Source organism: Sciurus carolinensis, chromosome 11 (assembly GCF_902686445.1).
Source record: "Sciurus carolinensis chromosome 11, mSciCar1.2, whole genome shotgun sequence".
NCBI lineage: Eukaryota > Metazoa > Chordata > Mammalia > Rodentia > Sciuridae > Sciurus > Sciurus carolinensis.
In genome coordinates, this window is record NC_062223.1 from 111,843,200 (window position 1) to 111,987,378 (window position 144,179).

Below are 144,179 nucleotides of genomic sequence, written 5' to 3' on the forward strand. Positions count from 1 at the left end.
CTGCACTCCTCATGAGTCAAGGTGTTGGCCATGATCATATAAATGCCATGCCAGGTAAGTTCATAAGACTGGGTAAGATACTGAAATTCCTTAATGAGGTTTGCAGAGTTGGAGGTGAAGGAGCCTAGCCACTTCTCTCTCTGGGAAAGATCAGAGAGCAGAAAGGAACATGGACTGTGATCGCTCCCTCTACACTGGCCACCTCCTGTAAGGGGGCTAGAACATGTGCATGAGACTGCGTGGTTGGGAGGACTGGGTGGGCTGGGCGGGGGAGTGGAAGCAGAAACAGAATGGGGCAAAGGAGATGGAGGAGCAGGGGCCAGAGGGGCCTTTGCTGCAGGGGACAGGTAGCGGGTGGTTTGTCAGCCGGGTCAAAGTCAGAGGAGGAGGAGGGATTAGGAGGGGGAGAAGAAGCCAAAAGAAGGTGTTCAAGTTTGCAGGAAGAGCGAAGATCAGGTTTAGTGAGCAAGAAAGAAAAGGCTTGAAGATAAAAAAATATCTTTCCACTTGCCTGCTCACTCATGGAAGTTGTATAAGCCCCGTAAAATATTGGGGTCCAGCGTGCCATTAATTGGCCATTCTGATTGATTATCTAAAGTATTTTGTGGCCAAATATCATTACACAAGTGAATAAGTTTTGGTGGCTTTAGGTCAGGGATCAGGTGAAACGATTTAAGATTTTCTAGTAAACGTCCCACAGGTGAATCTACCAGAATGGAGGACCCAGATCCCATGGTGGAGACTGATAAAAAACTGAGTCAGTGTCCAAGGCATCCCAAGGTCACAAACTAGTTGGTTGGAGATGAAGAGGCAGCAATGATGGGAGTCTTCACCCCTGTTAGTGTGTGCTGGGCAAAAGCCGAGAGAGTTGAGGACCTAATGTCAGGATTTTTAAGAGAGAAAGTGAAGAAGAGGCTCAACCCTGAGAGAGAATCTCTACCATAAAGATAGGGGACCCACCTGTCAGATAAGATCAACTAAGGGGGTAAAAGTCGTGGCTGGGGGAACCCCCACTCCTCAACTACTTTGAGGGCACTCAACGATCAATGGTCACATCTCAGGTCAGCAGAGGAGTGTTTAAGTTGACCTAGGGGAAAACTCATCAATCTGAAGCTGGTGTCTGGATGTGGAGGAGAACATTCAGGCAAATGGAAGGTGAGATCAATGTCTGAGGGTCTGGGGTGACAGATGGGATTCCACTTGCCTAAGTGGCGGTAGAAGAGCCCATCTGAGTCACGGTACCAATGAAAAACACCCAGAAAACCACTCTGGATGCGGGAACTCATGCTAGAGATTTTATTAAGCAGACAGACAGAGTGTCAGGAGGGAGGGAGGGAGGGAGAGAGAGAGAGAGAGAGAGAGAGAGAGAGAGAGAGAGAGAGAGGAGAGAGAGAGAGAGAGAGAGAGAGAGAGAGAGAGAGAGGAGAGAGAGAGAGAGAGAGAGAGAGAGAGAGAGAGAGAGAGAGAGAGAGAGAGAATGGCAGGTGAGCTATTCTTTAGTAGTGGAATTTCGCAGCCTACTAACAATCTGGACCAATGGCTGACTAGGAAGTTTGCAAGTTAGCAATCTAGGTTGTAAAATGATGTGGGGGAGGCAGAATAATGACAGCAGCAAAATAGCATGGGAGAAATGACTGCAGCCTTGTTAAACCATTGTCCCTTCAGGTGAGGTCCGGGGTGCCTGATTGAAATAAACACAAATCCTCACTGGAGGAAGATTTCCCCAACACAGACCTCAAATATCCTCACAACATTCCAATTAATGTGAACTTCCAGAAAAAAGTTATAATACATACAGAATACCTTAAATGAGTCTGCACAAGGAACAGGACCACGTCTGCAAAGAATTCAGATCCTGGAATTTTCAGATACACAATATAAACATAAAATAGGTGTAAATCTAAATATAAGTAAGTTGTCTGGTCAGGGGTTAGAATGTCTTTGAAGAAATAGTTTATACCTGGTATTCTCCATCTACGAATTCATGAGAAGTTTACTGAAGAAAGATGTCTGTTTCTCTGGAGACCTATTGAGTTGTCAGGGTCATTTCTCAATGGGGCTGGATATCCAGGTCCTAGGATCCTAAGCATCTCTGTATTAGACTTCCCCACAGCTGTGTACCTGGAGCTTAAGAATTGTATTTCATGTTAGAACCCCTCAAAACAGCTATTTCTAGTGTGGCTCCACTATAGGAGTCTCTTTCAATAAATCTGAAGTCTCCCAGTTTTATATCATGCTGGAAGTGGTAGGAGGCACAATATATCTAAAGCTATCCCTTTCAGAAATATAATTTGTATGTTGATAGACAGATATGAGATTCATTTTTTTTTCAGTGCTGGGAATCGAACCCAGGGACTTGTGCTTGCGAGGTGAGCACTCTACTAACTGAGCTATCTCCCCAGCCCCGAGATTCATTTTTTGATAAATTATAACAAGGTCACAACATACCAAGGATGGAATCCTTTAGAGAACGAGTCTAGCCCAGGAAGTCTTCTTGTAATAGATCCAAGGGGTCTTCACCTATAATGGCTTAATATTAGAGATAAGATTTTGAGAAATAAATTATAACATCATTAGACATAAGCATAAAACTTAGAACAAAGGAAGTTTTAGCCCACCAGAAAAGTTATTATCTTTTATTTTACTATGTTTTGTTTGTTTTGTGATGCTGGGAATTGCACCTAGGTCCTTGTGTATACTAGGCAAGCACTCTACTATTGAGTTATTAAAAAGTACTTAAAAGGTTATCACTGGACTGGTTTTGTGGCTTGGTGGTAGAGTGCTTGCCTAGTATGTTTGAAGCACTGGGTTTAGTAAAAATAAATAAATAAAATAAAGGTATTGTCCATCTACAACCAAAAAATATTTTTTTAAAAAGGTTATGATTTTGGTCAGTCAAATTAGATTTCTTTGTAAATGCTCAAATGGCCATTGATGTTCAAAATGATGGTGTTTTTCACATATATTTTTCTGGATCACAATAATGAAAATCAGTAATATTTTATGCCTTGTTTAGCCACTTATGTAAAATTTTTTGACAATGTCTTTGTAAAGTTTGAGTCGATTTGTTCCTATAACTTGGGTTATCATTAATTTTTTGAGTATGAATAGTATCAGTCTAGAGATAGTTTGTACCAAGCAGTATGAAAAAGTCTTGACAAAACCATTATCCTCTTATCCACCCTCCTAATCCCAATGAGGGCAGAGTGGTGGTATTTTTTGCTTTTGTTTTTGTTTTTTTTTCTCATGGAACAAGGGATTGAATCCAGGTATCTCACATGCTAGGCAAGTATTCTACTACTGAGCTATATTCCCAGCCCTTTTTCAAAATTTTATTTTGAAACAAGGTCTTGCTAAGTTTCCCATGCTGGCCTCAAGCTTGTGATACTCCTGTCTCAAGCCTCTAGAGTGACTGGTATTACAGGTGTGTGTCACTATACCTAGCCAGAGTGTAGTTTGTATGTATGTATTTAATGCCATACTGTGACTCAAACCCAGAGCTTCATGCATGGTAGGCAGGCATTCTACCACTGAGCTACATCCCCAGCCCCCAGCATTCTTATGTAGAAGTCACATGAACAACTGTCATAATACCAATGCTGGTAAAGTTCGAAAAGGTTCTCTGTATATGGTGGTGAACTGTAAAATATTAACTATAGTATAAACCTTACTTTTAATAACTGAAATGTACTTTGGATGTTGGATTATCTTTTGTAAGACAGTTTCTTTTCAATTTTTGATTGATGTGCCTGAGGAAGTTAGGAAACCCCTTTGCACAATATGCTGAGATCACAAGCAATCCTGAAAGCTCATCCACAGGCTCTAAAATCCTTCAGCAAAGAGGAGAAAGCTTGAAAACACAATTGGCAAAGTTATAGTGAGGCAGGCAGAAAAGCAAAGCAGAAAAGATGAAGAAAACAAAACAACTTGAGTATGATCCCATGAGAAAGAGAAGTTCAAACCATCTTACCTGGTTCCAGGCAACATGTCTGTAAATATTTACAGAGAAGCTGTGTACCAGGAGCTCAGAGTCTCATGGCGGAGATAGGTACGTAGAAGTTGATGATACAGTCTGCAAAGGGTCATGATGTGAATAAGTTCATAAGGTGGGTCCAAGGAGGGGAAATAGGGAATAGGATTTACATGACATTTGTTTTTCTACCACAGCATATTAAAGTTGTAGCATGGGAAAAGACTGATTAAAAGCAAAGATCCTAGACCAATCCATTGAAAGAAATCCTAATGGGTATAGTACAAGTGAGGAAAGGCTTGCAATATATGTCATAAAAATTTTGCTATAATGATCTGAAATTAAGATGCTGGATCAAAGGAAAATGAAGTGCATGATCACAGGTATGTAAAGGACAAGAGGTTGAAGTAAAAATGTTAGCATAGTTTTGCATATCCTCTTCCCTCTGCCTGGAATGGTCTTCCCCTTCTTCCCTGTCAGCTTGTCCTCATCTTTCCATTCATGTCTATCCTCTAGGACTACATGCACGAGCATGTTCATAGACAGCCTCACCTGCTCAGTGTCCTCTCTCCTTCTCCTCCTCTTCCTCCTACTCCTGCTTCATCTTCTTCCCTTTTCTCCCTTACCTTTCCCTCACTCCCACTTCACTCTCCTTTCTTCTCTCTTTTTCTCTCCTCTTCCTCTTCTTTCTTTGTGCATTTTTATTCTTTATTTAATTGACTAGAGAATTATTCTATTTTTCTTTTTTATTTGTTCTTTTTAGTTACACATGACAGTAGAATGTGTTTTGACATAGTATACATACATAGTATACATAACTTCCCTTTCTTGTGGTTGTACATGATGTGGAGTTACACTGGTGGTGCATTCACGTGTGAACATGAAAAAGTTATGTCTGGCAGGGCGCAGTGGCACACGCCTGTAATCCCAGTGGCTCGCTCAGGAGGCTGAGACAGGAGGAGGATCAAGAGTTCAAAGCCAGGGCTGGGGATATAGCTCAATTGGTAGAGTGCTTGCCTCGGAAGCACAAGGCCCTGGGTTCAATCCCCAATACCACGAGTGCAAAGCCAGCCTCAGCAAAAGTGAGGTGCTAAGAAACTCAGTGAGACCTTGTCTCTAATAGGGCTGGGGATGTGGCTCAGTGGTACCCGCTCCCTCCCCAAAAAAGAGCCATGTCCTGTTCATTCTACTGTCTTTCCCGTTCCTATTCCCTCCTCCCTTCCTCCCACCCCAATCAGGTGAACCACCACTCCTCCCTCCTTCCATCACCTATTGTGAGTTAGCATCTGCGTATCAGAAAGAACATTCAGCCTTTGGTTTGGTGGGACTGACTTATTTCACTTAGCATTTTAGCCTCCAGGTCCATCCATTTACTGGCAAATGCCATTTCATTCTTATTTATGATTGAGTAATATTCCATTATGTATATGTACTATACTTTCTTTATCCATTCATCTGTTGAAGGGCACCTAGCTTGATTCCATAGCATAGCTATTGTGTATTGAACTGCTATGAACATTGATGTGGCTGTATCTCTGTAGTATGCTGATTTTAAGTCCTTTGGATATACGCCAAGGAATGGGATAACTGGGTCAAATGTTGGTTCCATTCCACGTTTTCTGAGAAATCTCCATACTCTTTCCAGAGTGGTTGTATCAATTTGCAGTTCCACCAGCAATGTCTGAGTTACCTTTCCCGCCACATCCTAAATAACATTTATTGTTACTTGTATTCTTGATATGCCATGCTGAATGGACTGAGATGAAATCTCAGTTAGTTTTGATTTGCATTTCTCTAATTGCTAGTGATGTCAAATATTTTTTCATTTATTCGTTGACCACTCATATTTCTTCCTCTATTAAGTGTCCAGTTTCTTTGCTCATTTATTAATTGGGTTATTTGTTGTTGTTGTTGTTTGGTGTTAAGTTTTTTGTTTTTATGTATCCTGGAGATTAATACTGCATCTGAGGTACAGGTGGCAAAGATTTTCTCCCATCTGTAGGCTCTCTCTTCATGTTCATGATTATTTCCTTTGTGGTGAAGAAGCTTTTTAGTTTCATACGATCCCATTTATTGATTCTTGATTTTACTTCTTGTGCTTTTGGAGTCCTGTTGATGAATTAAGTTCCTAAGGAAACATAATGGAGATTTGGGCCTACTTTTTCTTCTAGTAGGTACGGGGTCTCTGATCTAGTGCCTAGGTCTTTACTTCAAGTTGAGTTTTGTGCAGGGTGAGAGATAGGGGTCTAATTTCATTTTATTACATATGGATTCCCAGCACCATTTGTTGAAGAGGCTCTTTTCTCTGATGTATGTTATGGTGCCTTTGTCTAACATGAGATAACTGTATTTATGTGGGTTTGTCTCTGTGTCTTCTATTTTGTACCATTGGTCTATGTGTCTGTTTTGGTGTCAATACCATGCCAGTTTTGTTACTATGGCTCTGTAGTATAATTTAAGTTCTGGCATTGTAATGCCTCCTGCTTCACTTTTCTTCCTGAGGATTGCTTTGGTTATTCTGGGTCTCTTATTTTTCCAAATGAATGTCATGACTGCTTTTTCTATTGCTAAGAAGAATATCATCAGAACTTTCACAGGAATTTCATTGAATCTTTATAGTGCTTTTGGTAGTATGGCCATTTTGACAACATTAATTCTGCCAATCCAATAGCACGAGAGATCTTTCCATCTTTTAAGGTCTTCTTCAATTTCTTTCTCTAGTGTTCTGTAGTTCTCATTGTAGAGGTCTTTTACCTCTTTTGTTAGATTGATTCCCAAGTTGTTTTTTTTTTTTTTGAAGGTATTGTGAATGGGATAGTTTTCCTAATTTCTCTTTCAGAGAATTCATCACTTATGAATAAAAATGCATTAGATTTAGAGCATTGATTTTACATCCTGCTACTTTACTGAATTCATTTATGAGTTCTAAAAGTTTTCTGGTGGAATTTTTTGGATCTTCTAAATATAGAATCATGTCATTGACAAATAGTGATAATTTGAGTTCTTCTTTTCCTTTTCATATTCCTTTAATTTCTTTGGTGTGTCTAATTGCTCTGGCTAGAGTTTCAAGGATGATGTTGAATAGAAGTGGTGAAAGTGGTCCCTGCTTTGTTCCAGTTTTTAGGGGGAATGCTTTCAGTTTTTCTCCATTTAGAATGATGTTGTCTTTGGGCTTAACATAGATAGCCTTTACAATGTTGAGGTATGTTCCTACTATCCCTATTTTTTCTAGTGTTTTGAGCATGAAGGGGTGCTGTATTTTATCAAATGCTTTTTCTGCATCTATTGAAATAATCATATGATTCTTAACTTTAAGCCTATTGATGTGGTGAATTACAAAAACAGAGATGATGAGTTCAATTATTATCTACAGCATAAACAATAGGTTTGCAATAAGGTCTACAATTTTTAGTGGTGGACAAAGAGGATGGGGATGGGTGTAGGATGTAATGTTAATGAGATAAGAAGTGTCTAGAGATCCTAACTAGACCATAGGAAGAGTGAAAACAGAATCAAAAGAAGTTGGTTGTTAGCATGAGAAAAAGGCGAGACTCTGAGGAATCATAAATAAGAGGAAAATAGAGTGAGAAAAGTAAAATAATAAAAATGTAGACATAATAATAAAAAACTACAACAAAACTGTCATATACTATTCCAATCTCCCCGTCTTCAGTAGACTGATGCATGAAAGGAACTTGATAATGAACTTCTAGTCTCCAGCAGGTGTCCCAGGATGGAAGCTGCCACAACTAAAGCTGCGGCTTCGGTGTTGGGAATAATCCATGAAGGCTCCTGAGGCATCCCCACGCGATGGTTGATGGGGAGCCACATTGTGGCACTGAAGATCTGTGTGGGTGAATTGGGCCTGGGTGGGCCAGTGCTGGAGTTCTGTGAGGGTGGGCTGTAATTTTATTTTTATTTTGACAGAATTAATTTTGCTTTAACTTCTTTTTGTGTGTTTTTCATTTCTTTTGAATCTTTTGCTTCTTCCCTTTCATTACATCTAATTTACCTTTCATCTTAGCCTGTATTAATTTTTTTTGGTTAGAGTTCATTATCTTCCTCAATTCCACTTAAGACAACCAACAACTTTCTAACGGCTGCCCCATCTTCCCCTATCCCCCCTGGATTCTGAAAACAACAATAACAACCAGAACCAAAGTCATGCAGGTGAATGTAGAACTTTTGAGCCTCTGGAATATTTTCCTTTCTCTTGTTTTATGGCTTTTATTTGTTTTTTTTTTTTTTTAATAGTTCCCATGCTGCTTTTTCCCTCCATACCTAATTTTAAAAAAGGTGGTGTCTATTCAGTCAGGGTTTGTTACCAGGCACAGTAAATGAGGATTTCCTTTGGTTCTGCTTTCTGTATGGTGGCCTAATGGTTGACTCCTCTTTTAAAATCTCTTATCTGGAAGTCAGGATAATGCCAATGTGTCCCACGTTTCTAGCAAATTTTCACTTTGCATACTTCTGCTCTATTGAAATTGCATTCCTCTCAATAACTGGGATAGATTCAAACTAAATAGCTTTCTCTCAGCAAAGGAAACTATCAGCAATGCAAAGAGAGAGCCTACAGAGTGGGAGAAAATCTTTGCTACTCATACTTCAGATAGAGCACTAATTTCCAGAATCTATAAAGAACTCAAAAAACTCTACACCAAGAATACAAATAACACAATCAACAAATGGGCTAAGGATATGAACAGATGCTTCACAGAAGATCTACAAGCAATCAACAAACATATGAAAAAATGTTCAACATCTCTAGTAATAAGAGAAAAGCAAATCAAAACCACCCTAAGATTCCATCTCACCGCAATTAGAATGGCGATTATCAAGAATACAAGCAGGGGGCGATCCAAGATGGCGGCCTAGAGGGAGACTGCACCCCCGGTCGCTCCACAACCCAGGAGTTAAGAAGGGGAGGCATTGAGAGACTCGGACTGAAGTGGAGCCACGGGTGAGTCTGCCCACTGGGTAAAGCTCGGCCCGGGTGGCAGGCCCAGATAGAGGTGGCTTATCGGAGCCGGGCAGGGCAGCTAGAGTCATCCACAGGCAGTCCTGCGCACTCCGGCGGTGGGCCCCGCCCACACAGCCAGCTTCTCCAGGTTCTCGAAACGGAACTGGCCCGCTAGTGAGAGCCTGTCTGAACAGAGCAGGCTCCGAGTCCCGGAGCCCCTGCAGTGCAGTGTACTCCTGCAAAGAACCAGCGGAGAGCCTCGATCTGCAGTCAGCCTCAGGGATAAGGGCAGGGCAGCCGGAGACCTCTTCAGGCGGCTCTGCCCACTCCGGCTGCGGGCTCTCTTCACGGGGCGATCCAAGATGGCGGCCTAGAGGGAGACTGCACCTCCGGTCGCTCCACAACCCAGGAGTTAAGAAGGGGAGGCATTGAGAGACTCGGACTGAAGTGGAGCCACGGGTGAGTCTGCCCACTGGGTAAAGCTCAGCCCGGGTGGCAGGCCCAGATAGAGGTGGCTTAGCAGAGCCGGGCAGGGCAGCTTGAGTCTTCCCAAGGTAGTCTTCCACACTCCGGCAGTGGGATCTTCCCACACGGCCAGCTGCACGGTGCAGGCCCACAGTGAGAGCATTTCCGCACAGAGCCAGTTCCAAAACGTGGAACCAGTAGGGGGCTAGGGGCAGTATTCTTCGAATGAGCTGCTTTATCAGATTCCTCCAAGACATCAGGCTACTGAAGGCTGGGAGGTGATACACTGGAAATCTACTGGGACACTATAAGCCAATAGTGGAAAACTGCAATATCTCAGGGTCCCACTGACAACTGACCATTATGAGAAAACAAGGGAAGAAAATGTCCCAAACAAACCTAGATACTACATCAATAAAACCCAATGACAGCAGAGCAGAAGAAATGTCAGAAAGGGAGTTCAGAATGTACGTAATTAAAACGATCAGGGAAGCTAATGAGGAGATGAAAGAGCAAATGCAGGCATTGAAGGAGGAGATGAAAGAGCAAATGCAGGCATTAAATGATCGCACCAATCAACAGTTAAAAGACCAAATACGGGAAGCAAGAGATCATTTCAATAAAGAGTTAGAGATACTGAAAAAAAACCAAACTGAAATCCTTGAAATGAAGGAAACAATAAACCAAGTTAAAAACTCCATAGAAAGCATAACCAATAGGATAGAACACCTGGAAGACAGAACCTCAGGCATTGAAGACAAAATATTTAACCTTGAAAACAAAGTGGAACAAACAGAGAAGATGGTAAGAAATCATGAACAAAATCTCCAAGAACTATGGGATATCATGAAAAGGCCAAATTTGAGAATTATTGGGATTGAGGAAGGCTTAGAGAAACAAACCAAAGGAATGAACAATCTATTCAATGAAATAATAACAGAAAATTTCCCAAATCTGGAAGAACGAAATGGAAAACCAAGTACAAGAGGCTTATAGAACTCCAAACATACAAAATTACAACAGACCCACACCAAGGCACATTATTATGAAAATACCTAACATACAAAATAAAGACAGAATTTTAAAGGCCGCGAGAGAAAAGAATCAAATTACATTCAGAGGGAAACCAATAAGAATATCAGCAGATTTTTCAATCCAGACCCTAAAAGCTAGAAGGGCCTGGAACAACATATACCAAGCCCTGAAAGAAAATGGATGCCAACCAAGAATCTTATACCCAGCAAAACTTACCTTCAAATTTGACGATGAAATAAGATCCTTCCATGATAAACAAAAGCTAAAGGAATTTACAAAAAGAAAGCCAGCATTACAGAACATTCTCAGCAAAATATTCCATGAGGAAGAGATGAAAAACAACGATGCAAATCAGCAACAGGAGGCGCTAGCCTAAAGGAATAGCCAAAGAAAGGAGAAACCAAATCATGTCAAAAACAAATATGAGTCAATTGACTGGGAATACAAATCATATCACAATAATAACCCTGAATGTTAATGGCCTGAATTCATCAATCAAAAGACACAGACTGGCAGATTGGATTAAAAGAAAAATCCAACAATATGCTGCCTGCAAGAGACTCATCTCATAGAAAGAGACACCCATAGACTAAAGGTGAAAGGATGGGGAAAAACATACCATGCACACGGACACAGCAAAAAAGCTGGAGTATCCATCCTCATCTCAGATAATGTGGACTTCAAACCAAAACTAGTCAGAAGGGATAAAGAAGGACATTACATGCTGCTTAAGGGAAGCATAAATCAGCAAGACATAACAATCATAAATATCTATGCCCCGAACATTGGCTCATCCACGTACGTCAAAAAAATCCTTCTCAATTCCAGAAACCAAATAGACCACAACACAATAATACTAGGCGATTTTAACACACCTCTCTCACCACTGGATAGATCGTCCAAACAAAAATTGAATAAAGAAACTATAGATCTCAACAACACAATCAGCAATTTAGACTTAACGGACATATATAGAATATACCATCCAACACAGAATGAATACACTTTCTTCTCAGCAGCACATGGATCCTTCTCTAAAATAGACCATATTTTATGCCACAAAGCTACTGTTAGTAAATACAAGAAGATAGAGATACTACCTTGTACTCTATCAGATCATAATGGATTGAAATTAGAAATAAATGACAGAATAAAAAACAGAAACTTCTCCAATACCTGGAGACTAAATAATACACTATTATATGATGAATGGATAACAGAAGACATCAGGAGGGAAATTAAAAAATTCTTAGAAGTAAACGAGAACAAAGACACATCATATCAAAATCTCTGGGACACTATGAAAGCAGTACTTAGAGGAAGATTTATTTCATGGGGTGCATTCAAAAAAAGAAGTAGAAATCAACAAATAAACGAGTTAACACTACAGCTCAAAGCACTAGAAAAAGAAGAGCAGACCAATACCAAAAGTAGTAGAAGACAGGAAATAGTTAAAATCAGAGCCGAAATCAACGAAATCGAAACAAAAGAAACAATCGGAAAAATTAATAAAATAAATAGTTGGTTCTTTGAAAAAATAAATAAAATTGATAAACCCTTAGCCACACTAACAAAGAGAAAGAGGGAGAAAACTCAAATTACTAAAATTCGGAATGAACAAGGAAACATCACAACAGACACGAGTGAAATACAAAACATAATTAGAAGCTATTTCGAAAATCTATACTCCAACAAAACAGAAAACCTTGAAGACATCAACAAATTTCTAGAGACATATGAACTACCTAAACTGAACGAGGAGGACATACACAACTTAAATAAACCAATTTCAAGCAATGAAATAGAAGAGGTCATCAAAAGCCTACCAACAAAGAAAAGTCCAGGACCAGATGGGTTCTCAGCCGAGTTCTACAAAACCTTTAAAGAAGAGCTCATTCCAATACTCCTCAAACTATTCCATGAAATAGAAGAGGAGGGAACCCTACCAAACTCGTTCTATGAAGCCAATATCACCCTGATACCTAAACCAGACAGAGACACATCAAGGAAAGAAAATTTCAGACCAATATCCTTAATGAACATTGATGCAAAAATTCTCAACAAAATTTTAGCAAATCGCATACAAATATATATTAAAAAGATAGTGCACCACGATCAAGTGGGTTTTATCCCAGGGATGCAAGGTTGGTTCAACATTCGGAAATCAATAAATGTCATTCACCATATCAACAGACTTAAAGTTAAGAATCACATGATTATTTCAATAGATGCAGAAAAAGCATTTGATAAAATACAGCATCCCTTCATGCTCAAAACACTAGAAAAAATTGGGGTAATGGGAACATTCCTAAACATTATAAAGGCCATCTACGCTAAGCCCATGGCTAATATCATTCTAAATGGTGAAAAACTGAAAGCGTTCCCCCTAAAAACTGGAACAAGGCAGGGATGCCCTCTTTCACCGCTTCTATTCAACATCGTCCTTGAGACTCTAGCCAGAGCAATCAGACAAACCAAAGAAATTAAAGGGATACGAATAGGAAAAGAAGAACTCAAACTATCCCTGTTCGCTGATGACATGATTATATATTTAGAGGAACCTGGAAATTCCACCAGAAAACTTTTAGAACTCATAAGTGAATTCAGTAAAGTAGCAGGTTACAAGATCAATGCTCATAAATCCAATGCATTTTTATACATAAGTGATGAATCTTCAGAAAGAGAAATTAGGAAAACTACCCCATTCACAATAGCATCGAAGAAAATAAAATACTTGGGAATCAATCTCACAAAAGAGGTGAAAGACCTCTACAATGAGAACTACAGAACACTAAAGAAATTCAAGAAAACCTTAGAAGATGGAAAGATCTCCCATGTTCCTGGATAGGCAGAATTAATATCGTCAAAATGGCTATACTACCTAAAGTTCTATACAGATTCAATGCAATTCCAATTAAAATCCCAATGATGTACCTCGCAGAAATAGAGCAAGCAATTATGAAATTCATCTGGAAGAATAAAAAACCTAGAATAGCTAAAGCAATCCTCAGTAGCAAGAGCGAAGCAGGGGGTATTGCAATACCAGATCTTCAACTCTACTACAAAGCAATAGTAACAAAAATGGCATGGTATTGGTACCAAAATAGACAGGTAGATCAATGGTACAGAATAGAGGACATGGACACAAACCCAAATAAATACAATTTTCTCATACTAGACAAAGGTTCCAACAATATGCAATGGAGAAAAGATAGCCTCTTCAACAAATGGTGCTGGGAAAACTGGAAAACTATATGCAATAAAATGAAACTAAACCCCTATCTCTCACCCTACACAAAACTCAACTCAAAATGGATCAAGGACCTCGGAATCAGACCAGAGACCCTGCATCTTATAGAAGAAAAAGTAGGTCCAAATCTTCAACTTGTTGGCTCAGGATCAGATTTCCTTAACAGGACTCCCATAGCACAAGAAATAAAAGCAAGAATAAACAACTGGGATAGATTCAAACTAAAAAGCTTTCTGTCAGCAAAGGAAACTATCAGAAATGTGAAGAGAGAGCCTACAGAGTGGGAGAATATCTTTGCCAACCATACCTCAGATAGAGCGCTAATTTCCAGAATCTATAAAGAACTCAAAAAACTCTACACGAAGAATACAAATAATCCAATCAACAAATGGGCTAAGGAAATGAACAGACACTTCACAGAAGAAGATGTACAAGTAATCACCAGATATATGAAAAAATGTTCAACATCCCTAGTAATAAGGGAAATGCAAATCAAAACTACCCTAAGATTTCATCTCACCCCAATTAGAATGGCGATTATCAAGAATACAAGCAACAATAGGTGTTGGCGAGGATGTGGTGAAAAAGGAACACTCATACATTGCTGGTGGGGTTGCAAATTAGTGCAACCACTCTGGAAAGCAGTGTGGAGATTCCTCAGAAAGCTTGGAATGGAAACACCATTTGACCCAGCTATCCCACTCCTTGGCCTATACCCAAAGGACTTAAAATCAGCATACTACAGAGATACAGCCACATCAATGTTCATTGCTGCTCAATTCACCATAGCCAGATTGTGGAACCAACCTAGATGTCCTTCGGTTGATGAATGGATAAAGAAACTGTGGCATATTTATACAATGGAATATTACTCCGCAATGAAGAATGATAAAATTATGGCATTTGTAGGCAAATGGTCGAAATTGGAGAATATCATGCTAAGTGAGATAAGCCAATCTCAAAAAACTAAAGGACGAATGATCTCGCTGATAAGCGGATGAGGACATATAATGGGGGGTGGGACGGGCTAGCATTAGGTTTAGGGTTAGGTTTAGAGTTAGGCTAAGGAGAGCAGTAAGAATGAAGGAAAGAAGGACTGTGTAGAGGGAAAAGAGGGGTGGGAGGGGTGGGAGGGGTGGGATGGGTGGGGGGAGGGGAAAAATATAATAAACATCATTACCCTATGTAAACGTAAAAAAATAAATAAATAAATAAAATAAAATAATAAAAAAAAAGAATACAAGCAACAACAGGTGTTGGCGAGGATGTGGGGAGAAAGGTACACTCATACATTGCTGGTGGGGCTGCAAATTAGTGCAGCCACTCTGGAAAGCAGTATGGAGACTCCTTAGAAAACTTGGAATGGAACCACCATTTGACCCAACTATCCCACTCCTTGGCCTATACCCAAAGGACTTAAAATCAGCATATTACAGAGATACAGCCACATCAATGTTCATAGCTGCTCAGTTCACAACAGACAGATTGTGGAACCAACCTAGATGTCCTTCAATTGATGAATGGATAAAGAAACTGTGGTATATATATACAATGGAATATTACTCAGCCATAAAGAATAATAAAATTATGGCATTTGCAGGCAAATGGATGAAACTGGAGAATATCATGCTAAGTGAGATAAGCCAATCTCAAAAAACCAAAGGAAGAATGATATCGCTAATAAGTGGATGAGGACACATAATGGGGGGTGGGAAGAGTTAGTGTTAGGGTTAGAGTTAGGTTTAGGGAGGGGGGCAAGAATGGAGGAAGGAAGGACTGTATAGAGGGAAAAGAGGGGTGGGAGGGGTGGGGAGAAGGGAAAAAATAACAGAATGAATCAAACATTACCCTATGTAAATTTATGATTACACAAATGGTATGCCTTTACGCCATGTACAAATAGAGAAACAACATGTATCCCATTTGTGTACAATAAAAAAAAAAAAAAAAAAAGAACACAAGCAACAATAGGTGTTGTAGAGGATGTGGGGAAAAAGGTACACTCATACATTGCTGGTGGGGTTGCAAATTAGTGCAGCAACTCTGGAAAGCAGTGTGGAGATTCCTCAGAAAGCTTGGAATGGACCCACCATTTGACCCAGATATCCCACTCCTTGGCCTATACCCAAAGGACTTAAAATCAGCATACTACAGAGATGCAGCCACATCAATGTTCATAACTGCTCAATTCACAACAGACAGATTGTGGAACCAACCTAGATGTCCTTCAATTGATGAATGGATAAAGAAACTGTGGTATATATATACAATGGAATATTACTCAGCTATAAAGAATAATAAAATTATGGCATTTGCAGGCAAATGGATGAAATTGGAGAATATTATGCTAAGTGAGATAAGCCAATCTCAAAAAAACAAAGGACGAATGATCTCACTGATAACCAGATGATGACACATGATGGGGTGTGGGAGGGAGGCAAGAATGGAGGAAGGAGGGACTATATAGGAGGGAAAAGAGGGGTGGGAGGGGTGGGGGAGAGGAAAAAATAACAGAATGAATCAAACATCATTACCCTATGTAAATGTATGATTATACAAATGGTATGCCTTTACTTCATGTACAAACAGAGAACAACATGTATCCCATATGTTTACAATAAAAATAAATTAAAAAAAGAAAGAAATTGCTTTCCTCTTGCCTGGGTTTTTAGTTTTGGCTACTCTACTACAAGAGGAATTGTGATTGAAAAAAAAAAAAGAAAAAAAAATAAATAAATTCAGGTAAGGTTTTTCCTGTTTCTTCCCAACTCTAGCACTGGGGCTATGCTTTAGGACTAGTTTTCCCAAACATTCTGTCCAGTTTATTTTTGGGATTCAAGTGAATGAAAGAAAAAGACACAGACACAAACAGACACAGAGGAGAGAGATGAAGGAAAGCAGCTACCCATGTGATTTTCCTTGTCTCTTTCCCTTTCTCCCCGCCCCCCCCCCCCACCTTCCTCCTTTTTTCTCTCCCTGTAGAGGGGGATGGGGCAGGGTGGTCAGGGGAGAAGGGGACAGCAACTTTCAAGGCAGGGTAGACTGACTAAGAAACAAGAAAACTACACCATCTAGTGGAAAGAAAGGGATATTGTTGTGAAAGAATTTAAGAACCAGCTTCCAAATCCAATTCTTTCTTTGCTATCTCAATATTTTACCAGTACAAATAATTCTTATATACCACATTCTTAAAAGGAAATTAGATTGATAGCTGCCTATGTGAATAGGGGAGGAAGTGACACTTTCTATCGTCTACCAATTCTATTTATGAATATTCTTTTCCTAAAAAGGTGGTTGTGAGTGATGGCTGACATAGTGTCAATGTTGCCTCCTCAACCCTCAACTATGTTGGTAGCCCTGCCAAATTTGTGGCCAGGGCACTTCCTCCCCTCTCCAAACTGATTTACTGTCCCTCAAGACTACAGCAGAATTATGGGCTTACATATCATTGGTTTATTTCCTCTGTGACTTAGAAACTTGGAGAACACGATAATTTTTTAAAAATTATTTTACTCTCTTGTTTTATCTAACAAGCTTAGTACATCAAAATATTCTTCAGACCAAATGAGAGTTAACCACTAGATTATCTTGGACTCAGTATACTTTTTTTTTGTTTGTTTGTTTGACACTAATAAAAATGACAGTTTTTATTTTGTTATTATTAGCAATATAAGTTCTGCTAAATATGAACTTTAAAAATTAATTTTGTAGGGGTGCATTATAATTATATATAATAAAACATTGTGATTTCATGTGATATAGTTGCACATGCCCAAAACATAATTTGGTTAATTTCATCCTCCAGTACCTCCCCTTTCCCTCTCTCCTAAATCTGGGTATTCTTAAATGAATTACAAATAATATTAGCAAATAAATTATTTTAAAAATTGATATAATATTTGTGATGCTTTGAAAGCTTTGAGTTATAAAATCTACAAAATTAGAAAATAAATTATTCTTTTTTTAACTTATTTTTATTGTAAACAAATGGGATACATGTTGTTTCTGTTTGTACACGGAGTAACAGCATACCATTTGCGTAATCAGACATTTACATAGGGTAATGATGTTTGATTCATTCTGTTATTTTTTCCTCCCCCCAACCCCTCCCACCCCTCTTTTCCCTCTATACAGTCCCTCCTTCCTCCATTCTTGCCTCCCTCCCACCCCCCATTTTGTGTCATCATCCGCTTATCAGTGAGATCATTCATCTTTTGGATTATTGAGATTGGCTTATCTCACTTAGCATGATATTCTCCAATTTCATCCATTTGCCTGCAAATGCCATAATTTTATTATTCTTTATAGCTGAGTAATATTCCATTGTATATATATACCACAGTTTCTTTATCCATTCATCAATTGAAGGACATCTAGGTTGGTTCCACAATCTGTTTGTTGTGAATTGAGCAGCTATGAACATTGATGTGGCTACATCTCTGTAGTATGCTGATTTTAAGTCCTTTGGGTATAGGCCAAGGAGTGGGATATCTGGGTCAAATGGTGGGTCCATTCCAAGCTTTCTGAGGAATCTCCACACTGCTTTCCAGAGTTGCTGCACTAATTTGCAACCCCACCAGCAATGTATGAGTGTACCTTTTTCCCCACATCCTCTCCAACACCTATTGCTGCTTGTATTCTTGATAATCGCCATTCTAATTGGGGTGAGATGGAATCTTAGGGTAGTTTTGATTTGCATTTCTCTTATTACTAAAGATGTTGAACATTTTTTCATATGTTTGTTGATTGCTTGTAGATCTTCTTCTGTGAAGTGTCTGTTCATATCCTTAGCCCATTTGTTGATTGGGTTATTTATATTCTTGGTGTAGAGTTTTTTGAGTTCTTTATAGATTCTGGAAACTAGTGCTCTATCTGAAGTATGATTGGCAAAGATATTCTCCCACTCTGTAGGCTCTCTCTTTGCATGGCTGATAGTTTCCTTTGCTGGGAGAAAGCTATTTAGTTTGAATCTATCCCAGTTATTGATTCTTGCTTTTATTTCTTGTGCTATGGGAGTCCTGTTAAGGAAGTCTGATCCTAAGCCAACAAGTTGAAGATTTGGACCTACTTTTTCTTCTATAAGATGCAGGGTCTCTGGTCTGATTTCAAGGTCCTTGATCCATTGTGAGTTGATTTTTGTGCCGGGTGAGAGATAGGGGTTTAGTTTCATTCTGTTGCATATGGATTTCCAGTTTTCCCAGCACCATTTTTGAACAGGCTGTCTTTTCTCCATTGCATATTTTTGGCACCTTTGTTTAGTATGAGAAAATTGTATTTATTTGGGTTTGTGTCCATGTCCTCTATTCTGTACCATTGATCTACCTGTCTATTTTGGTGCTAATACCATGCCTTTTTTTTTTTTTTTTTTTACTATTGCTTTGTAGTATAGTTGAAGTTCTGCTATTGTGATACCCCCTGTTTCATTCTTCCTGCTAAGGATTGCCTTAGCTATTCTGGGTTTCTTATTCTTCCAGATGAATTTCATGATTGCTTGCTCTATTTCTGTAAGGTACATCATTGGGATTTTAATTGGAATTGCATTCAATCTGTATAGCACTTTTGGTAGTATGGCCATTTTGACAATATTAATTCTGCCTATCCAAGAACATGGGAGATCTTTCCATCTTCTAAGGTCTTCCTGAATTTCTTTCTTCAATGTTTTGTAGTTTTCATTGTAGAGATCTTTTACCTCTTTGGTTAGATTGATTCCCTAATTTTTTTTTTTGAGGCTATTGCAAATGGAGATTTTTTCCTCATTTCCCTTTCAGCTGTTTCATTGCTTGCGTATAAAAATGCTTTTGATTTATGCGTGTTGATTTTAGAGCCTGCTGTTTTGCTGAATTCATTGATGAGGTCTAGAAGTTTTCTGGAGGAGGTTTTTAGATCCTCTAAATATGGAATCATGTCATCAGCAAATAGTGACAGCTTAAGTTCATCTTTTCCTAATCGTATCCCTTTAATTTCTTTGGTCTGCCTATTGCTCTGTCTAGAGTTTCGAGGACAATGTTGAATAGAAGTGGTGAAAGAGGACATCCCTGTCTTGTTCCCATTTTTAAAGGGAATGGTTTCAGTTTTTCTCCATTAAGAATGATGTTGGCCATGGGCTTAGCATAAATAGCCTTTACAATGTTCAGGTGTGTTCCTACTATCCCTATTTTTTTCTAGTGTTTTGAGCATGAAGAGGTGTTGTATTTTGTCGAATGCTTTTTCTGCATCAATTGAAATAACCATATAATTCTTATCCTTAAGTCTATTGACATGATGGATTACGTTTATTGATTTACGGATGTTAAACCATCTTTGCATTCCAGGGATGAACCCCATTTGATTTTGGTGCACAATTTTATTAATATGTTTTTGGATACGATTTGCCAATATTTTGTTAAGGATGTTTGTATCTATATTCATCAAGGATATTGGTCTAAAATTTTCTTTCCTTGATGTGTCTTTTCCTGGTTTGGGTATGAGGGTGATATTAGCTTCATAGAATGAGTTCAGTAGGGTACCTTCCTTTTCTATTTCCTGGAATACTTTGAGAAGTATTGGAATGAGTTCTTCTTTGAAGGTCTTGTAGAACTCGGCTGAGAATCCATCTGGTTCTGGACTTTTCTTGGATGGTAGATTTTTAATGACTTCTTCTATTTCATTGCTTGATATTGATCTGTTTAAATTGTGTATGTCCTCCTGGTTCAGTTTGGGAGGAGCATATGTCTCTAGAAATTTGTCAATGTCTTCGGTAGTTTCTACTTTGTTGGAATACAGATTTTTGAAGTAGCTTCTCATTATGTTCTGTATCTCAGTAGTGTCTGTTGTGATATTTCCTTTTTCATTACGAATTTTAGTAATTTGAGTTTTCTCTCTCCTTCTCTTTGTTAGTGTGGCTAAGGGTTTGTCTATTTTGTTTACTTTCTCAAAGAACCAACTTTTTGTTTTGTCAATTTTTTGAATTGTTTCTTTTGTTTCGATTTCATTGATTTCAGCTCTGATTTTAATTATTTCCTGTCTTCTACTACTTTTGCTGTTATTCTGTTTTTCTTTTTCTAGGGCTTTGAGCTGTAATGTTAGGTCATTTAGTTGTTGACTTTTCATTCTTTTCTGGAATGCACTCCATGCAATGAATTTTCCTCTTAGTACTGCTTTCATAGTGTCCCAGAGATTTTGATATGTTGTATCATCATTCTCATGGACCTCTAAGAATATTTTTATTTCCTCCCTGATGTTTTTTGTTATCCGTGTTTCATTCAATAGCATATTATTTAGTCTCCAGGTGTTGGAGTAATTTCTGTTTTTTATTTTGTCCTTGATTCTATTCTCAGTCCATTATGATCCGATAGAACACAAGGCAGTATCTCTATTTTTTTGCATTTCCTAAGGGCTGCTTTGTGGCATATCATATGGTCTATTTTCAAGAAGGTTCCATGTGCTGCTGAGAAGAAAGTGAAACCACTGGTTGATGGATGGAATATTCTATATATGTCTATTACGTCTAGGTTATTGATCGTGTTATTGAGTTCTATGGTTTCTTTGGTTGGTTTTTGTTTGGAAGATCTATGTAGTGGTGACAGTGGTGCATTAAAGTCACCCAGAATTATTGTGTTGTGGTCTATGTGACTCCTGAAATTGAGAAGGATTTGTTTGATGCACAGGGATGCACCATTGTTTGGGGCATAAATATTTACTATTGTTATGTCTTCCTGATTTATGGTTCCCTTAAGCAGTATGAAATGTCCTTCTTTATCCCTTCTGACTAACTTTGGCTTGAAGTCCACTTTATCTGATATAAGGATGGAAACCCCCACTTTTTTACTGAGTTCATGTGCATGGTAGGTTTTTTCCCATCCTTTCACCTTTAGTCTGTGGATGTCTTTTTCTATGAGATGAGTCTCTTTCAGGCAGCATATTGTTGGGTCTTTCTTTTTAATCCAATCTGCCAGTCTATGTCTTTTTGATTGATGAGTTTAGGCCATTAACATTCAGGGTTATTATTGAGATATGATTTGTATTCCCAGTCATTTGGCTTATTTTTGGTTTTTAGGTTGGCTTGGTTTCTCCTTTGAGTGGTTTTTCTCTAAGGTAGTTCCTCTCTTTGCTCTCCTCCATTGCTGTTTTTCATTTTCTCCTCATGGAATATTTTGTTGAGAACTTTCTGTAGCACAGGCTTTCTATTTGTAAATTCTTTTATCCTTTGTTTATCATGGAAGGATTTTATTTCATCTTAAAATCTGAAGGTTAGTTTTGATGGGTATAGGATTCTTGGTTGGCAACCATGTTCTTTCAGAGCTTGAAATACGTTGTTCCAGGCCCTTCTAGCTTTTAGAGTCTGAATTGAGAAGTCAGCTGCTATCCGTATTGGTCTCCCCCTATATGTAATATGATGCTTTTCTCTCGCAGCCTTCAAAATCCTATCTTTATTTTGAATGTTAGGCATTTTCTTTGCTTTTTTTTTTTTTCACTTTTGAATTGTTTATTTCCAAAATTTGTAATTTAATATTTTTGGACTGGTAGGTTATAAGTAACTAAAACCACATAAAGTTAGCACCCAGATAACACAGGAACACTGTATACGGTACATAGGATAATCATTCTCCCTTTAAAGATAAAAATCTAAGTCAATAAAACATTAAGCAACTTGCTCAAGACAAGAGAGTAAAAGAATTAGAACTTAAACCCAAGACTGAGTAATATCAAAACCAGGACTCAGCATTTTGGGGTACTTATATTATAATTATCTTTATTTTAATTCCCACATTTATTAATCAGATTCTTGCTGTATTTTTTTTTTGTTTTTTTTTTTTGAGAATCTCTATATCTTTGTTGAAATGATCTTTTGCTTCCTGCAGTTGCTCTTTCAGCTTATTGGTATTATCATTCATTGCCTGCATTTGCTCTCTTATCTCATCCTTTGCTTCACGAATCATCTTAATTGTGTACAATCTGAAGTCCTTTTCTGACATTTCTTCTAATATACTGTCATTGGATTCTATTAATATAGAATCTAGATTTGTTTGGATCATTTTCTTCCCTTGTTTTTTCATGTTGTTCATGTATCTTCCCTTTAGCAATGCAGATCTGGGGTATTACAGATTTCCCCTATAGGCTTATAGTGGCCCTATAAATCCTATAGGGTTTCCAAAACCTTTTCTTTAAGGGGAGATCAATATTAGCAGCGCCGAATTCAGACACTATGCAATCCTAGACCAAATAGCCCCTATGAGGACAATAACAAAATTGTCATAATAAACAGAATGAGTTTAAATATTATCTTCAGTAAAACAAACAGATTTGCAATAAGGTCTGCAGTTTCAAATGGAGGACAAAGAGGATGCAGAGGGATGTAGAATGTGGCTGTTAATGGGATAAGAAAAGAATATACAGAAGTTCTAGATAATAGAAAAGGTGAGAGTGTAATCAAAAGAAATTGGATGTTAGCATGCAAAAAAGGGAGAAAGAGACTCTGAGGGAACAGGTAAACAAAAGGAAAAGAGAGCAAGAAAAGTAAAGAAATAAAAACTTAAATTTTTTCAATAAGGATAAAAAAGAAAATCGACAGTTTAACAGTCATATAGTAATGAAACCTCCCAGTGTTCAGTAGCCTGATGCATGAGAGCTACCTGACAATGAGCTTCAAGCCTCCAGCAGGCATCTCAGGATGGGATTTGCCCCACCCAAAGATTGGAGCTATGGCTTCCAGGATTATCCAAGATGGCCACTCTGGCTTTGAAATGTGTTGGCAAATGGGGAGCTGCAGCTCAGGGTGTGGCCATGGTGAGCAGGAGGTCCTGAAGGTGGGATGCGGTTGGTCAGGCAGGGTTCCTGGAGGTCGGGTGTGTTTGGTGTGCTTGTGGGATCCTGGAGGCCGGTTGCAATCAGTCGGTCTGGGGGCCCGGTGATAGGGCGCAGTCAGTTGGTCTGGGGGTCCTGGTGGCAGGGAGCAGTCAGTCGATGTGAGGGCCCCAGAGGCAGGGAGTGATCGGTTGGGCTGAGGGATCCTGGAGACGGGACTCAGTCAGACCGGCCAGGGGTCCTACGGGGCCAAGCTGTTGTCTCAAAATGGTGGCAGCCACGTGTAATCAAACCTGCAGGTACTGTAACAGTGAACTTCCAGGCAACAGCAGGCAGCTGGTACTCCACTGGCGGTTGGTGATCAGTTTGCTGACTGTTGTCGGAAGATCGGGAGGTGAACCTCGTGTATTGGGTGATGGATAGGTGTAAGGCAGGCGATGGACAGGTGAGAGACAGGCAAATGGCAGATGATAGGCACCTGACAGTGAGCAATCTGCACTCAAAAAATGGGTCGATATGCTGGCAGACTGCAGGTGATCACAGCAGACAAATGGGGTAAACAGCAGCGGATCGATAAGCAGCAAAAACTGCCTTACCAAGAAACAGATATCCTCTGCTTGAAACCGGAGTTCCGGAGCGACAAGGAACACAGCCTCCCTCTAGTCTGCCATCTTGGATCTCCCCAGTATACTTTTTTGTTTAAAGTTTTTTTTCTTTTATTCTTTTAGTTACAGATGGACACAATACCTTTATTTTGTTTATTTATTTATATGTGGTGCTGAGGATCGAACCCAGTGTCTGACATGTGCTAGGAAAGTGCTCTACCACTGAGCCACAACCCTAGTCCATCAGCGTACATTTTAACCCAAACTTTCTCAACATCCCACCTAAACACTGTCAATATGACCTCTATCTTTTTACACTACCTGGGAAATTTTAACTAGTAAACTTACCCAATTTTTTTTTTTCTAATTTCCATATTAGGTAAAATAAATGCAAATAGAAAAAAATTTAAACCTTCTCTGGAGGGGTGAGCATTTGACTCAGTGGTAGAGCACTTGCCTGGTATTCAGGAGCCCTGAATTCTATCCCCAGCACTGCAAAAAATAAAATAAATTAATTTAAAAATTTCCATGGAGAATTGTCCAGCTTTTCAATTTTTAGAGCCCAAGTTTCTGAGTTGGTGGACAACTGAAGTTTTAGTTTTGGATTTTCCCTTCTTTTCTTTCACATCACTTCAGTTCTATACTAAACTGCCTTTTACATCTTATTTTCTGTTTCTCACAATATTGTCTAAAAACACTAACTGGCATTATGACATTAATCTTGACTTTATGTGTAAACTTTTTTTTTTTTTTTGGTGGTACTGAGGACTAAACCAAGGGGCACTTTGCCACTGAGCTTCATCCCCAACCCTTTTTAATTTTTTATTTTGAGACAGGGTCTCACTAAGTTGCTGTGGTTGACCTGGAACTTGGGTTCCTCCTGCCTCAGCCTCCTGAGTTGCTGGGACTCCAGGCTGCACCACCTACCCTGGCTCATGTGCATCTTCATTTGCTTCCCAGGATTTGCTCTCATACTTCCACAGCTCTCACTGTGAAGATGGGTAGGTACATTCCTCTGCCATTGCTCAATGACTGCCATTCCTTATTCATGATCATATCTGAGATTTCACATACATCATTTTATTATTCACTCATATATATTAAGTATTTACTGTGTACCAAGCACTATGCTGGGCTCTGGGGATACCAGGATAAAGAAAACACCAGAAACTCACAGGCTCAATGAGAAAGCATGCAAGACAATAGACAGGCATTGTGCTCAAAACTAAACTCCTGGTGATGGCTTTCTTCTTCCTTCTTCTTTCCTCCTCCTCCTCCTCCTCTTACTCCTCTTCCTCCTCCACTTCCTCCTCCTCCTTCTCCTTTTCTTTCTCCTCCTCCTCCTCTTCCTCCTCTTCCTCCTTCACCTCCTCCTCCTCCACCTCCTCCTCCTCCTTCTCCTTTTCCTTCTCCTTCTCTCTCCTCTTCTTTTTTCTTTTTCTTTATTTTTTGGTACTGATGATTGAATCCAGGAGTGCTATACTATGAGTTACATCCTTAGTCCTTTTTATTTTATTTTGGGACAGTGTCTCCCTAACTTTGAGCCCCCTACCGCAGCCTCCCAAGTAGCTGGGATTATAGGCATGCACCATTGTGCCTGACTGTGACTTTGTTTCTAAATAGATTTTTCAAAACTTGGAAGTGAGTATCTTGACTAATGTTGGGCACTGGACTTTTTATTTTTCTTTTCTATTTGACATTTGTATTGTGTGTGTGTGTGTGTGTGTGCATAAAAAAATGAATGCATCAATATTTTAGTTTATAAACCAGTTCTTTAAGAGCATAGCCACAACTGAACCTCTGATGGCTAATGGGACAAATTTAAGGATCTGACCCTTAAACATGAAGCCCATATCCGTGTCTCCTGGTGAACCTCCAAGGATCAAACAAGAGACCCCCATATGGATAGTCAATGGTCTTCTTTCTCCTTTTCAACATAAAGAACATCCCATTCCCAAGTGAGGTGATGCTTGTCTGTAATCCCAGTGACTTGGGAGACTGAGGCAGGAGGCTGAGGCAGGAGGATCCTAAGATCAAATTTACCCTCCGCAACTCAGCAAGGTCCTATGCAACTTAGTGAGACATTGTCTCAAAATAAAAAGACATTGGAAAAAGGGCCAGGATGTGGCTCAGTGGTAAAGTACCCCTGGGTTCAATCCCCAGGACCAAAAAAAAAAAAAAAAAAAAAAAAAAAAAACCCACCAAAAAACAATAAAACCCCAATGCTCCATAATGCCAGAAAAAGAAAGGATTCCTGAGAAATCACAAGCTTTTTTTCTTTTCTCTTTCACTTATATTTATGTTGTAACTAACATGTAAGAAGGATTCCTCTTCCTGTGTTGCTTTTAATTTTGGCATCACTCAAAGTAGAAATGGATTCGATGGCCTAAGTATTATGTTCTGGGCAATAAACATCTTAACTAGAGAAGTGAGCCAGCAGGGTCCATGAAACTTATGAACCAAGATTAGTCACCCTGGTAGTGGAGCTGCTTAATGGGAATATAACTTTCTCTTCAGGTCATTTCCCTTGAAATTGGGTGGAAATCCCCATGCCTATTGCTCAATTTGGTAGCTGCAAAAAAATGAGCAAAGACAACTCAAAAGCTGTTAAGTATTTGATTCATCACAATAGTTAATCCATTTTGTTTTGAACTTTCTTCTACATTCTTTAAACAAGTATGAATTATTAGAACCATTTATATTAGCAATTAAAAAGGAAAGATGATTAGCAAAAACTATTCTGTTTGGGGAATGTTTAAAATGAATTTAATTCCAATTTTTAGATGATTTGAAATGAATTAGTCCTGTGCTTTCTTTAAAAAAAAGAGTGTACCTTGTGGGGACAGTATTATTACTTTTGAATGCCAGTAAGACTAATTAATCTAATTATCTATCTCAGGGTTTTAATGTCTTTTTCTAAAACTTAACTCATTTCTTTTCCCCATTGCAAAGGAAAAGTAAACTTTAATTTCAAAGCTGAATTTGGGAATTGAGAATACACAGATTCTTTCTCAAGTTCTAAGCTAATTTATTTTAAGTATTGTTAGATGACTGCAGAAGTTGATATTCTTTTTTTTTTTCTTCCTTTTTTTTTGTGGTTCTGGGGATCGAACTCAGGGCCTTGCGCTTGCCAGGCAAGCACTCTACAGCACTCTACAGCTATCTCCCCAGCCTGAACTTGAGATTCTTGAGGGTAAGGTTTCCCTGATGGCATTAATAGCTTTATAAGAAGAGGAAGAAAGAACTGTGCTGACATGACTTCTCATCACCATGTGATACCCTCTGCCAAGTCATCCTGCAACAAGAAGGCCCAGGCCTTTGCCAGGCACTGAACAGATGTCAATACCATGTTCTTGGACTTAGTCTCCAAAACTGTGATCCAATAAACTTCTATTCTTTACAAATTACCTGATCTCAGGTATTTCATTATAGCAACAGGAATTGGACTAAGATACCTCCCTTCCCTCTTCCAATTTCTTTTACTTTTTTTTTTAAAGTACTGGAGATAGAACCTAGGGCCTTGTGATTGCTAGGCAAGTACTCTGTCACTGAGCTCTATCCCCGGTCCATATTCCAATTTCTTTAATTTTCATAGCTTTAAGAAGGAGGTAGAAAATGTATAGGAAGTCAGGAATCTCTTGAAAGGATAGCCTATGGGAGTCCAATCTCTTACTCCAACATTCAAGGTTAGATAGCCTTGATTGGAGGAAAATGGCATGGTTCGGTTCTAGATTTGGTGGCAGGGAGGTCCATTTCCCTGCCATAGAACCTGCCATAATGACGGAGATGGAGCCGGTGATTGGGTCTCTGCACTGATGAATTGAGGAAGAGAAAAACAGATCTCTTAGTCTGTTAGGTAGCCTGGGCTGGAACCCATTTTCTCAGGGAAGACTCACCTGCTGGGGAAGTAGCTGCATCAAAACATCTCCAAATCTCATTTGGAGAACCCCTGATAGAACTGGCATGAGCTTGTCCTGTCCCGAGGAACTCTTTAGACTGTTGCAGAGTGGAAAGTTCCTCTGACTTCCATCAGGACATCTGTGACACTAGGTCCCAGAGTGACTCTTCCAGGAACAACCTGTCTGAGCAATGACAGCATCCTTGAGTCTCAAATGCTAAGCAGACCCAAACCTCTTTTCCCCCTCTTGGACATGTATCGTCACACAGGGGCTTCTGCATGCCTAAGGGGAGTTGGGACCTTAAGAGATGGAATGGGACTTGCATATGGGGGTCTGAACATTACCATCTGTGGGGAGGGCATTGGCCACACCTCCAATTGTGCAGGTGAACACTACAATTACCTGAGTGATGATTTGCACATGTAAGGCAAATTCAAACTTAAGAGACTCAGTTCTCCCTGTTAAAAATAAGGGAAGAAATGTGCTTTGGTCTCTTTTCTTAGAGCATTAAGTTTAGGAAACTTGTAAATTCTTTCCCCTTCTTTGAAGTATATGAAATCCTTTTAAAATTTAAATAAGCCTTTGCCTAGGGATATTTTTTTCAAGTACTTGGGAGGCATCTCTTTGGAATGAAACATCCAGGGAATATAATATCTTTATATTTCAGTTTCAATGGGAGGGTAGGAGGCTAACTTCAGTAAACACCTAGCTCTCAGTTGCAAAGCTATCTTCTGTCACAAAGATAGGACAAGTTTATTTCTCCTTTGTCTGAAACCAATTAACTAACACAGATGGCTGCCCCTATTACCTGGTAAATTTAGGATGAACTGTGTGTAATAAGTGGTGCTTCCAGGTCCTCTTATTTGAGAACTATTTATGGTTGATCTTGAGAACACGTATAGAGGGTTTATCTGCTTAACCATGTGAAAGGGTGAGATTCCTTTCTGTCTTTGCAACTCCTAGTGGGCCGCATGGAATGTGCATGACACTCTGGTTTAATGCATATTCAATAATAAAAGTGTTCTCTTTCTCTTGGCTTGTTGAGAGGTTTTCTGGGTTGGGAGAAGATTTTTAATTGTATTTTCCCAACACACGCTCATATCACAACTGAAAAGTTTATATCCAGTTGACTTCAAAGACCTGACTTCTAAATGATTCCCTCATATTTTACCACAGAATCGCCTTATCTTTTTTCCTTCTGTTTCTTCCTCATCCCCTCAGTTTCTCCCATTTTCTTATATTGTCTCTCTGTCTTTTATCTGGTTAAAAGACAATGTTCAAAATAACGTAAAGTCATTGTAAGCAAAGATAACCAAAATGGTTTCGGCACCATAATGAAAGTACAAATAACCAGAACAGGAGCAGATTGTTGAATTCAGCACAGCCTTTATTTTGCCACAGAGTCATTTTCTGGGTAGAAAATGGTACTGCTTACTGGGGAGGTGTTCCTTTATATAGGCTACATTGCAGGGTGTCTCGGTCCTTGAAGACTTGAACAGGACATGGACAAAAGGTTGTAAACATCTGGTACTTGTTCCTTCTGGGCACAGCTTTTTATTAAGCAGTGCTCTTACAGGGTAGGATGGAGGGTTCAAGGTTCAGAGTTCAGTGCTCATTTGACTTACAGGGGTCATTGAATTGCCACGGGGACAAGATCAATGTGTAGTTTCACTGTCATGTTACTGAGAAATGATTTGTTGGAAGGGTCAAAGCTTTGGCTTCTCTCTCCCTCCCTTCTCCCAGGATCACACACTGTCTTGGGGGTTTATCAATTATATCCTTGGGTCATGACCCTCATACAGACATAAAATGAACATGTGTTAAAATTTTATTCTATTCATTAATTGATAAGAGTATGCCAGTCTGCTTTTCACACTATGACAATATACCTGAGATTGTCAACTTCTAAGAGGAAATGCTTATTTTGGTTCATGTTTTTAGTCCACAGTTTCTTGCCCTTGTTGCTTTGGGCCTCTGGCAACTCAGTACATCATGATAGGAGTACAGTAATGGAGGAGGCCTGGTCACCTCGTGATGGCAGGGAAGGAAGAAGAAAGGAAGGAGCCAGAACCCCAGCGTCCCTTTCAAAGGCCCATCTTCAATGACCTAACTTCCTTCCACTAGGCTCCACCTCTTACAGATTCCACCACCTCCCAGTAGGGCCACAGACTGGCAACCAAGCCTTCAACACTTGGGCCTTTGATCATTCCAGATCTGAGCCATAGCAGAAGGAACCAGGACATTTTTTTAAAGGACAGTGATTTTATTTTTTTCTAACTTTATTTATTTATTTATTTATGTGATGCTGAGGATTGAACCCAGTGCCTCACACGTGCTGTGCTAGACCTCTACTGCTGAGCCCCAGCCCCAGCTGGAATCAGGAAAATTGTGCAATTGTTTAAAAGGGGTTCTGAATAATGGACACATTTACAAGGGTGAAATATTAAAATAAATGTGAAAGTAGAGGCAAAACTGGTTTTCTAGAAGGGAGGGAGGAAGTCAATGGCTCTTCCTTTGGACAGGACAGAACTTGCAAGCTTATAGATAAAAATTTCTTTGCATTATCTGTTAACTATAACTTACAGAATATAAAATAGCTTCCATGGGTTTAGAGTAAGCTAACTGGAGATGTCTGCTTAAGACAATGTATAATTTTCTACTGAAATACAAATTTTCCCTATAGTCTTTCTCTTTTTTACTATAGAAAAAAATTAGTAATGTATGTCAAAACACTTTCGAGAAGTTGACAGTAGGTAGCAATTGCTTTGTCTTTTTCTTCACCAGGATAAGCCTTATGTCTGATTATAGGATCATCTACTATAGCAAGAATTCACTAAATCCACGAGGCATGGGTCCTTTAGCATTCCCATCATCATTAATAAACATTTTTGTGTGTTTAATATGCTTCTGTTGTGTCAGACACTTATCGTCAGCATAAACGATTATACTTCTGTGAAGCCATGAAAAACTGCAATAGTTATTATTACTAGTAATGGTAAAATAAATAAACAATTGCTTTTCTTCTGTGGCATGATGCCACATTGCTAGTGTGATTAATTAAAAGAAATGAAAGAGCCAATTTTAGAAGCAGAATTTTATGAAATCGATGGATGCCTTTGGTGTGGTAAAAAACCAGTCTACAGTCGTGTTTTTAACATTTTTCAAATATGCTTTTTTCCCTCTCATAGACTTACATTTCTTAAAAGAAGGTACTGTGTGTGGTTCATCTTTACGTGCCTGGTGTCTGGTACAAGGCCTGGCATATAGTAGGTGCTTAGTAATGTCTGCCAAATGACTGACTATCTGATTCTAAATGTCTCGAGGGCAGGGTTTTCCTGCTGTCCTCCTAGCACGCCCCTGAATGTTGGTTGTATGCCTTTACTAAGATTTCAAATAGTCTTTCTAGTTTCGAACTTCATTTATCTTTTCTCCATGGGGTCCAGGGATACTCAGTACTATAATAATTTATGGGAAAACCATATGACATGGTGGAAAGAGCATTGGGTTGACTAATGGGCCAGAAGATCTGGTAGCTGTGTGACCTTGGAGTAAAACATTTTACTTCTTGAGCTTATTATTTCCTCTGTACTTCAGTTTACCCTTCTGTAAAATGTGGATTATAGCCTCTTTAAATATTTTGAAACCAAGGCATCATGATTATAAACAAGACCTATTCCTTATATTAAATTCTATAAAAGGATCTGGACAAATATGGGTTGCAATTAATTTTTGTTCTCACATAATTTTACAATAGGCAGCTACATTGGTTGTGTATATTATTATGAATATGTATGCAATAGGTTTATCTCTCACTTGCTTCAGGCATTGAATATACACTTTCTTTGTAGTCATTATTTTAAATAAGAAAATTTCATAATCAATATCAGGGTTGTCTGGAGAAGGTCTTTTTTTTTTTTTTTTGTACTAGGATTGAACCCAGGGGCACTTTACTGCTGAACTACATCCCAAGACATTTTATTTTTTTATTTTGAGACTGGCTCTCCCTAAGTTGCTGAGGGCCTCACTAAGTTGGTTAGGGTCTTGCTAAGTTTCTGAGGCCTAGAACTTGTGATCCTCCTGCCTCAGTCTCCCAAGTGGCTGGGATTACAGGTGTGGAGGCCTGGTTCAGGATGTCTGTCCATGTATGATTCTGCACACGAGAAGCTCCATTACAAATGATGGGCATGTTTTTACAGGGAAAGTAGATGGCAGATTAGCTATACCCTTCAGCTATTCAGCTTGCTTGGGAGGCAACTCACATAGGCCAGGTATCTGTGAGCCCAGTGTGGCCAGACCAAAACCCAGGAGTCATCCTGGATTCCTCCCTACTCGTATCCTATGTCCAATCCATTGGCAGATCCTTTCAACTCTCCTCCAAAACATCTGACTCTGAGATCTTTCTCCCTCCATTGCTGCATCCTATTCTGCTATATCATCCCCCTCCTAGACTAGTGCGTTTTCTCCCAACTGGTTTCCCTGCTTCCATCTTTGCCCAGTTAAAATTGATTCTTCTCCCAGTGGCCTAAGTAATCTTAAAAACATCAATCAGGGTGCATCATCCCTCCTACTTGAAACCCTTCATTAGCATTTAGATCAAATTCACACTCCTTTCCTATATTCGTTAGCTTTCTGTTATATAAAAAAATACCAGAGGCAATTAGCTTATAAAGAGATAAGGCTTATTTTGGTTCATGATTCTGAGAGTTCCAAGCCATGATTGAGGGCAGCACATTATAGAGGGAGCATATAGTGGAGCAAACCGTTCACCAGAAAGTAGAGCAAGAGAGGAAGAGGAATAGACCAAGGTCCCACAATCCCTTATGAGGGCACACCTCCAATGACCTAAGGACCTCCCAGTAGGTCCCACCTAAAGGTCACATCACCTCACAATAGTGGCACCCTGGGGACCAAACCTTTAATACAGGACCTTTGGAAGACACTTTTCCAAACCACAGCATTTTCTGAGTTCATGGAGCCTCTGAGTCCTGACTGCTTCTCCCACTTCATCCATGACCATTCTTCTTTTTGCTGACTGTTCACTGGGCATCCTATCACTTTTCCCTGCCTTGTGCACACCCCAAACTTGTTCTAGCCTCTAACCTCAGCACTAATCTCTTTGACTGAGAAGCTTGTCTTCTTATTCATGTTTCTGGGAGTTCCAAGCCATGATTGAGGGCAGCACATTATAGAGGGAGCATGGAAACTTTTGTCTTGGCCTTCAGATCTTAGTTTAACTATCACTTTGTCATAGAGGTTCTTAATTCTCCACATAGCACTTTTTTTTTTTTTGGTACTGGAAATTGAACGCAGGTGCACTCAAACACTGAGCCACATCCCCACCTCTGTTTTGTATTTCATAAAGAGACAGGGCCTCACTGAGTTCCTTAGCACCTTTCTGTTACTGAGACTGGCTTTGAGCCTCCTGCCTCAGCCTCTGAGCCACTGGGATTCCAGGTGTGTTCCACTAGGGTGTGCCACTGCGCCCTGCTCCACATAACATTTTTTTACTTTTTTTTTGGTACCAGGGATTGAACCCAGGGGCGCTTTACCACTGAGCCACATGCCCAGCCCTTTTTATTTTTTAATTTTAAGATAAGTTCTTACTAATTTGCATAGGGCCTTGCTAAGTTGCTGAGGCTGGCTTTGAACTTGTGATCTGCCTGCCTTAGCCTCCTGAGTCGCTGGGATTATAGGTGTGTGTCACCATACCCAGCTATTATTTGATATTTTGACCTCTAAAAAAGTATTTATCTGTCTTATTTTCTCTCTACTAGAATGTAAGCTCCTTGTGAACCAGAACCTGTCTCTCTCATTTACTGAATCCTTAGTATCAGCAAAAAAGCCTGGCTCATGGTGGGTGCTCAATAAGGTTTTGTCGGATGCATGAGAGACATTATTCAAGTAATTCTTCGGTTGAGTTTTTTTCTACCTGTGGGTGAAAATTACATTTGAGCTTCAGGGTTGCAACACAGCTCCCAACCTGGATGGGCTAGTTGGAGGTTGCTAGGGTGAGGAGGTGAGGTGGCAGGTCAAAGATTGATTGCCAGTTGAGTTATTCTTTGGTGGGAGGGAGAGATCTTGCAGAGAGCTCTCTTTTCTGTTAATCAAGCAGCCCTCTTTTTGTATATGCCATGAAACATTAATCTTGGGTCATTTTTTAATGAAAATAAAGTTTTAAGCTGCTAAAAAGAAAAAAAAAAGATTGATTGCTAGATTGTGAAGAATGGAAGGAACCAGGAAACCAGGCTCTGGTGAAGCTTGTGATTTGGCAGGTAGCCCACACCTAATCACTACGTAGAGGAGTGAGAAAACTGCCCCGGCCCGGGCACTACGGTTGTTATTGCCTTCTTAAACAACTTGTGAGCACCTCCCATAGATTAATCTGGCCTTGGGAGCCTGTGTGTTAGGAACTTGGTTTATGGATATTTGTGTAACTAAATGATATAATATCTGACACATAATAGGCTTTTAATAGGGAGGAATTTCAAGATCCCTTGTCTGGATATAACCATGCCTTTCAGGGTGCCCTGAGGGAAGGGTGGAGCCTTTCTAACTGGAAGTTGAGGGCGTGAGGTGTTATTAAGGTGGATAAGGAATGCTGAGCAGGCAGGGCCCCCCCCATGTTGGTTCTGTACATCACGTACCATCTGCACAACTGTAGTTAGCAGTCCTGGGGCTAGTAGGTGTTGGAGTAAACCTTTAACCATGAAAGATACAGAGGCTACCAGCCATGGCTAAATGACAGGAAAAATCCTAAGCCACAGATGTTGTCCTCTGACCCTCAGCTCAAAGTGCTGAGGCTCTTGACTAGAGTCTTCAAGTCTTCAGAGTTTGGAAATGTATACATTTTATCAATTGACTTGCTTTGTCTGTAAGAAAGTATTAGTTCCCAGAATTTATACTTTTTTCTTCCTCATTCATTTATATTCATATATGGAGTACCAGTTAAGTAGCAGGTTTTGCACTGGGTGCTTGTGATGTAACAGTGAATGGAACAGAGACTCCTGCCTGGTGGAGCCAACATTCTACTGGGGAATAGAGGTGATGAACAATAAGTTAATTATAAAATTATGGGCTTTGAAGGATATTAAACTGATAAACCCCAACACACTGCATGACCCTGGAGGAGGGAGGGAGAGAGAAGCCAAAGCTTTGACCCTTCCAGCAAATCATTTCTCAGTAACATGACAGTGAAACTGATACCGCCGTTTACCGGTGACGAGTTCTGCTCCTTCTAATGTTGAAGATTGAACACTAGAGAAGTACGCCAAGGCAAGCATATTAAGCAGGTTTATTTAAAGGGAATAATACAGAGGCAGGAAGAAGGGGGCCATGGCTGATGTTCTAAAGTCCCAAGAAGTGAGCGCACCCTACATCTTTTATAGGTTAAAGTCTCTTTTGTTCTCCAGTTCTTTCCCCCCCTTATCTCTCCTTCCTGCCTACGTGACTAGACCTGGTTTTGCATTAAGTGAGAAGCCATGGGCAGGGGGAGGGCCAAGGTGATTCAGGCAGATAAGGGCCCAGGGGGCATTAATTAGCAGCTCCTTGCTTGCAGTCCTTGATAAAGGCAGGTAATTTTGGTCATCAATGGGCTCCGGAGATCCTTGGAGATCCTTGACATTCCATTCTTCCAGGGGCAGTCTCCAACTTCCAGAGGCAGATGGCTTCATGGCTTCATTTCCTCGAATTGACCCGATTTCCTATTTCTACACTAACTACCTGTCCTTAATTCTGGCTTCAAAACTACACATTGATCTTGTCCCTGTGGCAATACAATGACGCCTGGAGGTGAGGCAAGCACTGGACTCTGAACCCTGAACCCTCCATCCTGCCCTGTAAGAGCACTGCTTAATTAAAAGCTGTGCCCAGAAGGAACAAGTTCCAGATGTTTGCAACCTTTTGTCCATGTCCTGTTCAAGTCTTCAAGGACTGAGACACCCCCAATGTAGCCTATATAAAGGAACACCTCCCCAGTAAGCAATGCCATTTTCTACCCAGAACATGACTCTGCTGAATAAAGGCTGTGCTGAATTCGTGAGGTCTGTACCCGGCTCGGTTACTTTTGTGCTTACAGGCTTGTAGAGGAAAAGTACTGTGGTGTAAGAGGGACAGAAGTGCCCCGAGGTGGGACAGGGAAGGTTACAATATTACATAGAGTAGTTGGTATAAGTTTCATTGACAAGTGAGATTTCATCAGACCTCGAAAGGGATGGTGAACTAGTCAGATGGACATCTGAGGGGAGAGCATTCCAGGCATTCCAGTAGGCTCTAAGAAGGAAGTATGCTGGGGGTGCTAGAGGAATACAAAGTGTGCCTGGAACAAAGCGAAGGAGGAGGAGAGAAGCAGAGACCAAGTCAGAGATGTTATGGGGGACCAGATGGTGTTGGGTCTGGTAAGATGTTGTAAAGGCTTTGTCATTTACTCTGCTGGAATGTGGAGCCTGTGCAGGACTTTGAGCAGAGATGTCTTATAATTTAACTTCTGTTTTTAAAAAGACCACTGCAGATGCTAGATTGAGAACAGACTAGGGGAGCTGAGGGCGTAGCCCAGGGACCAGATGGGAGGTCGTTAATTATAGTAACCTCAGTGAGGTCATGTGGCTCAGATTGAAGTGGTGGGGAAGGAAGTGCTGAGAAGCCTCTGGATTTTCAATATATTTTAAAAGTAGAGTTAACCTGATCTCCTGATGGATTGATTGGAAGTGGAGTTGAGAGAAAAAGAAGGGTGGAAGGATACTTAGGATTTTTGACTGGAACAACTAGAAGGACAGAGAGTGGTCATTAAGGATGATAGGAATATCCGTGAGAGAAGTAGAATTTTTGGGAACTCAACTATAAAAAAGACTAAACTACAGATACACACAACTTGAATGAATAACAAAGGCATTTTGTTGAATGAAAAATGCCAGTTCAATAAGTTTAAGTAGTATGTGATTCCATTTATATGATGTCCCAGAAAAAGTAAAATTATATGGGAGATGAAGAAATCAATGTTTGTCAGAGGCTAGGGTCGAGGGATGGGTTTGATTATACAGGGGCAATATGAGGGACTTGGAGTGTAACTAATTGCTCTGTGTCTTAATTGTGCTAGTAGTTACATGAATCAATAGATGTCAAAATTCATGAACCATATGCCAAAGTTAATTTTATATTATGTGAGTTTAAAAATTTACATACATTTAAAATGTTAGAGAAAAAATATGCTGGCATAACAGGAAATTAAAATTATTTATATTTATTGTATTTATTTATTTATTATTAAATTATAATTTTCTTCCTTCCTTCCTTCCTTTTTTTTCTGTAGTACTGGGGATTGAAACCAGGGGTGCTCTTCCACTGAGCTACATCTCCAGCCCTTTTTATTTGTTCCATTTTGAGACCATTTCTTGCCAAGTGGCCAAGGCTGGCCTTGCATTTGCAATCCATCCTCCTGACTCAGTCTCCAAAATTGCTGGGATTACAGGCATAGGTCACTGCACCCATCTCTTTTCTCATTCTAAATATTAATTTATTTTATGTTTGTATCTGATTTTATGTTCATCATATCACACTGGTTTTCTTAAGATACAACAGTTGACAGCAGTCATTCCATTGGATTGGCCTTCACAAAATCCATATGTATTCCGGCAGTGCTGGAATTGAAATCAGGTTGGAGACCCTGGGCAGCAAGAGGTTCACTACTGGTGCACACTTGCTTGTTTGCTGGGGCCGCATTCTGATCAGTCAGTGGTCATACACAAGTTCACCATCAACTACTGTGGTGCATCAGGTAGATTTAGGGGATATTCTTAGGCACTGGGACAGATGGGCAGCATCCTGCAGGGACACATACAATGAAAGCCTATAAAGGAAGGTTTAGTGGTGACAGAATAGCAGAGAAGACTTAAGGGAACCCTTAGCACCTCTTTCTAGGAGGGACCTTTACTGACCATGTCACAGAAGGTGACTTAGAAAGGTCTGGGGCACATCCAGGGATATGGTGGCAAACATGGATGGAAAAACTGCTAGGACAAATTCTATTTTAGATAAGTTAAATGGGAGGTGTCTGTTAGGCCTCCAAAGTTCCTCTTCTGGAGGAAGAAGGAGCACCCCAGCAATTACCTAAATTAAAAGTTCACCACCCTCAGAATAGTGAGAACTTGGCGAGGAAATTAAAATAAAGAAATATTGTTGCATTTCTTACCCCTCAGTTTGCGGACTAAGACACATCTGCCACCCTCTGACCTACAGAGATAACTTCCAACAAATCTGTGCTCGCTCACTAGGAGGAAAGTGCTCACATTTGTCTCTTGAAAGTGCTTCCATTGTAGGGCAGTTGAGGAACTCTTTGGGGGAAGGTATAGTCTCATGGCGTCTTGCCTCAACTTTTATTTGTCCAGTGCCTATATCATTTACCATTTTTATGTTCTAGTTTCCAGAACAGAGCTCTATGAGAGACAATGAATTTATGTCCTAGATAAAAGACAGGGTCTCACAAGCAAACCCATCATCACCATCAGAGGGAAAATCAAAGGACACATTTCCAGCACACTTGTAACCGTGAATAAAAACTCTCATTTAGTTAAATGGGTTTCGTGAGTCCAACTCACTGAGTAAATTCAGCGAATCTTTAAGCTGCGAATTGCTATTTTCCATGGCCTAGGTTAAATTAAAATTCTTTGGTACAACAAAATCAAGGGCTTAAAATTTGGAAAACCAACGAGCAAAACAAAACAGGCTTTTTTGTCCTGACAGTTTTCTCTTTCAATGATAAAGCTCATGTGTTGAGATAAGATAGGGGAAAAAGCAACATTTGTCTAAGAGACAGAAAGGACAGTAAACAAACAGTGATGTTTTTATTCCTTCAGAGTGAGCAATGAGTTTATGTATTGCGGGAAGAGAAATGGCATGAAGCTGGGTGGGGTTACTTTCTGTGGGAAGGCAAGCCTGTTTCTGAGAGATGACGTGTGTGCACGAGCCAAGGTGGAAGTGGGTGGTGGGTGCATGGAGAAGTGGAAGGAGGGAAATAATCCTTCTTAGCTACCATGTTCCAGTGTTGTGGAAACGATAAGACGGCACTTGAAAAGTAGGAGAAACCAAACTATTTCACGCCAGGGGGCCGGAGGAGATTAGCACTCCAAAATTCTGAGCCCCGATCTACAATATTCTCACAATATTTTTAGGTTATTTGATATCATCTTAGACCCATTCTATCATTGGGGCTTTTTCCTCTTTTTTTAAAAAAATTCCTAATGTATACAGTGGAAGGCCTTGTGCAGGGTCTTTAATATAAAGCATGCTCATAGAACAGATAAGAAGAAACAGCTCTTTTCACAGACATCTATTATGTTTCAGGAGGGAGTAGTCAGACTCAGTGCAGTTATTGACAATGCAAAAGGTAGGGACCCTTCTGGAGAAAGCCTAAGAGAGGAGAGGGGAACTGATCCCTTCCCCAGGCATTGGACTCTTACCATAACGTTTTTGTAATTTCATTTCACAACCAGGTATGATTTTGCCATCACACTAGTGCCAGATACAACTGAGAACTTTACTCATTTGATCTCTACGACCACCCTGCGAGGTAGGTATTTCTTTTTACACGTGAAGAAACTGAGCTTGAGAGAGATGGTGTTCAGGTACACGTCTCTTGTGTACTTTGGTCCTGGGACAAGTCTTAGGTTATGTTGCAAGATTCAAAATAAGATTATATGATTCCAAAACCCATTTCATTTCATTTCATCAGTTCACACTGTCTCTATATATCCACATTCTGTTATCTGGAGTCAAACACAAGAAAGCAGGAGTAAAGGAGTTTAGAAAACAAAAGAGCACAACTCTGCTCCTCAGTTCTTAACCCTGACCAGGTCAGAGATGCTAAACAAAGTTGCTCTCACCTTTCTTTCTTGGTGCCGGTGATTGAACCCAAGGGTGCTTAACAACTGAGTCGCATCCCCAGCCCTTTTTTATTTTTTATTTTGAGACAGGTTCTCACTAACTTGCTTAGGACCTTGCTAAGTTGCTGAGGCTGGCTTTGAATTTGTGATCTGCCTCAGCCTCCCAAGTTTCTGGGATTGCAGGTGTGCCCCACCACACTGGGTTTACTCGCAGCTTTTTTCTTTAATATTATAAAAAATTTAAGAATGTCAACAATAAACAAAGCTTACAAATAAGAGAGCAGCACATTATCAGATTTACTTTTCTAAGACACAGGCCTGTGGCAAAGACTGATTTCAGATTCTAGCCAATATAAAAAATGATCAAACTGTAAATATGAGGAAAAGGACATAAAATGCTCTGTTTAATATAATCTGACTTGTATGTGTTTTAAAGAACTTTTCCTGTTAAGATCATGCTATGATTAGCTGAAACTCCTATTCAACACTCACTTAGTTGAATTTATAGGTTAATTTCAGGAGAACTGTCATCTTAATAATATTGATCATTCCAATCATTAACATGGAACGTCTCTCCAATTATTTAGATCACCTTTCATTTCTCTCAACAATAGTTTGAAAATTTCAGTGAACAAGTCTTACACTTCTTTTGCTAAATTTATTTAAAAGTAAGAAGTCCCCCCTTATCAGTGGGGGTTATATTCCAAGACCCCCAATAGATGCCTGTAACCTTGGATAGTAATGAATTTCATACATAGTATGTCTTTTCCATGTATGTATACATACAAAAAATTGTCTTATTCACTTAAAGAAAGCACTCTATGGCTTTCCTTTGGCATACCTGAATTGCTAGCATCACCACTGTTGCACTTTGGGGTCATTATTAAGTAAAATAAGGATTATTTGAACATAAGCACTATACTGTGTATGAGTCAATCTGATAACCAAGATTGCTACTAGGTGAACAACAGGGTGGGTGGTATATATAGCATGGACAAAGGAATGATTCATGTCTCAGGCAGGACAAAGCAGGATTGTGAAGAATTTTATTATGCTGCTCAGAACAGTGCACAGTTAAAAAGTTATGAGTTTTTTATCCCTGGAATTTTCCATTTAATATTTTTTGACCATGGTTGTTCTTAGGTAACTGAAACTGCAGAAAGAGAAATGCAGATAAGTGGGACTACAGTATTTTATTCATTTTAATATTTTAAATGGAATTGTTTTCTTTATTTTATTTGCAGATAGTTTATTGCTGGTATGTAGAGAACAATTTTTTAATATGTTGATCTTATATTCTGTAAGTTGCTGAACTTGTTTATTAGTTCTAACAGGTGTGTGTGTGTGTGTGTGTGTGCACGCTCGCGCATGTTTTTTATATAAGATTTTCTACTCACAAACTCATGTCATTTTCAAATAAAAACTTCTTCATTTTTAATCTTGATGTCTTTATTTCTTTCTCTTGTCAAGTTGCACTGACGAGAACCTCCAGTATAACACTGAATAGAAGCTATAAGATCTGACATGCTTGCATACTTCTGATCTCAGGGGGAAAGTATTCAGTATGATGTTAGTTGTAGGTATTTATAGATGACAATTATCACATTGAGGAAGTTCTCTTTCAAGTTTGTTGAGAATTCTTATTATGGTTTAGATTTTGTCAAATCCTTTTTTCTGAAACTATTGATACAATAATGTGCTTTTAATCCTTCACTCTATTATATGTAAATTGTGTTAATTGATTTTAGGATGTTAGACTATCTTTGAATTTCTGGGATGAATGACACTGGTCAGAGTATATAATCCTTTTTTATGTTGCTGGATTCAGAATCAAACTGACTTTTTAAAAATTTTATTTGGATTCATTGTACACAAATGGGGTACAACTTTTGTTTCTCTGGTTGTACACCAAGTAGAGTCACACCATTTGTGTAATCATACATGTACATAGAGTAATGATGTTTGTTTCATTCTATTATTTTTCCTTCCCCCTACCCTCTCCCCACCTCTCATTTTCCTCTATGCTACCCATCCTTCCTCCATTCTTTCCTCCCCTCAACCCTCTGTTATGTGTCATCATTCACTTATCAGAGAAATCATTCAACCTTTGGATTTTTGGGATTGGCTTATTTCACTTAGCATGATATTCTCCAACTCCATCTATTTACCTGCAAATGCCATAATTTTATTCTTCTTTATGGCTAAATAATATTCAATTATGTATATATACCACAGTTTCTTTATCCCTTCATCTATTGAAGGGCATCTAGGTTGGTTCCACAATCTAGCTATTGTGAATTGAGCTGCTATGAACATTGAAGTGGCTGCATCACTGTAGTATGTTGATTTTAAGTCCTTTGGATATAGGCCAAGGAGTGGGACAGCTGGGTCAAATGGTGGGTCCATTCCAAGTTTTCTAAGGAATCTCCGTACTGCTTTCCAGAGTGGCTGTACTAATTTGCAACCCTACCAGCAATGTATGAGTGTACCTTTATGCCCACATCCTTGCCAACACTTATTGTTGCTGGTATTCTTGATAATAGACATTCTAATTGGGGTGAGATGAAATCTTTGCATTTTTCTTATTACTAGAGATGTTGAACATTTTTTCATATATCTGTTTATTTGTAGAATTTCTTCTGTGAAGTATCTGCTCATTTCCTTAGCCCATTTATTGATTGGGTTATTTGTATTCTTAGCATAAAGTTTTTGAGTTCTTTATAGATTCTGGAGATTAGTGCTCTATCTGAAGTGTGTATGGCAAAGATTTTCTCCCACTCTGTAGGCTCTCTCATCACATTGTTGATTGTTTCCTTTGCTGAGAAAAAACTTTTTAGTTTGAATCTATCCCAATTATTGATTCCTGCTTTTATTTCTTGTGCTTTGGAATCATGTTAAGGAAGTCTGGTCCTAAACCAACATGATGAAGATTTGGACCTACTTTTTCTTCTATTGTGGGCAGGGTCTCTGGTCTAATTCCAAGGCCCTTCATCCATTTCAAGTTGAGTTTTGTGCAGGGTGAGAGATGGGGATTTAGTTTCATTTTGTTGCATATGGATTTCCAGTTTTGCCAGCACCATTTGTTGAAGAGGCTATCTTTTCTCCATTGTATGTTTTTGGCACCTTTGTCTAGTATGAGAAAACTGTATTTATGTGGGTTTGTCTCTGTGTCCTCTGTTCTGTACCATTGGTATACCTGTCTATTTTGGTACCAATATGATGCTGTTTTTATTATTATTGCTCTGTAGTATAGTTGAAGGTTTGGTATTGTGATACCACCTGCTTTGCTCTTCCTGCTAAGGATTGCTTTGGCTATTCTGGGTCTTTGCTTTGGTTATTCATGGGAGATCTTTCCATCTTCTAAAGTTTTCTTCAATTTCTTTCTCTAGTGTTCTGTAGTTCTCATTGTAGAGGTCTTTTACCTCTTTTGTTAGATTGATTCCCCAAGTATTTTTTTTTTTTTGAGGGTATTGTGAATGGGGTAGTTTTCCTAATTTCTCTTTCAGAGAATTCATCACTTATGAATAAAAATGCATTAGATTTATGAGCATTGATTTTATATCCTGCTACTTTACTGAATTCATTTATGAGTTCTAAAAGTTTTCTGGTGGAATTTTTTGGCTCCTCTAACTATAGAATCATGTCCTTGGCAAATAGTGATGGTTTTGAGTTCTTCTTTTCCTATTCGTATTCCTTTAATTTCTTTGGTCTGTCTAATTGCTCTGGCTAGAGTTTCAAGGATGATGTTGAATAGAAGTGGTAAAAGTGGTCCCTGCTTTGTTCCAGTTTTTAGGGGGAAAGCTTTCAGTTTTTGTCCATTTAGAATGATGTTGTCTTTGGGCTTAGCATAGATGGCCTTTATAATGTTGAGGTATGTTCCTACTCTCCCTATTCTTTCTAGTGTTTTGAGCATGAAGGGGTGTCGTATTTTGTCAAATGCTTTTTCTGCATCTATTGAAATAATCATGTGATTCTTAACCTTAAGCCTGTTGATGTGGTGAATGACATTTAGTGATTTCGGATGTTGAACCAACCTTGCAACCCTGGGATGAAACCCACTTGATCATGGGGTACTATCTTTTGAATATGTATTTGTATGCAATTTTCTAAAATTTTGTTAAGAATTTTTGCATTTATGTTCATTAGGGCTATTGGTCTGAAGTTTTCTTTCCTCAATGTGTCTTTGTCCGGTTTGGGTATGAGGGTGATATTAGCTTCTTAGAATGAGTTTGGGAGGGTTCCCTCCTTTTCCATTTTATGGAATACTTTGAGGAGTATTGGAATGAGTTCTTCTTTGAAGGTCTTATGGAACTCAGCTGAGAATCTGTCTGGTCCTGGACTTTTCTTGGTTGGCGGGCTTTTGATGTCTTCTTCTATTTCATTGCTTGAAATTGACCTATTTAAATTGTGTATGTATGTCCTCCAGATTCAGTCTGGGGGGATCATATGTCTCTAGAAACCTGTCGATGTCTTTGAGATTTTCTATTTTGTTGGAGTATAGATTTTTTTGTTGGAGTATAATTATGTTTTATATTTCAGTAGTGTGTTGTGATATTTCCTTTTTCATCACAAATTTTAGTAATTTGAGTTTTTTCTCCCCTTCTCCTCATTTCAAACTGACTTTTAATGATATCCTGCCTTCAGAAGAAATTCAGAAACTTGTCAAGTGAAGTGTCCCAGAAAGTTCAATAGCTTTAAGGATATTTTTAAAATTAGAAAATGTAAGGGCAGATCTGTGGTACACACCTGTAATCCTAGCAACTTCAGTGGCCAGGGAGGAGGATTGGAAGTTTCAGGGCAGTCTTGGCAACTGAGTGGGACCCTGTCTCAAAATAAAAACCAAAAGGGTTGGCGATGTAACTCAGGGGTAAAGTACCCGGAGTTCAATATCCAGCCTCCCTCCCCCCAACAAAAAAGTAAAATATCAATATTTCTCATCATTAGGCTCAATAACCCAAAAGATTCAAAACAATTCCATTGAGTACAATATATGTGCCAGCTGCAATGTTGTATTTTTTTTTTTTTAATTTTTTTTGGTACTGGGGATTGAACCCAGAGGTGCTTAACCACTGAATCACATCCCCAGTCCTTTTTTGTATTTTATTTAGAGACTGGGTCTCACTGAGTTGCTTAGCACCTTGCTTTTTACTGAGGTTGACTTTGAATTCAAGATCCTCCTGCCTCAGCCTCCTGAGCCGCTGGGATTATAGGAGGATGCCACCAGGCCCAGCACAATGTTGTATGTATTTTAAATTTTTTACATTATACAAATATTTTATTCACTTAGGTAAACCAATTCTTTGAGCGTCTTTTTTTTTTTTTTTTTTTTTTTCAGTACTCGGGGCTGAACCCAGGGTCACACACATGCTAGGCAAGTGCTCTACCACTGAGTTCCACCCCCAACCCACTTATTTATTTATTTTTATTATAGTGCTGGGATCAAACCCAGAGTCTCATATGTGTAGGCAAGTGTTCTACTACTGAGCTACGTTCATCCCTAGGCACCATTTACTCATTTTTTAATTATACATTTTGAGATCATTGTTAATTTTATTTCATCACTACAAGTATAGGCTTGCTATGGTTTGCATATGGTTTGTTTCCTAAAGGTTCATGCTATAAGCTTTTGGTCCCTGATGTAATAAAATTGAGGTGGTAGAACCTTAAAGGTGGGTTTGGTGGGAGTGGTTAGATCATGAAGGTCCACTTTGGAAACCCTCTCAAGAGTGGGTTATTATAAAGTGAGTCCAATCCATGTGTTTGGCACCTTCCTCATATGGCTATTTCTCTTCCACTTTTCTATGATGTTTTGACACAGTCAGGGGAGCCCTTAGCAGGATGCTAGCAACATGCTGTTCTGATCCTCCAGCACTAGAATCATGAGCCAAATAAACCTCTTTACTTTATAAGTTACCCAGTCTCAAGTATTTTGCTGTAGCAACACAAAGGACTCTGATAAAGCCCATAAATTCTTACAATCTTTCTGAAACACAAAAAACTCAGAAAACAAATTTTAATTTTTAGTTTTTGTTTAGAACAGTGAACATTACAGATTTATCCCCATAGTCATCCTGTTTTTTCAAAGTAAGTTTATAAAGGTCTTTCTCTTTTTTACTAGCTAGAAAGTATCCTTCATACAATGAAGACTCAAATTTTATCTTATCATCATGTCCTGGAACACTTCTTTGAAAGAATATGATGTCACTTTTTGTCTCGTTAATGTCATCAGGAGGATTCATTTCCTATAGAAAAACAAAACAAAACAAAACGCTAACTAACTTTTATAGGACATGAACAATTTGAATATGTGCAGTTTATTTAGAAGTATCCTATTGAACAGAACTAAAGTGGTTTTTCTTCTTGAAAGTTAAGAAAAAAAAACCTCTAAATGTATAAGTATTGATCTCTTCTCTTTAATATCTATCCTCCCATTCTGACTCTTTTCCATCATGAATGCACATCCACATCCAGACTTCTTGTTTTCCCTGTCATTGGATAGCTTCCTTCTCTCCATTTCCCTTAAGTGGACTCCACATCTGCTCAAGATGAAATGGAGTTCTGGCAAATACACCTTTTTGGGCTAATAACATTTCCTCTTCAGCTATTCACATCTATAGATACTGATGACCTCTTCTCTTATAGCTTATGAGGTGTACCCCCAAGGCTCCTGTTAATGTAGAAAATGATCAGAGGTGAAATGATTAGATTATGAAAACTGTAACTTAATTAGTGAATTAACACATTAAGTAGATTAATAATTTGAATAGACAGGGCTGGGGTTTTGGCTCAGTGGTAGAATAACTGCCTAGCATGCACAAAACCCTGGGTTCAATCCCAAGAACCATAAAGAAAATTGAACAAACTGGGTGGTAACTATAGACAGAAAGGGTGTGGCTGAAGGAAGTAGGTCACTGGGGGTGTGCCTTTGGAGTTTATATTTTGTCCCTTGTGCTTTGCCTCAGTCCCCTGCTTCCTAGCTGCCATGAGCTGAGTAATTTTTCCTCAACCATGAACTTTTGCCATGATGTTCTGCCTACCTCAGACTCAGAGCAATGGAGCTGGCCAACCATGACCTGAACCTCAAAAACTGTGAGCCAAAATAAACTTTTTCTTCTCTAAGTTGTTCTTGTGGGGTATTTTGGTTATAGTGACAAAAAGTTGAAAAACCATTCTTCTATAAACTTAAATAGCCCTAGTATCTGAGTCAATTCTGAGTGGCAGGAAATGCCAAAAATCTCAACCTCTTCTTTCAGTGGAGTGGAACTACACTTTACTATAATTAGATACAATAGTTGTTCTAAGGCTGGGTCCTGTACATCCCTGCTATACTGACTCACTCAACAGTCCTTGACTGTTTCCCTGCCAAGCATGCTGGTTCAGAGTGGTCTTGAATTTTTATCATGAATATAGCCTACTTGGCTGGGCTGTGCCCTGAAAAGTCAATTATTGATTCCTGTATCTTTCAGCCAGAGGACAAGGTCTTGTGAGGAATGGTTAGATTACTTGGAACTACAATCCTGCTGGTCATCTAACCATAAGTAGTGCCTGTACATTTCTTATTATTTCATCATGTTTACTAATCAGCACGGACTAGAAAATGTGGGAACTACCAAGTTTCTTCCATGTTAATCCTGGAACCAGTAGACATTTTGGACTAAATTTTGAGCCTATAGTAGCAAGGATTCCCATGATCATAGGGACTGATGAATAAACTTTAAGAATTAAAATAGCATCCATCCGTCTTTCTCATAAGATGGCTTAAAGACTCTAGAGCACTGGTGGGGATGAGTACTTCCAACTTAATTATATAACCTTTTCCTTTACCATGTGGGGATCCTGAGTTGATAACAGTATAAATTAGTTCTGTCACTGGTGTCTTCTTTTGCAGTTGTCTATAGTAAATCACAATTTAGGAAGAAACCTTAAACTGCAGAAATCAATCTGGACTAAGCTGAAGTCTAATATATAAGTAAGAAATAATTCTTAACCAAAAAATATCAAAAACTGTATTACAGAGGGAAATGAACTTGTTAGGTCAGACCTAGCATGGAAAGTTATAGTTGAAAGTGGGAGTGTGGATAAAATAGGTGATCTCTTTAATTATTTTTCAGTGTCACATTTCAGAAGTGAGATAAGAAAATTCTTGGGATTTTCCTGAGTCTTGGTCTTGGCCACTTAAAGTCATCCCAGGGAAGGTACACAACAAATGAATATAGTGACCTTGGAGAACCTCAACTTGGAAAGTGTACCTGGCGAAACATGTGCTCTAAGGGCCAAGGATTCTTTACATGAGGAAGGATGAATTGGATGCAGGTAAAGTTAAGCTGGACCTGACATCCGCTCTTTTGTATCTTTCCTGATTTCACTATGAAGTCTGAATGTATAGGTAAGAAACAGATACTGACAGTAATTCTTGAAGCAAAATCCTCTTGGTGTTGTAAAGGTTCTTGCTCAAAGAACTTCAGAGCTAATAAGTAACACAGAAAAGTGAGCATAAAATGGCAGCCAGATATGTCTTATTATCTAGAACCTATTTTAGAGTAACCACAACTAAGATCATTATTAGTGGAGGAAAAGGGATTAAAGAACAGGAGCTAATACTGGTCCTAGCCTACTCCTCCCACCTCACCTCTCTTCTCTCCTCCCCCTTCCCTCTTTTTTTTTTTTTTTTCTTTTCAACCATCCATTCAACTAATATTTACTGAGTCCCTTCCAGAAATAAATTCTCTGAGAAGCTATTGAAGCTTCAATGTCAGGATTGATCACGTGCAAGGGTCTTTTCTAAGGCCCTCTTTTTTGTACTAGGGATTGAACCTAGGGGTAGTAACTTACTATTGGGCATGCCCCCTTCCCTTTTTTTTTTTTTTTAATTTTGAGTCAGGGTCTCATTAAGTTGCCAAGGCTGGCCTGGAACTTGCTATCCTCCTGTCCTGGTCATCAAGTTGTTGGAATTACAGGTCTGCGCCACAGTGCTCACCTGGCCTAAGGCCCTTATTTTTAAAAAAATTTAAATAAATTATAGTTTATGCCTTTGATAATTTTATATTTTCTTTCTTTAAATGGGTCACCAAAATTATATAAGCATCAGGGTCCCCTAAACCTGGATTTGTCCCAATTCCTACTACATTCCAAGCATTTCTAGTCAATCTTTCCCAACAAAAATTCATGTGCAAATCACTATTATCTCAGATTCTGAATCTGCCTCTGCAGGTGAAGTAGTTTTCTTCTACCCAAGAGCCTGAGATTGGCCATCTCCTTCCCTTCTGATTCTCTTGTTCAGTTAGCATGCTTTATTTTTTCTACCCTGCCCTTTCATTCCAGACCTCAAATACCAATATGATAACTGAGCTTCTGGAATAGGGACTCTTAAATTGCTACCTGAAGGGGTGCACTCTAGTTAGAAGGGAATAGCTCAGGGATTTTTCTGGAGGTTTTATCTCGTGCACAGTCACTGTCCTTACTTGGATTATATTTTAAAATAGCTTTTTTTTTTTCTTTTTTCATTTTTTCCTTTCTCAGGTTACTCCTTGGACTCTCCACTGAGGTCATACCCAAACTCTTTTCAGTGGGGACTGGTGAGTCTGACAATGGTTCTTTGTTAGAAAACTCCCACTCAGACAGAGTCTTTTTTTTTTAAGCACCTTTTAAATCTTTATTTTATTTATTCATTTTTTATGTGGTGCTAAGGATAGAACCCAGTGCCTCACACACACTAGGCAAGCGCTCTACCACTGAGCCACAACCCGACCCCCAGATTGAGTCTTTATAACATGGACTTCTCCTTTAAACCACTGTCAATTTGCCAGCAACCTCTTGCTACTCTCATTGGAAAGGAATTTTCTGAGGTCAGGATCTAGCTATAGTTAAAATGGTTGTTTATCTAATAATGATACAGAAAACAGAAAAATAGTACAGAATAATGGAGAATAATAGAGAAAAAAGTAATGACAAGAAATATTTTATATTTGGCTTTGAGATAATTACAGCATTATTTTACAGGTGATATTAATTTTATTGAATTAGTTTAATGTTAAAAATAGGATACATCAACTGAAAACTGAAGAATGTGACTAAGACTTAGGCTAAGAAGCAAGAACAGAACAATTAGGCATTAAAATGTTATCATCATAGTTTATAAAGTAGATTTCTAAGACAATTAGTTTCAATGAATATAGCCAGAGTTTATCTAGAAAGTCATATGCTATTATTAAATGAATTTATAATTCACATATTTATTCTATACTACTATTTGTATGTAGGCTGGTTATTAAGACACCCAGGTTATGAAACAAGTGTGCCTCTTCATTCTGTGACAGGCTCAGAAAAACCATAGTGTTATCACAAGAGGTTGAAGAGTTTGACAATTTTTTGTTAAGTATCCATCTCAATGGTTCTGTTTCTTGCTCTTTTTTGCTTAAGATCAAAGGCTGGACTGAGGATATTCGACTTTTCTAATTTCGTCCATTAATATGACTAAAAACAAAGTCAGGTTCAGTCTTACCTTAAAGGAAATAATTTTGTTCTCACAGGAAAGAGTGTAAATTTTGTCACACTTCACGGAGATGGTTACAGCCAAACCTCTGGCACAGCTATCTTTATACATGTATATTTTAAATATGGTTTGGGGTGCATTATCTGAAATAAACATTAGTAAATGAGAATACTAGTTAGAAGAATTTTTGCACATTGATATTTTGGAAATTTAACCAACAATTAGTCCATAGACCCACTGCCAATTCTGCACTCTGAGATTTGACCAGACAGCAGAAGGAGACTACACACAGCTAGCCAGACTTTCTAAACACATTTAAAAGATTTTTTGTTGTTGTTGCTGTTGTTGCAGGATGGAACCCAGAGTCTCGTGCATGCAAGGCAAGCAATCTACTATTGAGCTATATTCCAGGCCTCTTTAAAACATGTTTAAATGTATGTTACCACACATATGTGACAACTTCTTGAATATGTTAAAGATATTCTGAATTCTAAGACTGTCTTTAGCTTTTGAATGCAAAGTAGACTATTAAAATATATTTATTAAGGTATAAATTCAGTAGTTTTCAAGAATGCACATTCACTACTTCAACCTGGCCCCAAACTCTGATATTTGGAATTCATATCCTTGGGAGACTCAGTAAACATTCTCATTTTCTAAGACAATCCTAGAAGTTTCTGGTGGAAGACTGATTCATTTGAAATGCTTCCAAATTAATTTTTTAATTTTGAGTTTTTAAATGTTATCAAATATTATTGCTATTTTCAGTATAACCAGCAAGGATTAAGGATCCAACTCTATAGAGACCTTATACAGTTACTTCAATTAAAATGAAGGGATTAGTGATCCAAATGTAGGTGCAGAATGCTGTAAACTCTAGCAATGTGTTTATTAGATCCAATTTTTCACCCTAACTAAAAAACATGGATGTCCACAAAGTGTTTTATAAGTGAAATTATTATTACTTTCATGACTTTTCATCTAAGGATTGGATCTGGTATAGAAAGATGTAGGCAGTAAAATGGAATGAGAAGAAATCAATAATCATCTCTGAATTTGGAAATATGAAAAAACATACCTGAACAGTCAGAATCAGGCATATCTTCAAACACAGGTTGCTTTCCCCGATTAACAAAGAGAACTTGGTCATTCAAATTTCGTATGATTGAGACTGTAGGTTCAAGCTTACCAAAGTAATCTGATTCCAGGTGGTCTACAACATACATTCAATTTTATTAAAATATATTTTTTCTATGTGTACAAATAGACACACTGTACATTTCTGTTTTCAATAATGATTACAGTCTTCTGTACCAGAAGTGGTTATGATCAAGTTGACTGTTTTATTTAACTGGCTTCCAAAGGCTCACTGGTGCCTGTTACTGCTCAGAACCACCCTCTAAAATGTTCACTTCAAATATTCACTTTTGATCAGTCTCCTGTTTACTCCAACTATACAGATTCTCAGACTTCACTAAGTCCTTCAGTGTCCTGAGTCTCCTATTTCCTCCCTAATCTTTTCCTATCTTCCCTTCCTTCCCTTGCAGTCAAATCTCATTTTATCTATTTTTTATGTTGGTATTTTACATCTTGAACTCATTTATCTTTCTACTACAAAACTCCAAGCCTGGCTGCTGAGTGCTGCTGTTGAAGGTACTAGGCACCGTGTTGCACCATGCAGCCTTGAAAATCAAGGGTCAGAAAGCATCTTCTTTGTCAAAATGAATAATAATAAACACATTATTTTAAAATTTGTTCTAATTAGTTATATATGACAGTAGAATGCATTTTGACACATCATACATGAACACATTATTTTCATAATCAGAAAACGTAAATCTCTTTGAGATTGAAAATGCCTCCAAGTGGACCCCACTGTACAACTATTGCCTACTTTCTCTCTTTTAACAGCCAAGCTTCTGGCAAGAACTGTCTTTATCATTTCTTTACTTTCCATTTACTCTTCTACCTATTGAAATCTGCCTTTGCCTCCATTTCTCTATCAAACTGCTTTCACTAAGATCACCAAACTTCCTGCTGCAAAACCTAATTGATGCTTTCTGGTCCAGCGGTGGTGATGGGGGACATAGGTATCACCTTTTCTGCCTTAGTCTATATCCCCTTCCAAATCTAACCCCAAACAATGTCCTATTGGTTCTTTCAAGTATTTCTAAAATCCATTTGCAGCTCCTCATTGTCACTCCACACCATTTTGCTTAGGGACTAAAATAACAGTCCCTTAACTGTTATCTTCCTTTTTTTCCTTTTTTTTTTTTAATCCCCCACATCCTCATCCTGCACCATCAGTTCTTTATACTGAAGCTAGAAGGGTATTTTAGAAGATGATCATATTATCCCTGAATTCTAATGAGGCACATGGTCACCCGGAATAAAAATATATTTTCCAGATTTCCTTGCAGTTGGTGTGGCCATGTGTCTAGTCAATGGAATATGCATGGAATTGATGTGTATAGCTTCCAAGTAGAGCCTTTAAAAGGAATGGGCTGGTCTTCCTTTAGTGACCTTTCTTGGTAACTGGGTTGTAGACCTGGAAGTAGGATGATTCTGAACTGTAAGAATGAGTTCAATAACTAGGGGATGATAGAGTAACAGGAAAGAAGGAATTTGAGATTCCAGTGTCATCAGGCTGCATCCAGTCATATAAATGGCTTCCTACTTGAACTTCATTTGAGAGAGAAATTTTCTCTTATTCAACTACTATACTTGTGGGTATCTTTATTATGACAACCTAATTTGTATCCTAGCTATTCAGTGCTTAGTAAATCTCTATTACCCCTGAGCCAAAGTCCAAATTCCTTATCTTGGAATAAGAGAACTTCTTAATCTGCACCCTATTTCTCACTAGCCTCTGTCGTCGTCCTCCTCCTCCCACTCTACTCCCATCCTGAATTACCCTTAGTTCCTCATATATGCCATGCTTCCTTTCATAGCTTGGCCTTTGACTGTGGTCTGCTTACACCACCCATCCTTAGGTTCCTGACTTTCAGAATACTCTTTCCATGGGAGCCTCCCAGGCTCCTTCCCAAAGCATTTCTGAGAGAGGAGGTTTAAGAAGGGAGGTACTGATTTTAGACAATTCTCATGCATTGGTCTCCTTTTCCTGTGTCCTCCAGAGAATCTATGCATCTCTGATAATCTTAGGACCTGTGTAATAGGCAAGGTCGACTTTGTAGCTTCCTAAGTGCTAGAAGTTTCCTGAGGTGTAGGAAGCAAATTTCATAATGGTTCTTTTTTTGTTTTCCTTATGGTCATCTTCATTCCTATGCTGTGCTATTGAATCCACATTTCTCTGAGGAACAATGGCTTCCCAAATAGGTTGGTACCATGTGGACAGTGTCTCCCAGCTGACAAGAGTGATGTGAATGTGCCAAAGGCAGCTATCTATTTTACAAATAAAGAGAAATATAATTATACTTTACCATCGTCTTCAGCTAAGGGAGAGAAAAAGGAGAAAAAAAAATATGTTAAATTATATATTTCTACACAGAATTTCCTCTTACTCTACCCTTTGATGACTCTGTTCTTCTGCTCCTGTCTTTAACATATGTTTTACTGGTGACCTTGTGTTGACCTCCATTAGAAATATTGTATAATCATTCAAAAGGCTGATAAATTGAAGCTCACTAGACTTAATGTGTTCCTAGGTAAGTTAGATTTAAAACTCATGTTTAGGATTTATCAATTTTAATACATAGCTAAAAAGAAATTTTAGAAAGTCATAGGTTTTATTCTTCAATTTATTGTTTAAATGCAGTCACCTATGGACTTTTTATGAAGCTTTTAAATAAAGCTAAACTTTCTATTGAAGTCAAATTGCCCATGAAAGATTAATCATAAGAATGAATTTTTATCAAATACATTTATATAAGATGGTATAACTTACTTACAAAGTTCTATACTCAGGGGATTTCATAATCTGCCAATTTGCTTTGGGAGACAGTATTTCTTCAAGGTACCCAGTTTTGTGGGATTTGCAGGATGTTCACCAGCTGCCACCTTGAGAGTGGGTTACTGATAATTAAATTGCTAAGACATGTGCTAGGAACTAGTACTGGGACCTTGGAAGTGTTATGGTTAATTTCTAGAGGTTCAATTTTTTTGAGAGAAGAGAGATATTAATATTGCAATGGAATTTGGTGACAAAAAGAAATCACTTAATAGTTTACCTCACAACTTTTCTAGTTGAATACATTTATCTGAGCTCCATTTGTTTGACGTATTTTGCTTTACGACTGACCTCTGAAGTAAAGTGTATCACCAACAAATATCATTTCCACAAGGTTGATGCAATTATGTTCTGTAGGTGCAGCAGCCATCTTTATTCCTAATGGAAGCAAAGAGTCATCTGTTGTTAAGAGACAATGATTGTTCTTTTTATATAAAAGAAAACTTTTAGTAATAACTTGATACAAATTCAGAAGTCATTTATCGCTCAGTATGAGTACACACATTTAAACATTCTCTTAAAAATCATCAGATATTTGGAATAAAGAAAGAAGTTTTGCATTAAACAATATTATTGTGAACAAATGGCTCAAAATTGAGCTGAATTATTGTCCTACTATTCCTTGGGTAATAAAAACATATTCTTTTAAACATACTACTTATGAGGATGCCAGAAACACATCTAATCCTGTCCTTTACCTAGGGACTGGATCATCCCTGTCTTACAACCAATGGGTTCCCATGAATGAGGAGCCAAAGGTTCACAACTTCACTGGCAAAGTGGTGAAGGTAAGGCAATGATAAAAATAGTTTTTCTACCTGGGGTTTGGGGCAGGGTCAGAGAAGGTTGAAAGGTTCTGGTATTTGATGGCCTTTTCCTCCCTGAGCAGCAGTAGCAGCTTTGGATGTGGAGTCTGGATTATACCATGTTTTTACATAAGTAATTCATAAATATGATCTTTCTGTTAAAAAATAAAATAATACAGAATTTGGAAAAAATTCTAATTGCTTCTTTTTGCTCTTTCCTCTTACCCACCTCACCCCACTCCAATATGGTGTTTATCCTTCCAGTATTTTGTCATGGAGTAGGGGTTCTAAGTATGAGAAATCTGTGAATTAGATGGGAAAAAATACATATTTATGCTCATCAACTTTCTAACTGAAATTCAGCATTCTTCCCATTATTCGTGTAGGAAACAAACCACAGAATTATCAGTGGCATCTGTGACTGTCACTAATAGAAACACATTTCCTGTTATGTTACAATTGTTACAGAGATCTTGAAATATCGTTTAAGCTCTTTACTATTTTGAAATTACAGAAGTTATTAGTCTCACCAAGAGATCTTGATTTATCTGTTAATAAAGAAGCACATATATTTTAAATTTTGATTAAATTGTTATAACTCAGTTTTAATATAATGAGTTCCTTTTTAATTCTAAGTGTTTAATTTTATGCATGTAAAAACATTTGTTCTGAGAAGGGGCCACAGGCTTCACTAGCTTGTTAGTAAGTCTGTTATGGCTTTTTCTCCTGTTAGTCTATCAATGGCCACTTTATTTCAACAAACTCAAATATTGGATTTTCAAAGGAAACTTAGAACTTTCCTACACCCCAAAAATGATCAGGAAGCTCTTCTCTGAAGTTTAGCAGTGCTTTCTGCCCCTGAGGGTGGTTACAGTTGGGGCTCCAAGCAGGGCAGGTAAATCAGAGTCATCAATGGTTGCTATGGTTTGTTCCCACCAAAACTCATGTTGAGGCTTAGTCTCCAATGTGGCAGTGCTGGGAGGTGGGGCCTAATGTGAGGTGTTTGGGTCTTGAAGGCAGAGCCCTTGTGAACCGATTGGTACTTTTCTCACATGAGTGAGTTCTTAAAGTAAGTCCATCATTTGTGTTTTGTATCTTGAGCACATGCCTACTTGCCCTTCTTCTTTCTATTATGAGTTGGAGTGGCATGAAGCTCTCATCAAATATGGCTACCCAATCTTGAACTTTCCAGTATCCACAACTATGAGCCAAAATAAATTTCTTTTCTTTATAAACTACTTAATCTCAGGTATTCTGTTATAGTCATAGAAAACTGACCAAAACAATGGCATATAGGGGAGTACATATAAATCATATACAGAGAACTGACTCACTTTTTTTTTTTTGCAGCAAAATCTGAGGTCAAGCAAGCATATATACTAAAGGAAGCAAGAAATTAAAACTGAGTTGAAAAAACAATTCAAATTAAGTTATCCTAAAATACTTTGTTACTTGGTCAGCATTTAACAGTTTCATCTAGGTTCAGTTCCTTACATCCAAATGTGAATAGTTATTAAGTGTGTTTTATATAAATAAAATGCTAAATTTAAATAAAATGAAGATAAATCATTTAGAATTATCAATTAATTTCTTAAAATGGGGGGGTAAAGGAGATTGAGGGGAAAATAATAAAGCAGATGACAAAAAGTTTTCTGAGCTAAGTCTAAACATTTGTTTTACGAAAACCAAATAAACTTTAAGATTAAAAATAAGAATTATAATGGCTAGATTGTAGATTCTATGAGGGCATTTTCTTTATTCATCTTTATGGCTTTATTACTTACCACAAATCCTATTATCAGTGTCAGAATTCATTTGTTAACGGCTCCATGAACTGAGAAGGCAGACATTTGTTATCCTGGGGCTCTATTTTGTTTGTTTATCAATTGGTGAAATAATGACTACAATGATCTTTTCTACTTTAGTATTACATAATTCATACATTTACTGAAGAAATTCACTTGAAATATACTGAGCAGCATGGGCAGGAATTGGATTAAATTAACTAGTATTTACTGAAGTACTTAGTAAGTGAATGGATTTAGAAAAGGAAACAGTCATTTTTAACTACCTTATGAATAAGGTAACTATTATAGAATTTTTTTTTTTCTCGGTACTGGGAATTGAACCCAGATGTGCTCTATGGCCAAGCTATATCTTCAGTTTCTTTAAAAAATTATTTTATTTTGAGACAGGGTCTTTGGTTCTTTTTCTTCTCTTCTCTTTTTTTTTTTTTTTTTCAGGACTGAGGACCGAACTCAGGGCTTTGCAAGGGCTAGGCAAGCACTCTGCCACTGAGCTAAATCCCAAACCACGAGATAGGGTCTTGCTAAGTTGCTCAGGCTGGCCTCAAACTTGAAATCCTCCTTCCTCAGCCTCTGGAGTAGCTGGGATTATAGGCATATGGCACCACAGCTGGCTCTACTACATAATTTTTGAACTCTTTCCTCAGTCAGAGAGTATCCACTATGCATCAGGTATGAGGTCAGAAGCTGATGCAACACCCATGATTATAACTTTGCTCCTGTCCTCTAGTGACCCAGATGCTTGTGAGGGAGACAAACGCACAGTTACATAGTTTAATGAACACTTAAGGGCTGAATTTACAAGAGACCCTCTGTTTGGTGGTGTTGGAGAAGGTTTCTCAGAGGAAGTGATGACTGTGTAGCCTTAAAGCTGAGGCAGTATTTTCAAGGCCAGGGGAGAGTGTCCACAAAGAAGGACCTTGTAAACAAAGGCTAGCAAGCAGGGAAGGTTGTTTGAGGCCTCATCATAAGTAATGCAAGTGTAATCACATTCCAAGAAGCATGTGTTTCTGAAGATCTCACATAGTTTGATACTATTTTTCCTTGGGAACAAATGTAAGAGCATGGGAAGAGATATTCCGGTAGTGCATGCTACCACCACCAAAGTGTATGCGTTTTTTTTTTTTGTCTACTTTCTTTCTTTTTTTTTGGGGGGGTGCTGGGGATCGAACCCAGGGCCTTGTGCTTACAAGGCAAGCACTCTACCGACTGAGCTACCTCCCCAGCCCCTTTTTGTCTACTTTCTAGGCATGATTACTACTGGTTTTTAGAATGCTCTCTCCACACAGCTTGCCATGGTGGTATTTTGACATTTCTTTTTCTTGCATCTAACTTTTTTTCTCAATACTTAGAGAATACTTTATTAGTTTCTGTAATCAAACGCACATTGATAAGACCTTACATATTTAATACAGTGTGTTACCCCTATACAAATGGAAAAAAATTAAATTTAACATTTCTAGACCAGTATGGTTACTTATGTACAATGCCAACTCAACATGGTAAACTGGGATACTTTTTCCAAAGTTGACAGTACAGCTAACATTTTCAAAAATTCAAATTAAATATATGTGTATATATATATTTATAGTTACAAAAAAAGACCTATAATAGGAGTATGTTATGTATCAATAGCATGCATCTAACTTTTGTTCCAACTTAAATATTTGGAGATGTTTTTAGAACAGCAGTAATAATACTGTTTAACATGTTGATAACATCATTACTAGATATAGAAATATTTAAACATTATGTTGGAAAAATAGTGCAATAATAATCTGGATTTCTTAAGAACTTTTGAGATATTTAAAGAATAGCTTAACTTATATGATTTTGATGTGGGGCAGATAATTCTACCAGGCATAAGAGATACTTCCATGTGTACGATAGTGTTAACAGTTAACAAATCACTTGGCTTGTCAGCCTTGATATTATGTCATTCTAGATAAACTATTTAATTTGAAAGAATTCACATTATTTCCATTTTCCTACAAAGATTGTTATTTTTATATTATATTTGTTTGATTTTGCTTAATTCAATTCACAGGAAACAGAACTTGCAATGTAGTTGCCTTGACAAAAACCTCAGAAGGGTAGTCAGATTATAAAAGCTTCGTTTAAGCAAGCTCAAGAAGTTGAATTTTTTTTTTCCTTGAAAAAACAATGACATTTTAAACAGGAGAAGAACATAGTTACATTGATGACTTAACAGCTCACTCTGGTAGCAGCATGGAGAATGGATTCCATTGGGTAATTCTGGAACAGAGGCAACTTCAAAAGCAATTTCAGTGATTAATTTTTTGTGTTGCTGGGGATTGAATCCAGGGTCTCACGCTTAAAAGGCAAGTGCTCTACCACTGAGTAACATCCCTGGAAGCAGTTTTAACAATTAGAAGTTGATGAGACCATAAACTAAGGTAGTGAATTCAACAGCAGATTTTTTTTTTTTTTTTTTTTTTTTTTTTTTAAATTATGGGTTGTGAGTCAAAAGGAAGAGGAGGAACGGATGACTTCAAAGTTTCTGACTTGGGCAATTTGTTGAGTGATTGACTACCTCATTAGCTAAGAAGAAAAACAGCCTAAATGAGAAGCATTTAGTTCAGCTTTGCAAATCCCAGAGAAAGATGTGACACAGAAGCCAAGACTCTCAGGAATTTTGAGGAGAGGCTCTTTGAACTCAGAAGCTGCAGAGCCCATAATTTAGATATCAGCTTGAGTGTGTTCACTGAATTTGACAATTAGGAAGTTTTGGTCACTGTAGAGCAATTTATACAAACAAACTGGAGGCAGCGGAAGGCAGGTCGACAAAGACCTAGGAAAGAATGCGGGGCTGGGGGAGTAAGAGAGTGATCACAAACTACTTTCAGGAAGTTTGGCTATAAAGAGGGAGTGTGGTAGTTGTTGGAGAATACATAACTTGCAAAAATCAAGTTCGGGCTCCCAATCCAGTTTGAATGGTATGATAGCTAATGAATTACCTTCCAAAGCATTGCCAAGTAACTTTTCACTGGGAGTCAGTCTTGACTTCTTTGCTAACCTTTTTCTCGTCTGATAACACCAGATATTCTGATTTCAGAAATGTCTATAGAATTTGGTATCTCTTCATGTTGCCAGGAATGTTTTAAATCAAGCCTCAACTCTTTTTTATATCTTCTATTTTAGTACTTCTAGACTAAGTTTCCTTGCTTCCAGACTCTCCCCCATTACATATTGTTGCCAGAATAATTCCCCTGCCAGACTAGACTTCTTCTGTTTTGTTTTGTTTTGTTCCTCCACCAAACTTCTTTCCTCCATCCTTTAAGTCTCTGCCTTAATATCTCCACTAGGAAAACCTTCCTTACTCCTCCTCCATTCCTAGCTAATCATTCTCTACTCAGAACCCCGCTTCCCTCTCACCCCTGTTCATCCTCTGAAATAGCTCTTACAACCCTGAATTAACATTACTTTGATTCCACACAGGTCTTCCTAGTTTCAGTCTTAGTTTCTTTAGAAAATGTCATCCTTTTCCCCCAAATCTTCAATACCTGGAAAGAGCTCACAACAAAGTAGGAGTTCAATAAATATTAAATGAATAAATGTTTGCTTTTTGCCAAGACAATAGTATGGAAAGTATTAACAGAATTTCCTTTTTCTGTCTTAAAACTTTTCCTTCACTGTTGGGCATGGTATGTAATCCAACAGTTTGGGAGGCCGAGGCAGGAGGATCACAAGTTTGAGTCCAGCCTCGGCAACTTAGCGAGGCCCTATCTCAAAATAAAAAACAAAAAGCACTGGGGATATAGCTCAATGGTATAGCACCTCTGGGTTCAGTCCCCAGTACTGGAAAAAACAAAACCAAAAACCAAACACTTTTCCTCTACCTAAAAGCCAAGGAGAAAGAAAATGAGGAGAGCCTATAAATTTTTAAAAATTAGAATGATTTTTAAAAATATTCTCTTCCTTCTTTTTTTCCCTGACAGTTCTTTTTCATTTCTTGTGTTCATTTTGGATTTATTTGTTTTTTTCTTACCACTTTCTTTGTTAGATCTCAATGCATTTATGATTACAAGTGTGTTCTTGTCCTTCACTCTTCCTAATTTTTCTCTTATCTTTTCTAATCTATGTTCCTTTGCTTTGCTTTCTCAACTCTAGCCTATAAAACTTATGGTTCCCACCGGGTAAAATGTTTTGTACATGCATCTAAAGATTTTCAGGCTACTGACTTTTTTTTTTTTAAGGAATTAAAAACCACCTTGGAAAGATCCTCCCAGGAATATGTAGTGACAAGAGGTTTTTTGAAGCAAAAATAAAAAAAAATTGGACCACATGAGTTCCAGTTTTGTCTGAGGTAAGTCACTTGACTCTGAGGGTCTCAGTTTCCTCATTTGGACAACAAAGAAGTTGGATAGTGAAGCTTGAAGGTCTTTTCCGGCCCCAGCAGTCTGCAATTCTAGACCCTAGTTAAGGTTGCCAGGAAACTACCATTTATATGTGGCAAATGCCCTAGTAACCACTTCCTTATAATTCTAACACAGCACATATATTTATACAAGCAGCATTGTTAAGTCACTAGGCACTTAAAACACAGATTAAGTGTAAAATGCCTTGAATTTTAAAAGCTACTATGATTATGTTTATCCTTTCTGTGGAATTCTTTTTTAAAAATGTTTTTATTAGTGCCTTTCTGTGGAATTCCAATTCTCTGGAATGAATGTGGGATGCAATGAGGAAGTATGCTACATAATTAATTTCCTACAATCAGGTAGAGATTCATCTCAACAGCAACAAGATCAAAACCCAACTTTTCAGTTCTTTACAACATTTTGCTTTTGAAAACTCTGCCATCTTGTGAATGTGTGGATGGTGATGTGGAAGAGGTTGAGAGTAAAAGATGAATTAGGAAATGAGAGAATTAATTATAAAAGATAGACTCAACTACTAAATGTGGATGTAAAGTAAAAAGTCAAGTGGAACTGATAGAGTTGAAATGGTCTTGTATGAAAAGGAGAATTGAATTTAATCTCAAAGAATGCTCAAGATTTGAACAGAGGGAGAAGGGCATGGTTAAGAGTTGGTAGGTAGAGAGGGACAGGGAAGAGCATTTATGTGATAACCAGAATAACGTGGTTGTGGGTGGTAGACTGAATGGATCCAGTTTTTGACTGTAGTGGAACGGTTCTGCTGTAATGAAGTGAACACAAGATTATGGAGGGTTTTGGAAGTCATATAGAAAAGTATGAATTTAGTCTTATAAGCAATAAAAAAACACACTGTAGGGGAAAAAGACATTTTGAAGGAGGATTTAACAGAATTTGATATAGCTGAACATGGGCAAAAATACAGAGGAGTTTAAGGAGGTCCTAATTTTTTGTTATTCAACTTTGAAATAGATTTATTCAGTCCTTTCTGTATTGTGCAATGGAATTCTCCTGGAGAATGTCATAATATTTTCAATGGTAGCCCAGCCTAAAGGTGGTGTCACAGATACTTGCAGCCAAGTATTTGCCTGTTTTTAGTATAATTAATTTGGAGTTGAGACTTCCTTTAAATAAAAGCTTATTTATTTTATCACTTGAGAGCAATGATTCTTGGGTTTGCAAAATCAAAGCTATATTCTGATAATTCTAGGATATGATTTATCTTTTTTCTCATTCTCTCTCAAGGATACAAAAGAGTTTACCAGAGATTACATTCTGTGTGACATAGACTGAATGCAAAAAAGAGTCACTCTGATTATAAAGACAGACACTAAAGAGATTTGCAAAAGTGAAAAAAAAAAAAAAAGGTCATTCTTTCACACTGGGGTCCCCCTCCACATACATAGCTATCCCTAATTTTAAAATGTCAGTTATGATAACGTGATAAGCTTACTATTAAGATTAATTATTATGTAACTAATTTTTAAATTTCAAAATTTTACTTTCTAGTACAGTAAATTATAGTAAGAAAGTAAATAAACAAAAACTCCTGAGGGGCCTCAATAATTTTTAAGAGGGTAGATGAGGCAAGAGACCAAAAAGTTGGGAGAATCTCTGCCCTATGGTGAAACTCTTAACAGTTTCTGCTCTAACTTTGCTTATTTCCTTATGTTGTACTGACTGCCTGTCTTAGCAATATGAAAGGAGTTAAAACTCCTCTTGATAGATAGATTTTTAGCTTGTTTATGTCTAATTGCCACGCTCGAGTTTCCAAATAAAGAGGAATGATATTTCTTACCTGTGCCAAATAAGTTTTCTGCAAGAGGAAGCGATCTGGAAGATCTGAGGTCCTTTTCCTTTTCCTAAAATCGTGGAGACTCTATAAGGTGGCAGACCCTTCAGCGGTTGGAGTGGACAGGCAGGAATGCAGACGGCATGGGAAACAGAACTCCTTGCTGCAGATCGGGATCCAGCAGTCCTCTGGAAGGAATGAGGAAGAAGGTACCCTTGTGGGAGGGGACTATCCCTGGCACGCCTTGAACCCGCCTTCAAATGCTGGCTCTTTCCTAAGGCAATAGAAGGGTATTTCTTTCAATATAAAATCACTACCTAATGAAATAATTTCTTCTGTAAGAGGTGGGGTCCTTCCAAAACCTGTACCTCTTTCAGAGGTACACTGTGTGAAAGAAAGCATTTTTAAAAAGTTGCATTTGCTTAGTCCATAGAAGCATCTTATTTTCTCACATCGGTCTCCCAGTTTTGAGTCTTTCTGATCACAAAACTTCTTTCTTGTATAATAGTACAGAAGAATCAGATTATATCCTGACTATATAATCATAACACCTAAAATTCTTCTGAAATGTAATGGGAATTTTTTTGGATATAATATTTTATATAATATTTCTACCTTCCTTCCTTTCTCTTTATGACCTAATTCAGGACTTCTCCCTCCCAAGCTCAACACAGTGTCAAAGAATAATTGATAGAGGTCACTGAGAGTTACTTCTTTTTAAAAAAAATTTTTGTTGTAGATGGACACAATACCTTTATTTATTTATGTTGTGTTGAGGATTGAACCCAGTGCCTCATGCATGCTAGGCAAGTGCTGTACCACTGAGCTACAGCCCCAACCCCTAAGATTTACTTCTTAAGCAAACAAACCAAATGAGGTTCTTGTGTATTTGAAAAATAAAATTGCAGCTGTGCATGCACACACCTGTAATCCCAGCTACTCAGGAGGTTGAGGCAGGAGAATCACAAGTTTGAGGCCAGCCTCAGTAACTTAGTGAGACTGTCTCTATAATAAAACTAAAAAGAGTCAGAAATGTATCTCAGTGGCAGGGCACTGGGTTCAATCCTAAGTACCATAAATAAATAAATAAAATTAAAAAATTAAAACATCTGCAATTTGAGATAACAACAAAAAGATTTACTTCTCAGTAGACAGAAGCAGTCCATTTTCATAAAACTTCTCCTTTATTTACCATATCAGATGCAAACTACAATGCATACCATCATTAGAATTTTATTAATTTATTTTCTGCAACAAAGTAAATTTGCTCTAATACAAGAACAAATATTTATTTGTTGTTTCCAGTACTAAAACTTTCTATTTCTGGAATGGTGCTAAAGTTCTGAATTAAAATATTTGAAATATGATTTGGGGAGATGTCTTTTAGTGATTATATGCAACTCATTAACATAGTCTTCTAAAACATAACTTTTAAAGAGCTGAGTACAAATATTACAGCCTTGAAAATATAGAAACAAAACTTTTTTGGGGGGTACTGAGGATTGCACCCAGAGTGCTTTATCACATCCCCAGCCCATTTTATTTTTTTATTTTGAGATGGGGGTCACACTAAGTTGTTAAGACTGGCCTTAAACTTGTAATCCTTCTGCTTCAGTCTCCCAAGTAGCTGGGCTTACAGGTGTGTGCCACTGCACCCAGCTGTGTCAAAATTTCTTAATGTTTTCTGAACTTGTGCTGAATTGTATTACTTTGCAAGGAAAATTGGAATGTGGTGTTTTTGGGTTTTGTGAGTACAGAAATGATACGAAAGCATAGGGGTTCTAGTTAGGGAACAAAATGCCTACATAAGCAGTGTGTGTGTGTGTGTGTGTGTGTTTGTGCTTTTTTAACAAAATAGGATTTTCATTTTCTAAAGTCACAAAAACATCATATCCATAGCAGAGATTACAAAGGAAGTCTGTGGCAGGATGGTTGGAAGTCTTGCTGTGGTGACTTATCAGAAGGGGAAAAAAGCACTTTTAAGAAGCCTATGGTAAGAATATATATATATATATATATATATATATATATATATATAAATAAAAGACTGATTTTGAAATAGCTTGTTTTTGTCCTCCAGTTGCAGTGTCCATTTGGGTCAATTAATGTGAAAGCATGAAGTAGGGTCATAAAGTGATCAGAAGCAGAATACCAAAGACATTCTCATTTTAAATGACCTGTTGTCAGTGAATTTTTTTTCTAGCTCCAAGATATAGAATGTATAATTTGTTCATGTCTATTTTTTTTCCCTTTGACATAAAGCAACCCAAATGTCTCAGTGTCCTGTGTACATTATAGGGTTGATTTTAAAAATTAAATGAGACGATAATGATGGTCCTCCTTCGAACATTACAAAGCACTGGGTCATTATAACCCTCCACATTTTCTTGCTTATTCTTATCTATTATTCTTATCCATTTAGCTTGTACTATCTTATATAATGAAGAGAAGTTTTAAAAAATAAAATGAAATGTTATAGTATACTCTGAATCTGAAGAAAGCATTGATACATTGGGCTTGGGAATATTTTTTTTTTCTTGGAAATATTTTAAGAACCATTTGTCACAAGAGGAGAACCAGGAAGATAAGCATCTATTTAGATAACATACATTGTGAAGGTTGGGGGAGACAACAGGTCAGCATTTCCCAGACTCTTAATGGACCATTAAAAGTAACAACAATAATGATAATAATGGAAAAGAGATAAACAGAGTGAACAACTTTGCATTTTACCAATTAAGGACATTAAAACATCTAAAATTATTTACATCTTTATTTTATGAAAGGACACCTTATACCACCTCCACAAAAGGAAAAGCAAATATTGTAATAAAGAATAGTCCTTTAAGATGAATACTTTATAAAAAATTTATTATTTTTCTTTTATTTTACTTCTGAAGGTATATTTTCAACAGATTGCAATTAGTCCTCAGTGATGGGATTCTTTGAAGACTATCAAAGACTATCAATAATTTCACCAAATCATGGAGTCTGGTAGTATAATATGGCTTCTATTTCAAAATATTAGCAAATGAACCAAGTGTCTATTTCCTAGGATTACTTAAAACAGTTGGATTTTTATAATCAGTAAAAAATATGGATATGTAGTATTTCCAAGTCTAGGGGCTGGGATTGTGGCTCAGGGTTAGAGCACTTGCCTAGCACGTGTGAGGCATTGGGTTCCATCCTTAGCACCGCATAAAAATAAATAAAGGTTTTGTGTTCATCTACAACTAAAAAAATTAAAAAAATTTTCCATCTTGAAGACAAAATATTTAAATGCAAAAATAAGAAAAATTAATAATGTATATGTATTGAGTATAGTTCCCTAAGGTGTAAGATTGTACACCTGTAAGTTCATGGAGCTGTTATTGACCTTTGCCTTATGAAGTGATATGCTGTTTTTTTTTCTCCCACGTCAACTATCTAGGCATAAGTTTAAAAACTTTATCTGTGGAAGTTCAGGTCAAAGTGACCATGTTAAAGCACCCAGTGAGGCTAAGCCACAAGTATGTGAGCATGCAGATTACAAATAACTTTTGAAAGGTGCTGCCAATTAAATCAACTAAACTTTGGACAGAGCCAGGAAAGAATTCTCTTAAAAGGTGGACGTCACACACACACACACACACACACACACACACACTTAAAAAATGGAATACACACACACACACATGCACCCACGTGGAAGCAAGCGGAAGGAAGCCACCTTCGGAAGCCACGAGGCCCCTCCGCCTCTGGGAAGCCCCGCGGACGCATCACATGACTGGCGCGCTGCCTGCTGGGAGCCTCACCTCCTGGTACTGCACGCGGAGTCTGCGTAGTCACACACGCCCGTCCTCACTGCTGTGGTTTTGCTGACGAGGAAGGTCCTGATGCCTCTTTGTCCTCTGTTCTGTGGTGGGGCCCGAGGGATGAGGTGGCAGGGAAGTGTGTCCTGAGTTGAGACAAGGCAGTGAGAGAGGATGGGAGCGACCTCAGGGTCTTCAGTGGGGCGAAGCCCAGGCTGGGAGGAAGGACGGAGGACACGCCAGGCTAGAGCAGACAGGAGAAATGGCCTGAAGAACTAAAATAGCGTTGAGAAGATTTGAAGAAAACAGTTGCATAAGGCATTGGGGGTAGTTCTTCGGGGTAACCTAGTTTCCAGCGCTTAAGATTGCATAGCCCTGTCAGCGGCTGTGACTGGTATTAGTCACAGGATGAGGACAGCCTGAATTAGGTCAAGGCCTTAAGTTGTGACAGGAAAACAAACATTTTTACAGAGACCCAAGTACCTAAACGTTTTTATTTGACACATATGCACATTGTGTTAGTTTGAGAAGGGAGAGGGGAGATGGAAAAGGAAAAAGGAACATGAAAAGGGGAAGGGAGGGGATCAGTGCTTGCATGTTGGCTTCTCTGAAACATCTTCCAACTCCCAAGGCAAAGTCCCCACTGTTGTGCATGTATAGTATTTTCTGTATATAACTATGATAGTGCTTAAACGTATATGCTATAAAGATAATAGCAGGATGTGGAAATACTATTGTGAGTTCATTAAACAAATATTTTTCTATTTTTAATTTTTTGTTGGTTCATAATAGTTATATATAACATTGAATTTTATTTTGACATAATTATAAATGCATGGAATGTAGTTTGCTCCAATCCAGTTTTAAGTACTTCCCCTCCTCCCTTCCTCTGTTCCTTTTCCTCTATTGATTTATTTACATTTTTTAAAAAATTAGTGTTTGGTGGATATACCTAATAATGAGATTCACTGTATTATGTTCATATATGTACATTGGAAAGTTAGGTCAGATTTGTTCCCCTTTTTTCCCTGTTACCCCATTCCTCCTCCCTTCCCCTCAATCCCTTTCTACTCCATATTTCATATTGATGCCATTCCCACCCTCTATTTCTTTTTTTCTGTCTCCATTTTAGACCAGTTTCCAGAAAGAATTCGACCCTCGACTCTGTCTGATTTATTTCACTTAGCATTATAGTCTCCAGTTCCATCCACTTACCAGCAAGTGACAGAATTTCATTTGTTTTCATTGCTAAGTAATACTCAATTGTGTAAATGCCACATTTTCTTTATCCATTCATCTATTGAAGGGCACTTAGGTTGATTCCGTAGTCTGGCTATTTTAAATTTTATTGCTATAAACAATTGATGTGGTTGTATCCCTATAGTATGCTGATTTTAGCTTTTGGGTATATACCAAGGAGTGGGATAGCTGTATCATATGGTGGTTCCATTCCTATTATTTGAGAAATCTCCATACTGCCTACTGGAGTGGTTGCACTAATTTGCAATCCCACCCACAATGTGTGAGTGTACCTTTTTCCTCACATCCTTGCCAACACTTACTATTTTTTTTTCATAATTGCCATTTTGACTGGAGTGAGTTGAAATCTCAATGTGGTTTTGAATTGCATTTCCCTAATGGCTAGAGATGTTGAACATTTTTAATGTATTACAAATATCTGTCTTTACTAATTGCTTTTGCTTTTGCTTATATATGAATAGTAATATGTCTAATCATATTCATTATAATTATTCAACTCAGCATAGTTTTTTAAAAAAGTAAATTGATAACTTGAATGTAGACAGTGACCCTCATTTCTAAGATGTAGAGACAACATCCTCTTAGGTTCCAACACTTTTTATTTAAGTTTAGACTTAATATCACAAACTCCTAGAAAAAAATACCTTTAGAATTTATGGGAAAGCAACATGGTGCTATAGTAAGGAAAGATAGGACAGTGGAAACAACCTTGAACGAGAAGAGTTATTTTTGGTCAGGCTCATTCTGACATGTTTGAATTTGGTTAAACATCTCTGTTCCTGTTTTCTTATTTGTGAAAAAAAAGGAGAAGAAATACTGAATAAGATAAACTGTAAGATCTGATGAACTGTAAGATCTACTTCAACATTAAGATTTTGTGACATTAGAAGAATCTTAAATGAGCGAGTCCTGAACCAGTGCCACAAATGCCAGAGACTAGTTTGGCTGCTGAGTGTATATGGAGGAATAGTTGAAAATGATGGGAATGGTAGGTTGGCCTCAGATGATAGAGGACCTTGTGTACTCATACGTTAAAATTTGAACTTACCTTGAAGCAGTGGATAGTGAAAGGTTTTTGAATGAAGGAAATGCAGTAATTGAAGTCTTGAAAGATCACCCACAAAACAGTAGTTAGGGGCTGGGGATATAGCTCAGTTGGTAGAGTGCTTGCCTCACAAGCACAAGGCCCTGAGTTCAAATCCCCAGCACTGCAAAAAAACAAAAACAAAAACAAAACAAAACAAACAAACAAACCCCCAAACAGTAGTTAGGATAAATTAGAGAAAGGGGAAATTAAATATAGGTAAATGGTAGATTGTGAGAGCCTAAATAAATAGCAGGAGTAGGAGTGGGAAAAGGGAGGGATTCAAGAGAACTATATGTAAATTTGATATTGTTCTAAACTTTACAGTACAGTTTGTGACTTCAGAATATGATGGCAAATCATCTTGTAAAACCTGATTCTAGAAATTGCAAGAGACCAAGGGAATTAGAGGTAAGCTATATGCTCCTAAAGTCTTAATCTTTTATTCTATTTTACATTCTTCTCAAATTTCTTCCACTTAAGAGTGTGCTATTCATGGAGCATAGTGGCACACATCTGTTATCCCAGCTACTCTGGAAGTTGGAGGCAGGAGGGTTTCGAGTTCAAAGCCAGCTTGGGCAACTTAGTGAGACCTTGTCTCAAAATAAAAATAAAAAAAAGATTAAAGAAAGGGCTTAGTGGTATAGCATCCCTGAGTTTAATTTCTAGTACCAAAAAAAAAAAAAAGTTTTGTTGTTAAATGGAATTTAATGCATATTCCCAGAGCTAGGATTGTCCCAGAAGGAACTATGGGACTTTAGCTGCTTTTTCACTAAGTATAGACCTCCGGGAAACTATGGGGAGATTTCTTTTTGCTAGTTTGTGGTCTAGAGACAGAAGTGAGTCCAGACGTTTATGATACGTAGGACTTTATGTAACTATTTTGCAATGGTAAGAAAGACACATAGGTACTGTAGTTAACTAATCTTTTAAAAGAAGACCTGTCTGTATTTAGTCCTTCATTACTGTCCTGTCCAATTAATCTGTTGCATTTGGGACAGTATTTGCCCCCTTGAAGATTATATTATATTGCAAAATTTTGCAGGTATTTGGTTATTATTCAAATTACAACTACTGTATTTGTGTTGTTAGCTTTTTGTCACTGTGACAAATACCTGAGAAAAACAACTTCTTAGGTTCTTAGGTTCATGGTCTGCTAGTCCTAAGGTGAGGCAGAACAATATGGTGGAAAGGTATGGTGGAGGAAAACTTGTCAGCTTATGGCAACCATGAAGCAGAGAGAGAAAGAGGGGACAAGATATAGAACCCAAGGCATATAGAACCTACTGACCTACTTCCTTCAGTGATGCCCCTCCTGCCTATAGTTCTCAGCAACTCCAGTAGTCTATTCAGCTGTCAATGGATTAATTCACTGATTAGGACAGAGCCCTTATGATCCAATAACTTCCCCATTTTTTCACCTTTGGACATTAGTGCATTGGGGACCAAGCCTCCAACAAATGAGTTTTTAGGGGACATTCCAGATCCAAACCATAAAAATCTTGCTATGCACATATCCACTGACTCAAGATAAAAGATACAGTTTGATCAAGGGATTAAAACAATATCCAAAATTAATTTAAAATCTTTTAAAGACAAAATTTAGCATGTTGAGCAAGGTATTTCTTAGTCCTTATAGTTTCCTTGATAAAAAATTTCAAATGACTAGTATGTAATTTCTAGCATGTTTGATTTTTATGAAGATTTTTTTGCTTTTTAAATAAACATAATGATACCTCTTTACTTTCTTCTTTTAGCCTCAAATGCCAGATAGCCCACAGCAGTCCTCCCTTGGAAAATCAGATTCTTTCTCTGAATGTTCTGGACTGTTTTATAAAGATGAAACCTTGGAGAAAGATTTAAATGGTGGTGTATACAATGATTATATTTCTATACATTGATTATGTCGTGCATGTTTGTTATATTTCATAACTTGCTCAATTATTTTTTAAACAGATATGAGCAAGGAAATTAATCTAATGTTATCTACATATGCAAAGATCTTAAGGCAAGTACTTATAGTATATTTTCTTGGGTCTCTATGTTAGAAATAGTATTTTCCTTCTGGAAATTCTGTAATGGGAAGTTTAATTCTGTTACTGAGAAACCTGTCAAGTAATTAAACTTTTGAAATTTTTTTATTCTATCTTTTTCCTTGTGATAGATTAATTGGTTATTTTCAGGGGATACGCCCAATTTTTCCACTAAATATCCTTTGTTTTGCTAGTGCTAGAGCCAAAACTAGACTGATGTGTATTGACCTCTTAAATGATATTATATTTAAAATTTTATGTAAATACCTCTTTGAGAAAAATACCATTTGGTGAAATTAATGATAACAGGGTGATATTAAATATGATATTTCATATATTTATACTTTATCTTTTATTATATTTTTATCTTTGTATTTGAAGTCTGAATTTAGGTATTTAATTGGCCTGAGATTATGGTGAATATAAGGTGATTTTTAAAAAAACTACTGAACAGTCAGTATATTTGAATAATAATTTGTATGGCTATAAAAATAACATATAATTTAATGTTAGTATTATAATGCATAAGATGTACTTCCTGCTGTGTCAGGAGACTGTGAGTAGTCAAAAATATTTTGGGGACTAATTTAACATTTTCCTGAGGCGTATTAGTAAATCAATAAAACTATCTCATGCGCAAAGCCACTTAAATTAAATAGCTAACAAATCTAGTTTGATAAAGAATATTACCATGATAGTGTTCATAGACTCCATAATTGTTTAGTTTAACATAAAACTTTTTATTCCCTATTAGTGAGAGAGCAGCAGTAGATGCATCTTACATTGATGAGCTAGATGGACTCTTCAAAGAAGCAGATACTATTGAAAACTTTCTAATACAAAAAAGAGAATTTCTGAGACAGAGGTTTACAGTAATTGCAAACACACTGCACAGATAAAAATGTTTAACCTTCAAATAAGCTGAGGATTTAAACCTATTGTTGTAATGAAAGAATGACATGTGTGCTTTGAAGGCTTTCTAGTTATTAAAAAAATGTAGATCTTAAACAAAGAAGGGTAAATTCCTTGATTTTTTTTCCTAGATTTAATTTAATATGAAGTATGTAACTTTTATTTTGAAGGTCAAATGTTTGGCATATTTTATAAAAATGTAAATTATTTAAATCATACATGGATTCTTTTCTTTTTACTTTTCCCTAAAACTACATAACCTTTCTTAAGCTTCTATAGGAGAATTCAATTAATTTGATTATGTGTAACAATATAATACTTTTTTCTTATAGAATATTTTGTTTAAATAGCAAATAATTTTGGATGTAATTTAAATTTTTTTAATGGACAGTATTATAAAAGAATAGTAAAGCATTAAAGGTAATTTGTCCAGTTTCTTAACATGTAATATGGTATAACTATGTGCTATTGTTATTTAATATTATCATTTGATTATTTTCACTATTATTACATATGACTAATAAAAACTTGGTTTAAAATATTTTTCTGTGGTAAAATAAAACCTAGAAATTACTAACTAGAACCTTGTATGAGTGGCTTTTTATACACATCAACCACGTCAATGTGTGCAGTTAGTGAATTATGTTTAGAAGCCTTAACAGCAGTGTGGTATGGGCTAGAGATTAATGATACAGAAGTAGGGAGATTGGCTTAAACAATACGATGACTTTGGCAGGTCATTTCAATTGTTTTGTAACTTAGAAACTGAATTTAGAGTATCTCTACTATTATTCATCAGGCTAAAAGTATTCTTCCTTTGATATAAATAAAATACTGCTATGATTTTATTCAAAATTATTGCTATATAATTGCATGGGGAAGCTATAATTGTCAGATTTTTAAAAATCATAGCACCCATTTTTCAATCATATAGATAATTCATACTTCTATATGTCTATTATTCCAGGTTAAGCAATTGCAGATTTGGATTTATTTGCAAACAGTATCACAGATAATTGGTATTTTTAAAGATAGCTTGTTTGACCTGCTATGGTCTAAACTCTAAAATAAAATAAAATCTCACTATTTTAAGGCATAAATATTACACTATCAATATTCATACAGGGAAAGATGACAGAAGAAAAATAACTAAAAAGTTGGGTATGTGGAAAAAATTACTGGGTTGGTTGATATATATACTATTGGGACAGGATAGATTAGAGGTCAATAAAATAACTATTAGAAATGAAATATTTTTCAACTTAAAACAACCAAAGATAATATTTGAGCTGAATCTTGTGTAATTTTATTACAGTTATTTAATGTTTGAAATAGAAAGATGACTTTGTTGATCTATATTAAGAAATACTCAATTTTGCTAAGCATTTATTATTTTTATGATGAGAAATAAGGCCAACAGATTATTTCAAACTGAATTTTATAATATACTTCTTATATCTTTATAGTATTACTATCCTTCAGCATCTGGTTATTCCCTTTGTAGTTCCAGAAAATTTATTTGGTAATTTCATTTGGTCAGATTAAGACTAAGGAATTCATATTTTAAGTCATAGTGTCTTTACTATTCAGAATGGTCACCCTCTAGTATCAAAGTGCCCAAAACCCAGGCTTATTTTTAAAAAAATCACATTTTGATGATTTTGGTACCACCCACATAAATAAGAATAATCTCACAACTGAGATACACTGTTGCAGGAACCACTCTTTGTTATTTCAATGAATTACAAGTGTTTTAAAATTATTTTTTATTGACTACTAATCACAATATATATTGAACCAACTTTGTGTGTGATAGGCATTGTGGAAAATATAGAATAGTTTAATACATTGCCTTCTGACATTTTTCATCACTTCTTTATTGAAATACACTTACAGTTTTGTTAGAAGACATGATATGCTAATGTTAAAAGCATCGCTGTGGGAGTTACTAGAACTGGCAAGGGGGGTCAAAAAGTTTTTGTTTTTGGCAGTGGTGGAGAACAGTGTATCATCCAAACTGCTGGAGAGCAGGGGCTGATTCTTATTTTTTGTATCCTAGTATTCGGTAGACTGGTGCTCAAAATTTTTATGTTTGTTAAAGTAATAAAATCATTTATCTATGTTTTTTTTGGTGGGCATACCTTCAGCAGTGTCTTATTGGTACTATGTTGTCAAAAAATGTTTTGTAAAATCAATGTTTAAAAAAGGAGTGAAGTGATAGAAAGGGAAAGAATGAAAAGTAAGTTGTTTCCTGGTTGTAGATCCTTTATTGACAGTCTTATTTGGACTTTATTTTGTGTCTGAATCTTTCAGAGAAGAGGAATGGCACAATGAAATTTATCACCTTGGATCCAGATAAATTGAATTACCTATAGTGTGAAGATAGAGGAAATTTTAAAGAGGGAGTGTACTACTGGTGATACAATTTTAATGTTTCAAAATTAAAGACTCCTCATTATAGATTGTTGGATACTTCTGGAAATGAGACTGGGAGAGATTACTGATGTTTTGAAGCTCCGCCCCCTTACCTCCCCTCCCCATCCCATTCTGTCACTGAGCCAGGGACAACCCAGGAGAACCAGGGATGACCCAGGAAGTTCTGTGAGCGTTCACTGTTTCTTCCAACTGCTGGTGAGTGTAAGCATTTGAAATCACAGGATCTGCTGCTACTGAACTAAATTAAAAAATGTTTTCTCAAATCTTTCTCCATTTTGTAAGAAATCTTTCTACTACTGCAGTGGATTTTCTTTCCGTGACAGTACACCAGTTCCCAGGTAGGGGATTTACCCTTTCTTTGCCTCATCCTTCTTTTCCTACTAGTTTGTACTTAGACTTCTGTGCCTCTTTCCTGAAGATTACTGAAGGCTTCTGAAGCTTATCCCTCTGCGCAGAGCAGATACAGGCAACAACTCTGCAGAGCCAGAAGTGAAAGAAGGCCCAGTCAGGATTTGTTTGCTTATTGTTAGGGAAACAGTCCTCATGTTCATGTTTTATACAAAATATAGGGGCAGGATTCAGGATTTAGGGATTTTCTTGGATCTGTAATAGGAAGGATATTCACTATTCAGAATTTTCTAAATTGAAAATCACTGCCACATGTTCTAATATAAATATATATGTATTTTTTATTTGCATTCTGGGAAACTGCCTTAAAACCTGCTTTTTGTTTTGTAGCTTTCTATTAAATTTCTATTATTGTTTCATGATTTTATTTCTCAAAATTGGCTTATGTAGAACTGTTAGAAATTAACTCATGCATTATGTATAAAATTATTTAATTCAGTAATTTTGCTTGTAGTATGCAAGGTAATATGTTAGGTGCTAGAAGAAAAGGGGAGACAAAAACCCGACCCTGTACTCAAAGAATACTGGTAGTCAATTTTATAAAACATATTTATCTATATCGTACAAGACAGAATAACGTAAGGGTTATAAGAGAGCTACAAATTGCTTTTTTGTGATTTCAGACTAAGGAGAATCACTTCTTGCTATAGGAAATGAGAATGCCATGCTTAGGAAACAGGTGACGTGGAAACTGGATCTTGAAGGATGAGTTAGATATGTGAATTCCATCTGAAGAACATGAGAAATATCCTAGGTGAAGAGAATGTTGTGATTATGATAAGAAGAGAATGGACTGGTCCAGCTAGGCTGGAGTGAAAGGCATTATCGAGAGGCAGAATAGGACATAAAATATGATAATATTCTTACTATGCAAAATTGGATGGGATCTGAAGTCCTGATGTACTATTTAGAGTTGAAGGCCTTTGGCCATTCCAAAGGCAAAGGCAGTCAAGAAGCCCACTAATTAGGAAGCTGTGGTGTAGAAGATAACTTGATTCCCTAATTTCTCCTTCCAATTAGGAGGCTATTATAATATCCAGTTAAGAGGTGAGAACTCAAGTTAAAACAGGAAGAAAGTGACTGATAGGAAAGAGAAGTCGAGGCATCTGTGCTGAGGACCGGTTCAGACCAGGAAAAAAAAGATGGGTGTTGCCCAGGAGGGAGGAACTGGTCAAAATCTTTACAAAGGATTTCCCCTAGATACCCTTGCAGACTTTTGAGCCCTAATAATTTATATTGGCCACCTTATGTCATCTTAACATCCCCTTACTGGGCCCTGGTGGATAAAGTCAACAAAACTTAACCATTTAGTCAATGTGAGGGGGAGTGTACAAAATGAATTCAAGGCTTACAGAGATCTTGAAGCTAGGTGATGTAGCTGGTGGAAAAATTGATTTGGAAAAGGGGAAATGAAGAATATCTATGTTGACATGAGTGACTTGCTAGAAGTAATTGATTAATTTGAAACTAGATAGAGATTACAAAAGAGAATGCTGAGATAAAAGAATAAAGTTCCAAGGTGATAAACTTAGGAAGATTTATGTCATGATAAGGGGAAAAGGAGCCAATAAAAGAAATTAACATTTGGAAAGTATCATTATATTTAATTACGATGATAGACATGAACAAGTTTTAACCTCCTTTTATTTCCATTTTATCATTGAAAAACCTGAACTTCAGAGAGATTAAGGAATTTGACCAAGGTTGTCAGCTAATTAGCAATGAAGCTGGCATAAAGCAGAGAGTTGTCAGAGAGGGAGCAGGAAAGTCAGAATAGTACAGTGTATCAGAAGCCAAGAATAGAAAGGGGTTTGAGGAGATGTTGACAACAATATCAAGTACTACAGAAAGTTTGAAGAGCATGTAGTAGATTGCCAACAACATGGAATATAGAACATATGGACATAAAAATACTTTCTAAAAGTGTAAAATGTTTCAAATGCATCTCTACTCTGATAAGCACCCAGTCAAGTTATTCAATTTAATTCTACTTTAAAAAGTGAGATGAGCAAAATACTTGACTTCAGGGAATTTATTTTAATTTAAAAGGTGAATAGGACAAATATGCATACTGTTAATACAAGTAGGATAAAATAAACACCTGAGGATTTCCTTCTCTCTTTCTTTAAAACAGCATCATAATATCTCTAATAATATGATTCCCAAATTTCAGTATGCAGGGGGCAGGGGTATGAAAAATGGTGGAATGAGACAGAAATTATTACCCTATGTACATATGTGATTACACAAATGGTATGAATCTACATTGTGCACAACCATAGGAACAAAAAGATGTACCCCATTTGTGTTCAGTGAATCAAAATGCAGTCTGTAGGGCTGGGGAGATAGCTCAGTTGGTAGAGTGCTTGCCTTGCAAACACAAAGCCCTGGGTTCAATCCCCAGCACCGCCAAAAAAAAAAAAAAATGCAGTCTGTAAAAATAATAAAAAAAAATTTCAGTATGCCTAAGAATACCTGATTGCTCTCTTCCAGAGATTCTGATTTATTATGTCCAGAGTTGTGTTCAGGAATTTGCAGTTTAGCAACAACATCAGGTACTATTTATATTGCAAATAGTCCTCAGAGCAGACTTGGAGAAACAATGCTTAAACAAAACACTTATCATCAATAATCTGTTTGTTTACTAATCAGTGAGTCAGCACTTTGTTAAATGAATAAAGAAAGAAGATATACAGTAAATCTTATTGGATTGTTCATTAAAAGCTATCAAAATGATAATAAATAACATTTTTGAGTATTTATTGTATTCTAACTCCTTTACTTATAGCTTTAGGTATGATAAGAATTATTATTTCCCCAACATAGAAAGGAGGAAATAATACAGAGAGGTTGAGAGTCTTATTTGGGAAGTGACCAAATATTAAATATTACACTTTGCTGCCTTTTAAAGGAGGTAACATTTGAGATAGAAATTGTGCAATAGATAGAATTTCCCTAAAGGAGAGGTTTTGGAAAGGGCATATAGAATGAAAGTAAATTTTATTTGGGAAATCAGGGAATAGCTGGGCTTTACTGAATTGTTACATGTAGGAAAGTAAAAGTTCTCATGTGCTCCAAACTGAACATTTGCCTAAATAATGCAAATCTCATTTAATCAGGGGAATAGTATCCATATGTGTTAGTTCATTTTTCTATTCTTGAGTTCTATATCCCCATTAAACTTTTATGAAATAAAAGGGATTATATTTTATAGTACTTGATTAACTATATATTTGCCCACCCTTCTGCATTGTGAACACTAAGTATGAAATATTAGGGATAATTTTCAGCTTCGGAATATATGAGTTTTACTTCTTGTGGCTTTTAGATTTCTGGTAATTTCATAATGAGTATCCCTGCATAAATTAATTTATGATACCACTTTCATAGAAAATGTCATGTCCTTTCATGGATATGCTATTAAAATGGAAGAAGTTAGGGGCTGGTGCTGTAGCCCAGTGGTAGAGTGCTTGCCTAGCACATGTGAGGCACTGGGTTTGATCCTCAGAACCATATAAAAATAAAGTTATTGTGTCCATCTACAACTAAAAGAAATGTTTTAAAATGGAAGAAACTAAATTTAACATATCAAATTCACAGAAATCACTATGAAATCTTTGGGATCACATTCTAGTGTATCTAAAATACTGGGGTCAAGGTAATTATGATACTATTGAACGGTGGTCATTTTAAATTTTAACAGTGAAGTTGTTATAGCACATCTAGAGTTAGCATGTAGAGTTATTCTTGTAAAAAGACTAGCAAGTCTTGAGTTAATTCTTAGGCAGATTAGTACCATAAGAAACACAAGAAAGATTGTTGTGGCTCAAAAGTGGAGAACCAAAGTGTTGGTAATCCGAGAATGAGGAAGCAGAGGGAAGGATTTGGAGACCATTTAATGTTAGGCTCACATTTCCCTTAAGTTGTCAGTGTATAGATTATTGCTTATGGGGAAATAGGCATGTTTATAGAAAATCTGGTAAATTTTTCTTATGCTTTTGGCTTCCTCTTCACAGTTTTGAAGAAGTCCATGGAAAATACTTATCAGAAAAAAGCCATCTTGGGGCAGCGGCAGAGTCTGCCATGTATTGCTCCACTGCTGACCACGGTGGAGGAGACTGCACAGATCATCTCTGCTCAAGTCCGGGGACACATTCCTGAGTGGCTTAATGGCTACCTACTTCGAATTGGACCTGGAAAATTTGAGTTTGGGAAGGATAAGTAAGCCTACATTTTGGAGAACAATATAGATTTCTTGGCACGGGCTGATTCTGTGGAACAGGAATTAATATCTTTTTCTCTGAGGCAAACATTATCATTCAATTCCTGTGATTACAGCTACGGAAACTATAGCCTAGTGGAGGAAAAAAAAAAGAGGTTTCATTATTTTTTTAAAGTCTTTCTTTTCCTGCTCTGCAGAATATTGTAAATTTGAAGCCCTCAGTTTATGCCAAAAGAGAAGTGACAGGACTGTGTGACTACTGAACTGTTGCGTCACAAGTTCCTGAAGGAGACCAGTGTCTTTACCTCCGACCATTCTTGCTTGCACCCCATACTCCCCAGACACCATGCCCTCTTTCAGTTCCTCATACTGGCCACATCTATTTTTGCTCAGTATCTTGGCATTAACTCTCTTACCTATCTTCTGCAATCTCCCAGGTTTCATTCTTATCATTCACGTGCACACTCAGATCTCATATCCTTTGAGTCTTTCCCTGTCTCCCAATCTAAAAACACTGGGAAATTGTTCTATTACCACTTTAATTCTCTATACAGCACTGTCATTGTCTGTGGTTTCGTTTGTTGATTTGTGTGTTATCTGTGTTGTCCCATTAGAATATAAGTTTCATGAAAGCAGGGTTTTTTTAATTCACTTGATGTCTCCAGTGTCCAGAACAGTGGACTACATCTAGATAGCACTCAAAAAATAGATGTAAACAGGTGAAGAACCAATAACTCTTTAGGATATCACTTCTGTGTGTCTAGTAGAAATGTGAAGCAAAATGCCTGTGGCCTGCTTTGGTTTTAACATTTTTAAGTATTGGAAAAAATGTATTCACTATAGAAATTTTTATTTATATACAGTATTTCAAATGTAGAGAAGAGGAAAAGCGTGTACCACTTGACACATCCCCTCTTAGCACTTGGGTGTATTTCTTACCAGTCCTATTCTTACCAGTCCTATTTCCATAGAATTGTTTTAAATAATTGAATTCATATATAGATTTGTTGTTGTTAAAAACAAATTGTTTTTAATTGTTGATTAAAAAAAACCAACTTTACAGTATCAGCAGGGCTGGTAGTGCAGGCCTGTAATCCCAGCAACTCTGGAGGCTGAGGCAGGAGGATACCAAATTCAAGGCCAGACTTTGTAGGTCTCTAAGCATATAAATTTCAAAACTTTGACAGAATGGATAATTTTCTAGGGAAAAACAGATTGCTAAAATTGGTAGAGATAGAAAGTTTAAGAAGACCAGTTTATGTAGAAGAAATAGAGAATGTCAATAAGTACATATTTGAAGAAGGAGGAGGAGAAGGGCACAAGGTTCAGATTATTTCATATAAGTCTATCAAACCTTCAGATATGAAGTAGTCCTAATGCTTTATAAAGTATTTCAGAGCATTAAAAATAAAGGGAAACTTCCCATTTTTTTATTATGTTGATATCTAAACAGGATAAAGATAGTGCAAAAAAGAAAACTGTAGACTAATTTTATTTATAAAAACCCATGAAAAAATACAAAATATATAATATTAACTTGGAACTAAAAATATTTATTAAAAGAAAAATCTAATATCACATTAAAATAAAAGTCACTATGATCATGTGGAAGTAATTCAAGAATGCAAGATAGATTCATTATATACATATATTATCATATAACCATATTAATAGGTCTCTGGAAAAATAAGCATAGAATTATCTCCATGTAGGTTGAAAAATACTTGTCAAAATTCAACATCCATTGCTCAAAAACCTGCTCAAGAAAAAAGGACTTAATGAATAGTTTATTTTTTTGAGGGGGTGTGGGTAATCAGGGATTAAACTTAGGGGCACTTGATCACTGAGTCACATCTCCAGCCATATTTTGTATTTTATTTAGAGACAGGGTCTCACTGAGTTGCTTAGTGCCTCACTTTTGCTGAGACTGGCTTTGAACTCTTGATCCTCCTGCCTTAGCCTCTTGAGCCACTGGGATTATAGACATGCCACTGTGCCTGGCAGTTTCTTACCATAATTATATATACATATATGTTTAGTATATATCATATTTATCATATCATATGTATCTATCTCTATGGCTCTATCTCTGTCTCAATATTTTTGTGCTAAAACCAGTAATACTAAGTTGGGAATTACTACAAGCATTTTCTCTAAGTCTAAGAACAAGGAGAGGTTGTCAGTGTCTCTACTGCTGTTCAACATTGTAGCACTTATAAGCAATGAAGTTAGACCAATGACATTAAGGGCAGAAGACTTAGTAAAGAAAAACTATTTTTTGCAGATGATATAGTAGCAAACTTGCAAAACTGTAGAGAATCAATAATAAAACTCAATCTTAATAAACATAAGGTAAACAGGTATAAAATCAACATAGACACAAACAGTAATTAGAGAACATAATGATAGGAAAATCTTCATTTTCAATTGTAACAAAGATTAAATACTTTGAAATGAACTTAACAAGGAGTGTGCAAACTTTAAACCTCTTGAAAGATGCACTTTATGGGAAGCCATTCCCTGTTCTTGAGTAGAATGATTCAACACTGTAAAGATTTCATTTCTACCAGTTAATTTGTAAATCTAATTCAAAATCTTAATAAAAACTCCAGCAAGCTGTTTAAAGAAGTTAGACAAATTGATAGTAAAGTTCATAAGGAGAAATAAATATTCAAGAATAGTCAAGGAAATATTGAAAATGAAAAAATTTTCAGGGGTAGTGACCAGACATCAAAATATACCATAAATTCTCTACAATTAAAACATTGTGATGCTGGTTCATGGATAGGTAAATAGATGAATGATATGAATAAAAAGCCCAGGAATAGACCCAAGAACTTACTAAAGTTATTGTATAATAAAGGTGCAATCTGAAATGATTGATTTAAGTGACTGTGGAAAGTGGTATGGTGATTCCTTAGAAAACTTGGACTGGAACCAATGTTTGACCCATGTATCCCACTTTTGGGTTTATACCCAAAGGACTTAAAATCAGCATATTACAGTGATGTGGCCACATCAATGTTTATAGCAGCTCAATTCATAATAGCTGAACTATGGAACCAACCTAGGTGCCCTTCAACAGATGAATGGATAAAAAAATGTGATATATATATGTATATATAATATATATGATATATTTATGATATATATATATATATGATAGAATATTACTCAGCCTTAAAGAAGAATGAAATCATGGCATTTGCTTGTAAATGGATGGAGCTGGAGAATATCATGCTAAGTGAAATAAGCCAATCCCAAAAAACCAAAAGCTGAATGTTTTCTCTGATGTATGGATGCTAATTCACAATGGGTTGGGGCTAGGTTAGAGTTACTTTAGATTAGGTATAGGGTATGGGGGTAGGAAGAATAGTAGAATGAATCAGACATTATTACCCTATGCACATATATAACTATACAACCAGTGGGATTCTATGTCATGTATAGCCAGAAGAATGAGAAATAATACTACATTATCCATGATGTATCAAAGGGCATTCTACATGTATAACTAATTAAAACAAGTAAAAAATTAAAAAAGAGAAAAAACCCCCTGTGGTAAGATACATATAAGATTTCCCAATTGTGATTATGATACACCTTAATCCTTTAATGTGTGCAGTTCAATAGTGTTAAGTACATTTGCATTGTTGTGAAAAAGACTTTCAGAATGTTCTCATCTTGCAAGACTGACAGTCTATACAGTCACTCACTAATTGTTCTTCCCCACCAGCCCAATATACAGCATTCTTCTTCCTGTTGCTATGAATTTTACTACTTTAAATACCTCATCTGGGGGCTGTGGTTGTAGCTCAGTGGTAGAGCACTTGCCTAGCATGTGTGAATCACTGGGTTCAACACTCAGCACCATATAAAAATAAATAAAATAAAGGTATTGTGTCCATCTACAACTAAAAAAATTAAAATAAGAAAACAACACAAACCACTTATGCTGGGAGGTTGTGCAGGCCTATAATCCCAGCAACTGAGGAGACTGAGAGGCAGGAGGATCACAAGTTTGTGGCCAGCCTGGACAACTTAACACTGTCTCAAAATAAAAAATAAAAGGGCTGGGGAGTAGGTAAGGTGCCCCCTGGTTCAATTCCCAGTATAGCAAAAAACTAACAAACAAAAACAACACCAAAAACAAACCATAAAACAAACCTCATATAAGTGGAATCATACAGTGTTTGTCTTTTAACAACTGGCTCCCTTAGCATAATGTCCTCAAGTTTCATCTATGCTGTAAACAATAGGATTTCCTTTCTTTTTGAGACTGAATAAATATTACAGTATATGTTGTAGGGGAAGCAAAATTTCTCCTCTGTCTCTTGGAATAAGAATTAAACTGGACCCAAGAATTAAACTGATATAGGGAAGATTAATAGAAAAAAAGCAAGAAAAATGATGACCTAAAGAATCAGGGCTGAAGGCTTATGTGCTAGATTGGATGAAAAGTGGGAAATTGTAGAAATATGACAAGACAAGGGTTTAGTCTAGAGCAGTTAACTGTGGGGAAGTGACTATGAGGACAAGTTTGCCAAGGTTGGTTTGTACAGATTTCTCTTGGCCTCCACGTCGCATCTCCAGCAATTGAAATGTCTTCCTCCCTTCTGGCACATAGAGGGCACCTTTCACATGGGAGTTTTATTTTCTGCTTCCAGAAAGAAAAAGAAAGGTCAGAGTGTTCTTTTTGCAGCTGTTGTTTTTCAGGTGCTTTTAACTCAAAATAATCAGTATGTCAAAGTGACAGATTTTAGGGTGGCATGCTTGAACCCTCACAATATAAATATTTTGTTTATCCATTCAAACATCAGTAGACACTTAAGTTGCTTCCACCTTTTGGCTGTTATGAGTAATGTTGCTGTGAACATAGGAGAATAAATACCTTTTCCAATCTCTGCTTTCAGGAACCACTGCCTTTTGAGATAATGATGTTACCTTCGTTTACCTATTGTTAAGCATTCCCAATGTCAAGCTTTTGATATGACCATATGATAAACATGTTTCAAAGCAAGAACACATTTTTTTCTTTTCTTACAGTGAAAAATAAAAGGGCTGGGGGTGTAGGTAAGGTGCCCCCTGGTTCAATTCCCAGTATAGCATTCTTTTCAATGTTCTATCATTTAAGGAGAGCATGTCTAGTATAAGGATAAAAATGATTATTCAGGAAGGACAGTCATCTTGTTTATTTTACTTTATATAATTGTGACAAATTTGAAAAAATGCAAAGTAATGGAAAATTTAGTAGCTATGAAGGTAAGTATTTCTAAAAACTTAGGAATTTGTGCTAATTTGGAAGGTGCCAAATTTTCTATAATGTCTTAAGTTATTCTGTTGGCTGTAGGGTAAATTTCAGAATTATCTTAAGATTCACACTTTAGGGTTTTTCTTTAGCTTTATGGAATGTGAGTTTTTTGACAGGGGTAAGGTTTAGGAGAACATAAGTTGATTTTTCCTGTTGAACCCCAGGATATTCAAAATGCTGTCTTTCCTGAATTTCAAACTTTCTGAATAATCCATGGTGCTGGGAGTCTATGGAATCTTCTTATCTCTGTATTTGAAAGGTGGATGTGTTACTCTACCTTTCATTTTGACTGCATGCTTTTCTTACTGATATATGTTTTTCTGTTCTTTTCTCCCGTTTGCAGGTACAGTCACTGGTTTGATGGAATGTCTTTGCTTCATCAGTTCAGGATGGAGAAAGGCACAGTGACATACAGGAGCAAGTTTCTACAGAGTGATACATATAAGACCAACAGTGCTGGAAATCGAATTGTGATCTCAGAATTTGGCACACTGGCTTTTCCTGATCCATGCAAAAATATTTTTGAACGTTTCATGTCAAAGTTTGAACAGCCAGGTAAGCAGCTCAGAATTTTGTAGGTGATAGTGACCTTTATTTAAAATTATTATATCACAATCTATGCAAATATAAATTTTGAAAAACATGTTTTGTTTTGTGTGAAAGGATGTTGAAACTCTTTTCTCCCTGTGAATATATACTTAGGGTCTGCTTCAGTAAATTCTTATGCTAAAATAATTCTGATTTTGGTTTCAGCCATGACTGACAACACCAATGTCAACTATGTGCAGTACAAGGGTGATTTCTACGTAAGCACTGAGACCAATTTTATGAATAAACTGGACATTGAAACTCTGGAAAAAATAGAAAAGGTAATGTATAGGTTAAAAAAATGAATAAAATAGATCATAATGTTTCCATTCAAAATACTTTCTAGAATAGTAGATATCTGATGAAGAAAATTGGAGGCTTAATCACATAAAACAAAGTTATCCATTGATTCAGGACATATTCATCCTCTGTCCTGATTAGAATGAACTGTGGGGTTAGTATCACTTAAAGGTAGAAAACTTAATCCTAATATCTGAAGGCTAGGGTAGAGAAGAAATAGAATAATATTGATCTACTTTGGTAGGCTTATGTTCTTTTTTGGGGAGTACTGGGGATTGAACTCAGGGGCACTCATTCACTGAGCCACATCCCCAGCCCTCCTTTGTCTTTTATTTAGAGACAGGGTCTCACTGAGTTGCTTAGTGCCTCACTTTTGCTGAGGCTGGTTTTGAACTCACTATCCTCCTGCCTCAGCCTCCAGAGCCACTGGGATTACAGGTGTGCACCACCAGGCCCGGTGGCTTGTGTTCTTTCTAGCAAAACAGTTAGTATTGAACTAGAGAGTGTCTAGATCCATATTGTTTTAACATATTAATTAAAATAAAATTTCAGACTAAAATGTTAATTTTAATTCTTTTGCTTCTTTTGAACTTTCCTTTGATCTTGGATAAATCTATTTAGGTGGTTGTTGTTGTTGGTGGTGGGTGGTGGTGGATTTTGGCCTTTAGATTCAATTTCTTTTTCTTTAGTGGGAAAACTAATTTTGATTTCTCAGAGGTAAGAAATTAGGGCTTAGCCTGTAGTTTTCATATATTATTTAAAAAATATTCTACATGTCCCTACTACTTACGCATGTCAGTAGAGATTTGTGCATGTAACATTTAAAAATCTCTAATGATTTTAAATTGCAGGTGGATTGGAGCAAATTTATTGCTGTAAATGGAGCAACTGCACATCCTCATTATGATCCAGATGGAACAGCATACAATATGGGGAACTCCTATGGACCACAAGGTAAAGTTGGGATGGAGGTATTTTTAGAAATAATTGGGAGTTAACTGTCTTCTTCTTCCATTGTTCCATTATGGTTATTAAGATGTAAACACATGAAACTTCACTTGAAAGATTCAGAAGGAAATTTCCAAAGTGACATTACTGAGCTTAAATATGATTAAGTATCTGACATTACTGAGCTTAAGTATATGATTAAGTATCTGTTCTGTGGTCCTTTTGCACCTTTGCTTAGTAGCTGATTTTCCATTTGTCCTTTTCAGCACAATTTACATTTTTATGTTTCATTATGACTTTGTCTTACAAGTGTTGCAGGGATTTTCAGTAAATATATCTCGAACTTTAATTTTTAAGAAGTACCATACTGGGCTGGGGATATAGCTCAGTTGGTAGAGTGCTTACCTCGCAAGCACAAGGCCCTGGGTTCAAATCCCCAGCACTGCAAAAAAAAAAAAAAAAAAAAAGAAGCACCATACTGTAAGTATAAGAAGTTTAGAATGCTGCAGCAAAGAGATAAAGAGATATAGGGAAAGTACATTGACTATTACATAGGTAGAATTTATTTTTGTCAGGGGAATAATATATTACAGAGGAAGTTAAAATCATAGTGGAGTTGCATTCACAACTATTTATACCACATCTCTTTACTGATCATCCACATGCTTTCACTACTGCCTACCAATCTGCTCCAGAAATTTCTAATAGCTAATGATGATCATTAACATATGTCAGGTAACTGCTATGTATCAGGGTTAAGCATTCTCCTCTGTATTTTCTCATTTAACCCTTATAATGACTTTCTGAGGAAGTGTTATCATTTTATCCATTTTATCAATGAGGCAGTGAACTGTGAAGAAATTTAAGTCACTTGCTTAGGTAAGCTTCCATGTCTCTGAGACCAGACCTGATTCCAAGCCTGACTCACACCTGAAGGTTTGCTATTAGACCATCTCATGAGTAATCTGTCACTGAGTACAGAAGATGGCATGTTTTTTTTTTAATACCCAGTCTCTACCTAGTCACTATTTCTTCCTTTGCTTAAAAGCCTTTTCACCTATTTACCCATTCTCTTGGAAGATGCAAACTCATGTTTCTATACCTGAGTACGTATGTCTCTGTTTGAAAAGGAGTGTGTTAGTATAAGTACTAGATATTTCTGATTATCTTTCTATTGTCGGTATCAGTTAACCTACCATACACAACCTATAAAACCTTTGTTAAAGGTATATTTTTGATGAGTAATTGGCTTTGTGGGTTGCTCCTTTGTATTTCTCCATATGTAATCTGAATGTATATGAAGATGAATACTGCAGTTTTGTTTTTTATTGGCTCAAGTATAGGTAGGATGCCCTGGACACCCCAGCATCCAGCTTCCTTTCCTCTTCTTTAATCCCAGGTAGAGATGAATTCTTCAGAACTGTTATAGGAACAGCAAACATCCTTCTAGATAAAATATTTCAGCGAATGGATATACTGATTCAGTGGTTATTTTGTCTACCCATCTTTTTTGATCATTAAAAGGTATACTTCTTAATTAGCTCTGTTAATCAAGTAAATCCCTTTGTAACTCATTCATAATATGAGAAATACTGTTGAGCCATTCAGGATTACTTATGCTGAAATAAATAGTCATCAGATCTGTGATCCTTAGCCATCAATTCATCTAAGAATCATCTGGAATGCTTGCCAGCAATGTAGATCCCTGGGTTTCATTTATCTTCAAGGGTTCTGGTTCAGTAGAACTGAAAGGGGGCCTAAAATCTGCGTTTTAAATATGATCCTTGGGTGATCTTGGTGTTCCTGGAGCTCACTGAGAAATCCAACCAATCACAAGGGGCTGTGCCTTGTGATTATTTTGCTTTAAGTTGCTATTTATACAAACTGGAGGGCCTGCCAGATAGACTCACAGTACTGGGGCAGGTCATATCTTCTTGGGCATTTCCTCTGCTGGGTGTTTGCCTTACCTAATGCCTTCAAAACTTGGGGTTACCATAGTTCATTGACTAATGTGTTTAAATTCAGTGAGTTGAGTAATTGTTACTTAATCCAATTATAGAGATAAGAAAATGTTTCCTTTGTCTTCTAATCCCAACTAACCCTGAACCTGTTTCTTTTTTCTTACTTGATTATTTGGTTTAATGAGAAGTTTTTGAACTGAAACTCAATGTACATGTAGCTCCAGGGAGCTCAACTACCTAGGTGACATTTGGGGGAAATTTAGTGTTTCTCATGGTAATAAAGTAAAGTGTTTGTCATTAATTTCCATCTTTAGGAAACAGAAAACTCAATTGTGTTAGCTTTTCCTGATATTTTAAAAGCATTTTAAAATTAACAAAATCCTTTAATCCTTATTTAAAATATGTCTTTCATACTAATCTGTTAGAGCTGGTGCTCTTGGAACCATAGAGTTTGTCTGTCATTTCTCTAATCACTGGGCAAAGCATGGTGTTTTATAAATGTGTAATAGGGTCTTAAACATGTCCATATCTCCAACTGGGCTTCCCCAGTTATTTATGTCTAGTTGCTCAGTGATTTTTTTTTTAACCAGGATGTCTAATAGGCATTGCAAAATTAACTTGTTCAAAACCAAACTCCTGATCTTTTCCCATGAATCTTTTCTTCTTAAAATGAGTCTTCCTCATTTCAGTTTATGGTAACTCCATTTTTATAGTTGCTCATGACAATAACGTAGGAATCATCCTTCACATGTCTCTCTCACATCCACATTTAATTGATTAAAAAGTAATTACAGCAGTGCCTTCAATATATTTCCAAAATTTAACCATCTCATGCCACTCCATGGCTGCCAGTCTACTTCTAGTTATCATCCTCTCTAATTTAAAATGATCGCAGGAGCCTATTAATTAGTTTCCTTGCTACTGCTCTTGACCCAGTTTAGTGTCTAAGCTTCCAGAGTTGTCCTTTTAAAGCTATTCCCACCTCTCTGGCCTCATCTCTTAGACTCACCTCATTGTTCATTTTGATAGGACCACACTTGTCTCTGCTATTATTTGAACACTTCAAACTTGTTCCTGGCGAGAACCCTTGCATTTGCTTTTCCCTCTGTCTGGAATGAGTTTCTCTCAGATAAACCTCAAGGCTTTCCCTTCAGGTCTTTATTTAGATGCCACTTTCTCAGACCATCAGATTTAAAATTGCAAACAGTAGCTCCACCCTTACACAGTCACTACTGATCTTCATTCCCTGGCTTATTTTCCTTTATACTTATTACTTCCGGATGCACTGATCTATTAGAATTTGAGTTTTATAAAATAAGAGATTTTTATACTACTATGTACATGTACCTGGAATATAATACTTAGAACATTTAGGACAGTGTCTGGAGTTTAGTAGGTGCTCATTATGTGGTTACAGAATAAGCAAATCAAGACCTACATGGTTATCTTATTCCAAAAGAAGATTGAAGATTGCAAAATTCCATGTTACCTAAGTTCATCATGACCCCACACTGGCAATTCTAATACCAAGAAGGTAATTAAATATCACCTAAATAGTTATTTATTCATTGAGTGATTTATCAAACATGTTAGTTAATCCATCAACAGCTATTTATAGTTTGCCTAATAAATTCCAAGTCTTTGGCAAGGGTAAGTTTTTTTTCTTGTTATTCTAGAATGTATGTAAACAGTGAAGACAAGTCTTTTTGTTTTCCAGGTTCCTGCTATAATATTATTCGGGTTCCTCCAGAGAAGGTGGACCTTGGGGAGACAATCCACGGAGCCCAGGTGATATGTTCTATTGCTTCTGAAGAGAAAATGAAACCTTCTTATTACCACAGCTTTGGTGAGTCCAGAGAGAAGCTAAATTGTACTGGGCCCTGTTTTGGCAAGTGCTGTGTTAATAGTTTGTTGGAATATGGTGATAATACCAGGCTGGCATTTTATTTAATATTTATTTATTTATTTGGTACTAGAGATTGAACTCAGGGGCACTTGATCACTGAGCCACATCTCCAACCATATTTTGTATTTTATTTAGAGACAGGGTCTCACTGAGTTGTTTAGTGCCTCGCTTTTGCTGAGGGGGCTTTGAACTGTCAATCCTCCTGCCTCAGCCTCCTGAGCCACTGGGATTACAGACATGTGCCACGTCACTCGGCTCCAGGCTTGCATTTCAATACCAGCTAAGTTCATTCCATTTAGTCATGCACTTCTTGTGCTAGCCAGTTAACTTCTTGAAGAGGTAGTTATTTTAGTGCAAGAAATTACTAAAAAATTGTGACAATTCAAAATTTTGGCAACTTTAAAGCCCACAAGTAATCATAATATATGAAAAGGTCTAGACCATGTGTTTTTGGGAAATTCATATTCTACATAGATTCCTTCAACTTTTATTCAGAATATTTATTTTCTGTATTTTAAATTGTTATAGCCGTGTTCCTATGTGTATACCTCTGGTATAAACAGAAAAGAATTAAAGAGTAAATCTATAGGTCATAAATGACACTTTAATATTATGTTTCTTTACTTTGTTCCTAAACCAAAGTAATTTAATGTAAAAAATATGACAGATGGGCTGAGGGCATTCAACCCAAGCTATTCTAAGCAGTTCCCCTTTTTATGTAGGAACAGGAAATATGTATAGCAAAGCTGGGAAACAGTGAAGAAGTACTTCTGACTGATGTTTGTTTAGGTCAGCAGTAATATGTCCAGGAATTCAGACAAGTCCTGTAATTGTCACATTTCAAATGATTCCAGTTTGCTAAATAATATTTTATTGTTTGCTGGAACCTTTTAGGAATGACAAGGAACTATATAATCTTCATCGAACAGCCTCTAAAGATGAAGCTGTGGAAAATTGTCACTTCTAAAATTCGAGGAAAGGCCTTTTCAGATGGGTTAAGTTGGGAACCTCAGTATAATACTCGGTTTCATGTGGTGGATAAACGCACTGGACAGGTGGAGTATTTTGAGTTTATTTATCATGAAAATGGTTGGGCTCAAATGTGAATTTCCTTGTGGTTGATTTTTTAAATTTTCACTGGGCATTATTTAAGACACCCTTAATTAAGAATATCACCTTCTTTTGTTGGTTGGGCTAGTTATTAATTACTACAGTATATTTTGCATATTGGAAAATTATAGGAAATGTTTTTTATTCTTTTAATTGTCTGATTCAATTAAAATGGTGTCTAGGAAACTCTTATCATGGATTTTCCCTATCACAGTAGTTGCGAAAGAGGGTGGTACTCAGAAGAGATCTGTAACTTTTGCAATGATACTTCCATTATTTGCTTCTGTGAGTTACTGACATGTCTGTACGATAACCCCATCAAAGTCCAGGCATGTTGGTTGAATATCTTTTTATACTCCTGATGGATATCAGTGTGATTACATTTTAACTTTTTAAGTAGATACTATCCTAATTTTGCTGCACCTGAATTTCATTACAAAAAATTTTAGTAATGAGTGCATTTTTCAAAGAATTAATTCATTAATAGGTTTACTAAGTAGCAGTATTTTCTATTTAACCATGTAGTTAGAGTCAAGAATTTACTTATTCTTTAAAACTTTGGCCCATATTTCATGAGGACTTTCTAATTAGTTGTTGTAGTAGATTGTTCTATATCAAATAGATTCAGTTCATTAATATGAAATGAGATGACTTAAGCAAGCAATGCTTAAATCAAAGCATATTTGTTTCTACATTAGGGATTCTACTTTTATAACTATTGGGTGTACAATCTAAGGAGTGAAGGTAGCCTTAATTTGAACTTTGTGGATCTGTTCCCTGAAAGAAAGAAAAGAAACTGTTAAACCAACCAACCACGGTTTCTGTTTTCCCCTGCAGCTTCTTCCAGGGAGGTACTACAGCAAACCTTTTATTACTTTTCATCAAATCAATGCCTTTGAGGATGAAGGCTGTATTATAATTGATATGTGCTGTCAAGATAATGGAAGAAACCTAGATATTTACCAACTACAGAATCTCAGGAAATCTGGGGAAGGACTCGATCAGGTAAACATCACTTATTTGTCACTTATCAAGATAGTTGTGAAGCAATCAAAATCTGGCTTTGTCTTTGGAATTACCTGTTTCTCTTGCCCTCTTGTTGCCAACAAGGAGGGAGAGTAGTTTTAAAGCATTGAAGATACAGCTTTGTCATTTGTTTATTTAATATTAAAAAATAATTTGAAGTAGTTTACTTAATGCTTAGTAAGTAGAAAGCATGGTAAGACAGTAAAGATAGGTGCTGTGAAGCAGTTGTGAGTAGTTCTGTATTACATTTAAGCCCTGGACATAGTGAACATTTCCTAGAAGGATATTAAAATAGACCATCAGTGTATCAGATCATGTGACTGAAAGGATTCACTTTTTCCTGATACTGAATTCAAGGTAAAAATTGCCCTTGTATTATGAATATAAATTGGCTTCATCCTTAGTTTTACTTTTCATCTATAGTTTTATTTTAAAATATCTTAAAAACAGTACTTATTAAGTTTACTTACACTTACTAACCTCACTTATAGCTTTATGGTAGGTTTTTATATCTGTAGTTTAAGTTTTTTAGCTGTTTTTTTTTCCCTAAGATTGACTGAGTTTTTCTTAGCTTTCTGCATACCCACACACATTTTTGAATCAACTTGTCCGTTTTTGCAAAGGAAAAATAACCTGATTGGGATCATTGCAAGTATATATCAATTTGAGGATAATTGTTATCTTTACAATGTTGAGTCTTCTAAACCATGAATGTGGAATATTCTTCCATTTATTTGGATCTTCTTTAATTTCTCTCAGTAATGTTATACTTTTCATTATAAGGACATTACATATCTTTTGGTTACAAGTAGTCCTAGATATTTTGTTTATTTTGAAATTGCTATAAATGGTATCTTTTATGCTTTCATTTTGTGTTTGTTCTTAGTATATAGAAATGCAATTGATCTTGTATTTTGATCTTGAGATTTTGCTAAATTAATTTATTAGTTTAAATAGTTCATCTGTGGATTATTTTGGATTTTCTTTTTTTTAAATACTTTTTAGCTGTCAATGGATCTTTATTTTATTCATTTATATGTGGTGCTGAGAATCAAACCCAGGGCCTCACACATGCTAGGCAAGTGCTCTTGCACTGAGCTACAATCCCAGCCCTGGATATTCTTTTTTAAAAAAATTTTTAAAGTTGTAAATGGATATAATACTTCATTTTATTTATTTATTTTTATGTAGTGCTGAGGATTGAACTCAGTGCCTTACATGTACTAGGCAAGTGCTCTACCACTGAGCCACAACCACAGCCTGTGTTTTCTTTCTTCCTTTTTTTTTTTTTTTAAATATTTTTAGTTACAGATGGACACAATACCTTTATTTTATTTGTTTATTTTTTTAATGTGGTGTTGAGGATTCAACCCAGTGCCTCATAAGGGGTAGGCAAGCGCTTTTCCACTGAGTCACAACCCCAGACTTATTTTGGATTTCTATATACACAATCATTACACAGCATTTTATCATTAAGCATGCTATTTGCTGTATCTTAAAATAAGTTAATAGATTTATGTTTTAGAGAAGTTTTAGGTTTAAAGAAAAAAGTAAGCAGAAAGTATAGAGAGTTTCCATATACCCCCCTCTCTAGCCAGTTTCCCCTGTTACTAACATCTTGCATTGTTATATTACATTTGTCATAACCAATGAACCAATATTGATTATTACTAACAAGTCCAATATTGATTATTACTAACCAATTATTACATTGGAGTTCAATTTCTTTTATGATTTTCTTTTCTACTTTCTTTATATTTAATGTGCTACTCTTCTTTTAACTAAGGCTGTGATTCTTAGTTTGTTGTTTTTCATTTTTTCTCCCTCTAGCATAGCTTTTGGCTGTTATAAATTTTTCTCTGAGAGAGCTTTAGCTGCATCCCACAAGTTTTGAGGTTATTTATTATTTTTTAAACTTTTAAAGCATTTTCTGGTTTTCGTTGACTTTTCTTCTTTAAAATACATATCTTTATTTCTTTTTTAAAAATTTTATTTTTCCTTTTTAGATATACCTGACAGTAGAGTATATTTTGACATATTTATACAAACATGAAGCATTACTTTATTTCTTATTTTCAAACATACAGAGATTTGTCTAGGATGTTTTTGTCACTGACTTCTAGTTAATTTTACTATAGATTTTACTACTTTGCAATGTATTGAGATTTGCTTTAAGGGCCAACATAAGTTTATGTTTAATATGTGCCATCTTGGAGAGATCCAAGATGGTGGACTAGAGGGAGGCTGCGTTCCTTGTCGCTCGGTAACTTGGGTTTGGAGCAGAGGAAAATCTGTTTCTCTGTGAGGCAGTCTTTGCTGCCCATCGATCCCCTGCTGTTTACCCCATTTGTCCACCACAATCACCTGCCATCTGCCAGCATATCGCCTACTTTTTGAGTGCAGATCACTCACTGACTGCCACCTATCATCTGCCATTTGCCCGTTTGCCTGCCTCTTGCCTACCCACCACCTGCCTTTCACCTACCCATCACCCACTGCCTGAAGTCCACCTGCCAGTCATCTGCCTGTAGCCTGTAGACTGCCCACAGACTGCCAGCAGATCGCCAGCTGCCTGCTGTTGCCCGGAAGTCCACTGTCACAGTACCTGCAGGTTTGGTTACACATGGCTGCTGCCATTTTGGGACAACAGCCAGGACCTGCAGGATCCCTAGCCTGATTGATTCTGCCCCGCCTTTGGGACTTCTGGCCTGTCCACACCCTACATGGACTTGGTGCCTATGCCCTGCACTACAGCTTCCCATTTGCCAACATATTTGGAAGCCAGTGCAGCCATCTTGGATTATCCAAGAGGTGGAAGCTGCCATCTTTAGGTGGGACCAATCCCATCCTGAAACTCCTGCTGGAGATTGGAAACTCATTGTCAGGTACCTCTCATGCATCAGGCTACTGAAGACTGGGAGGTTTGAATAGTATATGACTGTTATAGTTTATAGTGTAGATTTTTTTTCTCCTTTTTGAAAATATTTAAGTTTTCATTTCTTTATTTTTCTCACTCTCTCTATTTTCCTTTTGTTTACCTGTTTTCTCAGAGTCTCCTCCTTTTTCATGCTAACAACCAATTTCTTTTGATTCTGCTTTCACTCTTCCTATGATCTGGTATTTCTATACTCTTTTCAATTCCATTAACAGTTATATCCTACACCCCTCCCCATCCTCTTTGTCCACCATTAGGAACTGTAGACCTCATTGCAAATCTATTTGTTATACTGTAGATAATAATTGAACTCATTCTCTCTGTTTATTATGAAAATGTTGTTAACATCTTCATAAGGGCTGTTTGGTTTAGGGCTGCATATTGCCTGTACTGGGTGCTGCTAACATTGACTTTCACCTTAAAGAAGAGGTTTTGGGAACCTGCAAGGTAACTAAGCCTATGGGGGAAAACTGCAATACCCCAGATCTGCACTGCTAGAGGAGACTATATGTGAACAACATGAAAAAAAAACAAGGGAAGAAAGTATTCCAAATAAACCAAGATTCTATATTAATATAATCCAATGACAGCATGGTAGAAAAAATGTCAGAAAAGGAGTTCAGAATATACATAATTAAAATGATTCGGGAAGCAAAGGATGAGATAGGAGAGCAAATGCAGGCAATGAAAAATCACGCCAATAAACAGTTGAAAGAGCAACTGCAGGAAGCAAAAGATCTTTTCAACAAAGAGATAGAGACTCTGAAAAAAAAACAAACAGAAATCTTTGAAATGAAGGAAATAATAAACCAGATAAAAAGCTCAATATAAAGCATCACCAACAGACTAGATCACTTGGAAAATAGAACCTCAAACAATGAAGACAAAATATTTAATCTTGAAAATAAAGTTGACCAAACAGAGAAGATGGTAAGAAATCATGAATGGAAACTCCAAGAACTATGGGACATCCTGAAAAGGCCAAATTTAAGAATTATTGGGATTGAGGAAGGCACAGAGATACAAACCAAAGGAATGAACAACCTAGTCAATGAAATAATATCAGAAAATTTCTCAAGCCTGAAGAATGAAATGGAAAATCAACTACAAGAGGCTTACAGAACACCAAATGCACAAAATTACAACAGATCCACACCAAGGCACATCATAATGACAATGCCTAACATCCAAAATAAAGATAGAATTTTAAAGGCGGTGAGAGAAAAGCATCAGATTACATATGGGGGAAAACCAATACAGATATCAGCAGATTTCTCAGCCCAGACCCTGAAAGGTAGAAGGGCCTGGAACAACATATTTCAACTCTGAAAGAACATGGTTGCCAACCAAGAATCTTATACCCAGCAAAACTAACCTTCAGATTTGAGGATGAAATAAAATCCTTCCATGATAAAGAAAAGTTAAAAATTTAGAAATAGAAAGCCTGTACTGAAGAACTTTCTCAGCAAACTATTCCATGAGGAGGAAATGAAAAACAACAATATAGGTCAGCAAAGGGAGGAACTACCCTAAAGAAAAGCCAATCAAAGGAGAAACCAAGTCAAGTTCAAAACCAAAAATAAGCCCAAATGACTGGGAATGCAAATCATATCTCAATAATAACCCTGAATGTTAAAGGCCTAGATTCATCAATCAAAAGACAGACTGGCAGATTGGATTAAAAAGGAAGACTCAGTAACAAAAGAGGGGGTTTTCAACCTTATATCAAATAAAGTGGACTTTAAGCCAAAGTTAGTCAGAAGGGATAAAGAAGGACATTTCATACTGCTTATGGAAACCAAAAATCAGGAAGATATAACAATCGTAAATATTTATGCCCCAAACAATGGTGCATTCATGTGCATCAAACAAATCCTTCTCAATTCTAGGAATCAAATAGAACACAACACAATAATTCTGGGTGACTTTAACACACTGCTGTCAGAATACATGAGAAAATGCTTTCCCCTCCAGAGTCCTATTGATAGAGTATGTTAGCTAACTTTGGATCTTTGCCAATGAAGAAAGAGAAAACAGTCTTTCATCTGCAGTTTTAATTTTCGTTTCTCTTTTTTAATGAGTGAAGTTAATTATCTTGTTGTTTATTAATAGCAAATTTTATTTCCTTTATGTTTCGAAAGGGTTATGATTTTGTCAATTTATATGTTAGGAAGGATAGCTGTTTGTGATATAAGCTGTAAATATCTCCCTTAATTGTCTTTTTTAAAAGTTTGTTTATGATGCTTCTTTCCATAAAAAACTGATTTTTATGTAAAAAAGTACCAGTGAAATGATTTATGACTTGGGGATTTTAAGTCATGAAAGGTTAGATAGCTCTTGCAAACTCCAGATTTGTAAAGAAACAATTTTCATGTGTTATTATTTGATGGTTGTGTTATTTAAAAAATATCTTTGGTACATATGGAATTTATCATGATATATGAAGTAAGGCAGGGATATTACTTTACTTATCCCTATAACATTGATTGACTACTACTTCTTCTCAGTGATTTGAGATGATGTTCTCTTTATGTATTCAATTTCTATATGTATCAGAGTGTATTTACTTTGGGCATTCTGTTTTGCTAATAGACCAGTATGACACTCTTACATTATTTAGGCTTTTAAAAATACCTTAATGTGTTTTAGTGCTGGTCCCACTCCTATGTTTATTTTTTCCCTAAATTTAGCATGAGGTGATATAAGTTAAAACTGTTAAGTTTTCATTGAGATTTTTGTTAAATTTACAAATTAATTTATATAGTATATGGTCCTTCTATTTGTAGGAAGGTTATTTTTTGCCTTCAGTGGTATTTTAATTTTTATTTTGAATAGGTCTCACATTTTTATTGACACACATGTTAATATATTTTTGTTACTGTTATATATGAAAACTTTTCTTCCATGAAATCTTCCAAAAGATTGTTTGAATATATGTAAGCCACTTATTTTTGTATGTTATTTTGTATTTGGTAATTTAATTGAGCTATCTTACTGTTTGTAGTAGCTATTAATAAAATACCTTAAATCTTATAAAAAAGTGCCATCTTAAAAAATGTGCATATTAAAAGATTTATATTTTCATTTTTGATATAATTTTTATATATGTCAGTTGGATCACATTGGTTAATAATATTCAAATATTCTCTGTCCTTATTGCTTGTTATTATAGTGGTTATTGAAAGATATAGTGGTTATTGAAAGATATATAGATTTTTTTGTTTCTCCATATAGTCCTTCTAATTTTTGCTTTAACCTTTTTGGTGCTTTGTTATTATGTGCATATGAATTTAGAATTGTTTTACCCTTCTAGTTTGTTGAACATTTATTTACTTCTGAACAATGTTTTTTATCTTGAAATTTACTTTTTGCTTACTGTTTTCAGACTATAACTTTCCTATCCTTTTACTTTTAATCTTTCAAAATTTGCATTTGTAAGCAGCATGTATTTTAAAAATCGACCATGGTAGTTCCTTACTTTTAATTGAACTATTTAGTTGAATCAAGCACTAATATATCAGGGTTTAAATATGCCATCTTATTATTTGTTTCTTATTTGTACAATAATTCTTTTTCTCCTCCTATTTCACCTTCTCTTCATTGGTTGAATATATTTTATTTTTTAATTTCTACCTCTACTTCTCCATACCTTGCCCATTACTTTGGTAGTTATATGTTCTTTCCATTTAAGTATTTTTTTTTTAGTTGTATAGGACACAATGCCTTTACTTTCTTTATTTTTATGTGGTGCTGAGGATCCAACCCAGTGCCTCACATGTGCTAGGCACACTCTACCACTGAGCTACATACAACTCCAGCCCCTAGTTACATGTTCTTTTTAGCAGTTAGAGACTTTAATATATAAGCAGTTATTAAAGTATATTGTAAATTGGTTTGCTTACTTCTTTTCAGACAATGCAAGGACTCTGTAGTAGTTTATTCCTGGTTTATATTCTACTCTATATTTTAATTCTCTTTCTCTTAATTCCTAGAAGGCATTATTATTATCATTTCCTTATGTAATCATAATTATCCATACTACCCCATTTGACCACATCTATATCTTTTTTGTTGCTTTTAATTCCTTCTAGTTCCTCAGACATTTCTATCTGGAAACATGTTTTTCTAACTACAGAACATCCTTTAGTAGTTGTTTTAATTCAGATATGCTGGTACATGAATCTGCATATTTTACAGTCATACAATATTTCTCCTTCTGTGTATGACTTATTTCACATACGTAATGTTTTCAAGGCTTATTTATGTTGTAGCATGTATCAGAATTTTGTTCCTTTTTTAGGTTGAATATTTTTCTATGGCGAGTCTGCATTTTTTTATTTGTTCATCTGTTGATGGATATTCGTTTGTCAGAAAAATGACTTTTTGTTCCTTCTTGGAAAAATGAACTCTAGGATGTTAGTTATTTTCTTTTGACTCTTTTAAGATGTCATTTTATTGTCTTCTTATTCCCATTGAGAAATCATTTGTTAATCTAATCTTTGTTTCTTTGAGTTTATCTTTTTCTCTCCTCTGACTGCTTTAAAAATTTTGATTTTTTAAAAGTTATAATATCTAAAATGCTTTCCTTTTAATTTTTTCACTTGAATTTTAATGATTCTTAAATATATGGTTTTATTTCCTTCTATAATTTTGACAAATGTCACCCATTAGTTCTTCAGATATTGCATATGGTACCATTTGTACTGTGAGCTCCCATGTCTGGCAGCTGTAGCTCAGCTTTATAGCTGCAACTTTATTCTTTTTCCTGGGTTACAGATCTCTGAGGTCCTAATCCAAAGGACTGGAAGTTCGCCTCAGCAATATTATAGAGAGATTACATTTCCTCCTTTCTTTGGGACTGCAGCATACTTACATTAGTACCTTTCACCCTTTCCTTCTGCCATTTTATTCCTGTTAGTATTTTCCAACCTTGTCTTTTTCTAGGCATTTTCTTGGAGGATTATTTTCTTCTTACTACCTTAGTGTTTAAAAATTCTTTCTTCAGTTGTGTCTATTCAGCCACTAAACCTAATCACTAAGTTCTTAAGTTAATTGCATCTGGGGATCAGTCATGTAGGAATCCAGCGCCTACATGACAAACGTGTTACTAAAGTTCCAGACTGCCAGGAGAATTCAGGTGTTCGTTATCAGTCACATTATTAACATAAACTATCTGTGTAATTCAGGGCTTCCCACGTACACAAACACTTTTAGAAGATAGAACATTCCAAGAACTCAGTTCCCAGGTCTTATCCAAGGGTTAGTCATGAAAACAGGCCTTCCTTAACAATGTGCAGAGGCTGAGCAATCCAAACCTGCTAGGATCTGATCTGAGCAACCAGATCTGAAGTACAGCACACCTCTCATTGTTCTCTAGTCCTCCAGACCTCTGGCTTTAATCATTTGGTCATTTGAAGCTAATTAAATAACATATTATATAATTTTTTATTTATTATTATTCTACTACTGGAATATAAGTTACATGAAGCCTAAGACTTTGCTTTGTTCACTGTGTTATCTCTAGTGTCAAAAACAGTAATTAACCTATGGTAGATAGTCAACAAATACTTGTTGAATGAATGAATGGAAATTATCATTTATATAATTTCTTGGGAATGCCAATAATGTTGATTAGATCCAAATTATTGGAGTGTACTATGCTGTTTTGCTATGTATGACAATTTTTTCATCTGTTTATTTCATTTCTCTCTCCTCAACAGCTCTATAATTCAATGGCCATATCTTTCCCTCGAAGGTTTGTTTTGCCCTTACACATCAGTGAGAATGATCCTGTAGGAGAGAACCTCAGTTCATTGTCCTATTCTTCAGCCAGTGCTGTGAAACAGAGTGATGGAAAGGTATGCTATGAATAGACATTAGACTAAGACTTTGAACTGTTGCAGTATTACTTTATTCTTTGCTCTTCTCTAGACTGTTTGGTGCCCAATAGGTTTCATAACATTTAGAAGAGCAGGGTAAGATCATGAAACCTTGCTTGCACAAGAATCATAGAAACTGTGTAGGAATGCACACTGTGTTGTTTTTAAACAGATATATATACAACTTTCTAACTGTTGTGAAATGTCTGATCATTTGAGATTATCATTGCCCGTCTCACCTTCTAGACGAGTTGTACTTACCACAGACATATCATTGTGCAGCTATCAGTGTCTTTGGTAGAATAAAAATCTACTTCCATCTCTCATGCCACTTGACAGCTTCTTCACAAAATCTGATAATATTCTATGCAATCACATGGAAAGAGCAGCAATATAAAAATGATATAAAATGCTAGTTAATCCAGCCCTGTGATGAAGTATTAATAGCCCACCTCACTGACCTACACTAAAGAAAATAAGTAAGAATTAAGCAACCACTTCAGATCCTTTTGGGACCTCTTTTAGATCTGGTGCTCTCATGAAAATCTACATTGTGAGGACCTAGAGGAAGAAGGAGGCATTGAATTTCCTCAGATCAACTATGGCCAGTTCAGTGGCAAAAAGTATAATTTCTTCTATGGCTGTGGCTTTCGGCATTTGGTGGGGGATTCTCTGATGAAGGTTGATGTGGTAAACAAGACACTGAAGGTAATAAAAATGTTTATCTTTTTCTGAACTTTCCAAAGATCTTTCCTGCCCTTAGAATTAGTTTGCTTTGTTTAAGGTCATTTTTGAGAGTCTTTAATATTTAAACAGCTAAACCATGTTCTTTTCCTAAGTCTGAGAACCATGGCATTATCTAAGATAGGCGTAAGTTTCCTCTAGGAAATCTGAACAAACACCAAGCCCAGAAAAACAATTCTAGGTTGAATGTTATTTTAGGAGAATATGTGAGGTTGAGGTTGTTGGAAACACCTATATTTCAGGTTGATGAGAAATTATAATCACACAAAAATATTTGATGGTGATGGGATCTGGGGCTACCAAAGCTCCCTAGTCCTCTCCTGTATTCAACTCAGCCTGATTTTTTTAAACTGTTGCAATTATCTATCAACAGCCACTTCATGCTGGGAGTGAAAGCTTCCCAGCCATAACTGGCCTTTTATAAAACACTTATTTTGGAACTTGCAGGTATGGAGAGAAGACGGCTTTTATCCCTCAGAACCTATTTTTGTTCCAGTACCAGGAGCCAGTGAAGAAGATGATGGGGTTGTTCTTTCTGTGGTGATCACTCCCAACCAGGTAATATATTTCTCTAACACCAGTCAGAAAAAAAGTAGCATTAAGTTGTTTGAGGGTGATATTTAATGATGCAGTCCATAATTTATTTTGATTCCTATGTGGTACCATCTTCCTTTTCTTCCCCTTCTTACTACTTACTGATCCTTTTATCATGGAAGTCTATACTTGGTTATTGTTTTAAAGTTCTATTTGTAGAATCACAATAATGATTTACATTTGCATAGGAATTTGTTATTTACAAAGTACTTTAATCATATTACCTTAGTTACCAAAACAACTTTGTGGGATACCATGTTACAAATGTGAAATTTATAGTTCAAAGAAGTTGAAGGAGACTTGTATCGTATCTCTTAGTGGTAAAGCTGGTATTTAAGTCTATTGGCTTCTTGTCTAATACTTATACCACTATCTGTGTTGCCAGTTTCGATGAACCGACCTCAAAGTCCAATATCATGTCTTGGCATAGTTTCTCAGTAATGTTACTTACTGACTTCCTTGTCTGGGGCAATATCATGGCAAATATGTTCACTTTGAGTATCAGCTTTGATCCGTTGTTAGTGACTGCCTGGGGTGCAGCATTCTTGGCCATTAAATGGCTTGGTGGAAAAAGTGCTGTGATTAATTAGTAATATGTGCCAAGGGTTTCATCCTCTTGCCATGCACGTGGCACTCCTGTGATCCGATAAGAGCAGATCTCAGTCTGCTTTGCAATGCTGCCCTTTGAACAGTGCCAAAGTAACATGAAAATGGAGGCATTTCTGATTCAGAAGAAAGAATTTCTATGTCTCTTAGTAGACTACAAAGGGCCAGTAAGACAATTGTTAGACTAAAAGAGATCCTATGAAGGTGATCAGTGTTTAAGTGTAAAAATATTCAGCCACAATTTTATTTTCAGTCCAGTTTAGCAATTCAGCAAATATTTAGTGAGTGAATAGATGAGGCATTGTGCTAGACACTGATGATAGATAAATAAAATGAGTAAGATGTGGTCTCTTTTAAGGAACTTTATCATCCATTGGAAGAGATAGACTTGTTTTTGATGGAAAAAGAGGGAATGTTCAGTATTGTTTTTCCTTTTCTAGAATGAAAGCAATTTTCTCCTTGTCTTGGATGCCAGGAACTTTGAAGAACTAGGCCGAGCAGAGGTACCTGTGCAAATGCCTTATGGGTTCCATGGCACATTTGTACCTATCTGATGGCACAACTACAAGGTCTGGGAACTAGATTTAAAGTGAGTGTGTTCTGTGGAAAAGACAGAAGAAGGCTTCTACTTCCCAAACCACAGACATTTGGTTTTAAATTTCCTGTTAAAAATAATTTGTGAGAAATTTATAGTTTATATTTTCTTATGGATTATCCTTGAAATCATTAAGCAAGTGTAATAAAACCTTTTGAGAAGAGTTTTAAATAGACATTTATTGGATATGTTTTCCTCTAGCTATGATATTAAGAATACATGAAAGAAAACTAAAATGGAGTCCTTGACACCATCAGATAGGTGGATGAGGTATGTTCCAGTAAACATTATAAAAGCTATCTATGTTAAGCCCAAGGCCAACATCATTCTAAATGGAGAAAAATTGAATGCATTTCCTCTAAAAACTGGAACAAGACAGGAATGCCCCTCTTTCACCATTTCTATTCAACATGGTTTTTGAAACTCTAGCTAGAGCAATTAGATGAAAGAAATTAAAGGGATACAAACAGGAAAAGAACTCAAACTATCACTATTTGTGGACTACATGATTCTATATTTAGAAGATCCAAAAAATTTCACCAGAATACTTCTAGAACTCATAAATGAATTCAGTAAAGTAGCAGGTTATAAAATCAATTCTCATAAATCAAATGCATTTCTATACATCGGTGATAAATCCACTGAAAGAGAAATTAGGAAAACTACCCCATTCACAATACCCTCAAAAAAAAAAAAAAAAAACCAACTTGGGAATTAATCTAACAAAAGAGGTGAAAGACCTCTACAATGAAAACTACAGAACACTAAAGAAAAATTGAAGACCTTAGAAGATGGAGCGATCTCCCATATTTTTGGGCAGGCAGAATTAATATTGTCAAAATGGCCATACTACCAAAAGCAGTATACAGATTCAATGCAATTCCTATTAAAATTCCAATGACATTCTTCATAGGATTAGAGAAAGCAATCATGAAATTCATCTGGAAAAATAAGACCCAGAATAGCCAAAGCAATCCTTAGCAAGAAGAGTGAAGCAGGAGGTATCACGATATCAGATCTTAAACTATACTACTGAGCTATACTAACAAAAACAGCATGGTACTGGCACCAAAACAGACACAGACCAGTGGTACAAAATAGAAGACACAGAGACAAATGCACATAAATATGGTTATCAAATACTAGACGAAGGTGCCAAAAACATACATTGGAGAAAAGATAGCCTCTTCAACAAATGATGCTGGGATAACTGGAAATCCATATGTAGCCAAATGAAATTAAATCTCTCTCACCCCCAAACTCAAAGCGGATCAAAGACCTAGATACTAGAACAGAGATCCTTCATCAAATAGAAGAAAAAGTAGACCCAAATCTCCATCATGTCAGCTTAGGACCTGACTTCCTTTACAAGACTCCTACTAAGCACAAGAAGTAAAATCAAGAATCAAAAATGGGATGGATTCAAACTAAAAAAGCTTCTTCTCAGCAAAGGAAACAATCAATAACATGAAGAGAGCCTACAGAATGGGAGAAAATCTTTATACACACACCTCAGATATAGGATATATAAAGAACTCAAAAAATGTAACGCCCAAAAAACAAATAACCTAGTCAATAAATGGGCTAAGGAACTGAACAGACATTTCACAGAAGAAGAAATACAATCGATCAACAAATATATGAAGAAATGTTCACCATCTCTAGTGATTAGAGAAATGCAAATCAAAATTAAGATTTCATCTTACTCTAGTCGGAATGGCAATTACTAAGAATACAAGCAATAATAAGTGTTGGCAAGGATGTAGGGGAAAAGGTACACTCATACATTGCTGGTGGGACTGCAGATTGGGGCATCCACTCTGGAAAGCAGTATGGAGATTCCTCAGAAAACTTGGAATAGGACCACCATTTGACCCACTCTTTGGTTTATACCCAAAGAACTTAAAATAAGGATACTACAGTGACACTGCCACATCAATGTTTACAGCAGCTCGATTTACCATATCTAGGTGCCCTTCAACAGATGAATGGATAAAAAAATGTAGTATATATACACAATGGAATATTACTCAGCCTTAAAGAAAAATGAAATTATGGCATTTGCTGGTAAATGGATGGAGCTGGAGAATATCATGCTAAGTGAAATAAGCCAAATTCAAAAAACCAAAGGCTGATGTTTTCTCTGATAAGCAAATGCTGATACATAATGCGGGGAGTAGGGAAGAATGGAGGAACTTTGGATTGGGCAGAGGGGAGGGAGGGATATGGGGGTAGGAATGATAGTAGGATGAATCAGATATTATTGCCTTATGTGCATATATGATTACACGACCCATGTAACTCTACATCGTGTACAACCAGAAGAATGAGAAGTTATACTCCATTTATGTATGATGTGTCAAAATGCATTCTACTGTCATGTATAACTAATTCAAACAAATAAAAATTTTAAAAAAGATAGGTGATGACAGAGGTCCTGGGAGAACTGATCATAGTATCTAGATCTGAAGAGCACCTCGTTCTCTCCATCACAACCTGCCTGTTACCATTGTCCTAAGGTATTGGTGGGAGGAAGCCAGTCCTTTGATGCTTGGAGGCCTCCTCTAAACTGGCTCTCTGCTTCCAATGACAGATGCTACTTTAGTTGCTTGCCCCTCCTGCAGACTACCTTCTCCCATCCCCACCTTTCCCCTAGCTTAGCCTTTGGAGGTGGTTGTTTTAAGGGACAGGCTAAAATCAGTCATTTCTTCTAATCGCCAGATATATAGTTCTCAAAGATGAATGAAAACTCAGTAGTTCTTCATTTAGTTGGGCAACAGGTGGCACTAGAGACCATATCATCTCCACATTTCTAAACCCCCAGCAGTTTTTACCAGCAGCCAGAAGGAGCAGAGTAAACCACACTCCTGACAACACCCTCAAAACCCCTTGTTTCCTTTTCGTTCAGCTATACCTGCTTCCCCTGGCTGAATCCCAATCTGAGGCTAGCTAACTGTCCAGGCTCTCTCTACATGTTGACTGTTACTGAAGAAGGCTGTCAAACATGTAATTTGGGGCACCTGGGAACTCATGGTTAGGTTTTCTGTACAGTCCTGGACCAACATAGTCATTTTCCTCTTTAATTTTTGTTAAGTTATTTCAAACTTCACAAACCCTTAGCTCTTTAGTGAAGTGTTCCATGCATATAAATGTCTTGTGTGTGGGGTTTGCACTGTGACAAGTAAAAGGGCTGAGACCCATGTCTGGTTTTGTGAGATGCAAAACATAGAAACAGCTACAGAATGGCAAGAAGAGGCTAAACAGAATGAATGTAGCAGATGAGGAAGCAAAGAGCCCAAGGCAACCATGAAGCATAAGTTCCCTGATAGTTCACAGGAGTCCCTGAAAAGGCATTCATTGTACTTTCTCAGACAAATTAGGGATGTTTAACCTGTTCAGCTAGACCTGAGAGGTAAAGACGACTCCAGTTGACCTCTGGGAAGCATACAGATCTGATGTCATCATTCCTATTTTAAATCTCTTACTCCTATATAGGGAGTGATATTCAAATATACAAAGAGTGGCAGTATCATCATAAGATTTTTGGCTCAAGGATGCCTGAATTCTGTCTTGGCCCTGCCATTTGTAAGGTTCCTAAAGAAAACACACACACACACACACACACACACACACACACACACGTAGAAAAAAAAAAAAAAAAGAAAGGCCAATGACATTGGATAATCTAAGCACTGTGCCTAGTAATCCAATGCAGAAATTTCTGGTAAATTGAGCATATGACTAAGGTTCAGTGCACAGGTAGGGCCTCTTCTCTAGCTTAACTATCACTAGCCAGGTTCCAGAGACTCAAAGAAAGAGTGTATATAGTGTACAGTGCGGGGAAAGGAAGAGAGAAGACAAGTGCCTGGGTTAGAAGAAATATGAATGCCAATGATAGTAGGTTTAGAATCTAGACGTGAAAAGCAGCACATAGGGAGGAAAGCAGCAGAAGAGAATGTGAATAAGATGGCCAAGGCTACATGAGGAGAGGAGTTGGGAACCAGTTTTTGTTGTTGTTGTTGTTGTTGTTGTTGTTGTTTTTCCTGTGAGCATAGTTCAAGACCATAAGCCACAGCCATCTTTGGAACTTTCACACATTGTGACCTTGCCTGTGAGTGAAGGCGGCTCAGGAAATGTACCTGGAAATGTGATTCAAGCAAATGAAAATTCCCTTCTGTTGGAGAGAAATGAGGAAGATAGGTGGCGGGTGGAGCCTCCTTTCCTTTACACTTAAGAGTGACACAGCCCTTCAATAATTTGGTGTCCAATGTTTTCAGTATCATCTCTCACCCAGTCCCCATTGTAACCAACAACTTGTCAATAGGCACTAAACAAGGTGCACTTCCCACATTTCCCTTGTTCTTGCTATCTTCTTTTCCTTACAATTTTCTACTTATCCATCTGGTAAAGTTCTTTAAAAATTCAGTTCAAAAGTTGTCATCTCTCTGAAGCCTTCCTTTACCTTCTGAGGAAGAACTAATCTTTTTTAGTTTGTCATGATATTTCTTTTTGACTCCCTAACTGAACTTTATGTTCATTATTCATCATTATGTTATTCTGGCTTAACTGTCAGACATTTATGTTAAGTAAACATTTTTTAATTTACTGAGTGAATCAGGACTGGAGGGTGATGTCTAGGGGAACTACATGCCAATATGTGTCCGTGTGAATATCTTATGGGTCCTTTTAATAGGAACTGATCTTCTGAGTAAAGGCCCCAAGTACTCCTGTGAGTGAAGCAAGAATTACAGCTGAAAGCTGCAAGTGTAACATCAAGGTTGATTTGTTCCTTTCAAGGGCTGTGATTTGCTTTCAGGTCTCTCTCAAGCATTGTCTCTGTGCTTAACATGGCATTCCCTTTATATAAGTCTGTCCCTTTTTATTATTCACTTATTTCATTGAGATGAGGTCTTACTATGTTATTTACTTATTTTTATTGTTTGGGCTGGCCCCTAACTCCTAGACTCAAGCTATCCTTATATCTCAGCTTCCTGAGTAGCTGGGACTACAGGTGTGTACTGACTACTACACTTGGCTAAGTTTTCCCTTTTTATAAGGTCATTCACTTGTCAAATTCATTTAGGGTCCACACTAGACTGCATCCCAGTTAATTATATCTGCAAAAAACTTTCCAACCAAATAAGAGTCACATTCAGAGGGACTAGGGTTTAGAACTTCAACTTATGAATTTGGGAGGAGGTACAGTACAACCTAAGGACCATTGAGGGTGAATTTGGTGAATACCTTTGTGTAGAATTAGCTTGGGCAAAATAATTTAGAGGAAAAACACTGCAAATGCAATGAAATATTTTACTAAAACAAACATTTAACTAAAGCAATTTCTCATAAATTCTTTCCTTGTACATTTGTTTTATTTAAAACGTTTTCAGAGTGAGTAAAGTGTGCAACTATTGACTATTAGTATATTGCTGTGGTACAGTTAATATCTGGGAGGTAGTGTCTGAGTGATCTTGCATAAGTAGTTCACTTATCTGGGCCTTTTTTTTTTTATCTTTTATGTGAGCCGCTAGTAGTAGTCTTTATCTCAAAAAATCTTGGAAAATTTTTAATTCTCGAGTCCTCTCTTTACAGCCCAGTGGAGAGATGAGACAAGCATCTGAGAAATGTGTTAATAATGTTTGCTACATCGCATTAATAAACACAAGATAAAGCTAGAGGAGATGTTTGAGAGAAACCACCACTGGGCTTGTTTCTACCACCCCTGTGATTTTATCTTCCTTTTCTAAATGTACTGGAAACTTTTCCAGGTCTCTTACCAATCACTGTCTTGTACTGATTTTCCTCATTTGATTTTTCTCGTATACAATGTAAGCTGTCCTGTGCAGTGCTTGGAACAGTGCCAGCCACCTGGCATGTGTCTAAACAGAGGCAAGAGGTGAATGGTACTGGGAACATCCTTAAGAGTATCTGTGAGGAAACACGGTCCTTTCACTCCCAAGGTGTCCAGTCTTCGGGTTAATGCGTGTCACTTGGGTGCACGTATTTGGGTTATGCCAACCCAGTTAAAAATGGGCCCCATGCATGCTTGTGGCTGATTATGTGTGGCTTTAGAATTTTATCTGGAAAGGGTCCTTGCGTAACAGTCTGAAAGTGCTACCACCGCCGACAGCCCCTTGGTCCTACAGATGCCCTCAAATTCCGGGTCTTATTAAACTGTTAAGTGGACTGTAGCTCTGGGACTCACCAGATAAAAGAGCACCCAGCCACTAAAACTTTCTGTTCTAATTAACCCAGGGCTTTCTAGACGCGAGTGGGAGGGAAGGCTCGGAGGTCACGAAGACACAAATGTGCCCACACAGACCCTATGCGCATGGGCGGTCACAGGCTGCGCAGACTCACAAAATCTGGACACTAGCTCCCCACCCCCTGCTCCGAGGGGTATCTAGCTTCCCGAGGATGTTCAGATAGGGACAGAAGCGGGTAAAAGGCTCCAGCAGGCGGAGGGCAGCGCCCGCGGCCGGGAAGGGCGGAACCCAGAACGGCTTCCGGGACGCGCAAGCCGGCACTGCGCAGCCGCGGCGGGCGGAGAGTCTGGCGCTGGCCGCCCGGCGCGGGCCGAAGACCATGAGCACCGCGGGCCCGGGCGGTGGCCGCCGGGCGCGAGTGTCCCGCCTTGTCTCCTTCAGCGCGAGCCACCGGCTGCACAGGTCGGGCATGCCCACACGTGAGACTGCAGCGGCGGTCACCCGCCCCGCCGCGGAGCGCCTCGGGGGCGGGGCCGACATGCGCACTTACGTGCTCGAGCCCGAGCGGGAGGGCGGGGCTGGAGCGGCGGCCCGAGGGAGGGCTGTGCGCGCGCCGGGGACCTCGCGGGACTGCTTGGGCAGAAACGCTGTTCTGCAGGACTTGGCCAAGCTCCCCAGGAGGCGGTGAGGCGTGCTGGTTGACTCTGCCCAATGCGGACGGGTCGCCCTGGGTTCCGAACCCAGAGGCTCCACTCACTGGCTCTTGACCCTCTGACTCCGTTAGTTTAACCCGTGGCTGTGAAGTTAAGCGAATGTTAACTCGCTTATGTTACACGGTACCTGGAGCGTCGCAAGCACCGCAGACATTAGCTAATTCTGTATGCTAGGAGCGTGAGCCCCCAAATCTAATATAATAAGAAGGCTAGTTTTATCACCTTTCTACAAAAGATGAAATGAGCCCTGATATTCTGTTTTCTAAGCAGGCGCACCGTTGGGATTTGCACCCTGAGCACTCAGACTGCCTGCCTGCACCAGTTAGTTGTTTTTGAGACTTGCACCATTCTCTAGCAAGTTCCACTCCCTGAGCTTCCGTTTCCTTGTCTGTAAAATGAGAATAATAAGATGGATTCATCCATCCATGGCTGGATAGGGTTTGTTTTGTGCTGATAAGGCCCTGTGCTAGATCACAGGACACACAACAGTGACACACTTGTCACTGCTCCCTGTCTGGAGTTTACAATGTGGCCAATTTTGTGGACAGTTAAGTACAAAAATCTCTCAGTGTATTTCTGAGAGAATTTTGTGCCAAAGTTTTGTGAACTGTAGCGCTCTCAGAGTGAGAAGTAGGAGAAAACAGTAATAGTAACAACCTTAAAAACAAAGGGATTCTATAATAGGAAGCTCAAACGTATGAGGGAGCTAAGGACTCAGAAACTGAGAAATTGGATGGGTATGGATATATAAATTCATTAAATTGTATTCTGCCTGGAAAAATAGCTAAGCGTTACAATTTTGAATTTTCATCTAATTTGAATATCCCTGGAATTTTCAGTGGGCATTAAAAGTTGAGACAGAGTAGAGCAAGATGGTTGAAGAGGAGACTGAAGTCATGTAATTATTTTTCAGGAGAAATGAGATTTTAAGCTGTTGAGGACAAATACCTATTTGTGTTTATCATTGTATGCCCTTCCTTCATTCTGCACTTGCCTTTTCCATAGGGTACTCTGTCAATATCTTGTTGAATTGAAAAATGAAAGGACCATTATCAGAGTAGTTGGAATGTTGCTGTGCAACAGTGGGATTGAATTTTAGATTTGTTCATACTAATTTTTATTGTACAGTAGTCTAATTATTGAGTGTACATTGGTTCTCCATGTATAGGTGAGTAATGAAATCAAAGTGATTTTTCCACTTGGTGAGCTGCAGTAATAAAAAATTATGAAACTCTTTAAAGACCAGAGCAGGTAATGTAAAGAACAGAGAGGGAGTCTGAATTTGATACTGTGTTATGCTGATTTTCTTTTTCTTTTGCTCAGCAAATCTCTGAGTGATGAGGAGAACTTGAAACTGTTTGGGAAATGCAACAATCCAAATGGCCATGGACACAATTATAAAGGTGAGAAAAACTGATGAAACGTTTAATAAGGATGAAAGAGTGTTCAGCAGGTACTTGTGATGAGTAAGAAGTCTTGAGGACAGTGTGAATGTGTTGAGCCTTGACTCAGAGGTTAAATGGAATTTAAAAAAACGAAAAGTTCTGTTGCCTTGGTTGGATGTTTCACCTCCCAGTTGTCTACTGTGTTATAGGTAGTCCAAAACAAAGATGTTTTAAAGAATTTTTTTCCTTGGACTCAGTGCATAGTAAAAAGGATTTTGGCTGTGTGTTTCCTTCTGATGAGGTATGACTGAAGTTAATGTTAAAGTTGACTTATAATCACTGAGGAGATGATAGATATGTTTAACCTGATTTAAACCTTAACACTTTGTATACATGTAATGAAACATCACATGGTATCCTGTTATTGTGTACAATTTTTGTGTATCAGTTAAAAATTAAATTAAAAAATAATAAAATAAATGGGATTGTATTCTTTGAGTAAACAGTGAGTAACAAAAGGGGAATATTGCCTAAGAATATTATATGGCAGGGACTGGGGCTTTAGCTCAGTGGTAGAGCGCTTGCCTCAAGGCACTGGTTCCATCCTCAGTACCACATAAAAATAAATAAATAAAGATATTGTGTCTATATACAGTTACAAACTATTTTAAAAAAAGAATACTATATGGCAGAAAAATAGTTTGTGTCTAAAACTTTGCCAGTAGTGTTCTAAGAAAGTAATTTGTGTAAGGATAAGAGACTTGATTCTTTGAGACATAACTGATTCCTCAGAAAACAGCCATGTAAGCCATAGAGGCAGCATGTGGTGTGGTGGCATTAAAAAAGACCAGACAAGGGGGTCAGAAGATCGGGATTTCTAATTTAGTTTATTTGTGATACATCTCACTCTCAGTGTACTCACTTATCACGTAATACCTAATAGTATTTGTGTGGAGCTGAGAAAATACAAGTGTATAGAAGCTATTAATTGGTAAAGTACTGATCAAGATTTTTCAAATGCTTTATATAAGCACTTGTATTTAACAAGGCATTACTGTAAACTGTGTATATGTTCTTGTAAAAAAAAGGGATGAGGTTAAGGCCCAGTGGTAATTTTGCTTGCTTAGAGGTACTGTCCAGAATTGGACCAGTTTGGTGTAATAGCTGGATACCTGCATATACATTTTTGCTTTTACAGGTAGAGATTCAGATACATCTTCATCTTCCCTTATGTATAAACATATAAGCAGAATTTGTTCCCTTTTGGGCATTGGCTAATTTCTTCTGCTTAGTCAAAGCTCTTTCTAAGCTCCTGTCTTAGTTGAGTCTTACTTTGGTTGATAAAAAGATCTTAACTAAAAGGACTTTTTTCCCCCCAGTACTGGCAATTGAACCCAGGGCTTGCACTTGCTGAGCAGCACTCTATCTCTGATCTATATCCCCAGCTCTTTTTTTAAAAAAACTTTTTCTTTTAATTCTGAGGCAGGATCTCACTAAGTTGGCCAGACAGGCTTTGAATCCCTAATCTTCCTGCCTCAGCCTCTTGTATAGCTAAAAGGACAGATGTTTTGGGGAAAATATAAGTATAGCTTTGGTGGGGCCAGAGATCTAATAATTTATGTTGCTAATTTGTGCTTTGATGTTAATCTTTTGAAAATCATGCTTTTTTTTTTTTTTTTTTCCTTTCCCATAGTTGTGGTGACAGTATATGGAGAGGTATGTGCTGAACATATTTGTGTGGTTTTGTTTACACTACTGAGTCCTCTTTCAGTCTACTTGGTGGATTCTGTGCTGAAAACTTCTGTTTCAGTTTCATCATTGTTGACTTTCATGTGTGGTGAACTGCTGCCATTCTAGGCCTTTCCTCTTCCTAAGTGTCATTGTTAATGTGCTGCTGTGGACAGGTAGAAGAGCTGGGCAGTGAAAAGAATGCCTGATGCACGTGTGCTTTTGTGTTGAGATCAGTGATTGTCTCTGGGATGAAGGCAAATATGGGCACAGTTTGCACCTTGCAAAGCCTTTAATAGTTTACCAGAAGTTTTGATATGAAGAACCTCTTAGATTAATATTTACCCTTGTTTCTTCTTTAGATCAATCCTGTTACAGGAATGGTTATGAATTTGACTGACCTCAAAAAATATATGGAGGTAAATGCCATATTGATGCTAATTTTGTGCTCTGCCTTCCGTATAGTTTTTGGTGACTTCCTTTCCACCTCCCCAGTCAGTTATCGCTTGAAGTTCCATGACTTTGTGAGTGGAGCTGGGTGTGGGCCTGGGAGAATAATTGGAGAAACTACTCTTGTGGCCTTCTAAAGGTCTCCTTTATGGAAAGTAGCTGTGTTGCAATGATGGGGAGACGTGCACTTAGCATGCTTACCTTGCATTCCTCGTTGGAATGTGCTGATTTTCTCCACTTCACAAATTCTATCCTCCTTTCAGGACACAATTTTTTCCTTGACGCTTTCTGTTTCTTTTTTGAATATTCCTTATACCTTTGCTCACAGATTTCAACTCACTTTGCCTTTACTATAAACTTAGGGGGGCAGTTCTTTACAGAGATAATGCAGAAGCAGATATTTAATAAAGAACTTACTGATTGTGTTATCATATAATTTTTGCCTTGTAAGAGATCTTAGGGATCATCCAAACCATTTTTTGCATTCCATAGATGAAGATTGAGAGACGTCAGACAGTTACCTGACTTGCCTGAAGTCATGTTGTTTGTCATTTGCAAAGTTGAAAGTAGGCTTTTTTCCTATCCAGCTGTTTTTATTATGCTATCATTTATTGAGTTCTTCACATCATCTCTGCAGCTTACTTTTATTCTAAAATTTGACATTTTTTTTCATAAAAATGATGTTAATAAACATTATTTCTTCCCATTACTTATCCATCTATTCAACAAACTTGCTACTTTGCATCAGTTCTTGAGCTAAGGGCTAGCAATACAAAGATGAATGAGACATAACCTACAGGGTACCTGTATTACCTTTTCAGGAGATAAAGTAAAGTAAATGCTCAAAAGTTGTTGGTTGAATAAATGAATAAGAGAATGAATGAACATATAGCACTGTGCTGAAAGAACTATGGGAAAGGCATGAAGACAGACTTCTTGTGTCTACTAAGGACATAATATATATGTACACCAAGTATTATACCATATAAGGCAACAGTTAGAGCTCTGAAGCCCATGCAGAGTTGAGTACTACACAGGGGCTTGCTCTGCTCTTTTCCTTCTTTGTGTACTTATTGTACACTGCACACCCCCATCTGTGTGCTTCTCATGGCTCAGTCTGCAGAAGTGGCTTCAGTGGAGAAGCTGAAACTGAACTGAGATTGAAGATGAAACACAGGTATTTTTCCTTCCTTCCTTCTAATTTTTCAAATACATAGAAATTTATTTAGGAAAACAGGCACATTCAAGGAAGAATGTGGGCTGTCTTTAAAAGTGAGAAGCTTTGGGGGTACGGCAAGGAATACACATTCATGGGAGACCGTGGGCTATCTCTAGAGAGAAAAATAGAATATTGCAAGATATTCATACAAAATATCTTTTCATTTGATCTATTTTATTTAATCTATTTATTTTTCTGTAGGGGATTGAACCCAGGGTGCTGTACCACTGAGCTGTAACCCCAGTCCTCTTTATTTTTTATTTTTGAGATGCTAAGTTACTGAGTTAAGTTGTTCAGGCCTGCCTTGAACTTGCTCCTTCTTCAAGCTTCCAAGTTTCTGGTACTACAGGCATGTACTACCATGCCTGATTGTTTGATCAATTTTAAAAGCTAGTGGATCCAGACTTACTTTTTAAAAAATATTATTCTGGATTTACTCATGAAATGATTGTTATTAATGTACCCTTGAAACCATACAATATGGAAAATTAGATTGTTTCACAAATGCTTGAATTTTTGTACAAGAACTTAAAGTAAAACCCTAGAAATAAAACCCTGGAAAGAAAGCAATTACAATCCTTGCTAATGACAAGCAAAAAATTATTTAATATATGCAAGCATTAAGAAGTAGTTGTCTGTTTTAGACAACTTTTTTGTTAGCTCTGGACCCAAGCTGAGGAAGAACATCATGACAGAGGAAAGCAGCTCAGGGCATGACAACCAGGAAGAAGGGAGCGGGAGGGGAGGGAGAGGAGAGTGAGAACAAGGAGAGAGAGGGAGAGAGAAAGGAAAGAGAGAGAAAGACAGAGAAAGAGAGAGATTGATTGGCTTACCAGAGTCAAAGACAAAATATGAACTACAAAGGTATTACTCCAGTGACCCATCTCCTCTAGCCACACCCCTCCTGCCTACGGTTACTACGAAGTTAATTGATATCCCTGAATTGATCCACTGATTAGGTCACATCTCTCATCATCTAATCATTTCCCTTCTGTACATTCTTGTATTATCTCACACAGGAGCTTCTGGGGGATACCTCATATCTAAACTGTAGCATAGTCTTTACATATTTGAATTTTTTTCTTCCAAGAGCCCAAGATCATTCTTAAATTATTATAGCGGAAATTTAGAACTACTCACATAATTTCCATCTAGGTCTGTTTTATAAAATATAGTGCTTATTGGATCTTTGTCCTAATAATATGTGGCATTGTTTCATAGGTGATACTGTTGTGGAAAAGTGTTTCAGGTAACTTTTTGGACAGAATTCAAGGAGTGTTAAATTGAATTTTGAATCACAGTGGCTTGTGTTTCAAGAAAACCCTGGCAAGTCTCTTGTACTTTTTAGTTTCTCGCCTCTTTGCATTCAGTAACAAGGATAACTAATCATTACAGGGAACTGGACCTGACTTTATTCTTACAGCTTTTAACCTTGTAAGATTGCTTTACCAGTACTGAGTTAGTGGCTAAATGATAGGGTAAGGTTTAGAGGCTTATGTAGAACTGTTTGGAATTTGAGTCATGAATAACTTCAGTGGTTTTCCCCTTTGGTTTGTGTGTAGGAGGCCATCATGAAGCCCCTTGATCATAAGAATCTGGATCTGGATGTGCCATATTTTGCAGATGTTGTAAGGTGGGTGTCACCATCTTGCCTTAGATAGATAGTAAGAAAAATAATTGATTTTCACATTTTATGTGATTGCCATGTGATGTCTAAAGTTCTAGTTTAATGATTTCTTTGAACACTAGAATTTGTTTTCTATAACTGTTAGGCATGAAATTTTGGTTAATTGTTGCATTTTGAACTTCTTTACTTTTTTTTCTACAGCACAACAGAAAACGTAGCTGTATTTATCTGGGAAAACCTCCAGAAATTTCTTCCTGTGGGAGTTCTTTATAAAGTAAAAGTGTATGAAACTGACAATAATATTGTAGTCTATAAAGGAGAATAGTTCTTAGGGATTAACACTGTAGAAAGTCTAATTTCTTTCCATATTTAAAAAAGATCTGTATCCTCTTGGAATATTAAGTAGTCACCACATAATTGTTGTTCTGCATTGTGTTCTGAAGTGCCTGATTTATTGAAATCATTGTAAAACCTGTTGTGAATTTAAATCTATTTTAAAATAAAGCTTGTAATGTATCCTGAATATCACTTAGAGAATCCTTTATCTGTAGATTAAAAATCACTTCATCTTCAGCAAAATGTTTTGGCGTGGTATTATTTCAAAGAAAAAGAAACCTGTATTCTCTGTTATCTCATTTTTAGAATTCATTTTTTCTTAATATAAATGGTACAAGTGTTTATGCAATTTAAAGTAGATGAATATTATAAAAAATAAAATTAAGCACTGGTGTGGTAGTACATTGCCTGTAATCCCAGGTACTGGGAGGCTGAGGCAGGAGGATTACAAGATCAATGCTAGCCTAGGCAATTTAGTGAGACCCTGTCTCAGTATAAAATAAAAAGGGCTGGGGATGTAACTCAGATGTTAGAGCACTTGTTTACCAGGCCATGGGTTCAATCCCCAGTGAGAAAAAAAAAAATTTAGATAACTACAAAGTCTGGAGACAGTAGGTATCAATTGAACTCCCTTGGTTACTACTTTTTGGGTATGCTAAATGCACAAGTTCATTCAATGAAAATCAGACACACAGATTATCTAAGATAGTACATTGCTGATGCAGGCACAAAGATGGATGGAAGTGTTGCTTTCATGGACATTAGTCATTGCAGCTTTACACAGCTATTGAAGTATAAATTGCTAGTGAGGAAGAGCAATTAAACATATAATACAGTATCAGTAAACTGTTATGTGTATTTGTGTAGAACTCCAGACATTATAGCCACTTGAATAATTTAAACTTGGAAGACTGCAGAATAATGATATATTTTAAACCATATTAAAATAGCCAACATAAAAGGATCTGCTACTCTATGAAGTATTTCCTGTATGCAATTTTTCCTAACTGATCCCATTTTATTCTGATCATTAAACTTACCTGTATGAGTTGAATTGTGTTCTTGGCATTCATCTCTGGTGTCTTTTCCCCATGAATAAATCCACAAGAATGTATTTGCTTGCTGTGCACAAAGAGCTATTCTCTTGTGTTCTCATTTGTGTTCTAAACTTCTTAAATAGAGAATTTATATTTATCTTCACATAGTTTCTTGTATGCAGTGATTCTCAGAATGTTGCCGCCTGGAAGAAATAAAACAACTTATGCAGTGATTATGATTCTAGAAAATTTTGCAAAGGAAGACTTTTATTCTGGAGAGGTAGTAACTATAGGAATTTTATTATCAATTTTCACAATGCAGTGCCCACTTAAATTTGAATGTGTTGCAGTTTAGCTACCAAACTCAGTTTTTGTTTATATAGAATATTTTGTAATGATTACTTGAAGGGCAATATCACTATTGTTTATGAATGTACTTTTATGTTTTAGCTCTCACAAACACCATGTAAGGTAGTTATTACATGATAACTACCATTTTACAGATAAGAAAGTTGAGAGGGTTTAAGTGACTTGCTTAAGATCACTCAGTAAATAAATTGCAAACTGGGTTTTTTTTTTCCTCATTTCAAAACATGGACTCAAAAAAGGACTATGTATATTCCAATATTTTTAAAAAGATATCAAATTTTTCAGATCTGATATGTTAGAGAAACATTTTTCTTGATAATAATGATACTCTAGGTGTTGGTTGCTCATGAGTTGCTTCAAGAGAAACTTTTTTCCCCCTACTTTCTCTCCTTAAGACAAGAATTTTTTCTGTTTGTCTATTTATTCATCCATCCTTTCATCCGTCAAATTCATGAGTGAATAGATGAGTAAGTGGATGGAAGGACCAAAAATAGGGTAAAGGTGATTTTCTTTTCTTCCTTTCAGAGATCATATCAAACTTATAATTATTACCTTTCCTCTTTGTTTTTTTCCTCTCTCTTTGTTGTAAATTCCTGGTTGGCCAAGTTCTTATTCTAAGCAGAGTATCTAGTAAATAGTACTCAATTTTTTGTTCGTTGAATTAATGAATGGCATATTGGTAAAAACTGTTGAAATTTTATAGTGTCTTACATACATAATGGGTACTTGGCACATATTTTTAGTTTTGAATAACCTGAAAGTTTTGAGGCCCTAGAGTTGTTACTATTTAGTTGAGTGATGCTTATCTCTGCTGTTCAGTTTCTTTACCTGTAAAGTGAGTCCTTGGACTAGATGCTTTCTGAATTAGTTCTGCCTATTTTATATCTAGATGATTTAAGATAAGCTTATCTCTGCTGTTCAGTTTCTTTACCTGTAAAGTGAGTCCTTGGACTAGATATTTTCTGAATTATTTCTACCTATTTTGTAGAAATAGGTATATTATTTCTACCAAATGAGCAAATATTATTATTATAGAGAAGGGAAAAGATCATTCTAGGGTGATGAGGTTTGGAAGCTTTGTAAAGGAGGTTCGTCCTTAGTGGTACTTTGAGTGATTGGGTAAGGAGAGTAGCAGTTTGGAATTCAGGAGAAAAGAGGGATTGAATGCCCAAAGGGCAAAAGTTACTTGGCAAGGTTACTAGGATAGGAATGTACAACCATATGTGGGAAATAGTGACTAGGTTAATCTGAGTAGAGTAATGGTGAGGTAGAGGAGTGTTGTGGGAAGGGAGCTTGGAAATACAGAATGGGGACAGTCCGGTTGGCCTGGAATGTCAATTTGATCTCTGTCCTTTAAGGAGTAGGAAGCTGTTGTGAAGTTTTGTTTTTTAAAGAAGGTAACCAAATGGACAAAGGGAAGAAAGGAAACCAGGTGCAAAGCTAGTACTGAAATCTATTCATAAAGTGATGGGTGCCTGGACCATGGTTGTGGCAGCAGAAATGAAGAGATGGGGAAGGAGGATCAAGCTAACACTGTGCAGTGCCTAATGTGGCATCAGGCACTCTGCTAAGTACTTCTTATATTACCTCATTTTATCCCCATAATCACCCTGCTTGGTGAGTGTATTAGTTACCTGTTGCTGAGTAACAAATTAACCAAAGCGTAGCTTAAACATGATTTACAGCAGCACATATATATTATCTCAGTTTCTGTGGACCATGAGAGGCTTAACTGTGACCTCTGGTTCAAGGTCTCTGACAAGGCCGCAGTCATCTCAAGGATCTGCCTGGAAGGATCTTCCCAGCTCACTCCCATGGTTGTTGGCAGGATCCAGTTCCACATGGGTGGCTGGACTGAGGCCTCGGTTCCTCTTCTTGCCATGTAGGTCTCTTTATAAAGCATCTCCAAGCCTGATGGCTTGCTCCATCCAAGTGGGCAGATAAAGGGCAAGGGGAGTGCCTGCAAGACTGAAGTCACAGTCATTTGTAACCTAACTCATTTTTCTGTATTTTGCTTCTTAGAAGTAGGTCACTAGGTCTAGGTCACACTCCAGGGGAGGAGATTACATATACATTGTGAGTGTGAAAAGTGTGATGGAGATAGCAGAGATGAGGCTTGGGAGGTAGGCAGAAAGTGTGTATCAGGGCCTTTTTGATGCCAGAGGAAAAACACATTTCATTATTTCAGGAGTGAAACATCAGAGCAGCAGTGGCTGTTTACAGAGGTAATTGTGGATTTTGTGGGTAGGGCTATATAAAAATCTTGGGAGCACAACTCTTGAAAGTAAAATCAATTCTAAGGTGAACTTAAGAAAAATATAGTCACTGAATCTCATGAGCATAATGACCAGAGCTCAGCTTTCATTGGTATTGCCTTAATTGATGTGGTAACCACCAGTGGGTTATGAAATGGCCAGAGTACTATAGTCATTTCGGTACACGTCACTGGTACACAAGACCTGTGATAAGTGAGCCATTTGGCTTTGTAAACACCAAATTTTCAAATTCCTCCTGGACTTGAAATTATCTTAAAGATCAGAAACAGACTGTTCTCATTTTGCTTTTGTTGTCTGAGATATTTCTAGCTTCCCTCACATACAGAAAAATCATTGTTAGTTTCACACAATTTAACTTTATAGCAAGATTCTGCTGTAAGACACTTGGAAAATGTCCCAGATAAACTGGTGAAGTCTCCACAGAGCTGCGGAGAGAACTGCTATTACTATAAAAGAAAGGTAGAGGCAACTGGTTCTCCAAATGCAGAATTTTCAGAGCAGTCCTACCTTCCATTGGTTCGTCAGTTGGTTTGTTGCCTTCAAAACAGCCACAAACCCACTCTCATGTGTGCTTAGCAGCCACAGAAGAATTAATGATTTTAAAAGACAGAACACCTTTCTCTGCCCTCCCCACATTTTTTTTTTTTTTTTTTTTTTTTTTTTTTTAATGTGAGAAACAGCATCCCAGGCTTTGAAACATGTCCTCGAGGTCATCCTTGTCCTATTGCCTGCGGTTACACCTGGTCAACAAAATCTGCCTCAGACTCCGTGGTGCACGCCACATCCACAGTGCCGGGCGGCTGCCTTCCTGCACGTCCTGCCTGCTGGGTTCACCTCCAATTCCACAAGCTGCCCAACTGCTACAGCACCACATGGGGCACACTATTTGCCACTACACCAGGAAGTCAGCAGGCTGGGTTGTGTTCTGCAGAGTGCTGGCAAACTAGTGTGCACCAGGATCACCTGTTGCCAGACACCCCACTGCTGCCTCCCTCAGATTCGGGGGGTCACAACTCCTCCAACAGCCCCACCCTCCAACTAGAGTTGCTGACAGAGTGGAAGGAGACTGAGGGAGATACTCGAGGCTGCACAATTCGAAATGGACATCTAATCCAGTGCAGATGACGCCACGTGTGGAGTTCTAGAGGGATCCCTCACGCTACTCTTGCCACCACCTCTTAATGGGGTATCCAAAGGACAGCTAGCCTCATCTAATCTGGAAAAGAGTGACTTATTGATTCTGGGCTTCCTTTAGTTCTGGGGCAGCTAGACCAGCTCCACCTTCTCTTTGGTCTGTAGGTACTTTTCCCAACCCCCAGCCCTCTATGCTTGTAGGGCGGGCAGGAGGACAGAGTATGCTACCTTCTGGCTACTTAGTAAACATTTTAAAAAATGTAAAAAAACCCAAAACCAAACAAAAAACCAAGTCCTTCATATTTAAGTCATCCAACCAGTTTATTATTCAATGAAGATTCCCAAAATAGTATAATGATAAGTATGAGCCAAAATTTGAAACAATTTTTACTTCTCACAGGTATTTTTTTGGGGGGGGGGGTTGATGGGTACTGGGAATTGAACTCAGGGACACTCAACCATTGAACCACATCTCCAGCCTTATTTTGTATTTTATTTAGAGACAGGGTCTCACTGGTTGCTTAGCACCTCACTTTTGCTGAGGCTGGCTTTGAACTCATGATCTTCCTGCCTCAGCCTCCTGACCCACTGGGATTACAGGTGTCCACCACTGCACCTGACTCTCACAGGTATATTAATAAATATTGATCATGGTGACTGGGAATAACCTAAAGACATAGAAGGGTTGGTGTTGTCATTTACCTATTAAAATTTTTATTTGACCACAGATAGAATCATAGATGAGTGTCTCATGGGCATCTCCAACTTAACTTTTTCAAACATGAAGTTCTGATTTCTCCTTCAAAACCAGTTCCTCTGTCAGTCTTCCTTAAAAATGCCACTATTATTGCTTTATTTCTTCAACAGAAACCTGGGAGTTGTCCTTGATCTCCCCACAACCTCACCATACCTTCTCACCTCTTAAATCTAATCTATGGGAAAGCCCTGTTGGTTCTGCCTCCAAAACATTTCATGTTTGCTGTCTAAGTCTTCATTTCTGATGCCACAACCATGGTCTAAACTGCCATTTTTTTTTGCCTGGAGTTCTGACATGGCCTTTTAACTGGTCTTCTTCTTGTACTTCAGTGCTCTTCCATACTCTATGGGTCTTTCTGAAAGAACAATTGAGATCTCCTCAGGTCCCATATTATCCTCTCAAAGCTTCCTCTTGCTTTTAGAATACAATCCAAGCTCCTCACACTAGTCTATCAAGCTCTGTATGATCCAGCCAATGCCGACTTGCAGCCTCAAGCCATTCACTATTTTGTTCACATTGACCTTCCAAGTCCTAGGGTACATCAATTTCATACCTGCCTCAGGACCTTTACATTTGCTGCCCTTCTACCTGGAAAGCTGTGCTCACCTCCGTACCCTTTCATTTCACTTCATAAAACCTAAGCATTCTTCAGATTTCAGTTTACTGTCACCTTCTTGAAGACACCTTCCTTGATCACCCTGAACAGGTAGAAGCACTCTGTTATTTGCTGTTATACTTTATACTCCCCTTTCTGGCAGTTAAATTTTTTTATACTGGTTTCTTTTGTTTTATTTATTTATATACTAGTTTAGTATCCATCCTAACTATGAAGGTATCAATATCATGAGAGTCAAAGCCCTGTCTATATAGTTCACTTTCATTTTCCTAGGACCCTGCTTATAATCGTAACCTCCTCTCCATGGCATATTGGCCCAGGACTACCCACAGATACCAGAAAAAGTGGATGCTCAAGTCCCTTGTGTAAAATGACTTAGTGTTTGCATATAACCTGTGCACATCCTCTAGTGGACTTTGAATCATTTCTAGACTACTCATAATGCCTAATGCAATGTAAATAGGTGTTATACTATTAATGCTGTTTTGCTTAGGGATAATAGTAAGGAAAAAAGTCTGTGTGTACTCGGTACAGATACATTTTTTTCCCCATATTTTAGATCTGTGGTGGTGTGGAACTCACAAGAGGGCTGACTAATTATTTACTGAATAAATGTATGTGTTTGCCATCTCTAAATAATTGGTAATTTTTTTGAGATTTAATACCAAATTTTGGAAATTCTTCTTTTTAAAAAAAGTTTTAAAATTTGTTTTAATTTGTTATACATGATAGTAGAATGCACTTTGATACATCATATGTAATGGAGTGTGAGTTCTCATTCTTCTGGCTATACATGATGTAGAATCCCACTGGTTGTATATTATATATGTACATAGGGTAATAATGTCTGATTCATTCTACTATTTTTCCTATCCCCATACCCCTCCCCTTCCTTCAATCCCCTCTACCTAATCTAAAGTAACTCTCTTCTTCCCCAGTACCCCCCACTGTAAATTAGCATCCACATATTAGAGAAACATTTGGCTTTTGGTTTTTTGGGATTGGCTTATTTCGCTTAGCATGATATTCTCCAGCTCCATCCATTTAGTGGCAAATGCCATAATTTCATTCTTCTTTAAAGCTGAATAATATTCCATTGTGTATACATACCACAGTTTCTTTATCCATTCACCTGTTGAATAGCATCTAGGTTGGTTCCATAGTTTAGCTATTGTGAGTTAAGCTGCTATAAACATTGATGTGGCTACATCACTGTAATATGCTGATTTTAAGTCCTTTGGGTATAAACCAAGAAGTGGGATAGCTGGGTCAAATGGTGGTTCCATTACAAGTTTTCTGAGAATCTCCATACTGCTTTCCACAATGGTTGCACCAATTTGCATTCCCACTAGCAATGTATGAGTGAACCTTTTTCCCCACATCCTCACCAACATTTATTGGTTTTTGTATTCTTGATAATTGCCTTTCTGAGTGGAGTAAGGTGAAATCTTAGAGTAGTTTTGATTTGCTTTTCTCTAATTACTAAAGATGTTGAACATTTTTTCTTATATTTGTTGATCAATTGTATTTTTTTCTGTGAAGTGTCTAGTCAGTCCTTTAGCCCATTTATTGATTGGATTATTTGGTTGTTTTGGTGTTAAGTTTTTTGAATTCATTATATATCCTAGAGATTAATGCTCTATCTGAAGTGTGTGTGGTAAAGATTTTCTCTCATTCTGTAGGCTCTCTTTTCATATTATTGTTTCCTTTGCTGAGAAGAAGCTTTTTGTTTGAATCCATCCCACTTATTGATTCTTGATTTTACTTCTTGTGCAAAGAAGAACTCAGACTATCACTGTTTGCTGATGACATGATTCTATATGTAGAAGATCTAAAAAATTCCACCAGAAAACTTCTAAAACTCATAAATGAATTCAGCAGAGTAGCAGATTATAAAATCAACACCCATAAATCAAATGCGTTCCTATATATTAGTGATGAATCCACTGAAAGAGAAATTAGGAAAACTACCCTATTCACAATAACCTCAAAAAAAAAAAAAAAAAAAACTTGGAAATCAATCTAACCAAAGAGGTAAAAGACCTCTACAATGAGAACTACAGAAAACTAAAGAAAGAAATTGAAGACTGTAGAAGATGGAAACACTCCCATGCTCCTGGATAGGCATAATCAATATTGCCAAAATGTCCATACTACCAAAAGTGTTATACAGATTTAATGTAATTCCAATTAAAATCCCTATGACATTCTTCATAGAACTAGAAAAAACAATCATGAAATTCACTTGGAAAAATAAAAATCCAGAATAGCCAAAGTAATCCTTACCAGGAAAAGTGAAGCAGCAGACATCACAATACCAAACCTTAAACTATACTACAGAGTCATAGTAATAAAAACGGCATGGTATTGGCACCAAAACAGACAGGTAGACCTATGGTACAGAATAGAAGACACAGAGAAAAACCCACATAAATACAGTTATCTCACACTAGACAAAGGCGCCAATAACATTCAGTGGAGGAAAGATAGCCTATTTAATAAGTGGTGCTAGGAAAATTGGAAATTCACATGTAACAAAATGAAATTAAAACCCTGTCTCTCACCCTGCATGAAACTCAAAGTGGATCAAAGACTTAGGCACTAGATCAGAGATCCTGTGCCTAATAGAAGAAAAAGTAGGCCCAAATCTTCACCATGTTGGCTTAGGATCTGACTTCCTTAATAAGATACTCCTAATGCATTGCAGCTTAGAGAACAGTCACCACCAATAAGATTTTCCAAGACTCTCTCCAAACTTGTTTTTCTGGATAACTTTATCTTCTTGGGAATTTAATAATTCCATACTTTAGTATAAAATCTCCTAGTCCCCAACTACTAATTTAGATAAACTCTGAATTAAAACTCTTTTAGTCAATAGCTTCCTCTGACCACATCATCATTAGTAAGCAGCCCTGAAAGGCTGCACATAGTTACTGCCTCTTCCCTATCTCTCGGGGTAGGTTTGCTGTAGGCAGAGAGCCTTAGGTGATTGTGCAAACAATGCTTTTTATCATTTCATCTCTTTGACCCTAAGAACAAGCTACCTTATGGAATGTGAAACTAACTCATTGTGTATCACAGGTAATACGTGTTTTTCAGCAAACAATGACCTGATTTGTTAACCTAATATCCCTCAATAATTCCAAGAGAAGTAGGGAGAAAGTCAAGATTCCATTCTTGAAGGAGAAAACGGTGATTAGAAAAGAGAAAAAGCAAGTTAACCACCTTTATTTGAGATTGTGTTGGTGTTTTGACTTGTTGTGAATTAACATAATGCCAGCCCCCATAATGCATCAGTTGTCTCAATAGCTTCCTCTGACCACATCATCATTAGTAAGCAGCCCTGAAAGGCTGCACATAGTTACTGCCTCTTCCCTATCTCTCGGGGTAGGTAGCCCCCATAATGCGTCAGTTGTCTCAATCACCCTGACTTTTCAGGGTAGGACTCACCTCCAGTTTACTGAAGAAGAATCTGGGAGATTAAGAATCTTATTCAAAGCCATCCAGTAAGTGGAAGAACTGGGATTTGAATGTAGGTTTTTGTAGTTTAACAAACACACGCATATACAGGGCTCAACAATTAAAATAATTGTAAAAAATTCCCCACATTCTTTAAATGTGAAGTGTGTACCTATTTGTTATTTCAATGAAAGGCTTTTTGAGTTTGTTGGACTCAAGCATCTGTGTCTAAAGTTATTTTTATGTATTGGTCATTTACATAGGCATTAATAAATATGGAGATTTTTTGCATACATTATTTCCCACCTATATAAGGCATTTATGTATTTCACTTCATTCTATATTTTTATGGATGTTACGCACATAAAATCAGGATGGGGATGATTCATATGTCCCAGTTTCACTGGGACACATTCAAAGAAGTCAGATTCAATAGTATTCATTGCTCCAATCCCTGAAGGCAAGTTGGAAGAACAAAAATCAAAGTGAAGTTTTTGTACACAGCAGATCGTCCAATCCTTCTCCTGGGACAACATTTGTTGTGTAAATTAAATGCACAGATAACTTCTGACCCCAAAACAATGACTCCATTTGTAAGTGCCACCAGAAAACACACTCTGTTTCCAACTTTCACTCACCCACTCTGCTGGAGGCCTGCTATAAAGTGAGTAAGGCCCTATGGGCAGATGGGACTCTGGGAAGGATGATCACTACTATCCCAATTAGGATTTTACTTGAGCTGGTAACCTGTTCCAGAAGAAAAAATATTCCCTTAAGAGAGAGGCATTGATAGGGATCCAGCCTCTTCTAGACAGATTTTTAAAACATGAATTGAGTGGACTTTGCCAGATCCCCAGTACCTCTATGCTGCCTGGTAAGAAACCTCACACTGATTAATATTGATTTGTACAAGACTTAAGAGTTGTAAATAATATTGTTCAGGATATTCACCTCATGGTACCCCATAGGACCCTGCTGCCTACAGTGCCAAGTAAATATGGTTGGTTTACAGTGTTAGATTTAAAGGATACAGTCTGCCTCTACATCCCACTGAGAGGGAAGTCCCAATTATTGTTTGCTTTTGAGTGGCAGGAGCCCATTGCCAAAGTAACCACCTAGTATTGCTGGACTGTCCTATGTCAGGACTTTAAAAACTGTCGTACTCTGTTTAATGAGAGCCTAGCAAAAGACCTTCGAGAGTTATGACTGGATTAAGGAATCCTTTTATAATATGTGGATGACCTGCTTATAGCCAGCCCCACCTCCAAACACTGCCTTTCAAACACTATTACTGTAGTGAACCACCTTGCCTCTTGTGGATATAAGGTGTCCATATAAAAGCTCAGATTTGTAAACAAGTCACCTATATCTGGGATTGCAGATCAGCCAAGGAACCTGAGATTTGATGTCAGATCAGAGACAGGCTATCTTGAACCTTAGAGAACCTAGGAGCTGGAAGCAGTTATGTGGGTTCTTAGAAATGGCAGGATTCTGCTATATTTGGATCCCTAATTTTGGACTCATAGCTAAACCTCTGTGTGAGGCCTTAAAAGGAGTAGAAATATAACGTCGATTTGGACCCCAGAATGCCAAGCTGCCTTTGAGAAGTTGAAGCTTCCTCACAGCCCTGGCCCTAGGCCTGCCAGACTTATAAAGGAAGTTCAGATTGTTTGTGCATGAGAATCATGGCATAGCCCTTGGAGTTCTCCTAGCATTGGGAGGCATGCCCTGACCAGTAGCCTATTTGTCAAAACAGCTTGACCAAAGCAAAAGGATGTCCCATCCCAGCCTTTGGGCAGTGACTCCATTCATGAGATACTATATGAAGCTAAGAAGTCCACACTAGGGCAACATGTTACTGTATTTGTGAATCACCAATTCCCATGTAGTAAGAAAGAAGGACGACTGTTGGCTGACTGCGGGAGGATGGGGAGATACCAGGTTATCCAATTATACAATTCAAATGTCAGTCTTGAAATTGCGTCCACCTTAAATTCTGCAACCCTGTTGTTAGCAGATGATAATGGGCCAATACAACATGACTGCTTACAGATCTTATAGACTGTTTACTCTGGAAGGTTGGATTTGTTTGCTCAGCCTATCACAGAGCCAGATGGAGACCTCTTCACTGAAGGGAGCAGCAGCTTCATGGACAATGACCAGTGATAACTGGATATGCTATGGTCACAGAACAGCAGGTACTAAAAACTGAGGCTTTGCAACTGGGAAAATTGGTCCAGAAAACTGAGCTAATTGCTCTGACAAGACCTTTCAGACTGTCCAAAGAAAAGACTCAAAATATGTTTTTATGATAGTACATTCACATAAACTGAGAGAGAGAGAGAGAGAGAGAGAGAGAGAGAGAGAGAGAGAGAGAGAGAAGAAGGGGAGGGGGAGGGGGAGAGGGAGGGGGAGAGGGAGAGGAAGAGGGAAGGAGCAAAGACCTCTTTTTACTGAGGAGGATGAGAAATGGGCCAAAGAACTGAGTATTGACTCCTGGGATAGCACTGCACTTAAAGGCGAAGTTCCCTTGAGTTCATTCTCCTGCTGGAAGCACTGATCTGGGGTTTGGGAAAACATCTACATTAGAGTACTCGCTGTGGGAGGGATGCTGATAGGGCAGCCAGAAGGTGCCCTGGTGAATTTCAAGTCCTTGCCAAGGGCCACACATCCAACAGACTATTCAGCAGACAAACTCAGAACTGTGCCTTATATACTGGAAACAATCCATAGACTAAAAGGCAGCCTGCTGTAAAAGGAACACAATATGTAGGAATTCAATCTTTTGATAATTGGCAGGTTCTATCCAAATGTCCCATATGATGGGAAACTTCAGACATTTTCTTGTAGTGATAAACACCTTCTCAGGATAAATTAAGGTTATCCTAACAGAACAGAAAAAAGCTTTGGAGATAGCCAAAACCCTCTTAAAGGAGCTGATCCCAAGATATAGTCTCCCCTCTTTAATGCAGAGTGACAATCATGTTTCATCACAAAAGTGACTCAACAAGTGAGCAAAGCATTGGCTATTCAATGAAGTTACATGCTTCCTGGAGATCCCAATCTACAGGAAAAATGGACAAAATGAATTGAAACTTTAGGAAAACAGTGGCTAAGTTAGGCCAAAAAAATCATTTGCAGTGGGATAAAGTGTTGCCAGTTGCTCTCCTCTTAATACAGGTGGCCTCCAGAAGGGGGTTTAAATTGAGCCCCTATAATATGGGAGACCCTTCCTGGTACCCCAGGGGTGATGGGGAAAATATGGCTGTAACAGAAAAGACCTCCACTAGGTTAAAACAGTGTTGTTATGTTTTAGCTATGATATGTCCCCCAAAAGCTCATGTGTTAGACAATGCAAGAATTTTTCAGAGGTGAAATGATTGGGTTTGAGAACCTTAGCTTAATCAGTGGATTAATTTATTGATATGGATTAGTGTGGTGGCAATTATAGGCAGGTAGTGGCTGAAGGGTTAGGTCACTGGGGGTGTGCCCTTGGGTTTCTATTTTGTCCCTGATGAACGGAGCTCTCTCTGCTTCCTCTTGCTGTGTTTAGAGCTGCTCTCCACCGCCATGCACTTCTGCCATGATGTTCTGCCTCAGCTTGGGCCCAGAGCTATAGAATCAGCTGATCATGGATTGAATTTCTGCAACTATGAGACCCAAATAAACTTTTTCTCCTCTACATTGCCCTTGTCAGGTCTTTCGGTCACAGTGATGAAAGGGCTGACTAAAACCAGTATATGCAACAAATCAGTCAAATTGTAACTGCTGTGCAAAACCTGCTTCTCCCAGGTCCCCAACAAGGTTAGAAACACATAACAATAACAGGCCTCTCAGTCTAAGGAGCCTTTTTGTCACCCATTTTTAGCATGTGTGGAGATATCATCACCCATTTTCTCAGAAATGGAAGGTAAAAATTGACAGTGGGCAAATGTAATGGAGGTTCACTTTATGCTTTGAATATAAACCTTGCTGCTCAACCACAGGTGGCTTATTTTATTTATTTTTTTAAAATATTTTTTAGTTGTGAATGGATCTTTTATTTTATTTTTTTAAGTGGTGCTGAGTACTGAACCCAGGGCCTCACATATACCAGGCAAGTGCTCTACCACTGAGTCAACTCCAGCTTATTTTAAAATTGATTTTTTTAAAAACTTTTCTTCATCCTACCCTACTCCTCCTCCCTAACAGTGGGGGAACAAGACTAACATTTCTCCCATCCTAGGCTAAGCTATCTTGTCCTTCCCTGTCCACAGTAATATACTGCCCACAGTAATGAAGAAACTCCAAATCTAGGAGCTGGAGCCCTCTCTTGAAATCATTTTCAGGGCTCTCTGAAGGACACCGAATGGACACTAAGTAATTATATCTACTGATAATTGGATCCCAGCCTTTGTCTTCCTCTTTTAAAAGCCACATGTTCCTCCTGGTGGGGAGAATTGCAGGCTTGAGACCCGAATCCACTGCATTCTTTGCTAGCAAATCAATAAAACTTCATTTTCTTTCTCAAAACCTCATTATTTGATTGGCACTGGGGTAAGGGACAGAGGAAGAAAGGGTTACAGAGCTCCTTCGGAGACCCTTCCGTTTCCTTCTTGCCTGACCAGCTGTTTCTCTTCTACCAACGTGAAGCATGCCTGCATGATCAGCTGTGTACTGCACAGTCAGCAATGCTCTTTTTAGGCATTACACAATAATATTTAGATAGTGCTTATGTTGTGCCAGTCACTGTTCTAGATGCTTTATGTATTTTAACTCATTTATCCCCACAGCAGCCTATGAAATAGCTATTTTTCTCCTAACAAAGGAAACAAGACACTCTGAAGTAATTTGTACAAGGTTCCACAGCTAATGAAAATCAAATAAAATTGAACTCAGGCAGTCTGGCTTCCAAGGTTATACATTTAACCACTTGCCCTACTGTTTTATGAAAGGATACACTTTTACTTAATTGCTAATATTTTCAATGTTTACTTAAAGTAATGAGAGAGTTGATAGTCTATATACTGTCTAAATTTCCTCCTATTCTGAATTCTTTTTCCTGCTCAGAATGGTTGGTGTAATAGTTGGGTCAGATTTGGAATTCTCTGTGGTAGGTGAAAATCTTTGAGGTAATGGCATTTAAAGACATCAATTTTCTTTCCTACTTCCTCAGAATTCCTTTGGGTGGATAGGCAATTGTTGTTTCTAACAGGAAAGTATGGTCCAGCCAGAGGGAACAAATATTGACAAAACCGTCCCTGAGGAAGCCCAGTAACTGGCAGAGACTAGTTTACTAGGCAAAGACTTAAGTTAACTGTCCTAACTATACTGAGAGAGAAAAAGGAAATCATAGACAAAAAACTAAAGGAAACCAGGAAAGTGACATCTGAGTAACAGAGTCTATTCAGGAATGGATAGAAATTATTACAAGAAACCAAGTAGACATTTTGGAGTTGAAGAGTATAATAGCCAACATAAAAAATTCACTAGAGGGATTCAACAACAGATTTGAACAGGTGAGGTTATTACATCAGGGAACTTGAAGACAGGTCAGTTGAAATTAATCCAGTTTGAAGAGCAGGAGGAAAAAAGTATGAAGAAAAATGAACAAGGTCTCAAAGCTCTGTGGGATCCATCAAGTGTACCCACATATGCATCATCGGAGTTCCAGGAGAGGAGAGAAGGATGCCAAGAGAATGCTTAAAAAATATCAAGTATAAAAACACTTCATGGTTGACAACTTGCCAAAGTTGAGGGAAGTCATGGATGTCCACGTCCAAGGAATTTTAACAAACTTCATGGGCAAACCCAGAGAAGCACACGCTGAGTAGAACAATGGCTACTATTTACTGAGTAGTGATCCCTACTCCTATTAATGCTGTTGTTGTTACACACTCACACAGTGGAGCAGAGTAAGCGTTTACTACAGGGTCAGTGCCAACTTAGGGCATTGTGGTTAAATGGGAAATCAGAGTTTTCCAAGATCTATTTTCCTACCCTTTTACCAGATCTGTGATTGATTGAGGCCACTTACATGACTTCTCTGAACTGCAGCTTTTAAAAAAATCTTTAAAAATGTAGAAAAATAATAATGTGTTTTTGTGAGGATATTACCTGTGGCATGTGGAAAATCACCCAACAGCATCAGCACACAGAAGATGTTTAACAATTGACAACTTGATGAGGGGATTTTGAGGCTGAAATCCCCTGGGGAAGGGATCTTGACCTTGTGCAAGAACCTCAAACGATATGTAGCATGTAGTAGGTGCTCAATAGATGTTGAAGCAGTTGGGGCTAGCCATTGCCTAGATAAGAAAAGTGTTGTTCATATGTACTACACTGTGGCGAAATTCTTTTTATATATTTTCTAAGGGAAGAGGGTAGAAATATTTATCAAAGCAGGAACTTTTTGGGTGTTTTTTGGATATGGGGGATTGAACTCAGGGGCACTCAACCACTAAACCACAACCCCACCCCTATTTTGTATTTTATTTAGGGATGTCCCCTGCCCGCCCCCCACAGTTGCTTAGCGCTTGCCATTGCTGAGGCTGGCTTTGAACTCTCGATTCTTCTACCTCAGCCTCCCGAGTCGATGGGATTATAGGCATGGGCCACTGCACCCAGCTCTAAGCAGGAACTTTTGTGATATAAAAACTAATATATTTCTTATGCTATTAAATATTAACGATCATGAAGTAGAAGATACATGTTGACAAATGGATATTTATGGACTCTTCCTCATTCCATAAAATTGCTCACCCTTTTGCAGGAACCGTTGTTGCTTCTCCCTCAGGTTGGCGTGACATCAACCTCAGGAGCATTATCTCTGAAGAGTTTAGGAGCACACCACTTTTCCCAGACCCAAAATTAGCAGATGGATAATCTTGAATGGGAAAATTCATTGTTTAGTTCACTCTGTGACCTCTTTGGACACTAGAAAAGAACCACAGCCAACCTGTCTCTGTGGCAGGTTACTTCTTAAGTCAATCCTTAATGAATAAGCAGACTAAGTATTTGTTCCAAATAACAGGGAGTGGTAAGGAATATCATCTGAGTTTTCCTAAGGAGGAGCGGGTAACATGGGGTCCAAACTTGTAAAAGGCACATGAATTTAGAGATCGAAAGAATGCTGGCACCCTAGAATTTACCATAATCATTAAAACTTTGTTGCTTATTTTAAGCTTATTACTGGAAATGCCCTGGGTTCTCTTTTTGGGTTTTACATTGTACTATAAATATTGTAAGTATTTTGCACATTTTTTTTTTTAGTGGAAATTACTAGTAGGAGGAAAATGACAAGTTTGTACTTGAGGAAAATAAAAACCAAGATAAATTCATCCTTAGGTTTAACCTTAAAAACATACACACACTCATTTCATTAATTTTTTAAGACCTAAATGAATAAAACTAGAATTCTCTGTATTTTAAGTTAATCATTCTCTAAAGACTTATCTTTGAATTTAACACATTCATCATTTTTATTTGGCGTAGCATTCACTTGATGTAACTTAGGAAAAAATGCCTTTATGACATAATTTTTCCTGTCGTGTTTTCCCGGCTCAGACATTGTATCTTCCTGTTCTCTTGCTCTTCAAAAGCTACTGGCGAGGATCAGATGGAAGCTGCCGGTAGCCTCAGGGCTATTTCTCCTTTTCCCTTTCCTCCGGAGTGTGGGAGTCACAGAGTGTAACCTGAGCAGGTTTGATCAGAAATCTGTGATTGTCTTAAAAAGAAGAAAGGGTTCTTTCCCCAGAAACTCCGGGGTGGGGGTGTGCAGAGGAATCCTTCGGTAATGAGCAAAAGCTCAGACTGTCTGTCAACGTGTTAAACTGAGAGGCAGAACTCCAGGTGATAGTCAGACGAGGTCTAAGTATTTACAAAAAGCATAATTTGTGTCCTGAAAGATCCAGTTGAACATCCGTGTGACCCAGGTGCTCCAGTGAGTGCCCTGGGTCTGTGGTCTGAGGCAGTGCAGTGGAGATGCACACTGGAGAAGACGGAGCCTTCGCGCGCGCGCGCGCACACACACACACACACACAAACAGTCCAGCCCGGTTCCGACTGGCATGGGACCTGAGCATGGGGGACGCCCCCAGGTGGAGCAATCGCTGCCTGTTTCCTTTAGAAGAGAAGTTTGCTGGTGAGAAAAACAAGCAGCATATGAACGGCACCTGCAATAGGGCTGCTGAGCACTCGGATGGCGAAGCTTCTGGTTGTGGCTAGGGTTGTGGTCACGGTTGTGTTCATGGTTGTGGTCATAGTTGTGGTCAGGTTGTTCCCAGAAGTCGTGAAGGTGGAGGTCCAGGGTGTGGTTATCACTAGAAGCAAAACAAAACAAACAAAAACCCTGAAGGCCTCAGAACCTGTGCTCCCCCAACCGAATTCTGGCACCAGAGTTCATGGGTCAAATTCAGTCAACACTTCTCCAGAGCCAGGTGTGTGCAGGGGAGGGGACAACTGGGGGGTAGAGTGTTAAGTAACAAACCTGATTCTCCACCCTGACGGTGTGCACAGCCCTGCAAGGTGAGGAGAGAACTACTGAACTGATACTGCTGAATTTATTGTTGGGGTGGGTAGTCTGTCCTCGAATACCTTCATGACCTTAATATTAGATTTAGCAGGGCAAATATGATCCAGAGTGGCACCTTTTATGTTCTTCTTGCTAATGTCAAGGGCTTGAGAGAACTTGATATTGTTCAAACCTGAATATTGCTGTCCCTGCTTTAAAGCTAATGGAAAGAAGCCCTGTCCAAACCCCTGGCTCTGCTTTGTGAAACTCTGGTCATTTTCACATGCAGCGATATGACCAGGCTTAGTTCTCTGAGGTTGTCTTGCAGAGAAAGCCAGGCTTGTAGTCCTGGGCGCCCGTCTGATCTTAGAAAAACTAGAACTTGGAGGGTTTGAGTGGACCACAGAGGGAACGACAGGACGGGAAAGAAGGGCAATGTCCAGTGACTTACCCAGGTGGGTGGTCTTCCACCTGCCTGGAGGGAGCCTTCCAGTTTGGCAGCATTGACATATCTCATTTAACATTTCCCCAGGACACATATTCTCTGGCATTCCATGGAGCCAAAGAGTTGGAACATAACCACTTTGTTTTTCTTTTTTTAACTGGATTTTTATTAACGTAAAGCTAAGGGGGCCTAATTAGAAACAAACTTCCCCTCCCCTTCTTAGTATTTACACAAGTATTCATCTCAAAAATGTCCTCGAGGAAGAAAATAACACCCCAGTTCTCTCACAGAGGGAAAGCCACCGAGGAAACAGTGAAGACTTTCATATAATAGTTTCATTAGGCATAATCGCTTTAAAATTTGTTGTTGGAAATAATTATTCCCTTTGAGCACATCTTGCAATGCATGACTGGCAGGAAAATAGGCAGCGTGCTGGATGTCTTTCAGTGCTCGGGCTCATGAGGAAGTCCTGTTATTTGGACCCTGAGAAAGACGTGGTTCTCATTCCTGGGCGAATCTTATATTTAAACACTTCATCAGAAAAGATTATCATTTTTGGTTTTAATGTAAGTATGAGAAAAGTAGAAAAAAGTATAAGACCTTATTTTGCTACAGATTTTCTGTGTGGTCCTAGGCCAATTGCATATCTTTTCTGAACCTCCTTTCTTGAGTTTAACTCCCCACAGGGAGGCAAAAGAAAAGGAAGGGGACAGAGAAGGGAGAAGATGGGTGAGGAACCTCAGGAAGGGTGAGGTTGGGAGCTACAGCCTGTGAAAAACCAATGGTAATGGGAACTCATGAAAGTATTATTATCATCAGTAGTAGTAGCAGGATTTTGGTACTGGTGATCAAACCCAGGGCACTTTGCCACTGAGCTACATCCCCAGTCCTTTTAATTTTTATTTTGAGAGGGGGGGTCTTGATAAATTAATGAGAATCTCCCTAAATTGCTGGCCTCCAACTTGCTTCAGCCTCCTGAGTCACTAGGATTACAGACGTGTACCCCTGCATCCAGAGAAATTATTGATCTCTCTATGATATCGACATTTTGTTTGTTATCACTCTCCACCTCCATCCTCACCCCCATTTTCCATTCTTTGGTTCACGCTTATTTTACCCAATGAAGGCTCTGTGTGTGGGGAGATTCTTTGTGAAAATGGAAGAGGATGTTGATTTTCATATCGATGTCTATGTGATATTGAATAGGAACAGCTCCTAAGGAAACAGGAGTTTGGAGCCACAGGTGACCAGGAGACTATAAGACCCTTGGGAATTTACAGAAATCTTGGAGAGAGTTTTGTTTTCCACAGGGTATGGGATAAGAGTTTGGGCAAATCTTATAGAGGTTCCAGGTACTGGGAAACTGGACTGATACCTGGGTAATACGTGATAAGAAGTACCCTTTTTTCTGGAGTCCTCATAAAGTAATTTTCCTGGACAATTGAGTGTATTGCTAAAAATGCAAATGAGTCTCAGAGGAACTCACCTTTTCCCCCCAGTTTCAGAGAAGAAAATGTAGCTGTGTTGTTGAGATCGACATTGAAGACTCTGTGGAGGGTAAATCAGTGAGACAGATGGTGAGGCCCTCAGCTGCAGGATACACAAGTTCAGTTCCCATCTCTGCCTTTCCTGAGCACCCACCCTCTTAATCTCTTTTGTGCTTACTTCCTCCATGACACAATTAGCAGATCATTCAATATTGGTCTGCTCTATGTTGTCTTGACTAACATCCTTCAAGGTCTTACTTCCAGACAGCCTCTCCCATCCCCTATCCCTACCAGTTTCACCACCCTGAACAACTCACACACTGGTACACACCTCCAGTCTCTGTTCAAGACAGTCTCTCTGTCTTTAACGCCTGGTCACATGTCTCTTGGCTGCACCTGTCCATAGACTCAATGGTAACCTTTTCTATGAAGTCCTTTCTCCCTGTCACTAACCCAGACAGATCTCCATCAGGGGAGCTTGGACCTTCTACTGCATAGAATTACTAGGAGCTTCTCCTATTGGAATATCAACTTCCTGAGGGCAGGTTCTGTTGTCAACAATGCTTGACACATGGTGGGTACTTAATGTTTGTGAAATGACCAATACAGCTTGGTCTCCTGTTGTTATATCAGTGGGGTCCTTATCATATCAGCCCCTTGTTTATAATTCAGCAAAGAATTAATGAAAGGACTTTACATGCCAATCACTGTGCTTAGTGCTGAAGGGACAGTGGTGAAGAACACGGGACACACTTCTTACCCTGGTGGCATTTACAGTGTCTTTGGAGACACAGGTTTTAAGTGAATGAATCAACTAACCAGTTAAGTGATGGATCACAGTTGGGATTTGTGTTCTGATGAAGTGGAGGAATTATGAGAGGGTATGGCAGAGAGTCTCCTTGGTCTGGGAGTGCAGGGGATGCTGAGGAAGAGATGTCTGGACTTTGTCTCCCCGACCTCACAGTGACATCTCACGGGCCAGGACCTTTTCACATTCTCTTTCTGTCCTACTCAGTTCAATGCCCACACAGTGGAGTCACCTACGTCCTGTCTTCCTTTCCCCTGAGTCAGTCTTGCCAATCAAGGCCACGAGTGCAGCGTGCACGTGCACCCGAGGCTGGCCTGTCTTAGTGGGTGTGTGAGTTAGGAGGGTTCTGGAGACCACGCTGTCAGCGAGACTGTGCTGTTTCTCTTGTGGATTGTCACTTTGTCCTCTTTTTGCTGTTGCATGGGGTGTGGAGGCTTTAATGAGGTGAGATGGAAGGAATGTTCTTATCCTAATTAGCCTTAGCTGGCTTCTAAGCAACTGCTGTCATTGTCAGCCTGAATGGTAGCAGCTCTCTTTGGCTTCTACTCCTGGACGTTACCTTGTGGGTATTGTAGTCCCTCCTTTGAAACCAATTAAGTCAGACCAGGCCCAGAGCATGACTGGAGAGAGCAAAAAGGTCCTGACAGCCTCATCAGGGTTGCCAGCTGCCACAGAGACCGGGCTGTTCACAGTGGACACAGCCTAATAGTCAGGCCTGCCCTTTCAGTACAGAACGACAGTCTGAAAATGCAAACACTTCCCAACACTTGGTTCCTAAAGTAAAGCTAATATCAAATCCCTAGCTAGGAGGAAGGTTTGTTGTTCAAGTGCAATGCCAGCTGTAAGTAGCCTCACCTCAGATCTGATTGTATCCATTTTCTGTGACAGTAGGAAAACAGTTTCATTATGCAATCATCACCTTTCTGTGTTAGTAAGCCATTTCTGAAATGAATCTATTTTAAATAGGGATTCTCTAGTTTCCATATAGAGAATCTGAAAGAAAAATGGTGCCTTAGTTTTCTCTGTTTAACATAACTGGTGTGGTGTGATGTGGTGGTGGTGGTGGTGTGTGTGTGTGGTGTGTGTGTGGTGTGTGGTGTGTGTGTGTGTGGTGTGTGTGGGTGTGTGTGTGTGTGTGTGTGGTGTGGTGTGTGTGTGTGTGGTGTGTGGTGTGTGTGTGTGTGTGTGTGGTGTGTGTGTGTGGTGTGTGTATGTGGTGTGTGTGTGTGGTGTGTGTGGTGTGTGTGGTATGTGTGTGTGTGTGTATGTGTGGTGTGTGTGTGTGGTGTGTGGTGTGTGTGTGTGTGGTGTGTATGTGTATGGTGTGTGTGTGTGGTGTGTGTGTGTGTGTGTGTGGGTGTGTGTGTGATGTGTGTATGGTGTGTGTGTGTGTGTGTGGTGTGTGTGTGGTGTGGGTGTGTGGTGTGTGTGGTGTGTGTGTGTGGTGTGTGTGTGTGGTGTGTGTATGTGGTGTGTGTGTGTGGTGTGTGTGGTGTGTGTGGTATGTGTGTGTGTGTGGATGTGTGGTGTGTGTGTGGTGTGTGGTGTGTGTGTGTGGTGTGTATGTGTATGGTGTGTGTGTGTGGTGTGTGTGGGTGTGTGTGTGGGGGTGTGTGTGTGGTGTGTGTGTGGTGTGGGTGTGTGGTGTGTGTGGTGTGTGTGTGTGTGTGCGTGTGTGCGTGTGTGTGTGTGTGTACGCATGCGTGCTCGCACAGGTGAAAGGCATGGCAGAGAACGCTGAGCAGAAAAGTGCCACTGCTGGGTTCTCGGCATGGCATCCAGACCGTGATTTCGATCCTCTGGGTCAATGTGAAACCTCATCAACCCAAAATAAAAGGGTAAAAGCCCAAAGCAAAGTGAGACAAGTACTTACTGCAGCTCGACCTCAGTTAAGTCCTCAGAATTAGAAACTATCCAGTTTGCCTTGAAGAGTGTGCGCTTGAAGCGAGTCACGTGATACAGGGCGCTGCTGTTGCAGTCCTCATCCGCGTCCTGCCAGAGGCCCACTGAGCGGTTGTTCTTGTCCACGGCCCGCAGCACCACGGCGCTGTCCTTGTCATTCACAGGAACCCACACTAGGAGGAAAGGGTGAGAAAGCCATCAACCACCTGCACAGTGTGGGCGGGGGCACCGGCACTGAATCAAAATAAGCATGAGGAAAGACGGTTGTAAAGAATGGGTACATAGAGCACGGTGCTGTTTTCGAAAAAGAAGGCGAAGAATGTCTGGAGGGAAATACACTGAGATATTAACTTTAGTGACTTCTTGGTTTTGAGATTATAGATGATTTTAATTTTCTTCCTAGTGCTTTTGTGTGTGTGTGTTTTCCAAATTTTCTACAGTGAAAGGTGATTGACAGACCTGTCGTCTGGCCTAGGTTTGCTGCAGAGGGATGAGATTCCAGGAATGAATCTCCAAACCTTTCTGAGCTGGGCTGGCTTGGCCCTCCTCCAGGGGAGTGAGGACAGTTGATGGATGTGAAAGTGTCAGGTGGGCTCTTGGGACTTGCTCCATGAATATAATACTGTTGCTAAGTAAAACTATAGTACATCCCAGGAGTGCTGATACTCTTGGCCTCTGATATTGAAGGTATGAGAAGGGGGGATTCTGAGTCAACAGGGACCTAAACTAAATGCCTGTCAATTAACACCTTAGGTTTATTCTTTGCTCCCATAAGCCTCCCCAGCTGACCCAGCCTGGCATGTAGTTACAGGGGACGTGGCTGATACTTGTGAATTTCAGCATTCTGATATGTATTGGGGAGAAAATTTGAGGAGAATATTTCAATCTCTCCATTTCCTCCCTTAGAATATCACTCATGAATAAATTCTCAGTATTAGGCTGATGTTCTCTCCAGGGATCTCTCACCATCCAAAAGGCCTTCAAAGACTTCATCACAGAGCAAAGAAAGTGGATCATGTAGTTCCAATAGTCCTGAACTGAATTCTAGCTCTAAAACTCAGCAGCAGGCTGTGTCATCTCCGAGCCTTGGTTTCCTTAGTGTTCATCCACTCCACACTCATTTCTTGAATGCCCACTTTATAGCTGTTCTGGGTTTGGGGACGAGGACATTACCCCTCATTATCTGGGATCATGATACCTATCTAGAGAGGTTCCTGGAATGATTAAAGAGAAGAATGTAAAAACTAACACATGGTGGATGTTGAGTAAATTGCTATTGTTATTATTTTTAGCACACTATATTTCTTTTGGCTAGTTGTTTGCTTTGTCAATCAAAATCAGCTGATCCAATCCCACAGGCCCTGACTTGCTCAGGGAGCTGTAACATTTGTCCCACATCTGTACATCATGGCGGAAGGTAACGCATGATGGTGTCATGCAGATAGTCATCTACTCTGTTCTCTAAGGACGTGTTCTTGCCTGTTCTTTCTACTTCCCCCTTTCACTCTGGATCAAGCCTGCTTTTCTCCCCTCCTAGGCGCCTGTATTCTCTGGATTTCTGGCCTCAGGCTCTTCTCCCTCAGGCTGCCTTACAACACCGTGGCCAGATCAGACTTTCTCCCACAATCGTGCATCAGGACACACACCTGTCCAAACTCTTCCAAATATTCCTCCTTCTAGAGCATCGAAACATTCCTGCTTTTATATTTCTGCTTCTGTCTTGTCAATAATAATACCCAGCACGTGGTTTCCAGGACCCTAAGAACCTAGTTTCACTCTGCTCTTTGCATTCTGCTCTAGGAATAATTGGTCTCCCCCTGTTCTGCAAATGCACCTGGCCCACACCTGGCCCATACCTGGCCCTACCTGGCCCTGGCCTTCATTCATGTCTGGCTGCTGTCTGGAATGCTTTCCTTCTTCCAATCTCCACTTCCACTCCAACATCCTGCTCATGTCCCTTCTCTGGACCAAGTTAGCCCACTTTTCCTCTCACACCTGAAACATTTACATCTTTTACTGTACAGTTGAGTGCTAAAATGTATTTGGTGGTTTCAGCTGTGTCAGTATCTGGTCATCCCAGTTCTGGGCACCTGAAGGGCAATAAATAACTGCTTGTTGATTGATTTTAAAAGTGGTACTTCTGTAATCCCAGCCGCTTGGGAGGCTGAGGTAGGATGATCACGAGTTAAAGCCATCCTCAGCAATGGCGAGGCGCTCAGCAACTCAGGAGACCCTGTCTCTAAATAAAATACAAAATAGGGCTGGGGTGTGGCTCAGTGGTTGAGTGCCCCTGAGTTCAAACCCTGGTACCCCCTAACCAAAAAAAAAAAAGTCACACATCTGATGTGGTACTTTAAACTGAAAATTCAGAAAGAAAGTTCAGCAAATCATCTTCCTCTTGCCCAAAGAAGGAAAAAGAGGAAGGTGCTGACCCAACACAGGCTTAGTGTAAATGCCACTGTTTTAAGGTTTCTCTCCCTAATATCAAAACAGGGTCAGGGAACCTGCTCTAAGATATTGCCTGCACTGTGGTTGTCTCTTGGGATCTGCCAAGTCACTTATACTAATCTCTTACTAATTTATACTAATGTCTTACTAATGTTGACGCAATGCTCAAATGTAAAAGAATTTTGAAACCAAAATCAGGAAAGGTGGTTGGCCTGGGTGGGCATTTCCTCAAAGTCCCTGGAAGCCCTGAGTCCTGGCAGTGATGCTCCACGAGGCAGCCTTGGCGCCTGCTGTGTAGTTGTTGGTGTGGAATCTGACTCTGCTCATCCCTGTGGGAAGAGGATTTGGATCTTCAACTTCAAGTATTCCCACCATGAGTGAGATCACCCCAGAGACCTTACATTTCCCTTCTGGGTGGAATCTGATAACGTGCATCAATGGGAAAGCATTCACAGAACCTTCTCTCTTTCCCTGCTTCTGTGGGCACCTCTGTAAACACTGTGGTTGCCATTTCACCCCAGTGGATCACCGTGACTTCCGTTTCCTGTCACCCTCCTTTCAGACGTCTGCCCTGTCTCTACAGGGTCTTCACGTGATAGGCTTCTCGTTTACCCATTTCACTAACGAAATCTTCACCCCATGAGGCGTCATCTGACATTGGGGCCCTGCCAGCCCTCCTGCTGCAAGGCCCCTGAATCCCCAGGTCGTGCACACACTTACTGGGTCTCATTGTGAATTGTCTTACCCTCCCTGCCGTGCTAGACCGGGATCCACTGCCCGAGGGGGTGGGACCTAGTTAGCCCCGTCACAACTGAAGCACTTAGTGGCAGTGTCCAGGAGAAAGTGGAAAGGAAAGACAAGCCAGGCTGAGTCTGTGAAGGCAGAAGTCATGCCATGCTGATGAGGTCAAGAATCTGGAGACCGTGAGCATGGCTGTCCCCCTGGCGTTCTCTGCAAAATGTGGTTAGACTTTTAAGAGAGGCAGGATAGCGCAGGGGTAAGAAGGCTGGCTCTGAAGCTGGACACATCTTGTTAGTTAGGTTTGAATAGTAGCTCTGTTACATTCTGGTGACCTTGGGGAAACTTTTAACTTCTCTGTGCCTCTATTCTCATCTGTAAAATGGGACAATAATACCCCTTAGAACAGTACCCAGCATGTAGTAAAGAGAGTTGGCTCTCATTTCTGTAACTGAGAGACATGCGATCAGGGCAGGGTCTCTGAAGGGAGAGTGCTGGGTTCATATGTCAGCTCATGGTCCAGTCGCCCTGTGCCCTGAGGAAGTCACTTAGCATCTGTGCTTCAGATAATGGGACCTACTCAGTAGGTCATCTGAGGACTAATAATTCTTACATATAAAGCACCATGTCAAATATTGTTGCTGCTGTCATCAAACTAATTAGAACACACATCCTTTATTTTATTTTATTTTTTTGTGGTACTGGGGATTGAACCCAGGGCAGAAAACATGTTCCTTGACTTGTGAGTTTGACTGATTCCCAAAGGGGAATTTATAAAAAATTTCTAGATACTTCTAAGA

The 144,179-nt window shown here is 38.0% G+C and overlaps 5 protein-coding genes and 1 non-coding gene across 10 annotated transcripts in view; 3 read left to right on the top strand and 3 right to left on the bottom strand.

Annotated features, from left to right (window-relative positions):
- Positions 1-45,838: 45,838 nt before the first annotated feature.
- Il18 (interleukin 18) lies at positions 45,839-63,299 on the bottom strand. Of its 3 annotated transcripts, none has more exons than XM_047518121.1 (7): positions 63,106-63,287; positions 55,118-55,260; positions 54,591-54,677; positions 53,773-53,784; positions 51,411-51,545; positions 50,342-50,475; positions 45,839-46,082 (listed from the first exon to the last, which is right to left on the bottom strand). In XM_047518121.1, exons 3-7 carry the CDS (start codon positions 54,667-54,669, stop codon positions 45,861-45,863), a joined length of 582 nt encoding a protein of 193 aa, XP_047374077.1. In that variant the 5' UTR covers positions 54,670-54,677; positions 55,118-55,260; positions 63,106-63,287; the 3' UTR covers positions 45,839-45,860. The 3 variants fall into 3 exon arrangements, with proteins under 3 accessions (XP_047374077.1, XP_047374078.1, XP_047374076.1); XM_047518122.1 differs by lacking the exon at positions 55,118-55,260 and adding an exon at positions 56,440-56,484; XM_047518120.1 differs by lacking the exon at positions 55,118-55,260 and having other exon boundaries at positions 63,106-63,299.
- On the bottom strand, positions 58,060-58,134 carry Trnat-ugu (transfer RNA threonine (anticodon UGU)). Its single transcript has one exon. It is a non-coding gene; the product is annotated as a tRNA-Thr (tRNA).
- Positions 63,300-68,539: 5,240 nt separating the features above from the next.
- On the top strand, positions 68,540-72,443 carry Tex12 (testis expressed 12). The gene is made up of 5 exons (XM_047517012.1): positions 68,540-69,138; positions 69,562-69,645; positions 70,992-71,100; positions 71,191-71,242; positions 72,022-72,443. The coding sequence occupies exons 2-5, from the start codon at positions 69,583-69,585 to the stop codon at positions 72,164-72,166; spliced, it is 369 nt and encodes a 122-aa protein (XP_047372968.1). The 5' UTR covers positions 68,540-69,138; positions 69,562-69,582; the 3' UTR covers positions 72,167-72,443.
- Positions 72,444-74,669: 2,226 nt separating this feature from the next.
- On the top strand, positions 74,670-103,911 carry Bco2 (beta-carotene oxygenase 2). 2 transcript variants are annotated; one of them, XM_047517011.1, is made up of 12 exons: positions 74,670-74,810; positions 79,040-79,244; positions 84,900-85,111; positions 85,310-85,425; positions 86,296-86,398; positions 90,071-90,199; positions 91,154-91,314; positions 92,207-92,374; positions 101,051-101,188; positions 101,735-101,917; positions 102,401-102,511; positions 103,594-103,911. In XM_047517011.1, the coding sequence occupies exons 2-12, from the start codon at positions 79,054-79,056 to the stop codon at positions 103,705-103,707; spliced, it is 1,626 nt and encodes a 541-aa protein (XP_047372967.1). In that variant the 5' UTR covers positions 74,670-74,810; positions 79,040-79,053; the 3' UTR covers positions 103,708-103,911. The 2 variants fall into 2 exon arrangements, with proteins under 2 accessions (XP_047372967.1, XP_047372966.1); XM_047517010.1 differs by lacking the exon at positions 74,670-74,810 and adding an exon at positions 74,817-74,953.
- A 6,247-nt stretch (positions 103,912-110,158) lies between these two features.
- On the top strand, positions 110,159-118,473 carry Pts (6-pyruvoyltetrahydropterin synthase). 2 transcript variants are annotated; one of them, XM_047519641.1, is made up of 6 exons: positions 110,159-110,416; positions 111,991-112,070; positions 113,746-113,768; positions 114,143-114,199; positions 117,012-117,082; positions 117,278-118,473. In XM_047519641.1, exons 1-6 carry the CDS (start codon positions 110,334-110,336, stop codon positions 117,399-117,401), a joined length of 438 nt encoding a protein of 145 aa, XP_047375597.1. In that variant the 5' UTR covers positions 110,159-110,333; the 3' UTR covers positions 117,402-118,473. The 2 variants fall into 2 exon arrangements, with proteins under 2 accessions (XP_047375597.1, XP_047375596.1); XM_047519640.1 differs by lacking the exon at positions 110,159-110,416 and adding an exon at positions 110,478-110,638.
- A 15,095-nt stretch (positions 118,474-133,568) lies between these two features.
- The window catches only part of Plet1 (placenta expressed transcript 1), an 11,362-nt gene continuing 751 nt past the window's right edge, over positions 133,569-144,179 (bottom strand). Inside the window, exons 2-4 of the mRNA XM_047515808.1 lie at positions 140,165-140,366; positions 137,483-137,544; positions 133,569-135,360 (exon numbers count right to left, since the gene is read on the bottom strand). Coding sequence (XP_047371764.1) covers positions 135,164-135,360; positions 137,483-137,544; positions 140,165-140,366 — 461 coding nt within the window. The 3' untranslated portion in view covers positions 133,569-135,163. The remainder of the gene's footprint in view (positions 135,361-137,482; positions 137,545-140,164; positions 140,367-144,179) is intronic.

Coding starts and splice junctions, on each gene's coding strand:
- Il18 (XM_047518120.1), bottom strand. CDS start 54,669: ATGGCTGCTGCACCTACAGAACATAATTGCATCAACCTTGTGGAAATG. Junction 50,476..51,410: donor GCCTGATTCTGACTGTTCAG/GTATGTTTTTTC, acceptor TGTTTATTTCAG/ATAATGCACCCCAAACCATA. Junction 46,083..50,341: donor ACAAAATTATTTCCTTTAAG/GTAAGACTGAAC, acceptor GTTTTTCTATAG/GAAATGAATCCTCCTGATGA.
- Tex12 (XM_047517012.1), top strand. CDS start 69,583: ATGATGGCAAATCATCTTGTAAAACCTGATTCTAGAAATTGCAAGAGA. Junction 69,646..70,991: donor AGAGACCAAGGGAATTAGAG/GTAAGCTATATG, acceptor TTCTTCTTTTAG/CCTCAAATGCCAGATAGCCC. Junction 71,243..72,021: donor ACATATGCAAAGATCTTAAG/GCAAGTACTTAT, acceptor ATTCCCTATTAG/TGAGAGAGCAGCAGTAGATG.
- Bco2 (XM_047517010.1), top strand. CDS start 74,866: ATGTTTTCTCAAATCTTTCTCCATTTTGTAAGAAATCTTTCTACTACT. Junction 74,954..79,039: donor GACAGTACACCAGTTCCCAG/GTAGGGGATTTA, acceptor TCCTCTTCACAG/TTTTGAAGAAGTCCATGGAA. Junction 85,112..85,309: donor GTCAAAGTTTGAACAGCCAG/GTAAGCAGCTCA, acceptor TTTTGGTTTCAG/CCATGACTGACAACACCAAT.
- Pts (XM_047519640.1), top strand. CDS start 110,493: ATGCGCACTTACGTGCTCGAGCCCGAGCGGGAGGGCGGGGCTGGAGCG. Junction 114,200..117,011: donor ACCTCAAAAAATATATGGAG/GTAAATGCCATA, acceptor GTTTGTGTGTAG/GAGGCCATCATGAAGCCCCT. Junction 117,083..117,277: donor TATTTTGCAGATGTTGTAAG/GTGGGTGTCACC, acceptor TTTTTTCTACAG/CACAACAGAAAACGTAGCTG.